General features: G+C 36.3%; 3 protein-coding genes and 1 pseudogene across 3 annotated transcripts; all 4 read left to right on the plus strand.

The window, feature by feature from the left end:
- Positions 1-11,643: 11,643 nt before the first annotated feature.
- On the plus strand, positions 11,644-42,236 carry AADACL2 (arylacetamide deacetylase like 2). Its single transcript, XM_001106757.3, has 5 exons — positions 11,644-11,888; positions 20,599-20,821; positions 23,783-23,852; positions 25,210-25,381; positions 37,939-42,236. The coding sequence occupies exons 1-5, from the start codon at positions 11,751-11,753 to the stop codon at positions 38,539-38,541; spliced, it is 1,206 nt and encodes a 401-aa protein (XP_001106757.2). The 5' UTR covers positions 11,644-11,750; the 3' UTR covers positions 38,542-42,236.
- Positions 42,237-51,279: 9,043 nt separating this feature from the next.
- LOC100426031 (arylacetamide deacetylase-like) lies at positions 51,280-74,799 on the plus strand (annotated as a pseudogene).
- A 14,107-nt stretch (positions 74,800-88,906) lies between these two features.
- LOC144339465 (uncharacterized) lies at positions 88,907-95,414 on the plus strand. The gene is made up of 3 exons (XM_077994097.1): positions 88,907-88,977; positions 90,891-91,126; positions 94,313-95,414. The coding sequence occupies exons 1-3, from the start codon at positions 88,907-88,909 to the stop codon at positions 94,324-94,326; spliced, it is 321 nt and encodes a 106-aa protein (XP_077850223.1). The 3' UTR covers positions 94,327-95,414.
- Positions 95,415-100,386: 4,972 nt separating this feature from the next.
- Positions 100,387-116,795, plus strand: AADAC (arylacetamide deacetylase). Its single transcript, XM_001106694.5, has 5 exons — positions 100,387-100,700; positions 103,807-104,029; positions 108,928-108,997; positions 112,983-113,154; positions 115,785-116,795. Exons 1-5 carry the CDS (start codon positions 100,563-100,565, stop codon positions 116,379-116,381), a joined length of 1,200 nt encoding a protein of 399 aa, XP_001106694.2. The 5' UTR covers positions 100,387-100,562; the 3' UTR covers positions 116,382-116,795.
- The last annotated feature ends 27,384 nt before the right edge of the window (positions 116,796-144,179 follow it).

Genomic DNA, 144,179 nt, shown 5'->3' on the forward strand with positions numbered 1-144,179 from the left:
AATATAGTAGATTACATGAAATAAATGTATAGCTAATGAATTATCATGATATGAAGACCCTTGTAAACCCCACCCTGGTTAAGAAATAGAACTTTGCCAGCCACCCGTGTGCCCACCCTTGTGCTACAATCAAGTCACATATATTCTCTTCTTCCATGTGTAACCCTATCTAGAATTTTTTGTTAATAATTTTACTGCATTTCCATGTAGTATTATCACCCACCTATGAATCATTAGAAACTCAAATTTATTCTTGCACAAGTTTAAACATGGTATGTCTTTTAACTGTGTTTAATCTACAGGTACACTGTATTTCTAATTTATCTGTTGAAGGACATGAGCCATTTGACCTGTAGCTTACTAAAATCTGGATTTTGCTGATTGCATATATTTTTGCAGTTTACCATTTTCCATTGTCTCTGTATTTTCTGTGAATTGCCGGTTGGAATCCAAAGGTTTGATCAGATTGAAATCTAATCACCTTGGCAAGAGTATACACAGTGGGGCTTTCTTTCCTCAGAAAAGACATAATTGTTACTTTTTGTTTATGTTAGAAACCATTGAGGCTCAAAGTACAGATTTTTTCACTGGAGATTGAAAAATATTTTAATTCTATTATTTTGCTTTTGCACATTACCTGGACTATTCAAACAAAATGGTCACCCTTATGTATTATTTAGTTATCCAGTGGCACATGTCTTATAAGACAAGCAGTATAAGTTGTCAATCATTTCCTTTTCTTTACCTACTTTTCAAGATAATGAATGGATTCCCTGCTATCTTCATAGTGCAACCAATTAATTTAAAATAATATATTAGTATATACTCAGGGATTTCAGCCCATTATGTCAGTTAATTCCTTATTGAAGCAGTTCAAAATTTCCCATTTGGGGCCAGTGGACACTCTTTTCAGTCATCTTGATATGAGTCTGGAAATCTTTGACCACTTCTTTGCTGTCTGGTATGTTGGTATTTTCCAGGCTCACATTATTTATTCCCAGCACAGGTCTGGGATTAGCTATTTATCCCCAAATACCGAATTTCAGTTTATTATCTGGGCTTACTTTGATGAAAGTGATGTTTCAAAACTACTATCTGTTGCGAGAAGTCTGGGACCCTGAACGGAGGGACCTGCTGAAGCTGTGACAGAAGAACATAAATTGTGAAGATTTCATGGACATTTATCACTTCCCCCAATCAATACTCCTATAATTTCCTATGCCTGTCTTTAATCATTCAATCCCGTCATCTTCGTAAGTGGATGATGTATGTTGCCTCAGGACCCTGTGATTATTGTGTTAACTACACAAATTGTTCATAAAGCATGTGTGTTTGAACAATATGAAATCTGGGCACCTTAAGAACAGGATAACAGCGATTTTCAGGGAACAAGGGAGATAACCTTAAAGTCTGATTGCCTGCGAGCCGGGCAGAAAAGAGCCATATTTCTCTTATTACCAAAAACAGGTAAGAGAAATATCACTGAATTCTTTCCCCAGTAAGGAATATTAATAATTAACAGCCCTGGGAAAAGAATGCATTCTCAGGTGGGGCCTCTAAAATGCCGCTCTTGGGGGTGTCTGCATTATGCAGTTGCAGATAAGGGATGAAGCCTGTCCTGGCCTCCTGCAGCACTCCCAGGCTTGCTAGGATTAGGAAATTCCAGCCTGGCAAATTCTGGTCAGACCGGTTCTTTGCTCTGGAATCCTGTTAAGATGTTAATCAATGACCATGGGTGCACAGCGGGACTTGGAATTTCATTAGTAATTCTAGTTTCGCTCTGACCTTGTGATCTTGCCCTGACCTTCTGCCTCGTGAACTTTTGTTGCCCTTGAAGCATGTGATCTCTGTGACCTACATCCTACTCGTACACTCCCTCCCCTTTGAAAATTGCTAATAAAAACGTGCTGATTTTACGGCTCATGTGGCATCACAGAACCTGCCGACATGTGATGTCTTCCCTGGACACCCAACTTTAAAATTTCTCTCCTTTATACTCTTTCCCTTTATTTCTCAGACCTTCCAACACAATAGAAAAGAATGTACATTGAATTATAAGGGGCGGGTTCCCCCAGTAATTACCTGAGCATGAGGTCTTGTCAGTGAACACAAACAGGAATTTTATATAAATATTTAAAGTAATTCTTAACTTTGATTTTTTTTAGTTTCAGTGCAGAAACAAGGTTTTTACCTGATCTCTTTTATATCACATCTCTCTTTTTATCACACTAAGAATTTAAGAATGTAGGCTCTTAATAGACATACAATGAGAAAATTAAAAGAGCCACAATTTCAAATACTTTCAAATTTGCTTTTTCTCACTTAAACATTAAGTCTCAGAAAAACAATATGAATATTATCACCACTAATTTTGATTGCTGAAAATAGTTAATTTAGTCTTTTCACTATTTTCTTTTTCCCCTACTTAATCTAGTTGCACTTTGTCTACACTGTCAGATAAAAAATGCCCTCACATGCTATTCTCTCTCCTTTAACCACAATTCTCCTTTATAAATGTATTAAATAACAGTACATTTAATGATGTCATTCAATGGCTATGTTGATATCTCTCTATTAATTTTGGTTGTGTGAAGGTTACTCTCTACTAGATTCCTTTTGAAACAGAAAAGATTACCTTGTCCCCCTCACAGGGTGTGCAATGGGGGTGTGGCTTGCTTCTTCAGTGCCCCACTGCTCAGACCTCTAGGGGAGCATACAGACAGGCAGGCTGTGGGGCTCTGATCCCAGGGCAGTGTCTAGGAGAATGTCTACAGCCGAAGCTCCAGTGAACATGTGTTACAGGGTGCTCTTTTAATTTGCTGTCTATAGGCAGCTTGTATTAACCAGCTCAATTAGAGCTACCCTGTTGCAAGGACAGAGAACATTTTGTATCCTGGGTTCTTACCTTGGTGTATTGGAAGAATTGGATCACATGTGGGCTTGGAGAATGAGTGCAGAGTTTTATTGAGTGGAAGTAGCTCTCAGTCAATGGCAGAGTCAGAAGGGAGATGGTTTTCCCTTGGAGTTGGGCCACTCGGCAGCCTGGGCTCTCCTCCAACTGGCCCAGCCAAACTCTGCCTTGTCCCGCCAGTCAATGGCCTGCCACCCTGCCAGTGCCTGTCAGCATGCTCTTCCTCCAGCATGCTCTCAACAACCAGCCACTTGTGTTTTCTTCAGCCAATGTGTTCCTCTCAACCTCCAGCCACTTCTGTCTGCCCTGGGGTCTTGGGGATTTTTATAGGCACAGGATGGAGGCATGGCGGGCCAGGGTGGTCTTGGGAAATGCAACATTTGGGCGCAAAGGCAGAAGTGTCTGTCTTCATTTAGGTCCGTGGGGATGGAACCCTAGCCAGGGACTGCACCCTCCTCTACCCAGCACTTCACTTCCCAACTTTTGTATCATTTAAAGGGACCACACTCTTCCCTTCCCAGCACTTTTGGATTATGTTGGAAGTGCTCTTGAGTGCAATATTTACTGACTTCTTATATGTTGAAAAGTTATGAATATTAAATTCTTACCTCACATTTACTTTTATTACATATATAGATACACTTTATTTTCTTCTGGCATAAAGAATGTCTATTAAATTACAATGATAATCTAATTACTTACCTTATAAGCCAAATGATCTTTTTGTCTGGATACATATTTATTTCCTTTTTCTTTAGAGTACAGTAATTTTATAAGCATATGTCTTGGTGTTGACCATTCTGGTTCATATTCTCAGGTACATGGTGTGGTCCTTCATTATGTATTTCCAAGTCTTTTTTATTTTAGCAAAGTTTCTTGAATTGTAGTTGTTAATATTTTTTTCTGATGCCTTCTGTTTTTGTTAGTTTGTTTTGTTTTTTCATGAAGTAGGGTTTTGCTCTGTCATCCAGGCTGGAGTACAGTGACATGATCATGGCTCACTGCAGCCTCAACATCTCGGGCTCAATCAATACTCCCTCTTCAGTCTCCTGGGTGGCTGTGACTAAAGGCATGTGGCACCATGTCTGGCTAATTTTTTTTTAACCAGTCACCCATAGGTGGGTATTTGGGTTACTTGTTACGTTTTTCTGTTAAAAAGAATGTCACAAAGTAAAATTTAGTTATATGTACATAATTTCATACATTTAGATTTGTATAACGAATTATCGCAAATGTGATGTTTGGATCAAATTGGAAAGTATAGTTACATTATTAGGTGTTACAATTGTCTTTCCTATGGTTTGACCATTTTGCACTAGTGTATTAGTGCATGAAAGTATTTTTTCCACTATGCTGCCTTTAGAATGAGTTGTCAATCTTTTTTATTTTTACAATTAATTTGGAAAAAGTTACATTTCTCTGAAATATTATGAGCTTATTATACATTATATTAAATTTCTTTTAACATGTTTAAGGGCCATTTGTATTTCCCTTTGCTTTGAATGTGCATTCATAAACCTCATTGATTTCCTATTGCATTGTTGGTGGTATTATTCTCAATATACAGAACATTTATATATTAGGGAACTACCTGTTCTGTAGTACGTGTTCCACACATTTTAAATGTTTTTACATTTGTCTTTTTCTTACTGGTAACTTTGTGTTTGGATGGACTCTTTAACTGAGGAGGTCTACAGACCTGAAGTTCTGGACCCGCAATCTCGGCTCATGTGATAGTGAGCAAAGAATTGCAAACTAACACCAAAATGCAAGCTCAAAGCAAACTTTATTGAAGCACAGTAATACATTCTCAGAGGGAGAGCAGACTAATTTCTGCAAAGTGAAATTAGCCCCTCCTTACAAAACTAAAGGGGCTTTTATGACAGTTTTGTGGAGAGGAGTTGAGGTTTGGGCTATGTCAGAGTGACAGGATGAAGTTATGTGATTGGCAGTTTATGGTTACATAGCTAAAATTAAACTGCATATGTTCTTACCCATAGTTTGTTAAGAAAAACCCACTGGAGGGATAAAATCACATGTAAATTTTATTATAATGATAGTATAATGAGCTTGGGGTGAACTCGAGGACACAGTTCCATGCTACTGGACATGCACCACTTTAGGGGATTTCCACCTGTCCCCTAGTTTCTCCTTCTCCAGGATGTGCTGGCCACAGACTTTACCACAAACTCAATCCCTTAGGGTGGAGTTAGGGCAGTTCTGGGGCTGAGCTTAGGTGGACCATAGGCTGCTGTCTTAGTGACAGCATTTTTGTTCTCTTCTTTTACCCGCTCCTAGCTGCTAATGTCTATCTACCTAACATTTTTAATACATGTTGTATTAGTCCATTTTCCCACTGCTGTAAAGATACTACATGAGGCTGGGTAATTTATAAAGGAAAGAGGTTTAGTTGACTCACAGTTTCACTTGGCTGGGGAGGCCTTAGGAAACTTACAATTGTGGTGGAAGGCAAAGGGGAAAGAAGCCATGTCTTACATGGTGGCAGGCAAGAGAGAACATGAGAGTGAAGGAGGAACTGCCAAGCACTTATAAAACCATCAGATCTTATGAGAACTCACTCACTGTCATGAGAACAGCATAGGGGAAACCACCCTCATGATCCAATAACCTCCCACCAGGTCTCTCCCTCCACACCTGAGGATTACAATTCAGTAAGAGATTTGGGTGGGGACACAGAGCCCAACCATATCATATGTAGAACTTGCTTACTGTGAGTTTAAGTTTTTAAAATTGTATTGTAAAATCTATCAGTCTTTTTAATAATCATTTCCAGGTTTTAAATAACCATTAAAACAAACTTTTCCTTTGTTATAACAGAGTTTACTCATATTTTTTCAAGTAGTTGCCTGGTTTTCTTTTGGTTTGTTTATTTCTATTGTGATAAAACATACCTCATGTTTATCATTTTAACCACTCATAAATGTTCAATTCAGATACGTTAAATGCATTCACAATGTTTTGCAACCATGACCACTGTCTATATTCAAAACTTTTTTTTTTTTTATCATTCCCAACAAAAGTCTGTGCCCATTAATCAATAACTCCCTTTCCCAACCTCTCCCCAGGCCCTGGTAACCTCTATTTTATGTTGTGTCTGTAAATTTAATCTATTCTGGGTAGCTCAGATAAGTGAAATTATTAAATATTTAACCTTCTGTGTCTAGTTTATTCCACTAGGCATAATGTTTCCAAAATCCATGTTACAGGAAAATAATTTCATTCCTTTGTATGACTGAATATTGCAAATATATACTACTCTATTGCAAATATATACCATTTATGTTTATGCATTACTCAGCTGATTGACACTTGGATTGTTTCCAGCTCTTGGCTTTCGTGGATAATGCTGCAATGGACATTTGAGGGTTTCGAGGAATTTGTCCCTTCGTTCTAGGTTATCTAATTTTTAGGCCTACAGCTGTTTATTTTATTCTCTTATAATCCTTTTCATCTCTGTAAGGCCAGTTACTTATGTCCTCACTCTCTCTTCTGATTTTAGTTATTTGTGTATTTTTGCTTTTTGGATTTGTCGTTCCAACTAAAGGTTTGTCAGTTTTGTTGGTTTTCTTCAGACATCCAACTTTTGGTTTCTCTGATTTTCTCTATTTTTTCTATTCTCTCTTTTTAAAATTCACATCATAATGTCTACTATTTGTTATTTCTGCTAGCTTTGAGCTTAATTTGCTTCCCACACCGCCAGTTCCTTAAGGTGTAAATTTAGGTTGCTGACTTGAGATTTTTCTCTTTCTTTCTTTCTTTTTTTCTTTTCTTTTCTTTTTTTTTTTTTTTTTTTTTTTTGGTTGCATTTTCAGCTATAAATTTCCCTCTTAGCACTGCTCTGCTGCAACTCATAAGTTTTGGTGTGTTGTGGTTTTGTTTTCATTCATCTCTTTGTATTCTCTAATTTTCCTTATGATTTTTTTTTTCTCTGACCTATTGATTGTTTAAAAGCGTGTTGTTTAGTCTGGGTGCAGTGGCTCATGCCTGTAATGCCAGCACTTTGAGAGGCCAAGTGGGAGCATTGCTTGAGGCCAGGAGTTTGCAACCACCTTGGACAATATAGGTATATCCTGTCTGTACAGAAAATTAAAAAATTAATTGGGTGTAGTAGCACACACCTGTAGTCTTAGCTACTCAGGAGGTTGAGGCAGGAGGCTGAGGCAGGAGGATTGCTTGAGCCCAGGAGTTTGAGGCTGCAGTGAGCTATGATTGCACTACAGCACTGCAGGCTGGGCAATAAGGCAAGACCTTGTCTACAAAAATAAAAAATAAATAGAAATAAAATATGTTTAATTTCCACATATTTGTGAATTTTCCTGTGTTCGTTTTGTTATTAATTTCTAACTACACCATTTTGATCATAGAAAAATACTTTTTATGATAAGCTACTATATAAAAAATCTATTAAGACCTGTTATGTGGCCTAATATATAGTCTATCTTAGAGAATATCCCATGTGCACTTGAAATAATGTGTATTTTGTTGTCGTTGGGTGGAGTGTTCTATATATATATATGTGTTAGGTCTAGTCAGTTTATTGTGTAGTTAAAGTTCTCTATTCCTTCATATATCTTCTATCTGGTTGTTTTATTCATTCTTGAAAGTGGTTAGGATTTCAACATATAGATTTTAGGGGTGGGGCATAAACATTCAGTGTATAGCAACATTTAAAAGAAATATTTGTATGTATGTGTCCTGCACATATCATTAAAAGAAGAAGATTCATACCCACTACGTAAGTTCAGTTTGGTGTTACTCATACTATAATTTGCACTTCTTTAGGAGGAGATAAAGATAAATTGATCAACTCTACCTCTTAGGGATCACAAAAAGCAACGTAGAAGGAATTGAACTGAAAATTAAAAGGAAAAATGAATGTTTGACAAGGAGATGGGATCAGAGAAATTGAGTGGTTCATTCTAGGAGGAGAGATGTGACAAGAGCTCTAGAAGCTTTATTGGTTTGTTGTTGTTGTCGTTATACAATCATTTCCGGCAACTGCTGGGGTCAACCTAAAGTATAGGATAAAAGGAGAGACGTTGTGAAGATGGTCGGAAACATACACCGTCCTATTGAGGAATTTGTTGGATTTTCTCTCAGAGGAAATGAAGAAAATACTACTTGCTATAAAAGTGTTTGAGATTGTCTGAACTTCATAGAACTAAGTTGTGGGAAGGGGCATCCAAGACTCCATAGATATTAGTCATAGATTATGATACTGTGTGGTGAAAATTTGTGAAGCTCAAATAAGCACACTGTCCTGAACTGTTTGCATGGTGCTTCAGAACTCCACACACCAAAAGCCACAAAAGGGCAAATCAAACATTATTCCTCTTTCTTCCACAATGCCTCTTTCTGTTCATTTATGTGTGTGTATGTGTGATGTGTGTGAAGGCAGAAGTCTTGCTATCTTTACCTTACCTCTATTCCTCCCTTAGTTTTGGCCATAACTGACCCTTCCTAAAGTTACTTTCCAGATACCATTGCTGTTGGTGGATTTGAGAATTTCCCTTTCCTACTATCTTTAGGCATCAATTAACCAATTAACTAGGCCATCCTTTAATTTATTTTAAATGTTTATTAAGCACTGCTACATGAACAGCTTTGAGCACTTAGGGGTTGCAAGGATAAAAAAATTAGGGTGTCTTCCTTTAATAATCTTATTGTCTACTTAAAAAGGGAGGCACACAAATGAATTAAATTAAAGCTTTATAATTAGGCTAAGATGGTAAGTCCCATTTTGTCCAGGACAGTTCCAACATATGAACATTATTACTATTATTATTATTATTTTTTGTTGTTGTTGTTGTTGAGACAGAGTCTCGCTTTGTCGCCCGGACTGGAGTGCAGTGGCCGGATCTCAGCTCACTGCGAGCTCCGCCTCCCGGGTTCACGCCCTTCTCCTGCCTCAGCCTCCCGAGTAGCTGGGACTACAGACGCCCGCCACCTCGCCCGGCTAGCTTTTTGTATTTTTTAGTAGAGACGGGGTTTCTCCGTGTTAGCCAGGATGGTCTCGATCTCCTGACCTTGTGATCCGCCCGTCTCGGCCTCCCAAAGTGCTGGGATTACAGGCTTGAGCCACCGCGCCCGGCCATGAACATTATTTTTAATAGTAGTGTCACCTTTACTTTAATAGTGTTCTTCTTTAAATGATAGACTATATTAAGTTATAACTAAGGAATTCAGAGAAGCCTGAAATATAGGTGAATAAAAATAAATGTTTAAATAATTCAATTTTGATAGACTTTGGAGTTAATACTCACGCACTAAAGAGGTCCAATATATACCTTTAATGATATATATGATATATATATATACTTATAACGTTTACTTATGTCAGTAAAATGATATATATACTTATATCATTAAAAGTATACATTGGACCTCTGATATGAGTGTATTCTATTACTAAAAATTATTTCCCATAAGTATCAATCCTGTACTTACTGTTTACTATGTCCTGACACATCAGAGAGAAAATCTCTAGTACTCCTTGTATCTCTGAAGAATTTTCAGGTGATCAGCTCTAATGTGGACAGGGTCTCTCTCAGGCTGTCAGGTTGTAGCAGGCACAAGTCCAACATTTGCATTTGATGTTCTCTGCCACCCTAGGCTAAATTATTCATGTGAATTAGTCCTAAAGATTTACCACTGAAACACATGAACAAAGTCACTATATGTATTAGTCAGGGTTCTCTAAAGGAATAGAACCAACAGGAGATAGATAGATAGATAGATAGATAGATAGATAGATAGATAGATAGATAGGTAGATAGATAGATAGATGATATACACATGTACACACACACGGATATACCTATATAACTATGTATAGATATCTATCATATATTTATATCTCCAAATCTATATATACATCTATATATCTATATACATCTATATATCTATTATCTATTGTATCATAACATGGATAGATACACACACATTTATATATATTTATAATATATAAATGTATATATAATGTATTATATATACATATAATATATAAATATATAACATAAATTTATATATTATATGCACACATTTTATATTTACGATATATAAATTTATATGTTAATAATATATTTATAATATATAAATATGTGCTTGTGTTTATCCATATATTAGTGTGTATGTATGTGTGTGTATATATTTTATATATATATATATATAAAATATATATAAAGTGTAAATTGGCCCACACAATTATTTAGGCAAAGAAGTCCCACAGTATGCTGTGTATAAGATGGAGAACCAGAACCAGGAAAGTTAATGTTCTATAAAACCAGTCTGAGTCTGAAGAACTGAGAACTGGGAGCAGGGAGGTGGTGTCTGGTGTGAGTCTCAGAGTCTAAAGGCCTAAGAACTAGGAACTCCAATATCCAAGGGCAGGAGAAGATGGATGTCTGTTGTGCTTTGTTAAGTGAAGAAGAATTTAAGTTAGGTTTGGTGTAGTCAGGTGCAGCATAATGAGGACATTTAGACTGGAATGTCAAAAAGATGAAGTTTATTTACTTGAAGTTTCCAGAAAGAGGAGGGTAAAATGTCTCGCAGAGCCAATGGAAAGCGGGAGGCAGTCAAGGATACTGTCTCTCAACCAGCAGGTGAAAAGCAAGCAAGAGATGGAGGGACCTATGGGTAGAACCCTTTATCGGGGTTCAGGATGACCTAGGTGGGTTTTCCACAACAGAGTTGGATTTAATTTGAAGGAAGCATGAGTTTAACTGTGAGAACTTGGGTTACATGATTGTATTTACCAGAATTAAAGCAGAAGTAAGGCAGCAAATGGGGCCTTATCTATCTAGAAACAAAAACAGAAACTGGGTGGAGACTGTCTCGAAATATGTAGGTCATTTGTGACAAGCCGAGGACAGACCAAGAAGGTGGTGCTGAGGCAGCACTAATATGAATTAGAGTTACAACAATGTCCCAGCCCAAGAAGAGAGTGAATTTACCTTTCCACCACATACTGGTCTGTTCAGGCCATCAGTAGATTGGATTCTGCCTACCCACATTGGGGAGGGTGATTTTCTTCATTCACTCTGCCAGTTCAAATGCTAATCTTTTCCAGAAACACTCTCAAAGACATACCCAGAAATTCTTTTTTTACGAGCTATTTACTATTAACGAGCATCCCTTAGCTCAGTCAAATTGACACATAAAGTTCATCATCATACTATGTAATCCTCTAAAAAAACAGATAATTGCGCTGAGCTTCCTGGCTTAGTCTATGGAAAAATTCCAGTTTGATGCTTAACAGAACTCGAACAAGCCCCCTCATCCCTTGTTTTTTAATCCAAAACTTGTTCCACCACAAGAAAGTTTTGTTAACATGGTTAATAATCCATGATAACAGCATTAGCCTGGATTTTGACATAATATCAGCAAACTTAAAAAACAAAAAACAAAACAAAACAAAAACCTGTTTTTAAAACCTGTTGCAACCACCACCCAACCACTAAAATTTGCTTCATGACTTATTCAGTGCTTTCATTTAGGTTCTGATTTAAGTCTCAATAATAAAGTTGTTTTGGGCTGATGATGGTATCACAGGACGAAGAAACACTGTAAGAGCATTAAATTGCATGATAATAATGCATGCACACCCTGATGAATTATGACATCTGTTCCAGTCTGTGTGCTTGCAAAACAAGTTACTAGCGACACTGTAACATTTGAATTGAAAATTAGCTTCATGTTGTTAAGACAATCACATTACCTGAGAGAGTTCCCAAGTCTACCTTTGCTCTACTGGTTACTATTCAGTGTTTATGAAAAATTTTAATCTCAGTACTGTGAAGAAGCTGGAAAAAGGGATATTATGATGCTAAAAGCTCTCTGTTTGGGGCTGCTCTGTGTTATTTTTGTCTCTCATTTTTACACACCCATGCCAGACAACATTGAAGAAAGCTGGAAAATAATGGCCTTGGATGCCATCGCTAAAACTTGTACATTTACGGTAAGGTTAACATTTTTTTCTGTTCGATATTGGGATGAGTTATTGATGAAAAATGGATGCTTATGAACTCTTTTATTAATAGTATTAATATCACCATTTTGAAAGAACCATTGCTTGAGTAAATTAATTAAATAATATTAAGTAAATAAAACTTCCTACATCTGTGCGAAACAATGAGACAGAATTCTCACTTCTAAGACTTTATGTCTAAATGTGACATGTATACAATAAATTTATTGTGACATGTATAAAATAAATGGCTTTGAGGTTTATTTGAGAATTTGACTTAAATTTGAACTTTCAGGAACAACCTAGTCCCATAATTATCTTTTAGCCGTTCAGATATACGTTATTGATATTTGTAACTCTTTGATATTAATTTAAGGCTCTTACTATTTAATGGCTTTAATAGTCCATCTTCAATTCTAAATTGCTGGTTTTCAGGGACTATCTGACTGGGCATGTGCAGAATTAATTATAAATTCATGCAAAAATAGTTCCTTTAAAAGGAAGAGATAGGATTAGAAACTAATATTTTTGAGTTCTTAAATTGTGTAGGCTTTGTATAATATGTACTTCCATTGATTTCCCAATATCCTGCAATTATTTTTATCTAGTTATGGGGTGGGGGAAGAGATTGAGAAGAGCACCTGCAGGAAAAAAGTAACAGCTCCATAATTTGAACTCTAAACTGTCTCATTTTGAAATACATACACTTTCTGCCAAGCCAGATAGCTTCCAGAAAGGGTAACAATAAGAGGCTCAAAGGAGAAGGCAACGGCAGAAGATGATCAGAAAAAAGCGAGCAATCCATGGTCTAAGAAGGAGAGGCTGTCTTTTGATGCTTTGTACAGCAAACAATACATTTGTTTTGTGAAACCACAGTCAGCTCCTTCTGATATCTGCTAATATTTTCCCCTGTAATCACTTCTAGAGGCTTATCTTCTCCATAACTTTTCTCCAATACTCTTACTTCCTGAGTAAGCATATGTGGGTAAGCAAGTGTCAGTTCCACAGAGAAAATGCTATCTTTCCTTCCTTGATTATCTCATTTGTATCACAGACCATTAACTTGTTTAAACCCCACTATAGCCCACTGAAGGACTTATTATTATTACTATCATATAGACAAGGAAATTGAGCTACAGAAAGTAATTTTCTTAATGTCAATCAGCTAATAAGCAGTAGCATAAGATGCTGGTTTAAATGGATGCAAACTTGGCTTTGACATTTACTGGCTACAACTTAGAGTTTCTGCATACTTCCTGGTCATTAAAGTATAGGGGTTAGCACGGTGGCTCACGATTGTAATTTCAGTACTTTGGGAGGCCAAGGCAGGTGGATCACCTGAGGCTAGGAGTTCAAGACCAGCCTGGCCAACATGGGGAAACCCCATCTGTACTAAACATATAAAAATTAGCCAGCTCTGGTGGCGCACGCCTGTAATCCCAGCTACTGGGGAGGCTGAGGCAGGAGAATCACTTGAATCCAGGAGGCGGAGGTTGCAGTGAGCCTAGGTCATGCCACTGCACTCCAGCCTGGATGACAGAGCAAGATACCATCTCAAAAAAAAAAAAAATTAAATTAAAATTAAGAAAATAAAGTATAGTGGCTAGATGTTCTCAATTGCCCTGCAAATACCTTAATTTCCTTGGAATAATTATAATAATTAAGATTGTTTACTGTGTTATCAACCATGTAATATTTTAGATTTTTTTATGAGTAAACTGTCCAGTGACATAACACAAAAGTCCTGGAAAAGCTGGTCAGAAATACCAAAGGCAACTTTTTTCAAGGACCTCAAATATGGAATTTAAGTGTGAGGAAAGTGCACTAATCTTTTTGGTATTGAAAGCCAAAAAATTTGGATTATTACTAGTGTGGTCATATGACAATATTTAAAACTTTGAATTAAATAAAATGAACAATGAAGAAAGAAAACATGACAGCATGCCTACAAAATGGGTTTTTTTCCCTGAAAAAAAAATTACAAATCAAAAATAATTACAGCAGCACAAAAAAAAACTACTAGTAAATTAATGGATTTTGAATAGGACAGCTCTCAGCCTAAAATACTAAATATTTGAGATTTTCTTCTTTTTATACACAAGGATTTATTATTATTATTATTATTTTTTGTCTTTTACTTCAAGTTCTGGGATACATGTGCAGAACGTGCAGGTTTGTTACATAGGTATACACGTGCCATCGTGGTTTGCTGCACCTATCAACTTGTCATCTAGGTTTTAAGCCCTGCATACCTTAGGTATTTGTCCTAATGCTCTCACTCCCCTTTTCCCCCACCTCCCTACAAGCCCTGGTGCATGATGTTCCTCTCCCTGTGCCCATGTGTTCTCATTGTTCAACTCCCACTTGTGAGTGAGAACATGCGATGTTTGGTTTTCTGTTCCTGTGTTAGTTTGCTGAGAATGATGGCTTCCAGCTCCATCCGTGTCCCTACAATGGACATGAACTCATTCCTTTTTATGGTTGCATAGTATTTCATGGTGTATATGTGCCACATTTTCTTTATCTATTCTATCATTGATGGGCATTTGGGTTGGTTCCAAGTCTTTGTTATTGTGAATAGTGGTGCAATAAACATTAAGTGTGCATGTGTCTTTACAGTAGATATATTCATAATCCTTTGGGTATATTCCAAGTAATGGGATTGCTGGGTCAAATGATATTTCTGATTAAAGATCACTGAGGAATCGTCACATTGTATTTCACAATGGTTGAACTAATTTACACTCCCACCAACAGTGTAAAAGTGTTCCTATTTCTCTGCATCCACGCCACCTTCTATTGTCTCCTGACTTTTTAATGATCACTATTCTAACTGGTGTGAGATGATATCTCATTGTGGTTTTGATTTGTATTTCTCTAATGACCAGTGATGATGAGCTCTTTTTTGTGTTTGTTGGCTGCATAAATTTGTTCTTTTGAGAAGTGTCTGTTCATATCCTTTGCCCACTATTTGATGTTTTATTCTTGCAAATTTGTTTAAGTTCCTCATAGATTCTGGCGTTTAGACCTTTGTCAGATGGGTAGATTGCAGAAATGTTCTCCCATTCTGTAGGTTGCCTGTTCACTCAGATGATAGTTTCTTCTTCTGTGCAGAAGCTCTTTAGTTTGATTAGATCCCATTTGTCGATTTTAGCTTTTGTTGCAGCTGCTTTTGGTGATTTAGTCATGAAGCCTTTGCCCATGCCTATGTCCTGAATGGTATTGCCTAAGTTTTCTTCTAGAGTTTTTATGGTTTTAGGTCTTACATTAAAGTCTTTAATCCATCTTGAGTTAATTTTTGTATAAGGTATAAGGAAGGGGTCCAGTATAAGCTTTCTACATATGGCTAGCCAGTTCTCCCAGCACCATTTTTTAAATAGAGAGTCCTTTTCCCATTGCTTGTTTTTGTCAGGTTTGTCCAAGATCAGATGGTTGTAGATGTGTGGTGTTATTTTTGAGGGCTCTGTTTTGTTCCATTAGTCTATATGTCTGTTTTGGTACCAGTACCATGCTGTTTTGGTTACTGTAGGCTTGTAGTATACTTTGAAGTCAGGTAGTATGAGGCCTCCAGTTTTGTTCTTTTTGCTTAGAATTGTCTTGGCTATACAGGTTCTTTTTTGGTTCCACATAAAATTTAAAGTAGTTTTTTATAATTCTGCAAAGAAAGTCGATGGTAGCTTAATGGAATAGCATTGAATCTATAAGTTACTTTGAGCAGTATGGCCATTTCCATGATATTGATTCTTCTTATCTATGAGCATGGAATTTGTTTTCCCATTTGTTTGTGTCCTCTCTTATTTCTTTGAGCAGAGGTTTGTAGTTCTCCTTGAAGAGGTTCTTCATAATTCATGTAAGTTGTATTCCTAGGTATTTTATTCTCTTTGTAGCAATTGTGAATGGAAGTTGACTCATGATTTGGTTCTCTGCTTGTCTATTACTGGTGTATAGGAATGCTTGTGATTTTTGCACATTGATTGATTTTGCATATTGCTGTGCTGAAATTGTTTATCAGCTTAAGGAGTTTTAGGGCTGAGACGATGCGATTTTCTAAATATACAACCATGTCATCTGCAAACAGACAATTTGACTTCCTCTCTTACTATTGGCATACGCTTTATTTCTTTATTGCCCTTGCCAGAGCTTCCAATATTGTGTTGAATAGGAGTGGTGAGAGAGCATATCCTTGTCTTTTGCCAGTTTTCAAAGAGAATGGTTCCCGCTTTTGCCCATTCAGTATGATATTGGCTATGGGTTTGTCAGAAATGGCTCTTATTGTTTTGAGATATGTTCCATCAATACCTAGTTTATTGAAAGTTTTTAGCATGAAAGGATGTTGAATTTTATAGAAAGTGTTTTCTACATCGATTGAGTTTCTTGTCATTGGTTCTGTTTATGTGATGCATTATGTTTATTGTTTTGCACAGGATGAAGCCGTCTTGCATCTCAGGGATCAAGCCTACTTGATCGTGGTGGATAAGCTTTTTGATGTGCTGCTGGATTTGGTTTGCCCATATTTTATGGTGTATTTTTGCATTTATGTTCATCAGGGATATTGGCCTGAAATTTTTTTGTGTGTGTCTCTGCCAGATTTTTTGTATCAGGATGAAGCCAGCCTCATAAAATTAGTTAGGGAGGAGTCGTGTTTTTCTATTGCTTGGAATAATTTCAGAAGGTACGGTACGAGCTCTTCTTTGTACCTCTGGTAGAATTTGGCTGTGAATATGTCTGATCCTGGGCTTTTTTTGGTTGGTAGGCTATTAATTACTGCCTCAATTTCAGAACTGGTTATTGATCTATTCAGGGATTTGATGTCATCCTGGTTTAGTCTTGGGAGGGTGTATGTGTCCAGGAATTTATCCATTTCTTCTAGAATTTCTAGTTTATTTGCATAGAGGTGTTTATAGTATTCTCTGATGCTTGCTTGTATTTCTGTGGGATCAGTGGTGATATCCCCTTTATCATTTTTTATTGTGTCAATTTGATTCTTCTCCCTTTTCTTCTTTATTAGTCTAGCCAGTGGTCTATCTAGTTTGTTAATCTTTTCAAAAATTGGATTTGTTTGCTCTTGCTTCTCAAGTTCTTTTAATTGCGATGTTCGGGTGTCGATTTCAGACCAGTAGCTTTCTGATGTGGCCATTTAGTGGTATAAATTTCCCTCTTAACACTGCTTTAGTTGCGTCCCAGAGGTTCTGGTACATTGTCTCTTCATTCTCACTGGTTTCAAAGAACTTTGTTATTTCTGCCTTAATTTAGTTATTTACCCAGTAGTCATTCAGGAGCAGGTTGTTCAACTTTCATGTAGTTCTGCGATTTTGAGTGAGTTTCCTAATCCTGAGTTCTAATTTGATTGTGCTGTGGTCCAAGAGACTGTTTTTTTTTTTTTTATGATTTTCATTCTTTTGCATTTGCTGAGGAGTGTTTTACTTCCAACTATGTGGTCGATGTTAGAAAAAGTGCTATGTGCTGCTGAGAAGAATGTATGTTCTGTTGATTTGGGGTGGAGAGTTCTGTAGATGAATATTAGGTCCACTTGGTCCAGAACTGAGTACAAGTCCTGAGTATCCTTGTTAATTTTCTGTCTCATTGATCTGTCTAATATTGACAGTGGGATGTTAAGGTCTCCCACTACTATTGTGTGGGAGTCTAAGTCTCTTTGAAGGTCTCTAATAATTTGTTTTATGAAACCTGGTGCTCCTATATTGGATGCAGATATATTTAGGATAGTTAGCTCTTCTTGTTGCCTTGGTACCTTTACCATTATGTAATGTCCTTCTTTGTCTTCTTTGATCTTTGTTGGTATAAAGTCTGTTTTATCAGAGACTAGGTTTGCAACACTTGCTTTTTTCTTCTTCTTCTTCTTTCCATTTGCTTGGTAAATCTTCCTTCATCCCTTTATTTTGAGCCTATGTGTGTCTTTCAATGTGAGATGGGTCTCCTGAATACAGCACACTAATGAGTCTTGACTCCTTATCCAATTTGCTAGCCTGTGTCTTTTAATAGGGGCATTAACTCATTTACATTTAAGGTAAACATTGTTATGTGTGAATTTGATCCTGTCATCCTGATGCTAGCTGGTTATTTTGCACATTAGTCAATGCAATTTCTTCAGAGTGTCATTGGTCTTTATATTTTGGTGTGCTTTTTCAGTGGCTGGTACCAGTTTTTTTTTTCCATATTTATTTTCTTTCCATGTTTCTTTCCTTTCCATATTTCCTCCATATTTCCTTTTGCAAGGCAGGCCTGGTGGCAACAAAATCCCTCAGCATTTGCATGTCTGGAAAAGATTTTATTTCTCCTTTGCTTATGAAGCGTAGTTTGACTGGATATGAAATTCTGGGTTGAAAATTCTTTTCTTTAAGAATATTGAATATTTGTCCCCACTCTCTTGTGGCTTGTAGAGTTTCTGCAGAGAGATCCACTGTTAGTCTGATGGGCCTCCCTTTGTAGATAACCTGATCTTTCTCTCTGGCTGCTCTTAACATTTTTCCTCTGTTTTAATCTTAGAGGATCTGATGATTATGTGTCATGGAGTTGCTCTTCTCAAGGAGTATCTTATACAGTGTTCTCTGTATTTCCTGAATTTGAATATTGGCCTGTCTTGCTATACTGGGGAAGTTCTCCTGGATAATATCCTGAGGTGTGTTTTCCAACTTGATTCCATTCTCCTTGTCACTTTCAGGTGCAACAATCTAACGTAAGTTTGGTCTTTTCACATTGTTCCACATTTCTTGGAGGCTTTGTTTGTTCCTTTTCATTCTTTTTTTTCCCTAATCTTGTCTTCACACTTTATTTCATTAAGTTGATCTTCAGTCTCTGATCTCCTTTCTTCCACTCGATTGATTCAGCTATTGATACTTGTATATGCCTCACAAAGTTCTTGTGCTGTGTTTTTCAGCTCCATCTGGTCATTTATGTTCTTCTCTAAACTGGTTATTCTACTTAGCAGTTCCCATAACCTTTTATCAAGGTTCTTAGTTTCCTTGCAGTGGGGTAGAACATGCTCCTTTAGCTCAGAGGAGCTTGTTATTATCCACCTTCCGAATCCTACTTCTGTCAATTCGTCAATCTCATTCTCCATCCACGTTTGTGCCCTTGCTGGAGAGGAGTTACAATCATCTGGAAAAGAGTCATTCTGGTCTTTGGAATTTTCAGCATTTCTGGGCTGGTTTTTCATCATTTTCATGGACTTATCTACCTTTGATCTTTGAGGCTGATGACCTCTGGACGGGGTTTTTGTGTGGGGGTCCTTTTTGTTGATGTTGATGTTGTTGGTTTTTGTCAGTTTTTCTTCTAACAGTTAGGCTCCTCTTCTGCAGGTCTATTGCAGTTTGCTGGATGTCCATTCCAGACCCTGTTTGCCTGGGTATCACCAGTGGAGGCTGCAGAACAGCAAAGATTGCTGCTTGCTCCTTCCTCTGGAAGCTTCATCCCAGAGGGGCACCATCCTGATGCCAGCCAGAGCTCTCCTGTATGAGGTGTCTGTTGACCCTTGCTGGGAGATGTCTCCCTGTCAGGAGGCACAGGGGTCAAGGATGCATTTGAGGAGACAGTCTGTCCCTTAGCAGAGATCAAGCACTGTGTTGGGAGACTCCTCCTTCTCAGGATCAGCTACTCTCTTCAGAGTCAGCAGGCGGGAAAGTTTCAGTCTGCTGAAGCTGTGCCCACAGCGTCCTCTTCCCCCAGGTGCTCTGTCTCAGGAAGATGGGAGTTTTATCTGTAAGCCTCTGACCAGAGTTGCTGCCTTTCTTTCAGATATGCCCTGCCAAGTGAGGAGGAACCTAAAGAGGCAGTCTGGCCACAGACACTTTGCTACTTGGTGCTGAATTCCACCCAGTCCAAACCTCCCAGCCTCCTTAGCAGGGTCAGGGGAAAACCACCTACTCAAGCTTCAGTAATGGTAGACCCTTCTCCCCACACCAAGTTAGATCATCCCAGGTTGACTTCAGACTGCTGTGCTGGCAGTGAGGATTTCAAGCCAGTGGATCTTAGCTTGCTGGGCTCGGTGGGAGTGGAACCCTCTGATCGAGACCTCTTGGCTCTCTGGCTTCAGCCTCCTTTCCAGGGGAGTGAACAGTTCTGTCTCACTGGAGCTCCAAGCACCACTGGGGTACAAAAGAAACTCCTGCAGCTAGCTCCATGTCTGCCCAAACTGCCACCCATTTTTTGCTTAAAACCCAGGGCCTTGGTATTGTAGGTACACGAGAGAATCTCCTGATTTGAAGATTGCAAAAACCATGGAAAAGCGTAGTATCTCAGCTGGGTGGCACAGTCCTTCAATGGCTTCCCTTGGCTGGGGGAAGGAGGTCCCCTGGCTCTTTGCACTTCCTGGGTGAAGCAGTGCCCCACCCTGTTTCTGCTCGCCCTCTGTGGGCTACACCCACTGCCTAACCAATCCCCATGAGATGAACTGGGTGCCTCAGTTGGAAATGCAGAAATCACCTGCCTTCTGCATTGCTCTCACTGGGAGCTGCAGACCGCAGCTGTTCCTATTCGGCCAGCTTGCCAGATATTTGAGATTTTCAAGGGCAAGAAGATTATGCAATAAGATCTTTACAGTATTATTTGGAAATAATATTTATAAATAGTCTATTTCTTTTTGTTTACTTTGCTTATTTTTTCTTCCTTTTAAACTTTCTTTTTATATACATTTGGTGTTATTTACATATCTAAATATTTAATTTTGTTTGTTTTGTTCTTACAGGCTATGTGTTTTGAAAATATGGGTATTATGAGATATGAAGAGTTTATATCCATGATATTCAGGCTGGATTATACCCAACCACTTTCAGATGAATACATCACAGTGACTGATACAACATTTGTTGATATTCCAGTACGATTGTACTTGCCAAAAAGAAAGTCAGAAACCCGAAGGCGAGCTGTAATATATTTTCATGGTGGTGGTTTTTGTTTTGGAAGTTCCAGTAAGTTCACTGTGTAAGGAAAAAGTGTAGCTAGCCCTACGTTTTTGATATAAAAACTATTTTATATAAATATACACACTTATACTGATATATACATCTATATATATATTTGTCTGGATATGGATAAGTATAGATATAAATGTTAGATATCTAATAAAGAGACATAGACATATGTTTGGCAAAGGGGATTTTAAATTCAGTTTTTGTTTTGCTTTGTTTTTTATTATCCTTAGCTTTCATATTGAATGAATATATATCAAATGAAAATAGGATATAAAGTCAATTACTAAAACTTTTTTTCTTGGGATCTGAATTTGGAGCAGAAACATTGAGGGGATGCAGATGTTTTAATTAACAAGTCAAAAGCATTTGCTTTTGGTTACTACAAGATCAAGTTTGCAGTTATTGATAACATAATATAAACAGTAGTAAGACTTAGAATGCAGTCGTTAGTATTGACTTTAAAAAGAAAGCACAAAATAGTACTATGTGATAGTAAGCTCTTCCCATAAAGTCGAAGTTCCTTACTTGTCTTTTTAGGCATTTTTCATACAGTGATTATCCAATAAATGTTTTTGTGAAGAAAAATAGTACACACAGAGTGAATGAGAGGGACATCTGATGATCTCTAGAGGGATTATTATCCAGAATGTTCTAACTCTTTTCTTTTATGAATTTTTTTATCTTCTTTATGTTTTCAATAAATTAGATTTCATCTATAATTTAATTTATATCATGCATTAAAATGGTCAGAATAACCTGCTTTCTCGATAAGATAAATACCAAGTTTGCCTCATTTCTCTTCAAAGAAATGCATTCATTCCACTGAAGTTTTTTCAGGTCTATGAAATATCCAAGTGTTCATATACATATTACCTAGGAATTGAGTAAGCATAAAAGAAATGGCCACTGATGGGAAAATATCACTTTGAAAAATACTAAGAAGTATTCCTGATTATGAGGTTTATATCTCTTTTTATTGACAATGTAAAGTAATTGTAATTACTTTTATTTTTTTATAAATAAATTTTTTATTACTTTTATAAAGTAATTGTAATTACTTTACATTACTTTACAATGTAAAGACCGTAGGCAATGACTGTGATCAATAATTTCTAAAACTGAGAATTATTATTCAGGATATGACATTCCAACATTCCGCTTAGCTAAATTCTAGATGTCTTTTTTCAATATTTTGGTTTTATATTTACACATTATTTGTTTTCAGATCTCCCAAACATATGTGAATAGACTGGAAAAGACTTAGATACTTTCTATTTTTTCGCCAAGAAAAAAGACATTATAACTATTTTCTAGTATTTGCAAATTTTAATTTTCTTTCTTTTCCCCCAGGCTTCCTCTTTTTTCTTCTCTAAAACATATCAAAGTTGCTTTGAGAACTAAGAAATACAGGAAAATGTTGGTTATGAAATGAAACTGGAAATAAGACCACAAGTTCTCTGGATGAAATGGACTCCCTGTGGCTGATAAAGATACCCAAATTATGATATTAAGAACTCAGTGTCCATAATGAGTGAGAAAAGGGTGGTCACACATCCCTTTGTTCCCAGAGAAGGCAGATCCAAACATACTGTTTGTGCCCCTGAGCTAAGATGTTTCCAAGCTAAAACACTTTGACTAGAAAACTCCTCCCACCGGTTGCTTGAAAGGGGTATCTAACAGACTTTCAGTTTGGGACTTGGAAACCACCCAATCAGGAATCAGCTCCTTTGAACTATTTGAATAAGTTTGAATCCTTTATTTATATATATAGATCTGATTCTGATTGAGGGGTGCCAGCTGATTCTCCGTATTTAAGCCACAGACCCTCTTTTTGGTCTCTGGAGCACACTTTTATTTTCCATGGAAGGCTATGTCTCCCTAATCTGCAGATTTAAAAAAAAAAAAAAGAAAATATGGTCTTTTGTTAACACGGTAAAGTTCAGAGAGTTCTTAGGTCTTGTACATTTTGGTCTTTATCTATGCATGGCTTTTTCTTGAAAATTAACTTAATCTTTAAGAAAACGTTATTTTTGTCTATTTAAAAGACTAGGTGACTTACTTTCCCGTGTTCCAGGTTATATATATACCCCGTGGTTAGTTTTTACTTTGCAGTTTTGTTTATGTGCAAGAGAAGGTCCAGAAAAGTCTGGAATTTGATCACAACTCTAGAATTCTCTGGATTTCTAGGATCTTCTGGTAAATAAAGCAGCAGCAGATGTCACAGAATTTGCCAATGTGATTGGCCAGGGCCCTGGTAAATAGGATATGTGGGGACCTGGGGAAAGGGGTGTGTGTGTGTGTGTGTGTGTGTTATGTGTCTGGGGAAAGTCAATGGCTTGTACGTCAAGCATGTCAAAACTCATATGTATATCAAGTCTTCACACTGACCTGCCAGAGGCTCTCTCATATCTGGTTATTATTCCTTAGACTCTGTCTTAATGCCAATGTTATTGGGCTATTTTATTATGTGGCATCTTCAGAGAAGACAGAGGTTTTGAAGAACCATGTTTAGAGATTTAATACATACTATTACTTTCTTTTCCTCTGACTTCTGAACTAATTAAAAACTTACAGAGTTCACATAAATGCAAGTCAAAACGTTACCATTATTTCAGATGAAGTAAAATGCACCAGGATACAAAGGGTCCTGGGAAGGGTCATTGTGTACAGACAGCAGATGTCAAGACAAAATTACAATAGGCTGAACCTATTCTAGTTTATCCTCCCCAAATTAATCGGTAAAGTCATCCTTTTCTCCCTGGAGAGAGAGGCTGAAAAGACTAGGAATGGGAGAGGGTGCCATGTGGATGCAGGTCCATCTGCTTGGAAATAGGGGGTGGAAATAAAAGCTCCTATGTGATATTCACAAACCACAGTTATTTTCACATTCATATCTATAACTGTTTCTACTGCTTTCTAATTACATGAAATACTTTGATGTTTATTTCTTCATTTCAGAACAGAGGGCTTTTGACTTCCTGAATAGATGGACTGCAAATACACTTGATGCTGTCGTTGTAGGTGTGGAGTAAGAGAATTTTTTTTTTTTTTTTGTGGCTACTATGATTTTTGCCTTTACCATGTAGAGGTTTGACTCCCACATCAAGTCAGCTATGCTTCAAATATAATTTTTTAAATTAATATATTTTACTTGTCACCTTTTGCATCATAGACCGCTCCTCAAAGAGTTTCAGTGTCCCATTATTTTTCTGTGATTGTCAGAATATCTGAATGATACCCCAGGGTAAGCAGTTTTGGAAACACTTGCTCTAGATATGTAAGACTCAGGTCCTATAAGGCTCTAGTAGTGTCCCAAGTAACATAGCTGGACAGAAGGAAGTACATTAGCTATTACACATTTGGGATATTGGATTGTATTTGAGCAGGCAAGAGAAGTTTAATTTCATAGCTTTTGAAGTAATCTAAATACTACTTTATATCTGTTTTGATATAATAATATAAGTTTGTGCTTGGCTTATACATTCTATCAAATCCCTACAATTTGTGTCATTCTTTGTCTAAAAAGTATAAATCCACTGTATTTTAAATAAAGATACCAACATCTTTTTGGTACACATCTATGTCTAAGCTACAAATTACTTAGAGTTTTCTAGATAGCTTATAATAAAATTCTAAGAACCCTATTACCAGCACTTCCTATTGGCTATAGAAATATACACGCTTTAGCATTCTGAAGATCAAAAAGGAAAAGCTCTACGAATAGGCTGCTAGAGGTATTTTTCTGTTTTACCAGTCTACATATACTGGGGAAAAAATCTATTTGTGCCCATGAAAAGAATTGTGTGATAATTTGCCTTACAAATGGATTTACCAGAAATACACAAGCTCTCTGGCATATTTAAATTTTATTTATATTTCAAAATTTTTATCTAGTAATAACTACTGGATATTATCCATGATGAAGTATATGCACCGTCAGCTTGTAAAACTTTAACCTAAATGACCTTGATAAACTAGGACACTGCCTACAATATGCTCTCAGATCTGCAATCCATTGTGCTTTTTAAATAAGGGTTATAAAAAAGTGTTTGGATCACAAGTTATATTGAGAATATGACGGAAGCCATAGACCATCTCCATTCTAAAACACACTTGGACTAAAAATTTTGTTTACAATTCCTAGGAAGTTCATAAAACTCCCCTGACTCCTCACAAATAATGCCATCCATGGACTTTAGGTACAAGATTGAAGACCTTATACTTTATTAAAATAATTTTCATTTTAATCAAGAGTTAGTAGAAAACTTAGGCTTGATTTTTAGAACACTGAACAAGAAAGGCTGGTGTAAAATTGCATCTATTTGGTATTTGAGAATTAAATGGACAGATACAACTGTAAATGCTTTATTATTGTTTCTATAAAGTTATAGGCTAGCTCCTCAACACCACTTTCCTGCTCAGTTTGAAGATGGCCTTGCTGCAGTCAAATTTTTTCTTCTGGAAAAAATTCTCACAAAATACGGAGTGGATCCCACCCGAATCTGCATTTCAGGAGACAGTTCTGGGGGCAATTTAGCAACAGCGGTCACTCAACAGGTACATTATATTTGTTTTTATGATACGAGGTAGAAGTTGAGGCTCATTTTTTTTTTTCTATAGATAATTCAGTTCTTCCAGTACCATTTGTTGAAAAGACCATTCTTTCCCATTGAATTACAGTGGCACTTGAGTAAACGTTTATTTAACTTTAGTGTAACTATTTCTGGATTCTTTTGTTCCATTGATATACATGTCTATCCTACTGCCAATATTACACTGACTTCAACTTTGTTCTTCTTTAAAAAAAATGTTTCTAGTATTCCATATCTTTCTCATTAAAATATTAGATTATCTTACCAATTTTTAAAAAGAAAGACTAACTGATTTTTTATTAGGATTGCATTGAGTCTATAACTTTGGGGAGGACTGACATCTCAATAATATCGAGTTTTCCAATTAATGTACATGGCATGTCTCATACTTTTATTAGATCCCCTTCAGTTTCTTAGCAACATTTTGCTATTTTCAGTGTAGAAATCATGGAAATCTTTTCCCAAATTTTACCCTGAGTTTTTTTTAACATTTTATTAAAAATAGTATTTTCTGAATGTTTATTTGGAACATATTGGAATTAGGAATTTGGAACTTATTTCTATGCTATGTAGAAATACAATCGATTTTGGCCGGGCGCGGTGGCTCACGCCTGTAATCCCAGCACTTTGGGAGGCCGAGGCGGGCGGATCACAAGGTCAGGAGATCGAGACCACGGTGAAACCCCGTCTCTACTAAAAATTACAAAAAATTAGCCGGGCGCGGTTGTGGGCGCCTGTAGTCCCAGCTACTCGGGAGGCTGAGGCAGGAGAATGGCGTGAACCCGGGAGGCGGAGCTTGCAGTGAGCCGAGATCGCGCCACTGCACTCCAGCCTGGGCTGGGCGACAGAGCGAGACTCCGTCTCAAAAAAAAAAAAAAAAAAAGAAATACAATCGATTTTGATATTGGCCTTTTCCCATCATATCCTCAATAACTCGCTTATAGCTCTAGTGTTCTTTGTTTTGTTTTTGTTTTTGCTTTTGTTTTAGTTTCCTAGGATTTTCTATACAATTATATTTTCAATGACTAGAGACAGTTTAAGTTCTTGCTTCCCAGTACTTACTCCTTTTAATTTTTCTTTTATTAGTGCACTGTCTGGGGCCTTTAGTAAAATATTTAATATAACTGTCTTGCTTTGTATTTTCGGACGAAATTTTTCAATATTTCATCAATAAATATAGTATTACCTGAAATTACTAGTTAGCTTTTGTCAGATTGAGGAAGTTATTTCTACTCCTAGTTTGCTGATACTTTTTGCATAAATGGGTGTTGAATTAGTCAAATGATTTTAATGCAGCTATTGAGATGATCGTGTAACTTTTCTTATTTATTCTTTTAGTGTGGTAAATTATGCCAATTGATTTTTAAACATTAAATGTTAAATTATGCTTACATTCTAGGCATGAGCCTTACTTGGTCATGATGAATTAAAATTTTTATACATTGCTGCTTTCTGTTTGCTCTAGTTCATTAAATGTTTTGTACTTTTGAAATTAGTCTTCATTTTTTAACACTTTTTGTCAGGTTTTTTTTTGTTTTTGTTTTTGTTTTTGTTTTTTTTTTTCCGAGATGGAGTTTTGCTCTGTCATCCAGGTTGGAGTGCAGTGGCTCGATCTCGGCTCACTGCAACCTCTGCCTCCTGTCTTTGTCAGGTTTTGAGAGAAAAATTACACTAGCCTCATTAAATAATTTGGGAAGAATTCCAACTCTCTTATTTTCTGTTTTTTTTTTTTTTCTCTTTTGTAAGGTTGTATTGAGGTACAATTGAAAACGAAAAATCATATGTATTTAAGATGTACAACATGATGTTTTGATATATGTATGCATTTTGAAACAATTAACACAAGCTAAGTAACATACTCGTTACCTAACATAGTTACCATTTATTTTTTCTGTATAGTGAGCATGTTTAAGATCTGTCTTAGCAAATTTTGAGTATGCAGTATTATTAACTATAGTCACCGCACTTAATGTTAGATCTCCAGAACTTATTCATCCTGCGTAACTGAAACTTTGTAATCTTTCACCAACATCTCCCCGATTTCCCCATCTCCATCCTCTTGCATCTATATCCCCAGCTCCTCATAACCACCACCTACTATCCACTTCTAGGGGCTTAACTTTCTCAGGTTCTACATATAAGCAAGATTATGCAGTATTTGTCTGTCTTCACCTGACTTATTTCATTCAGTGTAAGGACCTCCAGGTTCATCAATGTTGTCACCAATGATAGGATTTTCTTCTTGCTGAAGGCTTAATAATATTCCATTGTGTGTGTTTGTGTGTGTGTATATGTAGATACACACACACACCAAATTTTCTTTATCCATTTATCCGACTGACAAACAGTTTGATTCCATATCTTGGCTACTGTGAATACTGCTGCAATGAATATGCGAGTACAGATATCTCTTCATGTTATTGACTTTGTTTCCTTTGGATATATAGCTAGAAGTGGTGTTGCTGAATCATCTGGTACTGTTTTCCATAACGGATACACTAATGGACATTTCCAACAACAATGTACAAGGGGTCCCTTTTCTCTATACATTTACCAATGCTTATTATTTTTTCCCTTTTTTGATAGTAGCCATTCTAACAGGCATTAACTGATATGTCATTAGGGTTTTAATTTGCATTTCCTGGATAATTGGTGATGTCGAACACTTTTTTGTATACCTGTTGACCACTTGTACATCCTCTCTTGAGAAATATCTACTCAGTTCTATTTCCAATTTTTAAATTGGATTATTTGTTTTCTTGCCATTTAGTTGAGTTCTTTATACATTTTGAATATTAACCCCTTATTGAACCCATAGTTTGAAATATTTTCTTCTATTTTGTAGAGTGTCTCTTCACTCTCTTGATTGTTTCTTTTTTAGTGCAGAAGCTTTTTAGTTTGAGGCAATCCTATATATCTATTTTTGCTTTTGTTGCCTGTACTTTTGGAGTCATACCTCCCAAATTATTGCTTAGACCAATATTAAGATATTTTTCTTTAAGATTTCTTTCAGTAGCTATACAGTTTTATATTAAGTGTTAAACCTTTGATTCATCATTTCTAGATGATATTTGTATATGAAATGAAATGAATGTCCACTTTCATTCTTCTGCATGTGGATATAGAGAATTCTCAACATTTTTTATTGAAAAGACTGTCTTTTCCTCTTGTGTGTTCTTGGCACCTTTATCAAAGATCAATTGACCATTGCTATAGCTTGGTCTTTCCCAGTCAAAGCTCATGTTGAAATTTGATCCCCAATGTGGCAGTGTTGAAAGACTGAGCCCAGTGAGAGGTGTTTGGGGCAGGAGGGGGGATCCTTCATGAATAGATTAATACCCTTCAGAGGGAAGGAATGAGTGAATTCTTGCTCTCCAGGGAATGAATTAATTTGTGAGACAGCAGATTATTAAAAAGAATTTGGCTTCCTTGGTTTCTCTCTCTTGCTTCCTTTCTTGCCATGTGATTTCTTTGCACATGCAGATTCCTGATTCTCTTTCAGCCATGGATTAAAGCAGCCAGAGGCCATTATCAGATGCAGATACCCAATCTTGAAACTTTCAACCACTAGAATTGTGAGACAGTTTTTTTTTTTTTAAATAAATTACCCAGTCTCAGGCATTCTGTTGCAGCAGCACTAACTGAACTAAAACAACAATTTATTTCTTAGCTCTTTATCCTGTTCCATTGGTCTATATGTTTGTTTTTATGCCAGTACCATACTGTTTTGATTATTGTAGCTTTACAGTTTATTTTGAAATCAGGGATTGTCATGCCTCCAGGTTTGTTCTTTTTACTCAAGATTATATTGACTATTCAGTCTTTCGTGGTTCTATATGAATTTTCTATTTCTGTAAAAAATACCATTGAAATTTTGGTTGGAATTGCATTGAATCTGTACATTGCTTTGTGTAGTATAGACATTTTAACAATATTAATTATTTGGACCCAGAAACATGGTTAATCTTTTCATTTACTTGTGTCTTCTTCAATTTCTTTCTTTAATATTTTATAGCTTACTGTGTATAGATCTTTCTACCTCCTTGGTTAAATTTATTCCTAGCGTTTTATTTATGTACTTATTTTTGTTGCTGTTGAAATGGGATTTTTTAAAATTTCTTTTTAAGATAGTTTGTTGTTAGTATACAGAAATGCAAGTGATTTTTGAATGTTGAATTTGTATCCTGCGACTTTACTGAATTTATTTACTTGTACTAACAGGTTTTTGATAGTCTTAGGGTTTTCTGTATCTGATATCATGTAATCTACAAACACACTTTTTTTTTTTTTTTTTTTTTGAGACAGAGTCTCACTCTGTTGCCCAGGCTGGAGTGCAGTGGCATGATCTCCACTCACTGCACGCTCTGCCTTCTGGGTTCATGCCATTCTCCTGCCTCAGCCTCCCGAGTAGCTGGGACTACAGGCATCCGCCATCATGCCTAGCTAATTTTTGTATTTTTAGTAGAGACGGCATTTCACAGTGTCAGCCAGGATGGTCTCGATCTCCTGACCTCGTGATCCGCCCGCCTCAGCCTCCCAAAGTGCTGGAATTACAGGCGTGAGCCACGGCACCCGGCCCAGACATTTTTACTTCTTTCTCATTTGGATGCTTTTTATTTATGTTTTTGTTTGTTTGTGTTTTTGTTTTTTAACAGTTCTGACTAGGTCTTCTAGTATTTTGTTAAATAGATACGGTGAGAACGGGTATCTTTGTCTTGTTCCTGATCTCAGAGGAAAAGCTTTCAGCTTTTCACCACTGACTATGATGTTAGCTGTGAGCTTGTCTATATGGCCTTTATTTATTATGTTGAGGTACTTTCCTCTATACATACTTAGTTGAGATTTTGTATTATGAAAAGATATTGCATTTTGTCAAGCCATTTTATGCATCCGTTGAGATGTTCATGTAATTTTTATTCTTCATTCTCTTACCTTTCTATTTTAAAACAATGATGAAACTGGTCTTCTTCAGACTTCTTTTTGAGAAAAACTGCTCTGTACTTTTTAAAATATGACTTTAGTTATAAAAATTTGAACCAAAACGTTACTCTAGGTGCCTCTCTATTTATTTTTTAAAATTTCTTTCCTCTTAAGTATTATAAGATTCAGGAATAAAGCACAGGAAGAAGTTTATATACATACATATTTTACATACATATACACTTGAAATATATGTTATACATACATATATAAGTACATATGCACATACATACATATACATACATATACATATGCCTATATGTATATATTAATCTATGACATCATACACACAAAATCCTATTGTGAAACCAAAATGGACGTGATAAAAAAGCCTCACCTTTGGTTCTATGCCTGGGCCTCCTTTCAACCCAACCTGTTCCACTTTAGTTGCCCTTCATGTTTAGAGCTCTAAGTAAATGTTCTTAGGAGAAAAATAAAAGAGGGCTTCATTGCCAAGAAGAAAATTTGCAAACCATTAGACATGTTGATTCCTGAGGACTCTTCCAGCATGAACTTGTTTGCTATTTACTTGAAATAATGTCATTTATTTAAAAGATCTTGCTGGAGTAAAATGAGGAGTGTGATAGAGGGTAAAAATTGGAGAATGCCCTGCTTAGAGATTATTATACTAATTACTATGTAAAATTGTATAGCAGTCTGGTCTAAAATTTCATCTGAAACCGGTTTGGGGAATGTAGAGATTCTGAAAGCTCCAACAATTACCCAATAGTGATTAAGCAACATCTTACCACACCTCTAATTTCTTCTTGCACATTTGTAACATTTGCTTGGCTTTGCAAGTGTAGCAAGCATAACTGAAACAACAATTGGGCTTGGTGTATTGGCTCATTCCTATAGTCCCAGCACTTTGGGAAGCCCAGTGGGGAGGATTAGTTGAGGCCAGGAGCTCAAGACCAGTCTAGGCAAAAAAATAAAAATAGCCAGGGGTAGTGGTACACTCCTGTAGTCCCAGCCACTCAATAGGCTGAGGCAGGAGGATTGCTTGGGCCCAGGAGTTCGAGGTTTGCAGTGAACTAGAATCACACCACTGCACTCCAACATGGGTGACAGAGCAAGACCATGCCTCTAAACAACAAAAAAGAAAAGAAAGAAAGAAAAAAGAAATAACAGTTGGATGTAGCCATACAGATTCATGAAAATGTGATACCCTACCTTATAACTTTTCAGCAGAACAATACTTAGTAACACCGGCCCCAAACAGAGATGTGATTCTCAGTAAAATCTGTAGGACAGCACAAAAGTGAATAAAAATCACTCTATTTCTTAAATTATTCTATTTCTATTTCTTAAACATACATAATATCTATTCTATTGGTCTTTCCCAGTCAAAGCTCATGTTGAAATCTGATCCCCAATGTGGCAGTGTTGAAAGACTGAGCCTAGTGAGAGGCGTTTGGGGCAGGAGGGTGGGTCCTTCATGAATAGATTATACCCTTCAGAGGGAAGGAATGAGTGAATTCTAATAGAACATGAGTTTTATGTCTAATGAGTGCGTTCTAAGAGAACATCATTCTATTTCTTAATTAATTATATAAGAACATAGTGTCTATTTAGATGTTCTGATTTATCTGTTCAGAGGGAACATAGTGCAGCATGCAGATGAACAGACTGCAGAAGAACTCAGTGTACTTCATGAGCATTTAATAAGGTGATTTTCTTTATCCTTTCCTATTTACTTTTATGATTATGCTTTAAGTTATTTGTTCTTCATGGACTGCTAAACTTTCTACATGAATTAAATTTTCATTGAAAAACTTTACTCCCTGTACTGTTTTTATTTGGGGTCATAAGCATCAACTTTTACTTTGAAATGATTATAGAGCTCATTTTTTCCAATGTTTCATGATCCTGTGATCGACAATATGTTATAGATTATGACTTTAAAAATTCGGTATCAATAATCACCACTGAGAGATATATAAAAAATGACTCTTTTGTTTCCATTCACATTATAAAAGGATTTTCTCATGGATTAGGACACATATACTATCCTGTCATTTTTCAATTGTATTCTTTATTGAGAAGAAATGAATATCTTATACCTATTATTGCTAGATTTCCTGGCAACATCACATGATGTGTCCTAAACTCACTAATGTGGCTCGCTGGTCACAATGATCTGGAAGATCACTACAGCTTGAAAACTTTTGTGGACATGGTGCCTTAATCTTTAATTAAGAGGAAAAAGTATTTCTAAACTTTAATCATATCACCTAAATACAATTTCATGGCCACATTTTATTTTAAAATAATGTGTGCATTGCTCTTATTTAGGATCAGAGATATTCTTTTTACTTTCGTAAAATAATGGGAATTTATTTGATATTTTGAAGTAATTAGTAAGTCCTACTCTCTTAGATATTCTAAAAAATAAGTATTTCAGTGTAGGTAATTTAAAGAGGAAGCTATGATATACGATACCTCTACTTATTTAGGTTTATAGCTTTGGTCTTTCTAAATATACTTTTGCTTCTAATTTGTATCTTCTTTCATAAGGTGGTAATAAAGCCTTATCATCTTATTTATAATAATATTTCTATGGCATCCAATATTTCTATGGCTATATATGATATTACATATGTGACACTTCTTTAAAAATATAAAAAAAATTCTTTAAAAACAGTTTAATAGCAAATGTTAATCAGAAATTATAATCAATGGTGATAATTTTTAGAAAAATGTGACTGACATACAGCATTCTTGGACATGGGATGATGTCCCATACATAGATAATATGTATGTTAGTTTCTATTATTTTGTTTGTTTACCTCTGTGTAATCCCATCATTCAGTGTTATACAGGTCGCCTGAAATCCATCAGAAGCAGAAACATCTGTCTTCTGTTACTTGCACCTGGAAGTGGTATCACCATGAGTCCTGCACTTTTGAGTGATATAATCTGTTTTACTGTCATACTTTTAGGACACAAAGTGGGAAGTGGGATTTTAGGGGAAGAATAAGTATCAGGAAAGGACAGGATTAACCTGCAAGGAGGAGAGCAGGCTGATTATCCTGGACTCTGTCTAGCCTGTGTGGGAGTTTTGCAGTTTCCAGCATGGTTGGAACATGCATGCTTGGATGAGGCCAAAAAAATCCTCCCATATTGGAATTTCTTCATGGTGGTTCATAGTTTATCAAGATACTCATTGGCTGGTTGTGTATTGGTGGAATCAGGTTTGGGGTTGTTAGGGGTAGTTGATAGAAAGGAAAATTAGTGGGGATAGCAGTCACAGTTGCTATGAAGTTAAATGCTCTGGGTTGAAAATGACAGATATGTTAAGTTTGGTGAGCAATACTTATCAATAGCAATGTAGGAACTCCTCAAATAACAAGTTATCATTTTGTGTAAATCCATCCTTACATGGATAACAGGCCATGGATAAGTTGGTGTGGGCATGCAGGAATTTGAATAACACACACTCAAATCAGGGAGCTAGATGGTAGGGTATCTTGTGAACCAGTAACTGGATTGAGAAGCGTAGTAGATGATGAGGGGCAAAGTGCAAGGGCTGCAATATGTTCCTCTGGCAGTGGAAACTATCATTCTCTAGGAAAGTGCCATGTCCTTTGAATGGTCACAGGGTAATTGGGAAATGGGAGAGGATTCAGTAATGCCTCAGACTCTCTGGAGTTGACTTTAGGTCAAGCACAAGTGTCCATGGCAGATTACTGCTTCGAATGGGCTTTGAAGCAGTTTAGTCATAGAATGACACAGGACATGAAGTCATGGATCATCCCTTCTCTGACTTTGTTACCAACTTCCTTTCAGCCACCACTCCCAATTCATGCTGTCCAAGAGGGTTGTTTGTGAATGAAAACACTGATGTAGGAGTGAAAATGGTGCTGGTCAACATGTTTACTCCAAGCATTTTAGCATGGCATAGCAGATTTTCATGAACTGGGTCCCAAATTTTGCTCTCAAAAGTATAGACTTAGGAGACCAGTCTTCATGGTATAAATAAATTACTTTCTTGGTGACAATCTTAACAGTGGCATGGCCTATAACTTGAAAAACACAACCTATAACTTGAACCAATTAAAGATTCATACTTGGTGACTTAATAAAGGAGGGACAGAGCAAATAATATATATGAGACAATTTTACTGTAAATACCATAAGTTTAGGATTAATCGTGTTTAATTATAAAGGAAAGCTCAAATACGTAGTATCCATTTTGTTTTCATGAAAATAATGTTCATTGTTGAAAAAGATTAAGAATAAAGACGGACTTTACTTAAACTCTTCCACAGTCTATGAGTTACTTAGATGTCCAAAGGTCTTTATTATATTGGAAATATGATAAAACTGTAAATAGAAATTTGAAATACAGTTACCAGTGTCTAAATTCTAAGGACATTGCCATAAGAGAAGATGATTGGCTTCATTAGTCATTAGGAGCAACATGGCGAAACCCCATCTCTACAAAAAAAAGAAAAAACTGATATATAAACAACAAGGTAAGGTTAGTGGACAAAGCCTTCCTGGAAAGGATAAGCAGAGGTTATAAGGATAAAATCTTGCAACAATATGAAAGCATTTTGGAAAGTATAACTTAGAAAAGTATAGGTTTCATAATTTTTTCGTATCTCCTGTAAGTTCTAGCATAATATTGCAACATGTTGCTAGTATTTGGTAAATGTTTCCTACTCATTCTTATTATAGGGTTCATAAATAAATTGTTCAATGAGTGGAAAGGCATTCAAATCAAAGGGGAGTGTCCAGAAAAGATTCCCACAGATTAGCCCCAGACCTCACTCAGGTCCCAAGGACTTTTCCCCTTGTTATGGGCAGAGTTTAGGGTTGGCCACCTGTTATTTTCTTAATCCAGGATAATTGAGGTCACACTGTTAGCTATGGCATGATTTGCAGTTTGAGTGGCTGGTATCAATCTTGTGCTTCCTGTTCTACAAAAAGATGTAGGTTCTGATGGGTATGGGGACACAAGATGCTACCTGCCCAGGTTGGCATACTTCCCGTAGCAGCCCCCTCTGCATGCCTTCCCCTCCTGCCTGACTGCCAGGCTCAGTATTCTGCAGAAGCCAGCATTGATGATATCTCATTTCTCAGGTCTGCAAGGGCCCCCTCAGCTGCAGATTGGTAATGTGACAATTAACCTTCAAGGGCACGAAGTCTCAGGTATGAGGCACACAGCAGCAATCAGTTACCAGTGTCTAAACTCTAAGGACATTGTCATGAGCTAGATATGTTCTCTCAACTTTTTTGATATTTTACTTTTTCATTCTTATTCTTTACAAAGTAATAACATCCTGAGAGGAATGTCACATATTTTTTTGCACTCAAGTACATATTAGTTACCCACAAAATCAGAAATATATATCCATTCCTTCATTTCCATTTTATAGAATGCTCCATTCTAGGCTTGTTTTGGTTTAGTATTAATGTTTATGCACACTTTTGAACTTTGCTTAGCTCGTTGTCTTCGGGACCATATAGGTCTAGGAGCAAAGAACTAAGCTATAGATAGGTCAATCATTCAGCGTTACTTTTGGGACCTACTTGTCTTATACTTGTTACTGTTTCTCGGATCTTATTATTCCTGGCTCCAGATATAGTGTCCTGTTAAAAGAATTATAAATCAGATATTATGGTTTATAATATTATGGTTTCCATATTATTAAAATATTCATTTTTCAATGATTTTCCCGTATTATATTAATGACTTTATTATCTTATGTCCAGTAAGGGGTACAATGACAACTCAGGTATCATGTCAGTGTTTGTGAAATTCAAAACCAAGTAGAAAGATTAATCATGTACATTTTTGTATAAAAAGGAAAAATGACAATTGGTCTTAAAGAGGTAATAGAGATTTGGGAATTTAAAAAAGAAGCGTTTCCTTTGATCAGGTATTCACATGCATAATCACACATATATGCTTATGAGTATATATAAAATGTGTAGAAAATATCTGAAACACACCAGATAAATAACATAGTTGTTAACACTATGGCAAAATTGCCAACCTCAGAGAATCTGACTCAGTTGCTTTTCCAATATCTTGAAGAGAACTGACTTTAGCATGGGTTTTGAAGAATATTAGAGAGGAAAAATGCCTTGAATGGCAAAGTAACAAATGACATAACGGGGAACATAGAAATGGGAAATACTGACACATTTGTTGAAGTGATTTATTCCATATGGCATTCCAGAAAGGAAAGGTAGGGTCAGGCAAGGGTATTGATGGACACTTTTTGACCTGTCCCTGTTTATGTGTTCTCTGTTTGTTTGGTTTTTTTTCTAGATTAGCAAGATGGAGAGTAGGATGACTGAGGGTGGGCTATTGATAACAATCTTTGATTAGTAAGTTATCTACCTAAGGGCACTGCAGAGAGATTTGGGATCTAGGAAGGTTTCTGTAAGTTAACTTTATTTTGGTTCATTTTCATTCTACACTCATTAAACCTCTAGCATCTTGGAAGTACGTTGTGGAGCTTAAACTTCTAGCATCTTGAAAGTACATTGTGGAGCTTAAACCTCTAGCATCTTGGAAGTACGTTGTGGAGATGGTAGGATACCATTTCCTTTTCTGAGGTACCTCTTGGACTTCAATTTAGTTTTTCCTTTCTGTTCAGCTAATCACTGTGGTGAATGGTTGATTTAGAGGTACCTTCTGTGGTCCTGAGCTTTTCACTTGGAGCAGTAGCAGGTATTTTCATTTGTCCAGATGCCAGCCTCTAGCCAAGCAATAACTCCTGGGAGATTAATTCAAGGTGTTCTCTTGCAGTCTGCAGGGTCATAGGTGAGGTCTCAAATGCCTTTCTCTTTGGAAAAGAAAAGGCACTCCTTATTAAGTACTTCACATTTTTTCCTTGCGTATCAAACTTATGCACATCAATTTTTGTCATAATTTTCTTCCTTTGTTTCTCCAACACTGCATCATTTTCATAAAATACCTGTTGATTGGCTTTTTATTTTTCTTCACCTTGGTCCATGTGCTTTTGCACTGGGATAATGTTTCTTAAAAATTATGGTATGATGTTGGTAATGTCTACCTTGTTGCCAAAGAACATATTCTAAAAATTTTTAAGACTTTTTTTAGATTCTATAATGAAATAATATGATTTAATAGCTATATTTATTTCTTCAACTCACTCTGGCTACTTTATTTAAGAAGGATTTTTACAAACTTATTTGTACTGTCAATTTCCCCTAGAAATATCTTTAGAATTGGATCATATTCATTTGTGATTTTTGACCAAAATATCCTGCATATCTCTCTTGCCTTGTACATTCTCTGTCTCTTTCCCCCTCTTCTCTTATTCTTTCTCCTTTTTTCCTCACACACAAAATCAATATTTTAAAAATTTTAATTTTAAATTGGTTTGAATTTTTTTTCATGCCATGGAAATATATTTTAAATATTGTAAAAATAATTATGATATATCACATCAATTTATGTAGATTTGTTTATCTCATGATTGCTAGATAATTAAGATTAAATTTTATTCTCCTGGTATTTTGGAAAATTTTGTATTACAGAATATTACCATATATTTTCAGGTGCAGAATGATGCTGAAATAAAACATAAAATCAAGATGCAAGTCTTACTTTACCCTGGCCTACAGATAACAGATTCTTATTTGCCATCTCACCGAGAAAATGAGCATGGTATAGTTTTGACCAGGGATGTAGCCATAAAACTCGTGAGCTTATATTTCACCAAGGATGAAGCACTTCCCCGGGCAATGAGAAGAAACCAACACATGCCTCTGGAGTCAAGACATCTGTTTAAGTTTGTTAACTGGAGTATTCTCCTTCCTGAGAAGTATAGAAAAGACTATGTGTATACTGAACCAATTCTTGGAGGACTTAGTTATTCATTGCCAGGACTTACAGACAGCAGAGCATTACCCTTGTTGGCCAATGATTCTCAGTTACAGAATTTGCCACTAACCTATATTCTTACTTGTCAACATGATGTCTTAAGAGACGATGGACTTATGTATGTTACAAGACTTCGAAATGTTGGAGTCCAAGTTGTTCATGACCATATTGAGGATGGAATTCATGGAGCTTTATCATACATGACTTCACCATTTTATTTACGCCTAGGTCTTAGGATAAGAGATATGTATGTAAGTTGGCTGGATAAGAATTTATAAATATATGATGATGATGTATATGTATAGCCCTTACATGGTGGATTGTAATTTGTGATATTTTGTAGTTTGGGGGCAAAGAACAATGTCATTTGAGTTGTCTAAATCTATATTTGAATCATTTTATAGCAGTTAATGTGTGTCCTTGAACAGTTATTAAATTTTCTGACTTGCAGACCCTGAATATGTAAAATGTATGTAATCTGGCCTATTTTCTCCTTACTTATAATTTATTATAATTATGTTGGTCCTAATAAGAACCAGTGCTTATTAAAGTTGAGAAATAAGAGTGGTTATTGGCAAATTAGGAAAGATAGTTTCCAGATAGGCACAGAAATTGTTGTAGTGAGTGGGAAGAGAAAAAAGAATGGAACAAACTTGCTGCTAAAAATGTATGGAAACCACTGGACTAAATAAATTCTATGGACCCTATATTAGTTTCTTGTGACTATTATAGCAAATTACTACAAATTCAGTTGCTTAAAACAACAGACATTTATTCTTTTACAGTTCTGCGGTCCTAAACTATGAAATTAGGTCCAAACCAAGTCATAGGCAAGAGACACACGTTTCTTGGAGACTCTCTAGAAGGTGCTCTTTGCCTCTTTTAACCTCAGGTGGCTGCCAGTATTCTTTGACTATTGTTAGATCACTTTAAATCTTGAAGGCCAGCATCTTCCAATCTCTTTCTGCTTCATCTTCACATTACCTTCTTCTCTGCCTGTGTCTAATCTCCCTATGGGCTTCTCTTAGAAAAACACATGTGTTTATACTTAGGAGGGTCTACCTAAATGGTCTAGGATAATCTCTGCATCTCACGATCCTCAATTTAATTGCATTTGCATATTTCCCCCACCCTTTTCTTTATAAAGTAACCCTCAGACATTAGGATGTAGTTATCTTTTGGGAGGCCATTTTTAAAAACATTTTCAGTTAAATTTTATTTTTTAAAGGAGGCAGCAGATCAATATAATTCAAGAACCTGATCTAAATATGCATTCAATAATGAAGAGCATTTGAGTATGGACTAGAAAAGTTTCTCCCAAAAACTTTCGAATGTATCATCTGAAATTACCTAAAGAATAAATCACTTCGTAGTCCTTTTGTTGACTGGAATCATAAACAGAAAACTGAAAATTTATTGCTATGAAAACAGATCCATGGTACGATGTTATAAATTTTAGTATTAAGCATAGTCAGTTGAATCCAATTAAGAAGTTAAAAATGTAGTAAAAAATGTGTGTATGTATGAGTACGTGCATGTGTGTGTGAAAAATCTACCATCCAATTGACCCAAAAGCAACTTATTCAGTTGGGACCAGACATTTTTCTCAATTCTCCATTATTCAGAAGGCAATTCAGTCCACAAACAAAATAAGATTATTTTAATGTAGAGAGAAATTAATTATGTTCAAAGAGCCCTTTTTCTTTCACTCAATTTCAGTACCTCAAAGTTAAAAACGCATCCTTGACTATGACAAATGAAAATAAGTGTCACGGGAATCTGTTAATTTTTTCCTCTGAGAAATAAAATCTAAATGGAGATTTGATACTATATGCTATGCTATATACACTAAGAGAATTCTATTTTTCATAATTCTGATTTGACCCGCTTTAAACTCGATATATTTTAAAATTTGTAATTTGTTTTTCATGATACTGAATCTGGTTCCAGTTCTTTTTAATCATTTAACATACTGGCTGCCCATTCTAATTAGGAAAACAAGTACTAGAAATCTCTTCTTTTTAACAGCATGTGCTGATTTGTAAGCAAATCATTAAAAATGCAGCTCTCTAGGAAGTAAATTTTGTTGATTGTCCTATTGTCTGAACATTTTTCACAATGATTCCTGACTAAAAATCCTTTCGATTTTGTAAGCACTACACTAGTGTGTAGTGTCACTAGTATGCACTTTCAAGCCTTGAAACAGGAAGGGTGGCTCCTGTTTGTTTTAATTTTTGAAAAATTTTGTATCTTGCAGAGCAGGAAAGCCCTTCTTTTTTTGCTACATAAGTATACGGTAGAAACATATGCTAAGGTAGGCCAGTCAATCCTTTTTTATTTATTCTGTAAATTTGGTCCCAGAATATTTCTGGAAGGAACCACAGCTAGACTAGCTTCCTTTGCAGTCCCTTACCTCACTAACTTCTTTTGTGGCTTTATCCAGGCACTGTTACTATTTGCATGCTAGTGTTCATTTCACTGGATCTTACTTTCAAAGTTTGTTCCCTTTTGTATGGTGGTGTGAGCATTGTGATCAAGACATTAAGTTTGGAAACAAGTGAACAAAAGTCATCTGTTATAATGTACTTTATTTTATTTTCAAATTGACAATAATTGTACATATTCATGGGATACATAGTGGTGTTTCAATACATATCATGTATCGTGATTATATCACGGTAATTGGCACATCATCCCAAACATTTAGAATTTCTTTGTGTTGGGAATGTTCAATATCCTTTTTTAGCTGTTTGAAATTATGTAATATATTATTGTTAACTATAGTCATCCTACAGTGGTACAGAAACTACCTAGCTGTAATGTTGTATCTTTCAACAATTCTAATTTATTTCTTGACAGTGTAGGGGAAGACTTGATTACACCCCATGCCACGACAGCTAGAAAGTCCAATGTTTTCAGTCTCTTTGTAGCTATGTTATCCAGACATCGATTTGTATTTACATCTCATATTCCTTTCTAAGAGAAATAGTTATACAGAACCTGAGAGTCAAATTCAATATTCTCTAGGTACCAAGGCAAGGGTTTATGTTATAGTTTGTGTCTTAGTCCAAGTCCCAAGTCTTGATGATACAGCTCCACAACCTACCTTCATAATACCCAGGGAAAGTATACAGAAGAAATTCTTGATTTTTTCTATCCAAATTTCTACAACTCATCTGTTATTTTTACTGATGATCTGCCTGTGTCTCCTGGAAACACATAGGTGTAGGTTTCTGACACACATATCTAACATGTAAAGGAGTAACATTTCCAAAGTACCTCCAAACAGCCACATCCTAAAGGAAATCTCTAGGTTTTTCTGCTGAAATATCCATTCCAGCATTGTGTTTGTTTGCTAGAGCTGCTGTAACAAAATGTCACAAACTGAGTGCCTTAAATAAACAAAAGGAATTTATTGCCTCATGGTTCAGAAGGCTAGAAGTTGGAGATCAAGGTGTCAGCACGCCATGATCCCTCTGAAGGCACCAAGGATGGATCTGTTTCAGGACTCCTGGCCTGTAGCAGCATAACTCCAATCTTCACATGATATTCTCCCTTTGTATGTGTTCTTCTCCAATTTTCCCTTTTTATACAGATAGCAGTCAGATTAGATTAGGGCCCACCCTAATAACTTCATTTTAACCTTACCGTCTTTGTAAAGACCCTGTTTGCAAATAAGATCACATGTAAATTATTGGGGGTTAGGACTCCAACATATGTGTGTGTGTGTTTATATACATATAGTGAGATATATATATGTGTTTGTGTGTGTGTGTTTATATATATATATATATGTATGTATATATATATATGGCAAGTATTGTATGCTCCAATTTCTTAAAAGTAAAAAAAGGCCTCGTGCCATTGGTGGTGTTCTGAAAGGAAGAGTCCATCAATTTTCCTAGCAAGTATCATATGTTCCAATTTCTTAAAAGTAAAAAAAAGGCCTTGTGTCATTAGATGTGTTCTGAAAGGAAGAGTCCATCAATTTTTCTTCTGTGCATTTCTCTCTGGGGAACAGGATAGCAGCAGAAACCGAGCTGCTAGCTGAACACAGCATAGGTCATATCAGAGCCTGCCGTGAGCTCAGAGGTACCCTCATGGATCATATCAAGGGTAGAACATACCACTCTTCTCTTGTCATGTTTGAGCCTATTTTGTACACTCACCATCTATGAAGAAAATCATTTGCCCTTGAGACATAGCAGCTCCTTTTAAATCTAGTTCTGATTAATCCAGAACATTGTTCCATTTGGGTTATGTGAACTAGTACTTTTAATTTTTTCACATAGCTCTGTAGAGTCTTTTCAAAAAGACTCTCACTGATAGAACTTACTGGAACAATTTCTCCTAGCATGTGCCTTGGTGAGACATTAATGACACTAATGACACTATGGGCAGTTCACAGAAGTCTGCTCCAAGCCTCACTGTGGACAGAAATATCCACATTTGTAGCAAGATTATCTGGGAACATCTTTGTTTGACTCCAACTCCAGCAGGAGGACCTCTCTCCTTTTTATTTATTTTTTAAAATCACATTTGTGGTTTCACAGCAGGAGCATATCCAAGATTACACACATCAAATACGTGGCTAGGCCCACCGTGCAATAGGTAAAATTTCTCATGGATCTTTAAGACCAATGCAAAATTTATACATATATATATACATATCTGTGTGTAAGAGCATGTGTATAAAGAAGCATTTAAAATATATATGCAAATCATGAAATCTATTTCAATCTGTTATCAGAAATGACATCCGTACCCTAGGTTTTGTGTGGCAGTGGCGGTGGGCTGGACTGCCATCTACCATGCCAGCTCCTCCTCCCGTGCCACTGCCCATGACTCCCCAAACAACTGAGGGAATGGGATCAGCCTCACCTAGGCCTTCATGGGGTCCACACGCTACTCCCCTGGCTGTGATGCACCACCCCTCTGGCTCCCACTGCGTCCTCAGTGAGCTAGAGGCTGGGCAGCAGCCTTTGCAGCTGCGTGCAGCTGCCCACTTTTTCAGCTTGCCTGTAATTGTAATAAAGAAAAACATATATAAAAATAAGTATAATGTAAATTTTGCATACCTTCAAGCCTGTTAATGAATATGGGGAATTCAAGTTCACTGCCATGTGATATACTTTCAGCTTTGATATAAACTCAAAAAGAAGACTGCTTTCAATTGTAGGCCTACACTCTTTGCTTGATTATTTTACTTCATCTCCAACCAAATTCTGTTCACTAATTTTCGTGCAGCTTGCACCGAATAAGGCAAACTTCAGTCTCAGTACTGAGCTACTGCAGCGGTTCAAAAAGATCTATGCCCTCGATGTGTACTGTTTTCCCTATCAGCTGCCACAGGCAGTGATGTGCATGACAGGGTGAATTGTATAGGATTTTATATTCCATCACTTTGGTATATATAATTTGAATATATATGTGTATGAATGTTAGAGTGGATGTAATAACGGACAAAAATAAATGTCTAGTAGAGTGTTTCCCTAAAATTAAAATATGGCTTATACTTTTCCACTTACAGAAAACAAAATGAAAGGTAAGTAAATCAAAAACTGATAATTTTTGAAGACGAATAAGACAAATAACACCACATGCCCCTCGCCAGACTATAGAGAAATAAAAGAGACACAATATTGGGAATGAAAAAGAAGACAGAAGGTATTGAAATAATTATGTGACCGCTACGTGCCATTGGGGGCACACACATAAAACCTAGAGGGCATGGGTAAGATACAAATAGGGGGAAAAATGACACTTCCTATAGTATAGTTTGAAGTCAGGTAACTTGATACCTCCAGCTTCGTTCTTTTTGCCTAGGATTGTCTTGGCTATTCCAACTGTTTTGGTTCCACATGAATTTTAAAATTGTTTTTTCTTGTTCTGCGAAGAATGTTATTGGTAGTTTGATAGGAATAGCATTGAATCTGCACATTGCCTTAGGCAGGTGGGCCATTTTAATGATATTGATTCTTCCTATCCATGAGCGTGGGAAATTTTTCCATTTGTGTCATCTCTAATTTCTTTGAGCAGTGTTTTGTAATTCCCATTGTAGAGATCTTTCACCTCCCTGGTTAGCTGTGTTCCAAGGTATTATATTCTTTTTGTGGCAATTGTGAACGGGATTGTATTCCTGATTTGGCTCTTGGCTTGGCTCTTGTTGGTGTATAGGAATGCTAGGGATTTTTGTACATTGATTTTGTATCCTATAACTTTGCTGAAGTTGTTTATCGATTGAGGGAGCTTTGGGACAAGATTATGGGGTTTTCTAGTTATAGAATTGTGTCATCTGCAAACAGGAATAATTTGACTTCCTCTCTTCCTATTTGGATGCCCTTTAGTTCTTTCTCTTGCCTGATTGCTCTGGCCAGGACTTCCAATACTCTGCTGAATAGGTGGTGAGAGAGAGCATCCTTGTCTTCCGCCAGTTTTCAAGGGGAATGTGTCCAGCTTTTGCCCATTCAGTATGATGTTGGGTGTGGGTTTGTCACAGGTGGCTCAAACAGCATGGTACTGGTACACAAACAGACACACAGACCAATGAAACAGAATAGAGAGCCCAGAAATAAGGCTGCACACTTACGACCAACTGATCTTCAACAAAGCTGACAAAAACAAGCAATGGGGAAATGACTCCCTATTTAATAAAATGATGCTGAAATAACTGGCTAACCATATCCAGAAGATTGAAACTGAACCCCTTTCTTACACCATATATATAAATCAACTCAAGATTGATTAAAGACTTAAATGTAAAATCCAAAACTATAAAAACCCTTGAAGACAACCTGGACAATACCATTCTGGACATAGGAACAGGCAAAAATTTCAAAATGAAGACGCCAACAGTAAACGCGACAAAAGCAAAAATTGACAAATGGCATCAAATTAAACTTAAGAGTTTCTGCACAGCTAAAGAAACTAGCAACAGAATAAACAGATAATCTACATAATGGGAGAAAACATTTGCAAAGTATGCATTGGACAAAGGTCTAATATCCAGCATATATAAGATACTTAAATTTACAAGAGGAAAACAAATAACCCCATTAAAAAGTGGGCAAAGGATATGAACAGATACCACTTTTCAAAAGAAGACATACATGTGGCCAACAAGAATATGAAAAAAAGCTTAATATCACTGATCATTAGAGAAATGCAAATCAAAACCACAATGAAATATCGTCTCATGCCAGTCAGAACAGCAATTATTAACAAGTCAATAAAAAACAGATGCTGCTGAGGTTGCAGAGAAAAGCGAATGCTTCTACATTGTTGGGAGTGTAAATTAGTTCAACCATTGTGGAAATCAGTGTGGAGATTCCTTAATGAGCTAAAAACAGAACTATCATTTGACCCAGCAATCCCATAACTGGGTATATACCCAGAGGAATATAAATCATTCTACCATAAAGATACACGCATGTGAATGTTCACTGTAGCACTATTCACAACAGCAAAGTCATGGAATCAACCTAAATGTCCATCAAAGACAGAATGGATACAGAAAATGTGGTACATATATACCATGGAATACTATGCAGCCATAAAAAAGAATGAGATCATGTCTTTTGTGGGAACATGGACAGAGCTGGAGGCCATTATACTTATCTAACTAATGCAGAAACAGAAAACCAAATGTTGTGTATTCTCATTTATAAGTGAGAGCTAAATGATGAGAACTCATGGACACAAAAAAGGAAATAACAGACACTGGGGCCTACTTAAGGGTGGAGGGTGGAAGGAGAGAGAGGAGCAGAAAAATAACAATTGAGTACTAGGCTTAGTACCTGAGTGATGAAATAATCTGTACAACAAACCCTTGTGACATGAGTTTAGCTATGTAACAAACCTGCATATGTACTCTTGGACCTAAAATCAAAGTTAAAAAAAACAAGTAATTACTGGAAAAACAATCACCATAGCTGGAAAAGAAAAAAAAAAAAATCCTCCCTTAATTTATAAAGCTGAGAAAAATTGGAAAATTAATTAGTAATACATCACTGGAGAAGGCATCAGCAAAACATGGATTCATAGTAATATGAGTTTTATCAGAATTGCATGAGTTATTTAAAATTAATTAATTCTACTGTAATTGAAATTATTCCAAGTGACAAAAAAACAATAAAAACATTCCAAATCTTTTTGGGAAGCAATCCAGCAATGTATCAAAAGAAAATACAATTTGAGCAGGCAGGCATGCCATAGTGACACAGTATCAGAATATATATCAATATAATTTATTACATCAAAAAAATTATAGATTTAGCAGAGAAGAAGATTTAAAAAAAAAAAAGAATTAATAGAGAAGAACCATGTAAATGAACTGATGAAGCAAACGGCATGATAAAATTAATAGCTGTTCCTAGTTTATATAAATCAGAGGAAACATGAATAGATTAAAATTCCTTAACATGATGAAGGTGAAATGACCAAACACAATGGAAAGAGTTAACATAAATAATGAATCACAAAACATTTTTCTGTTGAAATTGTAAATAGGAAGTGATGACTATTATAACTCATATCTCTTGAATTCATACTATTTCCAATTCAAATCAGTTTATCTATCTTTTTATCTTATATCTATATCTTCTTTTCTTCACACGAAGATTCCTGCTTCTCATGTACACTGGAGACAATAGAATTATATTGTTTTTCACCTGCTTTATCACACATTACACAGAAGTCATTTTTAGAATAACATACCAATACAGCCAGCAGTGTGATTATTGAAAATAGTTTAAAATGTTTTGCATCTGTTCTCTCCATTTACTCTCTATTTTGTAAAAATAAACTTTTTATTTTGAAATAATATTTAGATTTTCAGAAAAGTTGCACTGATAGTATAGAGAATTTCTGTATTACTTTCACCCATTTCCCCTATTGTTAACATATTGCATAACCATAATACATTTGCCAAAAATAAGAAACCAACATTGGTATATTACTGTTAACTAAACTCCAGATTTTTTCAAAAATTTCAATATTTTTTCCAGTCATGGCCTTTTTCGATTCTAGAATTTAATCTAGGATGACCCAATGTTTCTATTTGTCATGTCTGTTTAGACTTCTCTGGTCTATGACAATTTCTCAGTGTTTGCTTATTTTTCATGACTTCATAGTTTTGAGGAGTACTCATCAGGTATTTTGTGAAATGTCCCTCAATTTGTATTTGTCCTATGTTTTCTCATAATCAGTCTGGATCATGGGTTTGAAAGGAAGACCACATAGGAGCAATGACCTTTTCATATAACATCAGGGAAAACAATGCTATCACCATGACTCATAACTGATGATATTAACCTTATTCATTTGGCCAAGGCAGTTTTTCCCAGAAGTCTCTACCATAAAATTACTTTTTCCTCCATCTTTCTGTATTCCTCAGAAGCAACTCATTAAGTTCAGTCCACACTCAAGGAGCAGGGAAAACTAAACTTTATCTCCTATGGGGTCAGAGCTACATAAATTGTTTGGAATTCTTCCATAAGGAAGACTTGTCTCTTCTCTTTCATTTATTTATTCAATTATTTATTTAGATCAGTATGTCAAGATGTATTTATATATAAAACTTCCTTTTGGTCTAAAAAGTGCTATATAATATCTGAAGACAATCAGATTTTTCTGTCTTCTATTACATAAGTTATTCGATTTTTTTTTTTTTTTTTTAAGACAGTGTCTTTCTCTGTCCCGGGGTGGAGCGCAGTGGCACCATCTTGGCTCATTGCAACCTCCGCCTCCTGGATTCAAATGATTCTTCTGTCTCAGCCTTCTGAGTAACTGGGATTACAGGCATGTGCCACCACGCCCGGCTAATTTTTATATTTTTAGTAGAGACAGGGCTTCACCATGTTGGCCCGGTTGGTCTCCAACTCCTGACCTCGTGATTCACCAGCTTCAGCCTCTGAAAGTGCTGGGATTACAGGCATGAGCCACTGCGCCTGGCCTGTGCAAGGGAATTTTTAAGTTTAATAATCTTACTATTAATAGAATGTGTCAGTATTGGCTACAATGCTTTAACTTTTTTTCTTGTTATGTTGTTTACCTCATTAATATGTAGCTTCAAATCTTAATTTTTTTAAGATTTCAGGAATATCTTGAATTGTAGTTTTGAATAATTGTTCCATTCCCTTCCTTTGGTTTTTCTTTCGTGTACAGTATCATTATATCTATGTTGGATCTTCTTTCCCTGTCTTCATTTGCTGTTTTTTTAAAAGTCATTCTAATTTTGATCCTAATTTCTTTTTGCATTCACTTATATGTTTATATACTATAAATTTCAACATATTTGGTATACAATACTGTGTGTTTTAGCAAATGTATAGCATCATGTAAATTTTACCATAATTGAGGCACAGAACAGCTTCATAGCTTGAAAATATTTTCTATTTCTCCCTTGTAGTCAAACCCTTTTTTTGCCCTCAGCCCCACAGAAACTACTGATCCATTTTTTTCTGTAAATTTACTTTTTTCAGGATTTCATAAAAATGAATCATAGAGTATGTAGCCAGTAACTTCCTTTTATTTGAAACTTCTATCTCATTTTTACGCCATATTTCCCCTATGACATTTTCTGTATTCCTTGTAGCTTTATATAATTTTTATTCGCCTTTGTGTCCATTTTGGTTTAGTCTTTATTTTTGAAATGGTGTTGTTTGTTTGTTCTTTAATTTGTTTGGGGGTTCTTTATTGTGTGTTATTGACTAATTTCTGAGTTTTCATAATTCTGGTTTATGATGTTCTTTCACATTGCAGATTATTGTGTTAATGACTTTGGCTTATTTTAAAACATTAGGATATAGTTTTCCTCTGCTTTGTGGGCTTTAATTGTCTATAAAGAGGTTGTTTTGCTTATTATGTTTGCTGTTATAATGACTCTGAATGATATTTAACCTCAGTTATTTCTGAGGCTTGTTTTCACAGGAAATTCATTAACTTAGAAGTTAGTTCCTTAGAAAGGAACCATGATTTTGTGTATTTTCTATTAATAACTTTTCTTCTTCTGTTGTTCTTATAAAATATTCCATTTTATTCACACAATTTAATCCGCTTCTTTCCCCATTTCCTGCTTAATTTTCCAATTTCTTCTCAGTATGGAGTTCTTTTCTGGAAGAGCCTTTGATTGACTAGTGTTGAGGGACAGTAGGCCCCAGCCTGTTCCACCCCCTTCAGGTCACACTGAAGATAGTTTATACTCAGCATAAGGCTGTGCAAACCCCAGCCAGTTTCAACTGTTTTCTCAGATTTGTAACCACAATTTCAGGTGAATATTTGTTGATTAATTCTTATTCTGTCAAATACTTCATCGCTTTCCTCTGTTTCCACCTGCACGTAGGGAAGCTTATACCACAGAGGCTTTGTAGTTGTTGATAAATTATTCCCAACATAGATACTTGGAAGCTGGTTTGTTGTTATATTTTTGCCTCACATTTTTCTTCTTATTATGTTGTCCATAGGTTTTTGGTTTTGTTATATTCGTTTCTTTGTGAGTTCTTGTGAGGAGATTTGGGGATTTTCAAAAGTTGAGAACCTGTAGTAGAAGATTTTAACTCTTTTTTTTTCAGTAACTGATAGAAAAACACAAAAATTAAGTAAAAAAAAAGTTTCAATAACACAATAAAATTGACTTAATTTACACAAATTGAACTCATACCAAATAATGTCATAATACACATTCTTTTAAAGTACATATGAAACATTTTTTTTAAGTTCTTGGCCACAAAGCAATTATCTTCAAATTTAAAAAGATAGAAATACAGAGGTTAATAACAACTTCAGACTTAGGTTGGGAGTTACAGCATTGGTTCTCAGGCCGTCACACTTAGGCTGAATTACACTATCGGCTTTCCTGGTTCTCCAGCTTGAAGATGACAATAGTGGAACTACTACACCTCTCCAATCACATGCGCCAATTTCTACAATATGTTTCTTGTTTTATACATACATATATCTGCTTCTACATTCAGTCATGAACCCATAGCAACGTTTTGGTCAATGAAAGACTGCACATATTGATGGTGGTGCCAAAGGATTGTAATATTGTATTTTTATTGTACAGTTTCTAGGTTAAGATATTGATGTAGTTCGGCTCTGTGTCCCCAACGAAATCTCATATTAAAGGAGGGTCCTGGAGGGAAGTGATTGTATCATGGGAGCAGACTTCCCCCATGCTGTTCTTGTGATAGAGTTCCCATGAGATCTGGTTGTTTGAAAGTGTGTAGCACCTTCCCTTCACTTGCTCTCTCTCCTGCTCCACCATGTGAAGATGTGCCGGCTTCCCCTTCCACCATGATTGCAAGTTTTAAAATATTCTGTTTGGGCCAGGCGCGGTGACTCACGACTGTAATCCCAGGACTTTTAGAGGCCTGGGCGGGTTTATCACCTGAGGTCAGGAGTTCGAGACCAGCCTGACCAACATGGTGAAACCCCATCTCTATTAAAAGTACAAAAATTAGCCAGGTGTGGTGGTGTGCACCTGTAATCTCAGCTACTTGAAAGGCTAAGGCAGGAGAGTTGCTTGAACCCTTGAGGCGGGGGTTGCAGTGAGCAGAGATCGTGCCATTGTACTCCAGCCTGGGTGACAGTCAGACTCCCATCTCAAAAACACAAAACAAAACATAATAACAACAAAAAAATTATGTTTGTTCTTCCTTACTCTAAGGTTTGTTATTTGAGACATACACTGGGTTTCCTGCACTGTCACATGGCCTTTTTAAAAACACAGTATTCAACTCTTAGTAACTGTGCATTAAATGTTTACTAACTGCCTAGCAACATAATAAGGCTGTTGGATTGGACAGAACTTGCAGAAAATAAGTGCTGATTGTTTCTCAGAGCTCTCCTTTGTTGTTCTGCTAAGTATATTTATTTAGGCCCATGAAATAAAAAACTCAACAGTGGAATTTGTACTCAGGAAGTTATGTAACACTTTATGGCAGGACTTAAAACAATGAAAATTCAGCCACTGAATGTTTCAAACATGTATTTGCTGTGTTGCCAAAGTAGAAAAAGCAGAAGGGAAACATCATGGGAAGAAAGACTATTTTGTTTCTGATTGCAAGGGTCCTTGGGGCGTATTATGTTTATACTCCTCTCCCAGATAATATTGAGGAACCCTGTTGGCTGGTGTGGATAGCTGCACATGTGAAAACGGTAACAAATTTGGTAAATTCAGAATTTCACTGTCTCTGTGAATATTTAAGTTTAATCAGGAGAAAATAATTACCAGCTATATTATTTTTAAAACTTTCTGCTGTCTTGGAAATTTTGCTCTTAAAGTTTGCTTGACGATTTTCAAACCTTAAAAAAAAAAAAAAAAAAAAAAAAAAACTTTATTCTTTAACACAGATCCCTAACAGAATAAGTATGAAGGAAGTATTCAAGTAATTTTAATTTTAAATATTAGAAAACAAAATATGCTGGCTGAGAAAAACAATTAATCTTACTGTGATTTTCATGGCATGAATACTGACAGAATGAAGTATTTATGAAGTATAAACTTCAGAAAAGGTAGAATTGAGAGGCACTGTGATTAGTTATAGAAAATTCTACACAACAATCTTGGATTTGGACATGAAAATGTGTTCTTACTGAAATATTCTGTCGAAAGGTCAACTGGTAAAAGGCCAAGGGAAATGGAACACACAGCATGATTCTCAGTTGAAGGAGAGTGAGCCACTGAGGTGACAGGGCAGTTCCCTGGCTGGCTGCCCTCAGTGTCCACACTGGCCCTCGGAAACCTGTGGTTCTTTTCTAGTGAGGCTAACTACTTGGATATGAAGCCGTTCATGATTTCCTTGAAACTTCTCTGTAGCAAACTGCCTTCTTGTAGCAAAAGAAAAAAATAATTAAAGGACACTTAGCCTGGATATTTACACCTGGCTCACACTCTGTTTCCTTGCATATATTTTTTAGGTGTTTCAACATTCTCTACTGGCATTTATTGCAGCCCTGAATAAGTGTGATACATGCCTTATTCTCAGGGTTTTTGTTTTCCTTCGTTTTTTCTATTTTCTATTTTATTTTTTTTTTAGAGATAGAGTCTTGCTCTATCGCCCAGCCTGGAGTGCAGTGTTCCAATCTCAGCTCATTGCAACCTCTGTCTCCTGGGTTCAAGTGATTCTCCTGCCTCAGCCTCCCAAGTAGCTGGAATTACAGGCTTGCGCCACCATACCTGGCGCATTTTTGTATTTTTGGTAGAGATGGGGTTTTGCCATGTTGGCCATGCTGTTTTGAACCCCTGACCTCAGGTGATCCGCCAACCTCGACCTCCTAAATTGCTGGCATTACAGGTGTGAGCCACAGTGCCTGGCCCTCCTTGTGGTTTTTGTTTGTTTGTTTTAAAGACAAGTTCTTGATCTCTCTGTTGCCCAGAATGGAGTGCAGTGGTGATCATAGCTTACCGCAGCCTGGAACTCTTGGGCTCAAGTGATCCTCCCACAACTTGGCCTCCCGAGCAGTTAGGGCAACAGGCACACACTACCATGCTTAGCTTTTTTTTTTTTTAAACATTTTTTGTGGAGATGGGGTCTTCTTTTGTTGCCCAGGCTGGTTTTAAACTCCTGGCCTCAAGTAATCCCCAAACCTTTGCCTCCAATGCCCTGCTACTACAGGCATCAGCCACTACATTCAGCCTCACATTTTCATTTTCTATTAGTTACTTCATTTTCTAGTCATTTTATTAGCATATAGAGTTGGTCCTCTGTATATATGGGTTTTGCATACCACATATATTATATTTTTCATCCTCAAGTTTAATTTTTTAAAATCTGTGTGTAAGTAGACTCACTCAGTTCAAACTTGTTAAACGGTCCAGTGTATGTTGTTACTGGACTTGGGTCAGTTTCACTGGAATATAGCTTTAAGCCTTATTTTTAAAAAGTTATTCTGGAGTTATTTATAAAAATATTTATTTTGGGTCACTGTTTTGCTCTATTTTATTATTTGTATTTATTTTGTGTGTGTATATATATATATTTGTATACTAAAATATGTCATTTCTCTTTGAAAGTTCCTAGTCCCTTTTTACATTTCACTTCCTTGTGTTTGTTTTTTTGTATCTATCATATATATTACCTTGAGTTTCTTTACCTCGGTTTTATTTCTGAAGTTATGTGTCTTTTTTGCCTTATTGCTTTTCTGAGTTCTACCAGTACTAGTACTAGTACTAATTTTTAGTCACTCCTTCCTTCCTTTTGACTAGCAATCATTTGCCAATATCTGCCTATTATTTGAATATGTGTTTTTGCTTTTTAATATTTCTTCTATGTTATTTTTAAAAATAACTGTGAAATAACGTGTTATATATTTTATCTTTGTAGTAACTTTTTTCTAGTTTGTTTTCTTCATGTGTCAGAACCTGTTATTACTTTTCATATAATACATAGTAACTTGCATGAATGTTATGTATACAACTTTTGTATTATTCATACTTTAATAAGATGAGTTTTCTTGGGCGAACTATTAAAAAAATTTCCTGGGACATAGAGGTAGTCAAGATTTTTTTCCTTTACTTTTTGTGCCTAAAGGGCTCCTATTGCTACTCTCTCTCTCTCTCTCTATATATATATATATTTATACATATATTTATATATAAATTTATAAATATTAAAAAATGTATACACAATTTTTATATATCAAATTACACCTATATATTGCTATACTTATATATATGACTAACATATCTGTCAATTAGATTGATAAATATTGATATAGCTATAAAACCCTCTTTCATATTTTCATCTGTTTTTCTCTCTGGTCCTCCTGAATCCCCCAGTCTATTACTGGCAATTGTTAGCAAAGTATGTAGCCACTCCTTCCCGAAGTTATCTTCCACTATAGACTTGGTTTGTCTTGAGATCAGTTACCTCTGGACCCTAGAGGTTTTGTTTTTGTTTTGTTTTTGCCGCTTATCTTAGTAATCAAGCCTTGTTATGTTTCAGTCCTGCTAGAAAGAGTCTTTAAACTTGGCAAGGTGCTTTCATCTTTGGTGCCAATACTTGACATCTTTTTCGAAGATCTGCCACCTTCAGAGCCCTCCACTCTCCCTTTTTGTCTTTCATTCTGCTCTATCACAGTTGTTTGCTGTGCAGTTCAGTTGCTTTGGTTCAACACTGCAAATAATTTATAGTTCATGGGTTTTCTTTAATTCTTCGTTTCTTTGAAGAAATAGAGTTTATCACCATGATTATTGATTATTTGTTTACTTTCATGTTCTGTATGGTTTCCTGCAGAAGAAAAGCATAGATTTGAAGGAACTTAAAGCCCTGACTCCTTTAAAAAAAGAAAAGAAAAGAAAAGAAAAACACGTATTTGCCAAAGTACATCAGATTACCACAGAATCTGGCATGTTTTCAAAACCTCTATAAAATCATCACCTTTTCATGAAGTACCTTATTTTTTACCCTTTTCCTCCAACCCTTCCAAAAAGAAAAAAAAAAATCCAACAACTTGCTTGAATTTATTGCCATCTGGTCCTACCTTGTGGTTACCAATCAATTTGAGCATAATATATTAAAATGGTAATTCAAACTTTTAATAATTCAGTGATGAAGATAAATGGAAGTGACTGAGTTGAATCAAGTCTCAACTAGTCTGTGATGCAGCATTATCTTCTAGAGTAGCAATATCAATTATATTTAGCCACAGTGCCAATTGTGGCTATTCTGATAGATTGCTCAGCATGACCTTGAAAGGACTCTGAGGTTGCAATTTAGGCTTAGTAAGAAATAATACTGCAATCAAGTAACACTGTCAGACCTATCCCAGACTAGGGATTATTAGCATTTGTGAAAAGAGTTTTCTATCATTACACCAGATTGTAAGGGTTTTAAGCTTTTAGGTTTGAGGTCATTTTCAAAAAAAAAAAAAATAGTTTTATCTTCTGTTTTCATTCTATTTGCCATTGATTCTCACAGCCCTGCTTACTTCTTTTTCCTGGTATGGCCTACCCAAAGATACACTGGCTGGCCTCCAAAGCATGAACTTCAAAGCCCAGTGATAATTTGAGTTTCCAAATTGTTGAATAACCACACTGGGTAAACAAAGCTCTAACTTGGTGTAGCCAGAGGCCTGGACACTGTTTAACTTTGAATCATTAGAAATTCAATTTTATTATTTTTTCTTGGGTAATAGACCTTTCTACGATGGATTAAGATTCACCAATAAACAATTTTGTATGTACACTGAGGGATATAAATTTCAGAGTTAGTCAGAATTTTATTCTATACCATTTAATGTTTCAAATTTATATCAAAAATTGCTTTTAGGTTATAGTGTCAGTATAAAGAGAGCAAGATGATCAGTATAAAGATATGTCCATTAAGCCACTGCTCCAATTCATCATATTCCACTAAAGAGAAGACAGCTGAATAAAGTATAAAACTCCTGTCATTCAATTCAGATTTCAGACACCAGGCAATATGTTTTGAATGCTGACGAATCCTCAGTCTTTTGTTATATATTTACTACACTTACTAATAGAATCTAAAAACTTGTGAGATTATAGAATGCCCTTGCAAAATATTATGCTTAGTAATTTCTCCCATATGTTACAATTAGTACTTTCACAGCTAAATTCCTATTTTTAGTTTGTATTGCATATACCTTTCTGTATTATTTTAATAAAATATTTAGTTGAAACATAACAAACTTTCTTTACAGATGAAATAGCTGAGGCCAGTGATTTATGTTTTGAAAAACAGGCTTGTATTTCTGTACTTAACTGATTTAAATCCAGGGAGGACCAACTAAGCCAGCATAAATTACTTTTGTGGGAAAAAGTGGCAAACAATGCCCTCCCTGCTTACTGGTGCCCAGCAGCTGTCCCAAAGGGACGTTAGGAGTTAGACCCACAAAAAGCACACAGTTTCGAGAAAGGACTGCTGTGATGTCACAATTGAAGCCAGAAGAATAGAACTTCATGCAGGTGAGGGTGAAACACAAATGCTTAGTCAGTGTCTGACAGGCTTTGGAGGCTGATTACTCCAGCATTAATGACACAGATGTAGCATGATTGGGCAGGGAAATGGGGTTAGCCACAGGAAACAGCAATCCTGCTAGATTCTGGGCTGGGCCCAGGGTGACCTCGATTTTAGGTTTCTGCATAGACCCTCACATCCATGAAAGTTCAACAAATACTGAGGGATTGGTGACCACTGTGTTTCTGGTCATCTTCTCTCTTCTTTGGGCCTTTCATAATGTTGGTCACTAAGGAGCAGCATATTGGCTGCTCAGGAGTGACCACTAGTCTACATGCCAGCACTTACTGCCTCTGGGGACCTACATGAACAGTGTCTTAATCACTTTTACCTCAGTAGACTCATCTAAAAACTAGAAAGATATTACTGCTTACCAGATTTTAGTGAGAGCCAAATGGGTGCATGGATGGAAAGCAAGTATCTGGCAAGGATTAAAAACTCAATAAATAGAGTAGTTATCTGTATCTTTCTGCATAAAATTGCTAGTATTATCAGTGGATATTTGTGATTTTAGTTCCTGATGTAATCATATAAAAAGTTTTCCCAGCTAACATGTGCCAAAAAGATTAAAAAAACATAGCAAATCATGCCCAAGTGACATTTGTGGAAAAATAACTGACAGTTTTATATAGATAAATATATGAATTTCAATATAGATATACATATGAACACAGATTTCTGTAAGGATTAGGTATAGATTTAAATAAGACATATAACTCAATGTAAATATACATACAGTACATTATATAGGTGAATGTATACATTATGAAGTCATTATTATCTATATCTATTTATAATAGCTGTTAGTTGGTTAATTGTTGCCTTTTGTTTTGATTATAACTAACTTCTTAACTTCAGGAAAAACCTAGTAACAACTGAATATATGATTTTGGATAACATTAATCTGAGACAGCATTAAATAACAGAATAATAATTATAAAAGACTTTTCAATAAATGAATTAGGAAATTAGACTATTGTATAGTTTAACTCAACGACTGTTGCAAAATCACTACTTTTAAAAACAGTGGTAGGCTTGGGAGCAAAATGGCCAAACAGGAACAGCTCCAGCCTCCAGCTCCCAGCGCGAGCGACACAGAAGATGGGTGATTTCTGCATTTTCAACTGAGGTACCAGGTTCATCTCACTGAGGAGTGCCAGACAATCGGTGCTGGTCAGCTGTACAGCTCGACCAGCAAGAGGTGAAGCAGGGCCAGGCATCGCCTCATCTGGGAAGCACAAGGAGGAAGGGAATCCCTTTTCCTAGCCAGGGGAACTGAGTCACACAACACCTGGAAAATCGGGTAACTCCCACCAGAATACTGTGCTTTACCAAGGGTCTTAGCAAACGGCACACTAAGACATTATATTCCACACCTGGCCGGGAGGGTCCCACGTCCACGGAGCCTCCCTCATTGCTAGCACAGCAGTCTGCGATCTAACTGCAAGGCAGCAGCAAGGCTGGGGAGGGGCACCCGCCATTGCTGAGGCTTAAGTAGCTAAACAAAGCTGCTGGGAAGCTCGAACTGGGTGGAGCCCACAGCAGCTCAAGGAGTCCTGCCTGTCTCTGTAGACTCCACCTCTGGGTACAGAGCATTGCTAAACAAAAAGCAGCAGAAACCTCTTTAGATGCAAATGACCCTGTCTGACAGCTTTGAAGAGAGCAGTGTATCTCCCAACACGGAGGTTGAGATCTGAGAACAGACAGACTGCCTGCTCAAGTGGGTCCCTGACCCCTGAGAAGCCTACCTGGAAGACATCCCCTACTAGGTGCAGACTGACATCCCACACCTCACACGGCGGGGTACACCTCTGAGACGAAGCTTCCACAGCAAGAATCAGACAGGAACACTCGCTGTTCAGCAATATTCTATCTTCTGCAGCCTCCGCTGCTGATACCCAGGCAAACAGGGTCTGGAGTGGACCTCAAGCAATCTCCAACAGACCTACAGCTGAGGATCCTGACTCTTAGAAGGAAAACTAACAAACAGAAAGGACACCCACACCAAAACCCCATCAGTACATCACCATCATCAAAGACCAAAGGCAGATAAAACCACAAAGATGGGGAAAAAGCAGGGCAGAAAAGCTGGAAATTCAAAAAATAAGAGCGCATCTCCCCCTCCAAAGGAACACAGCTCATTGTCAGCAATGGATCAAAGTTGGATGGAGAATGACTTTGACGAGTTGAGAGAAGAAGGCTTCAGTCCATCAAACTTCTCAGAGCTAAAGGAGGAATTACGTACCCAGTGCAAAGAAACTAAAAATCTTAAAAAAAGAATGGAAGAATGGATAACTAGAATAATCAATGCAGAGAAGGCCATAAACGAACTGAACAGAGATAAAAACCATGACACGAGAAATACCTGACAAATGCACTAGCTTCAGTAACCGACTCAATCAACTGGAAGAAAGAGTATCAGCGATTGAGGATCAAATGAATGAAATGAAGTGAGAGGAGAAGTCTAAAGAAAAAAGAGGAAAAAGAAATGAACAAAGCCTTCAAGAAGTATGGGATTATGTGAAAAGACCAAATCTGTGTCTGATTGGGATGCCTGAAAGTGAGGGGGAAAATGGAATCAAGTTGGAAAACACTCTACAGGGTATCATCCAGGAGAACTTCCCCAACCTAGTAAGGCAGGCCAACATTCAAACTCAGGAAATACAGAGAACGCCACAAAGATACTCCTCAAGAAGAGCAACTCCAAGACACATAATTGCCAGATTCACCAAAGTGGAAATGAAGGGAAAAATGTTAAGGGCAGCCAGAGAGAAAGGTTGGGTTACCCACAAAGGGAAGCCCATCAGACTAACAGCAGATCTCTCAGCAGAAACTCTCCAAGCCAGAAGAGAGTGGGGGCCAATATTTAACATTCTCAAAGAAAAGACTTTTCAACACAGAATTTCATATCCAGCCAAACTAAGTTTCATCAGTGAAGGAGAAATAAAAATCTTTACAGACAAGCAAATGCTTAGAGATTTTGTCACCACCAGGCCTGCCCTACAAGATATCCTGAAGGAAGCACTAAACGTGGAAAGGAACAACTGGTACCAGCCATTGCAAAAACATGCCAAAATGTAAAGACCATCAAAGCTAGGAAGAAAATGCATCAACTAATGAGCAAAATAACCCGCTAATATCACAATGACAAGATCAAGTTCACACATAACAACATTAACCTTAAATGTAAATGGACTAAATGGTCCATTTAAAAGACACAGACTGGCAAATTGGATAAAGAGTCAAGACCCATCAGTTTGCTGTATTCAGGAGACCCATCTCACATGCAGAGACACACATAGGCTCAAAATAAAGGGATGGAGGAAGATCTACCAAGCAAATGGAGAACAAAAGAAAGCAGGGGTTGTGTTCCTAGTCTCTGATAAAACAGACTTTAACCATCAAAGATCAAAATAGACAAAGAAGGCCATTACATAATGGTAAAGGGATCAATTCAACAGGAAGAGCTAACTATCCTAAATATATATGCACCCAATACAGGAGCACCCACAGTTATAAAGCAAGTCCTTAGAGACTTACAAAGAGATATAGACTCGCATACAATAATAATGGGAGACTTCAACACCCCACTGTCAACATTAGACAGATCAATGAGACAGAAAGTTAACAAGGATATTCAGGAATTGAACTCAATTCTGCACCAAGCAGACCTAATAGACATCCACAGAACTCTCCACCCCAAATCAACAGAATATACATTCTTCTCAGCATCATATTGCACTTATTCGAAAATTGACCACATAATTGGAAGTAAAGCACTCCTCAGCAAATGTACAAGAACAGAAATTATAACGAACTGTCTCTCAGACCACAGTGCAATCAAACTAGAACTCCAGACTGAGAAACTCAATCAAAACCACTCAACTATATGGAAACTGAACAACCTGCTCATGAATGCCTACTGGGTACATAACGAAATGAAGGCAGAAATAAAGATGTTCTTTGAAATCAATGAGAACAAAGATACAGCATACCAGAATCTCTGGGACACATTTAAAGCAGTGTGTAGAGGGAAATTTATAGCACTAAATGCCCACAAGAGAAAGCTGGAAAGATCAAAAATTGACACTCTAACATCACAATTAAAAGAATTAGAGAACCAAGAGCAAACACATTCAAAAGCTAGCAGAAGGCAAGAAATAACTAAGATCAGAACAGAACTGAAGGAGACAGAGACACAAAAAACCCCCCCAAAAAAATCAATGAATCCAGGAGCTGGTTTTTTGAAAAGATCAACAAAATTGATAGACCGCTAGCAAGACTAATAAAGAAGAAAAGAGAGAAGAATCAAATAGACGCAATAAAAAGTGATAAAGGGGATATCACCACCAACCCCACAGAAATACAAACTACCATCAGAGAATACTATAAACACCTCTACGTGAATAAACTAGAAAATCTAGAAGAAATGGATAATTTCCTGGACACTTACACTCTCTCAAGACTAAACCAGGAAGAAGTTGAATCCCTGAATAGACCAATAGCAGGCTCTGAAATTGAGGCAATAATTAATAGCCTACCAACCAAAAACAGTCCAGGACCAGACAGATTCACAGCCGAATTCTACCAGAGGTACAAAGAGGGCTGGTACCATTCCTTCTGAAACTATTCCAATCAATAGAAAAAGAGGGAATCCTCCCTAACTCATTTTATGAGGCCAACATCAGCTTATCCACCATGATCAAGTGGGCTTCATCCCTGGGATGCAAGGCTGGTTCAACATACGCAAATCAATAAACGTAATCCAGCATATAAACAGAACCAAAGACAAAAACCACATGATTATCTCAATAGATGCAGAAAAGGCCTTTGACAAAATTCAATAGCCCTTCATGCTAAAAACTCTCAATAAATCCAGCATTGATGGAACGTATCTCAAAATAATAAGAGCTATTTATGACAAACCTACAGCCAATATCATACTGAATGGGCAAAAACTGGAAGCATTCCCTTTGAAATCTGGCACAACACAGGGATGCCTTCGCTCACCACTCCTATTCAACATAGTGATGGAAGTTCTGGCTAGGGCAATCAGGCAAGAGAAAGAAATCAAGGGTATTCAGTTAGGAAAAGAAGAAGTCAGATTGTCCCTGTTTGCAGATGACATGATTGTATATTTAGAAAACCCCATTGTCTCAGCCCAAAATCTCCTTAAGCGGATAAGCAACTTCAGCAAAGTCTCAGGATAAAAAATCAATGTGCAAAAATCAGAAGCATTCTTATATACCAGTAACAGACAGAGAGCCAAATCATGAATGAACTCCCATTCACAATTGCTTCAAAGAGAATAAAATACCTAGGAATCTACCTTACAAGGGATGTAAAGGACCTCTTCAAGGAGAACGACAAACCACTGCTCAGTGAAACAAAAGAGGACATAAACAAATGGAAGAACATACCATGCTCATGGATAGGAAGAATCAATATCATGAAAATGGCCATACTTCCCAAGGTAATTTATAGATTCAATGCCATCCCCATCAAGCTACCAATGACTTTCTTCACAGAATTGGAAAAATCTGCTATAAAGTTCATATGGAACCAAAAAAGAGCCCGCATTGCCAAGACAATCCTAAGTCAAAAGAATAAAGCTGAAGGCATCATGCTACCTGACTTCAAACTATACTACAAGGCTACAGTCACCAAAACAGCATGGTACTGGTACCAAAACAGAGATATAGACCAATGGAACAGAACAGAGTCCTCAGAAATAATACCACACACCTACAGCCATCTGATCTTTGACAAACCTGAGAGAAACAAGAAATGGGGAAAGGATTCCCTATTTAATAAATGGTGCTGGGAAAATTGGCTAGCCATAAGTAGAAAGCTGAAACTGGATCCTTTCCTTACTCCTTATACAAAAATTAATTCAAGATGGATTAGAGACTTAAATGTTAGACCTAATACCATAAAAATCCTAGAAGAAAACCTAGGTAATACCATTCAGGTCATAGGCATGGGCAAGGACTTCATGTCTAAAACCCCAAAAGCAATGGCAACAAAAGCCAAAATTGACAAATGGGATCTAATTAAACTAAAGAGCTTCTGCACAGCAAAAGAAACTACCATCAGTGTGAACAGGCAACCTACAGAATGGAGAAATTTTTTGCAATCTGCTCATCTGACAAAGGACTAATATCCAGAACCTACAAAGAAGTCAAACAAATTTACAAGAAAAAAACAAACAACCCCATCAAAAAGTGGGCAAAGGATATGAACAGACATTTCTCAAAAGAAGACATGCATACAGCCAACAGACACATGAAAAAATGCTCATCATCACTGACCATCAGAGAAATGCCAATCAAAACCACATTGAGATACCATCTCACACCAGTTACAATGGCAATCATTAAAAAGTCAGGAAACAACAGGTGCTGGAGAGGATGTGGAGAAATACGAACACTTTTACACTGTTGGTGGGATTGTAAACTAGTTCAACCATTGTGGAACACAGTATGGTGATTCCTCAAGGATCTAGAACTAGAAATACCATATGACCCAGCCATCCCATTACTGGGTATATATCCAAAGGATTATAAATCATGCTGCTATTACGACACATGCACACGTATGTTTATTGCGGCACTATTCACAATAGCAAAGAGTTGGAATCAACCCAAATGTCCATCAGTGACAGACTGGGTTAGGAAAATGTGGCACATATACACCTTGGAATATATGCAGCCATAAAATGGATGAGTTTGTGTCCTTTGTAGTGACATGGATGCAGCTGGAAACCATCATTCTCAGCAAACTATCGCAGGAACAGAAAACCCAACACCGCATGTTCTCACTCATAGGTGGGAATTGAACAATGAGATCACTTGGACTCGGGAAGGGGAACATCACACACCCAGGCCTATTATGGGGAGCAGGGAGGATGGAGGGATATCATTGGGAGTTATACCTGATGTAAATGATGAGTTGATGGGTGCTGACGAGTTGATTGGTGCAGCACACCAACATGGCACAAGTATACATATGTAACAAACCTGCACGGAACTTATAGTATAACAATAAAAAAAAAAATAAATAAATAAATAAAAAAATAAAAACAAACAAAAACCAGTGGTTTACACGATTTAATAATATTTAATCATACATGTTAACATTATATATATATAAAAAATTTATTTTGTTGTTGGCTTATTAGGGCATATTAAGCTGCTTGTTAATACTCTTGTAAAGAAAGAATGGACAATTGTGTTCTGAATACAGCACCCCACAATGTCATCGTAGTAGAGCTTCCCAGGATAATTTCAACCATATAGCCCAAGAAAGTTAGCTCTCAAATAAAATGGTTTTTGTAAACACCCATGAAATATTGTCCTTCATTCAGGATTTTGATCAAGTTGCTCTGGCCTTTCTCACTGAATCTAAAAATTTTAAATACATTTTTCAGATTAAGATCAAATCGAGCATTCATGAGAAACTTTCTCCATGATGGTCAGTTAGAATCGATCCCACTTCTCTTCCTACCTTAGCCCCCTATTCAAGGTCTTTCCTCATTCTGCCTTGTATTAAATCTTATTTACGAGTACAGTTGAGCTTATTCATAGAGTCTATGAAGACTGGACTCTGTAAAACAGGCATCTTTAATCAATTGCACTTTTTAGCACTGTGCTTTGCACAGAGTGGACATTCAGTACATTTGATTGTCATAACATATTCACCTGCATTGAAGACCCACTCTCTGCCAGAAGAAACTTACACTTCAGGGACTCCTCTGAGGATGACCAAAAGGGAATCTTTGCAGAGATGTCAATGCTACCAACTCCTCTGGGTTCTCATAGGGAACTCAAGGGGATTAGGGTTCCCAGTGCTCTTGAGCATTCCCAGGGACTCTCATCAGTGAACAAACCAATAAACACGCAGGAAAAAGTATTGTCAATGTATCTGTTCATTTAAAACCTCCAGAAGAATTCTGGCATCTAATCTTTCTTAAATGAGACTGTTACCTGCTGTTTCTGCTAGGGGAGGTTTGGTGGGACTTTGGAATTCAGAGTGTTTAGGTTCATCAGAACCCATACAAATGGTTCTAATCCAGTACTCAGAATGTTATTTAGATATAAATGTTAGACCAAATTTCAACTTTCGACTAAGACATCCAGGAGGACCATGAATTCGGTTGGTATTGCAGTTCCACGATACTTTGTTTCTATTTTCAGACAGAGATGTAAGATATAAGAGATTTCTTTCCGGGAAGGTATAGTAGTATTTGCTTTCCTGATTGTAATTTAAGACGAAAACTAAAATCCTGAGAATGTAATGCTTCTTTCTGTTACATTTCACATGCAGTCGCTGCTTGACTTATCATTACTTACATAATTTTTTTTTTTTGCAAGTCACTTAATGTCTGAAAACTCTCCCTTAATAGAAACTACAACAGTTGTTGAACTAAGTAACAGTTGCTACTGCATTTCATGCATTAACAGAATTTCATTTTTACATTGGCAATGAGGCTATTACTGTCTTTACATCTAACCAGATCAGATATCTAATTCTAACACATGTCTTAAATGTTCTTTTTTGAGACCTCCTTTTAGACCATATGCTTTATCAATCATGATTTTTTCAGAATACAGACACCACTATAAGGAGGTCAATAGGAATCAATTCAGAATAGAAGATTTGAGATACACAATCTTTAGAATGGGGGAGTGAGGAGCAGTCATCAATAATTCCAGCTGCCCGCATTACTGAAGTGGCAGTTCTCAGAAGGACAATCAGAAGCATTAAAAGCCACATATTTGTCAATGTCTGTATGAATGCCCACAGTATTGCAAAATCAAAAAATAATGGCTTTTCCTTCTTTTCTGTCCTCTAAGTCTTATAAGAATGCCTCTCTGTGGCATAACTTAATTATAATTACACTGGCAAGGAGTTCCAGGAACTGTATTTCCTGACTTCCTCTTCCGGAATAGGGTGGGGACAATTTAGTGTTGAAAGTAGACAATGTTGTTATTTCTTTTGTACTTATTTAATTTTCATTAATAGGAAAGAGGTTCAGCTAGCTGTTTGATCACCCAGCCCTTTAATCCACGTTTCCAACTTAAGATAGGAAAGCAAGTCTTCCTTATCCTTGGAATCCCAACATTAGAGGTCCGTTAGGATTTGGCTCATATTCACCTCTGGAGGTCCTTCTTCTTTATGGATCCCTGTACAGACATCTTTATTGTTTTACCAAACTACATGCATTTCTCTGATTACAATAGAAGTGTCCTTGTGGAGATTGCTTTGGCCTAGCATGAGATTTTCCCCTTTGGCCGAACTCTGCTCTCCCTTCAGTACTCATATCAGGGCTCACCCGCTATTTGAAAACTCTTCACTTCTCATCCAGGCAGGTAGTTGACCCACTGACCACTGACAAAGTTCTTTGTACATATTTATGAGATATGCGGTGATGTTGTTTTGTAATTGCTAACACATCTATTTTTCCTTCTTGAATCTGAGCTTCTTTAGAAAAGAGAAGTTGTCTTATCTATCTTTGTAAATCAAACTGTCTAGCATGGAATTTATCAAGTTGTAATTCCTCAGTAATTCCTTACCTTTTTTTAACCTAAGGCAACTGTGTGACAACACCACTAAACCTCCGGTATTTCCAACTGTGCCATTCAGATTCACCTGTGAGACTATGAGACAGGACCATTGGGAATACCTATGCATAGTTCTGTGTTCATAAGCAACGCTGGCATTTGATATTTGTAAATTAGTATTTTCTTCCTATGTCTCCTTTTAGGTTTTGTCGGCCGAACCCTTTGGAAATCAATCATTTCATGAACACTGCAATGTTCTTTATGAGCTTTCAAGAAGTCCCACCTACATCTGGAGAAAATGTCACTGTGATGGAGACAACTTTCAATAATATTCCTGTCCATGTATATGTGCCAACACTAAAGTCAGAGATACTAAGAAGGAGCTTAGTTTATATTCATGGTGGTGGTTGGTGTATGGGGGATGCTGGTATGTGCTCCATGTTAAAAATTTTAGTGTATCATATAACATACATTTTACTGAAATGTTGACTCCATCATATCAAGACATACGTGTCAGATAACAAAACACTTCAGCTGTCCAAAATTTATTTCTTTGGAGCTATGTAGATTTAAAAGAACTATTTTAAATCTCATTCTGAAAGAGGGCATAATAACTACCCAAAGCTGTAGCAAATCTCAGATAAGAAGAGAACTTGTTTCACGAACTTAGACATTTATTATTAATTGCAGATTTGATAGAAAGTTGCAGTAAAAAACAACAAAGTGAGTTGAACAGTGGATTAAATATGAAGAAATAGAAATGGTAACTCTAGTCTTTTTGTAAGCTTAAATATTAAGGAAATGAGAAAGAAGGTGTTAGATTAAAAACACAGAGCTGGCACTTTGGGAGGCCGAGGCAGGCAGATCACCAGGTCAGGAGATTCAGACCATCCTGGCTAACACAGTGAAATCCCCTCTCTACTAAAAAAATACAAAAAATTAGCCAGGCGTGGTGGCAGGTGCCTGTAGTCCCAGCTACTTGGGAGGCTGAGGCAGGAGAATGGGGTGAACCCAGGAGGCGGAGCTTGCAGTGAGCTGAGATCACGCCACTGCACTCCAGCCTGGGCAACAGAGCGAGACTCTGTCTCAAAAAAAAAAAAAAAAAAAAAGAAACAGAGTTGAATAGGGGTATTTTATTTTGATTTCATATTATATCATATATATTTTGTTTAATGCATTTATGTATTTATATAAACATGATATATTTTATATATAATTTTATTTGCTATAGAATCTAAAATTATTTTATTTGTATACAAATATATTTTATATTATATGTTTTTATTATATATATTTTATAATTATGTATGGGAGGTCTAGGAACATGATTATAAGCTGAAGTTAAGATGGTGGTAAATTGAGGTACATTGGAGAAATGTGGGGAGTGCTAGCTAGAGGAAGGGATGGGGGTTTATCTGACCTAGAGAATATGGAAGCAAATTGGATTCAATGTGGATGGGAAGAATTGGCAACACACAGGAGGAGGAACATATCTTCATTTGTGACAGAAGGAAAGTAGGTGTTGATGGGTATTGATGTAGATTGGGAATGTAAATTGGAGAAGTAAATGGGGTGATTCTATCATTTTCTCTAAATTCAGATAGTAAAGTCATCACTTAACAATGCAGTGATATTTCTAACACAAAAACTGAGTATGACATACCCGTTTCCACGAGTCTCTTCTGCCCAAAGACCTTCTTTGAAAACTTTTACATCAAAGTATCTGTGAAAAATGAAAATATGTTTACTAAGGTAAAGGAACTAAATAAGAATAAACTCCAAAAAAAATAACATTTGCCTAATACTATTTCAATGTTAAAGGAAAACATAAAAATATGTATTCTAATAAAAAATATGAGCATGACTTTTTATAGTAAAGGTCAAATAAAAACTTAAGATTAGTGTGTATTTGACATGTCAAGATTACTCAGCACCTGATTTTGGAAACGTTACAAGATAATAATATCTACTCCTCTTTCCATGGCCCCCAAGAGATGGGTTTTGTAAGAACCTCATATCCTGTTACTTCTCCTTCACCACTGTATGATTTCTCCTGACACTTGTTACTACCAAATTCTATTTATCTTTCAACAATTTTCTTATCTGCATTTGCCCAAGCCCCATAGCAAACAAGTGTGACCCATCCCAAATTCATACACATACCAAAACAAAACAAAACAACAAAACAGAACAAAACACATTCTTTCTTGTCTGCCAAGAAAATATGAATACCTAATTCAAGTCTTAGCTCTCTCTATTTCCTATTTACTCTTCTGTATCTCTCTCTGGGAGTTTTTGTGAATTCTAATTTGATTTCCAAAGAGCACTTTCTGTACTCTATTAAAGAAACTATTATTTTGCATTACTGCTTTTGGTTTGTATGCCTTCCCTCCCTACCCCTGTCTCCAGTAGACTGTGACTTCCTTAAAGTTGGAGCTAATATAAATGTGTTTGTACTTTCAACACCTAACACCTGCTAAATGACTGAGGCAGAGATTAATCTTGAGGAGAAAAAACTGGTTTAAACAATCCAGTGTAAAAATGTAGGAATGAATGAGAAAGCTGACAATGCACATGTAAAAGGAACACTGGGAAGAATTAATGTTCTATAATTACAATAAAATATTAGAAATATTTTTTCTAGAGTATATCAATGAGGATCAAGGTGTACTAGTAGGCTTTCTGTTGAAAAAAACACTCATCAATTCATTTGGCTGCTTCTTTTTTTAAAAAAAATTTCAGCTTTGTTTAATTATGACCTTCTGTCAAGACGAAGAACCGATAGACTTGATGCTGTTGTTGTATCAACCAAGTAAGAACACCCTTGGTTTGTTTGGGTTTTGGCCAGATGCTTTTATATTGGAAAATGCTCTCAGTTTTTTGGTATTTCTTTGGTTATGCCAAGAAATTGAGAGAATGAGCATAGAGAAAGTGAGCTTGAGCATTATAGGAACAGACACGGGAAATAATAAATCAGATCAAACAGGAATCAGAAACAGGAAGCTTAGAAATAGTTAGAATACAATTAAACTATTGGATCTTATGGACAAATTACCTCTGCTGGATTTCCAGCCTAGTTTTCACTAGGAGAGTGAATAAGAATGAGGGCCTGGAAATCAGACAATCAGGTTCAAATTTGGGTTCTAAAATTAATTATGCAACTTCGTACAAGTTGAATGTGATCTCTTTAGCTTAGTTTCCTCATCTTTAAACTGGGAATCGTATAATATTTTCTACATAATAGGGTTGTTTTGAGGATTAGATGATAAAGCAAAGGTACTATAAGGTTTGTCAGAGTAAAATCCTTTACTAGAAGCAATTAGCCACCAAATTGCACATGGGAACATAAGCAAAATCTATTCTCAAAAAGCATTCTAGATCAATAATTCCTGGAAAATGGACCCAATAAAAATGGGTAGAAAAACGAAGAACCATTTGAAAAAACACAGTAGTGACCATATGCCAACTGACCATTAGATTAAGGTAGAATTCTAACAGCTCTGAAGATTTGCTTACCATTTATTGGTTACCACCAAAGTGTAATGATCACAGAAGAAAAACATTCTGGAAGAAATTTATCTAGGGAAATGTAACACCTGCTTGTGTGTTTGTTTTTTCCTTAAGCTTAATCCAAGCTTTGTATTAAAGAGTTTACTTGTGTAAATGACCGTTGTAAAAGTTTTCATATAGAGCATCATCATAAGGATGAAATCTGTTTTTGGATTTGTGATGACCCAAAGTATCAGGTTTGCTAAAGAAAAAGTTTACCTTTGATTTTAGGGTTACAGTGAGCAGAAAATCACATACCTTTTAATTAAAAATGGTTGATTTAAAAATTATTATTCTGCCCACAGCTATAGATAGCACCTAAATATCACTTTCCAAATCAATTTGAAGATGTATATAGTGCACTAAGATGGTTGTTATGCCAAGATATTCTTGAAAAATATGGTATAGACCCTAAAAGAATTGGCATTTCTGGAGGCACTGCTGGTGGAAGTCCAGCTGCAGTGGTGACCCAACAGATATGATGCTCAGATTTGCTTTAGTTCTTAAATATCCTATGCTTAAACATATTTACTTCAGATAAAATTTTTAGAAAAAAAATGTTAGCAGATTCATAGATATTATATACTTGCAGAAGAAATTATACTTTTCATATATTATTCACACCGTTTATATGACATTTAGCTAAAATTATACACCTATGAGTTGTCAATTTAAAGTATTCCATAATTATAACTAGCCTACTATATTATGGATAAAATTGTTTTAGGTACTTTTTCTTTGACGTAATAAACCAGGCAGTGATATCTTAGAAGCAATGTTTCTACAGGGAAAAATAATTACATAAACTTTGCAAATGAATGTCTGTAGTTTAATAACTGATTCTGCAATTGAACTACTGACTTTGATAGTAAATATCACATCTCAATTTACTGTGCAAAAAATATTGTTTTCGCTGATTTTATTATTTATTTTATATACTTTGGAAATGTGTAAATTTTGGTTATTGGTACGTTCAAGATAACCTTTTTCTGATTTCTAGCCAAAGGAAAAATACAAATTTTGTGATTCATTCTAATATACTACAGAACAGATACATGCAACTTCCCCAAAATTGAATTATATATTGCCTACACATTGTTGCTCTGAGAGGCCTCCTAGTGCAGTACAATTAACCCACGAGGAGGCACAGATTATTGGAGCTGAAGCAATGTCCAGTTATGACCTTAGACAAGCCAACTAATCTCTTCAAGCATCAATTTATTTTATTATATTACATAATAAGCCTTTCCTCTTATGGAGTTTAGACTTCTAAAATGATGAACCAGTTAATTCTGACCCATACTTATTAAAAATCTAGCTAAAGTATCTTGTAAAGGGCTAAAAAGATATAGAAAACTTCTAGGTCAAAAATTTTAAAAGACTAAAAAGAGAAAACTTCACAAAAAATAATTGTAGCACTCAACATCCTCTCTGCCCTAAAGACATATGGTAGTCAAAAGGAAACAATTAAACCAAGATGAGCTTTGGAAGCTTCTCAGGGTTATACATTCAAATCCTTGCAGATATGAGTACACTCATAAATCACTCCTCTCTTTAAGTGATGCCCTGTAGAAATATACTCTCAGAGTCAAAGTGAACCTGATGTAAAACAAAACTCACTTCCATTTAAAGCCTTGCTGCACATCATCCAGATGGCTGGAGGAACCTCAAGCTTTGAATTTAAATTAAATTAAGGTAGTGTGAGTGGTAATTACTACTGTGCGATTGACTGAAATACATAAAAGACATTGCTGGAGAAATACGATACCATCATAGTCTTTAAATTATTATTGCAAATACCTTGTGAAATTGAATGCCCAAAACACTGTAAAATATACTTGGGCAAACAAGTAAGCAAGAAACCATGAAGGAAAGCAAGTTGAATCAGCAGACAATAGAAATACTCTACAAAATTTAGATCTTAGAGCTATCAGCCACAGAACGTGAAACAATTGTTCTACTTTCTTCAGTGAAAATGAGGGTTACAAATTTCAGCAGAAAATTCGAGGTTTGTTAAAAAAAACAAATTCTGAAACAAAAAAAATAAACTTATAAAAATTAAAACCTTAAAAATGGCATAAGTAATTTTACACAGCTGAAGAGATCATTTGTAAATTGATAGATGGGAAAGGTGAGTCATATCAACTCATGTAACCATGCAAAATGAAACCTGAAGAGCCAAAAAGGTAAATAACACAAAAAAGAAGATTAAAGATATAGTAGATACAGTCTGAAAATCCAATAGTGCTTTAAATGTTATACCAAGGCCGGGCACGGTGGCTCAAGCCTGTAATCCCAGCACGTTGGGAGGCCGAGACGGGCGGATCACGAGGTCAGAAGATCGAGACCATACTGGCTAACACGGTGAAACCCCATCTCTACTAAAAAAAATGCAAAAAACTAGCCGGGCGAGGTGGTGGGCGCCTGTAGTCCCAGCTACTCGGGAGGCTGAGGCAGGAGAATGGCGTAAACTCGGGAGGCGGAGCTTGCAGTGAGCTGAGATCCGGCCACTGCACTCCAGCCTGGGCGACAGAGCGAGGCTCCTTCTCAAAAAAATAAAAAAAAAATGTTATACCAAAAAGAGAGGTAAGAGAATGGGAGAAAAAGATACTTAGAAATATAACAGTAGGCTTGCTGCGGTGGCTCACGCTTGTAATCACAGCACTTTGGGACGCCAAGGCGGGTGGATCACCTGAGCTCAGGAGTTCAAGACCAGCCTGACCAACATGGTGAAACCATGTCTCTACCAAAAATAAATTAAAAAAAAAAAAAGCCGGGCATGGTGGTGGGCGCCTGTAATCTCAGCTACTCAGGAGACTGAGGCAGAAGAATCTCTTAAACTCGGGAGGCAGAGGTTACAGTGAGCCAGATCGCGCCACTGCACTCCAACCTGGGTGACAAGAGCAAAACTCCATCTGAAAAAAAAAAAAATATATATATATATATATATATATGTATATACGCATATATATACACACGCATATATGCATATATCACAGGCGCGTGCCACTATGCCCAGCTAATTTTTGTATTTTTAGTAGAAACGGGGTTTCACCCTGTTGGCCAGGATGGTCTCCAGCTCTTGACCTCGTGATCCGCCTGCCTTGGCCTCCCAAAGTTCTGGGATTACAGGCGTGAGCCACCGTGCCCAGCCAATGTGCTTGATTTTCTATGCTTATTTTATTTAATAATAAAAGACAGCTTAATAAAACAGCTGCACGTTCAAAGATTTAGTTACCTGTAAAGTTGATTTATTGGTAAAATATAAAATATTTTGGTTTTTTCTTATCTAAAATCAACCACCTATTAGCTACCTACTTAATTATTTACCACACCTCTATTAATGTAAACAGCATCTTTCATACTAGATATTGAGCTAAATGGAATGTGTGTGGCAATCTTACTTGAGCTATAACACTAAACTGATTATTTAAATTCAGAAATTATTTTTATATAAAAATATTCTAATGGACTTATAAATATTTTATTTTACTAAGTGGTTCTTATTATTAACTTTGTTTTAAATGTAATAAAATAAAATTTGCTGCTATTTGGTTTTGCTGCGGTATGTGCATATTTTATTTTTTATTTTTGGAAAGTTATATTTATATTCCTGGAAGAATGTCAGCATGCTGTGCTTTCTTCAGCGCTATACAGAAAATGCTGTTGTGAGTTTTCAGAAATAGGCTTCCAGTTTACCCATTAACCTTTGATCTGAGAAGCACCAGAATGCATAATGACTATTTACGACCTATACCAGTGGCTCCCAAATTTTAGCTTGCATCAGAATCACCTGAAGTCGTTCTTAAAACTCAAATTGCTGGTGTCTACTTCCCTAATTTAGTACCCCATTAACAGGAAACTTTTCGCACACCCTGAAAATATGCATGTTGATTTATAGATAATATTTGTCTTAACACTACTATAATTTGAATATTTAAAACATGAAAATTAAAATGAATTAGACGTTTACAGCAGGAATGAGAATCCTAATATGTTCTTGCTTAACTTTAATAAATATTTTTGTATTTATGGCTCCCAATCTCCCACATAACACTGAGCGAGTTATATTCTAATTAGGATACCACTGCCATATAGAAATGTAAAAAGATAATTATACAGATGATTGCAGCAGGAAGAGAAAGAACACACTTGAAATACTCCCATTTAAAAAACAAATCAATCTGATCCACATGTTTCACAGAGGGACTATAGGACTTACTCAGAACTAATTTGTTCAGTGTTACAGCCAATTAGAATTCTTAGTTATTTGATCTTTTTTTTTTTTTTTTTTTTTTCTTTTTGAGACGGAGTCTTGCTCTGTCACCCAGGCTGGAGTGCAGTGGCATGATCTTGGCTCACTGCAACCTCTGCCTCCTGGGTTCAAGCGATTCTCCTGCCTCAGCCTCCCCAGTAGCTGGGATTACAGATGTGCGTCACCATGCCTGACTAATTTTTCTATTTTTAGTAGAGATTGGGTTTCACCATGTTGGCCAAGGCTGGTATCGAACTCCTGACCTCAGGTGATCCACCACCTTGACCTCCCGAAGTGCATAAGCCACTGTGTCTGGCCTGAGATTTTGCTTTTTAATCACAGATTAGATGGTCTCTTTCCCCACCAACGAAAAAAACAGCACAAATCATTTTGCTTACGTTAATAGTATTATATTATAGATTCCTATAATATTGAAATTGGGAAAGTTCCTGAGATATATTTTTGTTGTTTCTGATTATCTTGTTGAGAATCTTAATTAATCTCACATCAATATATTGTTTTTAAATAAAAATGTTTTCAAATGAAAATTATTGATTCAAGAAACTTATTTTTAATTGTTTTTCAGCTCATAGAAGATCCAGATGTCAAGATCAAACTCAAGCTTCAGTCTTGAACATATCTTGCCCTTCAGACTCTTGACATGGATTTACTATCACATCGGGAAAACCTAGACTCTCTAGTTCTGTCCAAACCATTCATGGTCAGGTTCTGGAGTGAATACTTTACCACAGACAGATCACTTGAAAAATCATGTTCTTTAATCAACATGTACCGATGGAATCAAACCATCTGTTCAAATTTGTTAATTGGATTTCCTTGCTCACTGAGAAGTTTAAGAAAGGCCACTTTTGTTATATTCCAACTCATAAGTAGTTCTGAGCTGGCTAAAAAATATCCAGGGTTCCTAGATATGAGGGCAGCCCCTTTTTTGGCTGATGACAAGTTGCGTGGCCTATATCATCACCTGACCTATGTCATCACCTGTCAGTATGACATCTTAAGAGATGATGGACTCATGTACGTCACCCGACTGTGGAATGCTGGAGTTAAAGTGACCTATAACCACAGTGAGGATGGATTCCATGGAGCTCTTTCCTATAATGGGCTTACAATTGGGTATAGAATGAAGATCAGTATATGAGTTGGCTAAGTAAAAATCTATAGTAAAAAATGTAAGCAATGGTTTATTTAAAATGTATGAGGCTCAGAACAGGAAACAAATTAGTGAAAATCAAAGGGTTGATGTTTGAATTGATCTTTATCATCTGTGACCTTTCTAAGTTCCTCATCATCATAGTGGGTTTTGGTTTTGTTTTTATTTTTTGACTGCTAGCAAATTCTTCTCCATTTTATTTATTATTATGTTATTTACTCACTTCTGTGAAGATCCTTTCATATTTTCTTCTGCTACTCATTTGTTAAATCTCTAGTTTACAGCTATAGTTTTTTGATTGCCTAATAGTATTACAGATGAGAAGAAAGTTTTAAACAAACACATCTGGTTTGTAAAATGCCAGAGTTTCAGTCAGCATGAATTTAGAAACTTGAAATATTTCCCTGTGAGAACCGATATGAAATATGTGCCATCTCTTTTAAAAAGCATTTGCCTCAATATAATGGTGTTTGCCTATCACTGTAAAATTTATCTCTTAATACAGACCTCTTCCTGTACTAGGATACCAACATTAATGCAAATGATCTTTTAGTTATTTTAGGGAAAGGCAGCTCTAATTTTGTGAGACATTAGGGAGATTGAGGTAGGCACAGAGCTAGCATAAGGCAGTAGCTCCACATGTGGCAGTGGCTTATGGTGGCGAGCGAAGCTTAGGACAAGGAAGAAATGATACAACCAAATTAAAAAAGTTAAATCTCTGAAAGTTCTTGTGTCCATATAGGCACCATATGGGGGAAAGACCACAAAGAATAAGCCTTAGTGATCATATGGTATGTAAGGTTTGATCGTTTTGGAGGTGTACTGAGGAAGGCAGCAGAGGACCAGCACAGTTTCTTCATAGCAACTGGAAACCAAGCTTGCTTTATTTTCTTGCTCAGCTGTTGACAGGCAGGAAGCACTGGTGGGGACAGTGGGGGAAATCACACACTTCCATTTTTGTTTGTTATATCAGAAAAAACAATAGCATTCCTGGAAGCCCCACTTTCTCTATATACATATACACATACATATACATTTTTATATGTCATTTTACAGAATTATATCTCATGTGATCAGCCTTAGCTGTTAAGGTTGCCTGAGGAGTCATATTTTTTTAATCTGAGCACATCATTCTGAATAAAACTAATATTCAGTAAAATCACGTGAGCAGTAGATAGGCAATAAGAAGTAGGCCACAAATTCTTTAGGGTAAGTGATTAAAATTAAGTGTGAATAATATATAGAAATATTTGGGGTCATATAATGCATAGGATGGATGTATAAATGAATTACACTTACAACTCCCAGTGGAGCATCACTGTAATATTTGTGTACTCAATTAGTTGAAGAAGGCATTTGTCTGTTTTTTTTTAATTTGGATCTCTATGCCCTATTCCTTAACCTCCCTCAAGCCAGGTGCCTATAAATCAAAATAATCTACGTTCCCTTATGAGAACATAATCTTAATTTGGAGTAGGAAGATACATTTAAATATAGACACGAGTTATGATACAAAAAACCTTATTAAAGCAACATAAACAATAATGATGAAATGAATTGGTATTAGTTATACCATGTTTTCCCAAGACTACTGTCAAAACGAAGATGCAATAGAGTGAGGGAATGATAGCAACAGCAACAAAACATTCTTTAATTATTTACCTACAGATTCAGTTTCTGGTACAAATATCCATCTAGGTGCCTATCTTTGGTTTTCTCAAAGTAAAATAGGATAAATAATTATGGGTGTCCTCTACCTTACCAACTGGCTTTTTGTATTCTAAGTCACCAGATCTGGCTCTTACTAATTGTTTTTTATCCCTCTCTACATCAGTCATCACTCCCAAGTCACTCTCATCTCCCAAATCCTAATCCCTGTAAAGTCATTCCCTGTACCTTACTCTGTCTTTTCCACAGTCCCTCCCTGATTCCTATAAATTCCACTGTGCTGTCTGGGACTCGTGATTCATTATGCATGACACCCTCAAGCTTTTGTAAGTGTTTTCCATCAACTTTCAACTGAGATCCAGTACTTAATTTAGGATCATGCTGCTTCTATTTTTCTTCTTCCACATTATTCATACTACAGGATTTTAATGTGCAGTAGATGTCTTCCTTGCTCATTGCTGCTCCCAGACTGTTACCTCTCTTTACAGCCTTCTGAATTATTGTAGCAGACTAGATCACCAATCTCCCTTCTATTTTGCAGTCTTCTGGTTACCTCTGAGTCACTGGCTCTCATGTCACTACATCTATTGTTGCTTTCGGATCTATTTTGAGTAGAGTGCTTCTGATCTTGGAACTCAGGCCTCTTCTCTATCTTCAGTTTATTCTCTGAGATGCCATTCAGTCTCATGGCCTTAAATGACAGGGAAGGCAACCCCCACAGGTCACATCTTCAGTCTGGAGATTCTCAAATCCAGATTAGTATGTATCCAGTGGGCTACTTGGCAAGCTCACTTGGATTTAAATAAAAATCCCAAACAAATTTTTGATCTCCCTCAAATAACCTCTGATCTTTGTCTGTCTTATTTCAGTAAATAGCAATCACACTTTCAGTTGTTCAGAACAAAAGCAAAACAAAAGAGCAAACAAAATTAGCTTTTTTTATTTTACTTTTTTTTTCTTTTTTTTCTTTTTTTTTTTTTTTTGAGACGGAGTCTCGCTGTGTCGCCCAGGCTGTAGTGCAGTGGCGCGATCTTGGCTCACTGCAAGCTCCACCTCCCAGGTTCACACCATTCTCCTGCCTCAGCCTCCCGAGTAGCTGGGACTAGCAGAGATCACACCACTGCACTCCAGCCTGGGTAAGAGAGCAAGACTATGTCTCAAAAAAAAAAAAAAAAAAAAAAAAAAAGTAGATATAAAAGTAAAATGTTTGGATAAGCCATACTATGCGTCTTCTATTCATAAGAAATCTGGATTGGCTATATTAATATCAAAGTAAATTTCAGAACAAAACAAAATTATGGATAAAGAGAGGCATTTCAAAGATACAGCAGTCAAAGACAAAACGATCTTAAATGTATGTACACCTAGTATCAGAGATTCAAAGTGTAGGAAGCAAAAAAAATGACTAAACTGAAGAGAGAATTGATAAACCCACAGTTATGATTGAAGATTTCAAAACTCTTCTCTCATTTTATAGAACAAAATAGGGGACAAATTTATAGGAACATAAAAGTCCTGAATAATATCATCATATGACTTAACCTAAATATAGAATAGATATTGACTATCTCTTAATAAGTTGTTCTAGGTATTCTTATTTTTGATAGATTTGTATTTTGGGCTTCATACTAGAGTTGTGAGTGGACTGCCCACCAAAACTACAGTATTACCGGGTTCTAGGTTTATTCATGTACTTAATTTTACCAGCGGGTTTTATACCTTCAAATGCTTTCTTTTTACATATTAGTGTTTATATTTCATATAAAAACAGTTAGAAGAAAAGCTAGAAAATATTTACCAAAGTTCTCTTTTTCCTTTTTCACGTTCCCACCTTGTCTCTAAAGGTCTCCACTCCCTCCCCTTTACCATCTTTTTCCCTGGTTCCCATCTTCTCCCCTAGTTACCACCCACAGTGAGCTGTGCACACCTGTTATTAATTACCTTCACTAAGTTTTATGATCTAGCACTCAGATTCTTGTACAAGCTTTTCATGCTTTGGGTTCACTTTCTCTATCTGGGGGGATGATTTTAGCTCAGTCTTAGACCTTTCATTTCCCTTTCTTTTCTGTGTACTTTTCCCAGACAATTCTCTCCCATATCTCATTCTCTGTACAGTTTCAAGGCAAGAACTTGAGAAATATCTCTGTTGAAAGTTACCGTTTACTTTTCTACTTAGAAGTAATTTGAAGTTTGAGGCTTTGTAGCTTTATTTGTTCTTGTTGAACTGTTTTGTTGGAGGATGTTTCTTGAGATTTGAATTTTTGAGGTCATCATTATTCTTGAGCACTTGGAAGATTAACAATTGAAAATTAAAATATAAAAGATGGTTTAAAAATCATATTTGACTTAGCTGAAGTGAATATTAGTGAACTAGAACATAACTATCAAGAAGTAGATTACCTCAGAGAGAGCGATAAAGACATAAAAGATTTGAAAGAGTGACTAAATATGTGGAGAATAAAGGTAATGAGTACAGGGGAATAATTTGCAGTCCTTGACATAGTAGGTGACATATGGTTAGGATATAGTTAAATTTATATAGCTGTTAATATGTAAGTCCTCAATTTTTCTATTAAGCCATTTCTGTTTTATTGTTAATATGTAGAAATGTTATTCATAGTAAAGAAATTAATCCTTTGTTGCTGAATTGTATTTTCTTTTGAGATAGCCATTTATCTTTTAACAAAATTTCTTTCTACATTTGTATTGTCCATTTTCATACTTCTATAAAAATGCCTGAGACTAAGTAATTTATAAAGAAAAGAGGTTTAATTGACTCACAGTTCTGCATGACTGGGGAGGCCTCAGGAAACTTACAATCATGGCAGAAGGCAAAGGGGAAGCAAGGCACATCTTACATGGCAGCAGGCAAGAGAGAGAGACAGACAGAGAGGAGAGGGAGAAGCGCCAGATATTTATCAAACAACAAGATCTCATGAGAACTCGCACACTATCATGAGAGTAACATGGGGGGAAACTGCCCCAATAATCCAATTACCTCCCACCAGGTCCTTCCTTCAACATGTGGGATTACAATTCAGATTACAGTTCAAGGTGAGTTTTGCATAGGGACACAGCCAAACCATATCAGGTTCTACAAAATGTGTTGTGCTATTATCTTAAAATTTATTTCCAATGTTATTGCACTGTGCTAATATATAATTATGTCAAAGTGCCTTAAGAGAGTAAAATCTGGGTATGCAAAATAAAGCTATTATTTTTTAAATGGCATAAAACATGATATATTTAGAGAGAAATTTAACAAAATACATACAAGACGGGTTCACAGACAAATGGAAGCTATTCTGGGAAAAATTAAAGATGTCCTAAATAAACAGAAAGAAATAAGATGCTCATTGCCCAAAAGACTCAAGGTTACTTAGGTGTCAGTTCTCCTATTTATTTACCACGATCCCAATCTAGTTTCCAGAAGGCTTTAGTTTGATTTTTAAAGAAAATATCATATTTATCCTAAAATGTGTATGAAAATAAAAATGAATGTAGAATATTTAAAAAACTATTTTAGAAAACAAATTTATAACATTTACAGTACATGATTTTAAGATTGTATATAAAACTACTGTAATCAAGATATTTCAGTAGAATAATATTCAAAAAGGATTTATTTCAATGAAGTATTTCAATAAGGATAGACAGATAGATCATAAAAAGACAATCTAGAAATAAATCTGTAACTTTGGGGTCAATTTTTTCAAGACAAAATTGCCAAAGTAATTCAATTCCAAAAGTGTAGTATATTTTTAAATGGTGCTTAACATTTGAGTATCCGTATAAAAAAATCCTTAACCCCGACTTTTATTTCATTCCATATATAAAAATTATTAATAATATCAAAATGAATCATGGATGTAAATACAAAAAAATAAAAAAAACCCAACCTTTAAAACTTCTGGGAGAAAACATAAGAGAAAAATCGTTGTAATCTTTTATTAGGCCAACATTTCTTAGATTAGACATGGGACAGAAAAAAGCACTAGGCATAAAAGAAAAGTAGATAAATTGAACTTTATCAAAATTCAAACTTTGTTCCTATTATAAGAAGAGATACAAAAAAAGAAAGCAACATTTAAAAAGTGGTTTTAATTCTTTATTAGAGAGGTATCTTAATACCCTCACAGTTAAAGCAAATTAATTTATTCAACAAACATGTATTTAAAGACTTTGGATTTGGGACTGTGCATATAGCCATGATGCAAGTTCTTGATATTGTCTCTTTCGAGAGAGAGAAAGAAAGGGAGTTATTAAAACCTGACAAGTTCTTTGATAGAAATGTATGTGTGAGGGTATGGGTGCATGGATTAGAATTCAGTCTGTTTTGATGCTCTCTTTGGTGGGCTATATACACTAGTTCACATCCTAAATTCCATGGCATTTATGTTTTCTAAGCTGCAAAGCTTGGCATATTGAGTGAATTATAAAGAAAAGTGAAGACATCTGCTATTTCCTTAGCCTTGTGCAAACATTCAGTCATGACAGCCAGAGGTAGCAGCATGACATAGCTAATTATTTTGTGCTCCTTACTTACAGCTTTGGAGGCCAATCCACTAGGAAAGCAGCCAATTTGAACACTTCTTAGTCCACAGTTTTCTCCTGCTTCCAATAGCACAACTGTGTTGTATATTGCTGTGTTGCAACGTTAAGAATTGTCTTATTCTGCCTTATTTTGAATGACTATATGTGCACATAACATGATTTATGTCAGTATTAGCCTTGTGTCTTTCTATAGCAATAAAGATTGCTTTAGTTAAATCTCCTTTGGTCCATCAACAACTAATGAGGATTCATTTGATAAACAGATTGCTTGAAGTCCCGCCATTTTTTCTAGATGAGGTGAGAAGATTAAAGGGAGTAAATGAAACCATTTTCAAAATGATTTTCTCTCTTTTATGAGATATTTTTCAATATCCACAGTGATTTTCCAGTTCATAAACAAATTTCTCAGTTATTTGGAAAGAAAGGTATTAATTAAAAAGCTTAGATTAATTTGGTAAGAATGATACACTCTCAAATTACAACCACTTTCTAAGTTTTCTAACTTGAGAAAAGCCTTAATTTGCTATTGAAAACATGCTTAAATCTTAATCTTTAATTGGGTCAAAAAATAAGATCCTAGGGTTTACTTATTATTTAAATTCTGACAGTATTTCTACAAACACTTTGGAAACATTTACAAATGTAAAATTGAAAGCTGTACCATTTTTTGCCTTAGTAACATTTGTTTGAATATGAGTGAAACTAAATATCTTTAAAAAGTCAAGAATTTGGTGCAGCAAGAAGCTCTGATGTCAGTATTTTTACATTGTTGTTGCATATGGGGTTCTGATATGCCATTATTTTACATGGTACCTATTATCCACAAGGGAAAGTGTGACTCATGTGGACAAAGGGGAAAGAAAAACCACGGAAAACTTTCTCTTATCTGTGTAAAAGTTGCACTCCTTTAATCTGTAAAACTCCACTTAGAACTGATGATTTATACATTGTTTCTTTTCTCCATTTTTAAAGATTAATAATCTATAAGAAGTCAGGGAAAGGCTTTTGACTTTCATTGGTCATTAGGCGTTAATATACTGCACTTTTGCACTGTACCATCTTGGCCTTTTCTATGCTATCAAAAATTGCTACATTTCTACAGATTTCAGGTCAGCAGTTTCGGCAGCATTTTTTTAAAATAGGGGACAGATTAAGTCAGATCTATATCAGCATGAATCATGTTTGCGTCCCTTTCTCACTGTAATGATGATATTATGCAGTGATAAAAGTAGTAACTATATTACCATTTATTGTGAATCTCCTAGATGCCAAGCGCTAGCTTAATTCTTTGCATTCATTACTACCTTAACCCAAACAACAGTCCTATTAGATGTGAATTAACATATCTTCATTATAAATCACATTATTGAATCAAGAACATTCTAACAAACTTCCCTTAAGTGAGTTGAAATCCTCATCTTGAAATGGTGAACACAAGATATACTTATTATGGAGTATTGTTTAAACAGTAAATATCTTCATTATATGGGCTTTTATGGAAAGGGGTTTATTTAGCTTTTTGTACCTTGTTCTTACTCCGAGCTCCATTTTCTTGATTTTAATCACAAAGTAAACTTTTGATTACATTGAACTTGGACTGGCCACAAAGTGACGAATGCACAAGTGTTTCCTGCTAGAACTTCAGCTGAAGTCTATTGATTTTAGCATTCTTTCTTCATATTGTTTTTGATTTTACTCTTCCTCCTTGGGATTTGGTAAATAAATATGGAGAGTAGTAAGATAGAATTCAATAGAGCATCCACTCAGACAGTGAAAATCATTAAGAAGCAACCTGCTCAAAATTGTAATGTTTTGAAGAGAAATCTATCTGTCTGTGATATATATCTGCTATACAGATAGATTACATAGATTGATTACATAACGGTAAGAAGACAGATGATGATGATGATGAAGAAAGACAGACAGACAGACAGATAGATAGATAGATAGATAGATAGATAGATAGATAGATAGATAGATAGATAGATAGATTACATAGATTTACACACACAAACACAAGATTGGAGAGACTCCTGAGAAAGCTTCCCTTATGGTGTGAGCCAGGGAGGGAAATGGCAGCTGAATGGTGGCAGAAGTCCATTGGGATCCTTGTCCTCTATTTCTCTTAAGAAATAAAACCCTAACATGCAGGAGTGAAGGACACCAGTAAAGCTGCCCTAGGGCACTGGTGAAAATACATCGCAGTTGGCAGAAGGGAATAAAAAACAGCAACAACAATGACAACAACAAAAACCTTCTATGCCACGAGGAGGAGCAGCATTTGAAAATGAGAATATTATAGCTAAGAAAATAACCTTAAGCTTGGCACAGTGGCTCAGGCCTCTAATCCCAGCACTTTGGGAGGTCGAAGCCAGTGGATCATCTGAGGTCAGGAGTTTGAAATCAACCTGGCCAACATGGTGAAACGCTGCCTCTACTAAAAATACAAAAATTAGCTGGGCATGGTGGTGCACGCCTATAATCCCAGCTACTGGGGAGGCTGAGACAGGAGAATCACTTGAACCCAGGAAGCGGAGGCTGCAGTGAGCCGAAAGAGCACCATTGCACTCCAACCTGGGTGACAAGCAAAACTCCGTCAAAAATAAATAAATAAATAAATAAATAAATAAATACCCAAAGAACAAAAAACAAAACCTTAAAAGTTAGGCTTAGTATTCATATATCTGTTTTATGATTGATTCATAGTATTTATGGGGTACACGTGATATATTGTGGCATGTGAGAAAGGTTTACTTTTGGAGGAGTTAAAAATTATAGCTCATAATTTGTTATCGCTTACTGAAAACTAGATGCCCTTGTAGTACAGATGAGTCCAAATCACTATACACAATTGGTTTAAACAAGCCCCCATGATCCTGATTCATCAGGAAAGAATCTTTGGTTGGATTCATGTCAGGATTAGCAGGATTACTTAAAGGTCTTGGTTCTTTAAGAGGATAGTGTCAGAAGAATTATAGCGAAACACAGCGTTTAATTTTGATTCTCTCCTGGACAAGTGCTGCTGTAAATTGAAATTTTTCCATTTATATCATCCACTCTCCATGCAAAAATTTTCTTGACTACACAGAAAAAGGTGGTTATCCAAATTGTTTTCTTGCCTTTCTAGAACATAGAACCGTGTTAAAGAAAGAGTAAGACTTGGCTGTGCGTGGTAGCTCATGTAATCCCAGCACTTTGGGAGGCCAAGGCAGGAGGATTGCTTGAGCCCAGGAGTTCAAGACCAACCTGAGCAACATAGCAAGACCTCATCACTACAGATAATTTATTTTTAAAAAATTAGCTGGGAATGATGGCACACACCTGTGGTCCCAGCTACTCAGGAGGATGAAGTGGGAGGATCCCTGGAGCGTAGGCGGTAGAGGCTACAAAGAGGTATGATTCCACCACTGCACTCCCGTACTCCAGCCTGGGCAACAGAGAAACACCCCCTCTCAAAAAATAAAATACAATAAAAGGGAAAGAAAAGAAAAGAGTGAATCCTACATTAAAGACAGCAGAATAGCAGAATAAGCTTAAGGACACATCAAAGACTCCTTCATTTCTTATCAAGTACCTTGATATTCAACAACATATCAGGTGAGGTCATATATTAACTAAGATGGGATATGAAAGAGCAAGAAGTTATATAGATTAAAAGTTATATTTACAAAGCCTACTTTAGTGCCTTTTATATTACAAAGTCCTTTATTTTTCTCATCTGCCAGTCAGCCTTTCTAAGACATGACTCAAAGTTTCTTTTGCAGCAAGGTTTTCCATTATTCACTACAAACCACTCCAATCAGTACTTAAGATATTCAATTTGCCCATATTACTTGGGGTTTATGAAAGATAAAATAAAGTTAATTATTTAAAATATATCAGAACTTTTAAATGGATCAGTTTGTTTTCTCTCCACTGGGAGGATGTGCTTCTACTATTTTTTTCCAGAATATCTGAGAATTAACATGCTTTTCTCCAAGTCAGTGGGCAACAGACCTCTGTCCAGTGACGATCTGAAGATACAATAATGCTAGCAGTTTGGACAGAAGTTGCCAGAAGTGAGTATTTTCCTTTTCACAGTGCTCACTGGAATTTGTACTATTACTGGTAACACTTGATACAACATAACAATCTGTTTTGCTGACAAGAATTCTCTGGGATAGAAAGTTAGGTAATAGTTTTGGGTGGGGGTTTTCCAATGTCTATTTAATTTCAGGCATGGATATAAACTATAATGCTGTCTTGCTGAAGAAACAGAGTTACAAAATGAGAAGAAACTCTTTTACTTTCTGATATTGGGAGTCCTCATAGCATATTGTATCTATACACTCCTCTCAGATAATGTCAAGGAACCATGGAAAATAATGCTGCTAAAAGCTGTTGTGGAAAGTCGTCATATTCGGGAAGTGAAAAAAATTATTGATCAAGAAAGACAAGTTTTCTAGGATTCTGATTGTTTTTCTTTTTTAAAAATAAGTTTTATATGTACTTGGTTTCTTATTGTCAAATTTTACTGGCTTCTTTATTGTATCCCTGGATGATCCTAAAGTATACCACTAACAAGATGAAGAAGGTGATATCTGGATTATATTTATAATAAAAATGACCTATTCTAATAGCAGTAAAGCCATAAAATATACAATAATTTAAAAACATTCTTCTATTTAGGTATGATTTTTAAATTTCATACAACTCTCAGAAGTCATATGTTTGAACTACTCTAACTGTGATATTTAAGCCTTAATAGTAGATTTGGGGTATATACTACAGATGGGTAAGTTCTGATAAAAATATACTATAGCTTCACTGACTGAAAAAAATGCGTAAAAACTATGAGAGATGTGGTTAGTAGCTTTGGAAGAATGTCTCTCTCTACTATGACTATTTCACTGAGAATCTGACCCAGTCTCCTCAAATCTTCTTGCTACAAAATTAACTCTCTCTCTCAGTCTCTCTCTTTCTGTATGTGTATGTATCCATAGTTTTATATATATACACACACACACACACACACAAAAGTGTGTGTGTATATATGTGTGTGTGTATATACAACCATATATATACACACACACACATATACCAATGTATAGAGAGAGTAAATTTTAACTGTAACAAGTAAGAATTGTTTGGTGGTAGACATTAGAAACTGCTGAATCTTCACAGGAAGAGGTCTTTGATCTTAACATCCATAATTCCAAGAATGGAGAGCTTATTACTTTCTTATGTACCCACTCCTTGTCTGCAAGATAATTTAAAGAAAATTTTATTTTTTAAATAGTAATATATTTAAATAGTTGAAAATCAAAGCAATATTTTAAAAAAGTATACAATGACACATCCTGCTCCCATTTCTAACTTTATTTATCCTGTTCTCAACCCAGTCATCTATAGATCATCAGTCTTACTAGCTTCTTGTGACCCATCCCGGGTATTCTGTGTACAAGTAATACTAGTAATAATAAATACAGATAACAGAAAAATATACTCTCATCCTTCTTTCTTTCTTACATAAGAAACAGCATCACATGTATGCTATTATGGTCTTTACATTTTCATTTAATTATACATCCTAGAGATGTTTCTACACCTTTACATACAAATCGTCCTCATTCTTTTACATCGTGGCATAGGACTTAATATCTGTATAAACTATAGTTTATTTAATCAGATCTGTTCAAATGGAAACTTTCGTTCTTTCTAATGTTTTGTCATTACAAACAATGAAATGGTATTTCATATGGTTTGACTATGTTCCCACCCAAATCTCATTTTGAATTGTGGTTCCCACAATTCCTGTGTGTTGTGGGAGGAACCCAGTGGGAGTTAATTGAATCATGGAGGTCTTTCCTGTGCTGTTCGCATGATAGTGACTAAGTCTCACAAAATCTGATGTTTTTTATAAAAGGGAGTTCCTGCACAAGCTCTGTCTTGCCTGCTGCCATGTAAGACATCCCTTGCTCTTCTGCCATGACTGTGAGGCCTCCCCAGCCACGTGGAACTATGAGCCAGTTACAACTCTTTCCTTTATAAATCACCGGGTTTCAGATATGTCTTTATTAGCAGCATGAGAACAGATGAATACAGTATTATATAATAACATATTTAATTTGGAGGCTAGATTTTATCAATAAATAATCTATGTGTTGGGCCAATTGTAATTTTGCTACTCTTTGCAAAATTGTCCTTTAGTAATTTCAACTCCTACAAATAAGGCATGAATATACCTTTGTCTTGTTAACTTCTCAATAAAGTGTGTTATGATTTTTCTGGATTTCATTTCTCCAATATAATTGAGAAGCGGTATCTTAGTATAATTTAATTTTATACATCACTTATTAAGAGCAACTTTTAAATTCTTTTATGTTTGAGTCATTTGCATCTATTTTCCTTTGAACTCCAAGAAGCTTCTTTGTCCAATTTTTAATTGGGTTTTTGTTTTTTAAAAATTTCTATATTAAGAAAATACAATTTTTCCCAATTTGTCTTCTGTCTTTATTACAATAAATTGTCCATGATGAAGTATGTTTTTTTTACTACTCTTCATTTTTAAATCAAAATTTATTGGTCTTTTAAATCATGTCTTCTAGAATTTGATTCATAGCTAAGAAGTTTATCTCCACTCTAAGACTATAGAATAATTCCCCTTTAGTGTCTTCTGGGGCTTTCCTGGCTTCTTTTTTATGTTTAAATCTTTGCTGCAGTTGGAATATATGTTGATAAGTAATGAGAAGTTTAGATTGAACTTTTACTTATCTCAAATTTTCTATCCTAGTCCCATTTCTTGGAAAGTCCATTGCGATATAAGATCATTATAAAAGATTCGTGAAAATCAGGCATCTAAGAAAAGGCTGAAATGCTTCCTGCAAAATCTATGAGATTTAATTAGATAAAGATAGGCATGGAGAGAATAAGATAGCATTTTCTTTCCAAGAAAAACGGTGGTGGTGCATTCAATATAAAGGAGCAGATTTCCCTTAAATGCACAAGTGGCCAAAAATGAGGGTGAAAATGGCATTTCTGAGCACTGTCCTCAGAACACTAGAAAACCATCATAGCAGCCTACCATGAACCTGGAGCTTGGATATTTTTTTCTTTAATTTAAAGTTTCATTTGCATTAAAAAAATTTCATCCAGTCAGGTAACGTCAATGACTTTCAAACTTTTAGCTGTGATCAAGTTTTCAAAACTGTTCAGGGAAATACTTTTGGAATTTAAATAGTAATCACAATCGAGATTTTGCATGGCCCCAATATGTACTGATGATTAATTATGTTTTCAGTAGCAAATCAAGACTCTTCTCAAGCATTTGGAAACTTATTTTGGTTTGGATTTGTTTTTTTATTGCCAAATTTATTTGAACTTCTCAGTAAATATCTTTCTTTCTAGGAATACTGGAATCTGCTCACAAACTTGGAATATCAGGTTTTGGTATATCTGACATTATGGTCACTGAATAGTTCTCGCTGAATAGAGAGGCAAGAAATACGTTGTGCCTCACCTAAGTAAAATAGCTTGACCCATAAAAGTGTTATGAATGAATTGCACTGTTATGGGATATTGAGAATCAGAGGCCACCAAATAAACCTACCTTTATTGCTACAGAAAAACACTAACCCTGCTAAGCCAGGACTAAAACTGCTGTAAATCAGTACAGCATATTATCATAGCCATTCAAATTTAAAACAGTATTGACAGCACACACCACAGCACTTCTCACTAGCAGGATTATCTATTATTGAAGAAGAGCAGAAAATAGTCATTGACCAGGAAAGGACCAATTTGTCTGCTAATGACAGGACACCAAAGCTATTAGTAAGGGTGCCCCTAGACTCTGCCTAAAGATCTCAGAGAACAGAAACTTTCTCTTCCACATTTAATCCTTTAAGCTGAGTTACAATGCTACTACTGTGTGCGGAGTCTGGGAATGCTTACACAACACGAAGGAAATACCCCATGTCTTCGCCTTTGTAACTACTAGCTCTATTGTGGTTTTTTGAGTACACTGATATTCATGACACGGGCTCATGTATTTGTTCTTTTAGGGAAGCATCATAATAGTCTAGCCCCCTCCTCTGTACATCCATATTATCCAATGTGCATATAAAAGTGCATATCAGAGTTGGCTACATAATTTGTGGAGTGCAGAGCAAAGTAAAAATAAAGGACACCTTATTCAAAAGGCAGACTTAAAAATGCAGTTAAAAATATTAAAACATAAAGACTTTTCTTTAAAAAAATGTATTATATTATAAAATAGGAGTAATAGTGATATGAATACAACATAAAGTTACAAATTGCAAAACCATGTTTGCATCATTTTGTATAATATAATGAATAACAACTGAATAAAAACAATTTTTCAGTGTGATTTATTGATTGATCATAAGATTTTCTGGCCCACTTTTTTGTAAATTTATTTTATCGTTCAAATTTATTTATTTTTTTGCTTCATTTTCTTTCTTTTTTTCTTTCTTTCTTTCTTTCTTTTTTTTTTTTTTTTTTTTGGAGACAGAGTCTCGCTCTGTTGCCCAGGCTGGAGTGCAGTGGCATGATATCAGCTCACTGCAACCTCTGCCTCCTGGACTCAAGCAATTTTCCTGCCTCAGCCTCCCAAGTAGCTGGGACTACAGGTGCACTCCATCACGCCTGACTAAGTTTTTGCATGAAACTAGGTTTCACTATGTTGCCCAGGCTGGTCTCGAACTGCTGAGCTCAGGCAATCTGCCTGCCTCGGCCTCCCAAAGTGCTATGATTACAGGCGGGAGCCACCGTGCCCTGTACATTTTCAAATGACATAGTTGAAAGTGAAGTCAGTTATTCTTGGCAAATGCAAGACTGCAATTAAGTTTTGATAATTTTTAGTTTTGAGAAGGCTCATTCTTCTGATACAACTGTTAGTAGAAGTGGGAAGAGTATTTTATGGACTGTCACAACATTGGGATACATTTCTGATAACATTTAAAATATAAACTTCAATGCATCTGGAGTTGATGATTCCTTTGAAAGAATTCTTTAAAAAAGATTCAACTCTTGATATAAGTGCTTTTATAAAAGTTTGAATTAATTTTAAATGTACATTTGTACCATGAAATGTTAGTGTTTGCTCTGACATTACCTATAACTTGTGGAGGCTGTACAAGAAACTGAATTTTTTTATGCCTACTGTTTTTCTGCATACTTGTTCTAATCATAGAATAATAATAATTAAAAGAATATTTTTCTAATAATAATAACCTATTATTAGACCATGTAAGAATTAATGAGATAAGAGTGTTAATCGCCAACTAATACTTTTTTTAAATTCTTTTTATTTTTTGAGACGGAGTCTTGCTCTTTCGCCCAGGCTGGAGTGCAATGATCTCGACTCACTGCAAACTCCACCTCCTGGGTTCACGCCATTCTCCTGCCTCAGCCTCCCGAGTAGTTGGGACTACAGGCACCCGCCACCACACCCGGCTAATTTTTTGTATTTTTAGTAGAGACGGGGTTTCACTGTGTTAGCCAGGATGGTCTCGTTCTCCTGACCTTGTGATCCACCCGCCTAGTGTCCGGAGCTGCACGCCCCGGCCATAGCGAATGATAGCTGACGATTGGGAACGCCTGAGCTCTATTCATTTCCACCCCACACCTTCTCCCTATCTTTGCCTTTTTTCCCCTGTACTAATACCTCGTTGAAGATGGCGCTCTTCCTGCTGCTTCTTCACCCATTTTTCCCGCGCCCGCGAAAATTACTACCTGACAGCGCAGGTGCAACATGACGTTCGACCAGAGAAACCAATACCTATCTGGCCACGCCTCCACTATGAGATCATTTTCGCCTTGGCCCAACCCCTTTCCCTCCAAGTGTATATAAGGCACTGCATTACCGCCATTAAACGAGACTTGATCAGAGCACTGTCTTGTCTCCATTTCTCGTATCTCTTGTTCCCCAAATTCCCACCCCCTCCTCCAGGGCCTGCTTCGACTATCCCGCGGGCCGGGAGACGTGGCGCCCGAACAGCGACCTGGAAACGAGGGACACTGTGAGGAAGAGGACGCCAAAGGATGGTCGACCGCTAACAAAGACAAAAGGAATTAAACCGATCACCGCGGGAACCTGCCGCGTCAGGATCGAAGGTAAGTGACGCGTCCGAAATGGGACAAGAATTAAGCCAACATGAAATATATGTAGGACAATTAAAAGAGGCTTTAAAGATACGAGGAGTAAAGGTTAAAGGTAATGATTTGTTTAAATTTTTTGATTTTGTAAAAGATATTTGCCCTTGGTTCCCACAGGAAGGAACTATTGATATTAAAAGATGGCGTAGAGTAGGGGATTGTCTTCAGGACTATTATAATACTTTTGGGCCAGAAAAAATTCCTGTGACTGTTTTCTCTTATTGGAACCTCATTGGAGGTTTGGTGGATGGGAGGGAGGTCGATCCGCAAGTCGTGGCTGCGGTCGCTCAGACAGAGCATATTTTAAAGGTTAGCTCCCGTTCTAACCTTGCAAAGCCTCCGCAAGATACGGAGGAGGGTCTCATTTCCCTCGAGGGTGATCGTGGGAGTGGATCCCAGTGGATGTGCGGATGGCTGGGCGGGTCTTGCATGTTTGCAGTTTTTGTAAATTTGTCGAGTACCATCTGAAAATAATTATTACTATTCAGTGATTCTCAAGCTTTCTCAATTTTGGCAGTGTATATGAACCACCTGAAGATTGTATTTTAATTGGTTAAAACAATGGTTCTCATTGAGTTTCAGCCTTCAGTGTGCATGAAACTCACCTGGGAGGCTTGTTCAATCACAGCTTGCAGAGCTCTGCCCTCCAAGTTTCTGATTTGCTGCGTCTGGGGTGCAGACCATTATTTACTTATCTACCATGTACCCAGGTGATGAGGTTTTTGGTCTTGTAGGCATGCTTTGCGTTTACAAGATTTAAGAGCAGTAAATATCACTATGATCCTTATGGGTGCCTTACAACCAGGATTACCTTCACCGGTTGCGATTCCTCAAAAATATTTTAAAATCATTATTGACCTTAAAGATTGCTTTTTTACAATTCCCCTTCATCCTGCTGACCAAAAAAGATTTGCCTTTAGTCTTCCATCTACAAATTTTAAACAACCAATGAAACGCTATCAATGGAAAGTCTTACCTCAGGGTATGGCTAATAGTCCTACCTTGTGTCAAAAATATGTAGCTGCTGCTATAGAGCCAGTCAGAAAAACGTGGGCACAAATGTATATTATACATTATATGGATGATATTTTAATAGCAGGAGAAATTGGCGAACAAGTCTTACAGTGCTTTGCTCAACTCAAACAAGAGTTGGCAGCAGCTGGACTACAAATAGCCCCAGAAAAGGTACAATTACAAGATCCATACACCTATCTTGGTTTTCAAATTAATGGACCCAAAATCATTAATCAAAAGGCTGTTATACGTCGTGATCATTTAAAAACTTTAAATGATTTCCAAAAATTACTGGGAGACATAAATTGGCTTCGGCCGTACTTAAAACTCACTACAGGAGAGTTAAAACCTCTTTTCGATATATTAAAAGGAGACTCTAATCCAAAATCTCCCAGGTCCATTACTAAAGAAGCATTAATGGCACTCCAACAGGTAGAACATGCCATTGCAACACAATTTGTTACCAGTATTGATTATTCTCAGCCATTAATATTCCTTATTTTTAACACAACAATAACCCCTACTGGCCTATTTTGGCAGAACAATCCCATTATGTGGGTACACCTGCCCTCCTCCCCTAAAAAGGTTTTGTTGCCTTATTATGATGCCATAGCTGATCTAATTATCTTGGGAAGAGAAAACAGTAGAAAATACTTTGGAATAGAACCCTCTACCATTATACAGCCCTACACTCAATCACACATTCATTGGCTATTACAAAATACGGAAGCCTGGCCAATTGCTTGCGCTTCTTATACTGGCGCGATTGACAACCATTACCCACCTAACAAACTTATTCAATTTTGCAAACTTCATGCGTTTGTGTTTCCCCATATTACCAGCAAAGAACCTCTCAATGACGCATTATTAATTTTCACTGATGGATCTTCCACAGGACTTGCCACTTACACTTATAATAATGTAGTCGTTAAATTCCAGACCACTTATACATCAGCTAAGCTGGTCGAATTGCAAGCTATAATTGCAGCACTATCAGCTTTTCCTTGTCAGCCACTTAACATTTACACAGACAGCACCTACCTGGCTCATTCAATACCCCTCTTAGAGACTGTGCCTCAAATTAAACATATTTCAGACACAGCTGACCTATTTTTACAATGTCAACAACTTATTCGAAAAAGGACTACTCCCTTTTTTCTTGGGCATATTAGAGCACATTCAGGATTACCGGGACCTTTAACTCAAGGTAACGCAACAGCTGACGCGGCAACAAAAATCATAGCCACAGAGCCTACAGACAATTTGCAACAAGCACAAAAAGCACATGCCTTGCATCATTTAAATGCCCAAACCTTAAGACTCATGTTTAAACTTACCAGAGAACAAGCTCGACAAATAGTTAAACAATGTGCCAACTGCATAACGTATTTGCCTGTTCCCTATCTAGGAGTTAACCCCCGAGGACTCATCCCCAACGAAATTTGGCAAATGGACGTTACTCACCACTTAGAATTCGGTCAGCTAAAATATATCCATGTATGCATAGACACCTATAGTGGATTCGTCAGTGCAACTCTCCAAACAGGAGAGGCCACCAAACATGTCATAGCTCATTTATTGCATTGCTTTTCTATTTTAGGAATACCCAAACAAATCAAAACAGACAATGGCCCTGGTTATATAGCCAAAACCTTTTTACAATTCTGTAATACCCTACAAATTAAACATACCACAGGTATTCCCTACAATCCCCAAGGACAAGGTATAATAGAAAGAGCTCATCTATCTTTAAAAACTGTTATCACAAAATTAAAAGGGGGGAGCTGGTACCCCGTGAAGGGTACCCCTAGAAACATACTCAATCATGCCCTGTTTATCCTTAATTTTTTAAATTTGGACAGTCATGGAAAATCGGCTGCCGATCGTTTCTGGCATCCTGAATCTCAAAAACAGTTTGCAATGGTAAAATGGAAAGATCCACTTGATAATTCATGGCATGGCCCCGATCCAGTTTTAATTTGGGGAAGAGGCTCAGTATGCATCTTCTCACAAAAAAAATGATGCAGCCAGATGGCTGCCTGAAAGATTGGTAAGACAAATAAATCATAACCATTGTCAGTCCAGGGAAGATAAATCTCCCTGAGAAGTTCTTTCCTTCTTGTTTTTCAGAAAATGAAGCCTAACATGAGATTCCTTTGGAGAATAATCGCTCTATATAACATAGTGACAGTCTATGCAGGTTTTGGTGACCCTCATAAGGCAAGAGAATTATTACGAAAACAATACGGCCAGCCTTGTGATTGCAGAGGGGGACAGGTATCTGAACCTCCGTCAGACAGAATCACCCAGGTGACTTGCTCGGGCAAGACAGCTTACCTAATGCCAGACCAGTCATGGAAATGAAAAGTGCTGTTTTTACGCCAACAAATCCGGAATCGTCAGAGATAAGATAAAGACTTTACAGGAAGAACTAGAAGAGCGCAGAAAAGGTCTGGTCGCTAATCCCTTGTGGACTGGACTCGATGGACTTCTCCCCTATCTCCTGCCATTTCTTGGTCCTTTACTTACTCTTCTACTCTTTCTCACTCTCGGGCCTATAATCTTTAATAAGCTTATGGCATTCGTCAGACAACAAATCGAGGCCTTCCAGGCCAAACCTATACAGGTCCATTATCATCGCCTTGAGATGACTGAAAATGGTGAGTCTTATTTGCCTTAATAAGACCACCTCCCCTGTGTGCTGAACTGGACAGTCAATGACGGGTAAGAGGACACTATCTCCATCGGAGCCTAAGACAGGAGGGCCGCCCTTGCTGCTGCCTTATCCCATGACGGGCCTAGAAGGTGGGGATGAGTTGACCCAACCTAAGACAGGCGCAGTTCCCGAGGGGTTGTTTTCTCATCATAAAATAATTAAAAGGGAGACCTGTCCGGAGCTGCATGCCCCGGCCATAGCGAATGATAGCTGACGATTGGGAACGCCTGAGCTCTATTCATTTCCACCCCACACCTTCTCCCTATCTTTGCCTTTTTTCCCCTGTACTAATACCTCGTTGAAGATGGCGCTCTTCCTGCTGCTTCTTCACCCATTTTTCCCGCGCCCGCGAAAATTACTACCTGACAGCGCAGGTGCAACATGACGTTCGACCAGAGAAACCAATACCTATCTGGCCACGCCTCCACTATGAGATCATTTTCGCCTTGGCCCAACCCCTTTCCCTCCAAGTGTATATAAGGCACTGCATTACCGCCATTAAACGAGACTTGATCAGAGCACTGTCTTGTCTCCATTTCTCGTATCTCTTGTTCCCCAAATTCCCACCCCCTCCTCCAGGGCCTGCTTCGACTATCCCGTGGGCCGGGAGAGCCTAGGAACCCAAAGTGCTGGGATTACAAGGGTGAGCCACCGCGCCTGGCCAATAATTTTTAGTATTACTGTCTTTCCCCTTACTTTTTTCAGCTCTTGCTTCATTAACTATGAAGTTCTGTTGTTACATGCATATACACTTAGAATTGTTATGTCATCTTGGAGAACTGAACTTTTTGTTATTACAAAATGTCTCTATTCCAGTTAATATTCTTTTTTCCCAGACACTTATATGAATATTTTTGAGATCATTATATTAAGATTTCTCCTTGAACATCATTTTAATAATATTTGGAGAATAGAGAGGATGTTAAAACATTGCTTACTTTACCGTCTTGTTTTATAGGTATTTCCTTTTGAAATATACACTTGAAAAATGAATAGGATTTTTTCTCTGAAATCTCAATAACTAGGCCTTCCATGAAAAAACTGTAGAAGTTTTTCATCTACTTTATTGAGTTGTTGGTCTATTCCTTCTTTGTATGAGTTTGTTATACTTTATACTAATATTTTCATATTTTCTTATTTATATGTATTACATATATCATTATCCACATTGTAACTTGTCTTTTCTTTCCTTTCTTTTTTTCTTTTTTTGAGATGGAGTCTCGCTCTGTCGCCCAGGCTGGAGTGCAGTGACACAGTCTCGGCTCACTGCAACTTCTGCCTCCTGTGTTCAAGCAATTCTCCTACCTTGGCCTCCCAAGTAGCTGGTATTACAAGTGCCCACCACTGCACCTGGCTAATTTTTGTATTTTTAGTAGAGACAAGGTTTCACCATGTTGACCAGACTGCTCTAGAACTCCTGGCCTCAAGTGATCTGTCTCAGCCTCCCAAAGTGCTGGGATTACAGGCGTGAGCCTCCATATCTGGTCACGTAGCTTGCCTTTTCAATCACTTTATAGGGCAGTTTGATTAACACAAATTATTAATCTTAACTAAACTCAATTTTTCAATATTTCTATCATGGCTTTTGATGGTTTCCTTTGTTTGTTCCTTAACGTGTGTGTGTTTTATTAAATTTTTCTTAAGGATTGTCTCCTCTTACCCACTGTCATACGCCCAGAAGTATAGGAATAGCAGAAGACCTGCACTTCTCTCTTCCTATATTTTTGTTTTTCTCTAGGCTAAGCTCATTTAATCTGACTGAGAGGCCTTCTGCTAAGTTTGTTGTCCAAACTCTACTTTCCTTTCAAGTTCCAGTTCACTCCAAGTTGAAATTCTTTTCCTTCTCTTACATCTTTATGATTATCTCAGATAACTTTGTCTATATCTCTGGTAAGATCTTGTTTTGTCATTCATGTCTCATTTGGCTCCAAGGTTTTTGTTGGTGGCAGTTTTGTTTTGTTTTAGGATGATGAATTTACCTGTTTCCACTTGGTCTTCACACTATTTCACGCAGAATTATAGACCCATAATGGTATTCCTATTGAATGATGGGTAAATGAGGATTCATTTCACTTAGAATAATTCTTATTTTACAATATTTGAATTTCTGTATATTAAAGTGGTATCATTTTTCTGAGAATATGTAATTTAAGACCATTTGGATCATATCATATATGAATGCGCACTTCTTGGTTCAAAATTATTTTTGACACTTAGAATGTGTGTGTATGTGTATGCGTTTTATTTTAGACCCTGTTTGCTGAAATGTTGGGGCCAAACAACTTGATAGAGCCTGTGATGTTCCTCTCAAGCTTCCTAAAGCTTCCACCAACCTCAGATGAAAATATAACTGTGAGAAGTAAATTTAACAGCATTCTTGTCTGCATATGTGTGCCAAAATGGAAGCCAGAATCATGAAGAATCAGCTTATTTTATAACCATGGTGGTGGCTTGTGTTTGAGTAGTAACAGTAAGTATCAATTGTTGGAAAATGTATTTAATACAATTCTGATATTACTTTGACTACTCATATATAATCTGCAAATTAAATATCATGTTCTTACTTCCGAAATTTATTTCATTAAAGCAAGATAAATTAATTGAATTTTTGAAATCTCAATCTAAATAAAAGTTTAGTAACAGCTGAACTTTGAAATATTTTACTAGTGTTTTGCCCTACCTAAGAGTTTCTGACCCTTCCATTCACTGACAGAACTTACAAATTTCACAGATTTACCAAGCTCCTTTGTGAGCTTGCCAACATACTGTTGCATTGTGAGCTTGCCAACATACCGCTGGAAATGACTCATTTTTCTTTCGTGGCTCAAATAAATAATTCTTTTCCAAATATGCTTCTCTCAAGTCCCCAAATAGAGGTAGGAAAACTGCAGAGTTTCCATATACTAAAATTAAATATTGGCTAGGTGTGATGGCTCATGTCTATAACCCCAGCACTTTGGGAGGCCAAGGTGGGAGCATCACTTGAGGCCAGGAATTTGAGACCAACCTAGGCACAATAGTGAGACTCAGTCTATAAACTAAGTATAAACAATTGAATATTAAGACATAGTTTGCTTTCTTTGAATTGTTTCCTGCTTAATATTATAGGATTAAATAATGGGTTGTATTTTCCTTTTAATTTTTTCTCCAACAATATTATTATCCTTTCCAAGATCAAAACGTACTCCAGAAAAAATGCTTGTTTTCCTGTTTAATAAAACAGCCAGTATTTTTTTTTTCATGTGGAATATTTCAATGAACAAGACAATAGATTAAATGTAGAAAGATAGTTCAAGGCTCAAGGTCCAGGGTGCTGGGCGTATGGCCTAGAAAGGAAGGGACATGCCCCCTTGCTCTGCTAGTCTATGCCCTACAGTGAAGCCAGCAATCAGAGGAAAGCCAGACAGTCCTCTAGAGTGTGGGGCTTGGGACAGAGGCCTCAATTGCCAAGATTTAAGGAGGGTTCTGATTGTCAGTGTTACAGGTTTGGGCTTAGAGTGTGCTGACCTGTAGCAACTTGCAAATGGTGAAGAGAGAGGGTACACTCTTAGGTGACTGAGAAGGGCTAGAGATCTACAGGAAGCCAAGAGAAAAGAATATCAGGAAAGAGGATGGACTTAGTAATTTTCCTTTTTGCATATAAATGTTTTATAATTTTATGCAACAGAACATAAGATTTCAGTAACGTAAAATGAAAATTAAATGTTAACTTGAAAAACTATAAAATTGCAAAAGTAATGAAATCGAGACAATCTTGTAGTATTAAATTTAAACATCGTTTTAAGCTCATGTTTTCAAAATCTGTCTTTTCTAGCTCTGCAAACTAAAATGGCTTAGTACCAATGACTACATATAATGTCAAGATTTTTTTCTTTACTAACATTTGCCACTAAAGGAAACCAGGACTCCTTGAAGAAATTATTTACTCCAGGCTTCAGCCAGGAAAGATTTATGTATGTATTAAAAAAGTTATAACAGTAAATACACGAAGGTGTCAACATCAGTGAGCTTAGCAATGTAGGAATCTGGTTTATTATTACTGTTAGGGTCCACCCAACTGGACTGTTTTCCCCTACCATAGACCTAAGCCCCAAAGGCCAAAAGTAAAACCCCCTACCCCAAACCCACCTGTGACTGACCAGAGGCCAGCTGTTTCAGGATGTGGTCAAGACGTCTACCTTACACAACAGAGCTGGCAAGAAAAACATCCCCAGGAAGCCGTCAGACACCTGGCACAAAGGACCCCCGCCCCCAACCTTTTCTTTTTCCTTTACCCTGACCCGTTTCTACACCCTGTACAACCTTGCTATAGCCTGTAAGCAGGGCTGCTTCCTCTGCTTTTGTCAGGAGGTAGCCGGGCAGGACTGACAATAAATCAGCTTGCCTGAACTTGGGTCTATTGGCCTCATTTCTTTCTTGGCTGTCCTTCCAATTATGCCTTACAATTATTATTTTTCTTTTGTGCATTTTTATTGTATAACATATATATATGTATATACAAGATCTTGGAAAAAAATAAGTTGTTTGAAAATGTTTTCTATGTACTCTCCGAGCTACCTTGATTTTTTCTGGCTTTAGTACTTGAAGTATAATGACCTTGGCCAAGTGATTTAGACTTTTAAAAACTCATTTTACTCATTTTGAGAAAATAATAGTACTAGTCTTATAGGTGTCTGGACTCAGATTATATATCCAAATCACTTAACATAGGGTTTGAATCTCAGAATAAATAATAAATGTCCACTATTACTATTATCATTACTATCATTATTATTTTTATAATCTCCCTCTCAAAAAATTTTCAGATTGAATTACCAATATTTCTGTCTCTGATAAGATAATTTAAATTTTGTAAGGGCAGAAATAATAGCTGTTTTGTTTTCTACACTCTCAACACTAAGAATATATTTGGCCGGGCGCTGTGGCTCATGCCTATAATCCCAATACTTTGGGAGGCCGAGGCAAGCAGATCACTGGAGGTCAGGAGTTCGAAATCAGCCTGGCTAACATGGTGAAACCCCGTCTCTACTAAAAATACAAAAATTAGCCAGGCATGGTGGCGCAGGCCTGTAATATATATACATACATGTATATATGTATATACATGTATACGTACATATATGTACATGTATATGTATATATGTATATACATATTTACGTATATATGTATATACACATATATGTACGTATAATGTGTATATACATATATATGTATGTATATGTACATATATATGTGTGTGTGTATATATATAATTTGTTTTTTCCATGATAAGCTATTTTAAAACAAAGATGCTGAATTCAGTATGTTTTCTATGGATAATTTTGTTAGAGTTAAAGAATTTTTTCCCAAGTTATTACTCAATACATGCTGTTTATTGGAATACAAATAACACTATGATCATTGACAAACTTTGCCCTAGTTTCCTGTTACTCATTAAACCTTGAAGTTGCACTTAACACAAGTGTATCTGGATAACAGATAAAATTTTGACCTTATTATGCCAACCCTTAAACTAAGTGAGCAACTCTATATTCAGAAGAGCAAGATAAAGCTTTTGGGTGGAGCTGAAGCACACTACTTATTAAAGTACACTATTCAGACACATCATGTGTCTGTAAGTTTACTTTCTGTGTTTCTAGAGACCAAGAAGCAGGACGTACACCATGGGAAGAAAATCACTGTACCTTCTGATTGGGGGGATCCTCATAGCATATTATATTTATACGCCTCTCTCAGATAACATTGAGGAGCCATGGAGATTGATGTGGATAAACGCGCAACAGAAAACTATAGAAAATTTGGTAAGTTTGGAATTTTATGAATTCAGATGTGCATACACCACGAACTGACCCAGAGAATTAAGTTTTTCAAGATTCTATTCTTTTGATTTTTTGACTTATTCATCTTTTAAAATAAACGCTGTGGCCTCTGACAATATATTACTTAGAAACGTCGTTTGTTTTCTGTCTTATGTATTGGAATCATGTTAAAAAGCTATCAAGAACAGCAAGCAAGGAGTCATTTGAATAGGTTTTACTAAAAAGTACTTTGTTTAGGTAGCTTTAATGTCACGATAGTGGCTCTCCTTTGAATTATTATCTTAGGTATGGTTTGTTACCTAAATTTTATACTCAAATTAGAGATCATCTGATTATGCAGCACTGTGTTGGTTATAGATTTTTATGCATTTATCTTTAGAATTCAGAATATAGACTAAGGACACGTAAATAAGTTCTCAAGAAAAGATTCAATAGGCAGGCTGGTTGGCACATGCCTAGGATTAACCACGAGAGGCACAATATGCATAAATGAGAAGGGGAGGGAGACCTCGGTGTCCTGGCAACTGGCTGCTTGCCAGGGCAGCTTGAATGCTGGCAAACTAAAAAGGTGTAGCTCTCTCTGGATCCTTGAGGATATTTTACTATTACTTCTTTGGTTACTTTATTATCTTCATTAAAAAAAAAATCTCTTTTCAGAACTTAAACCAAATGAATGTTGTAACTCCTGGATTAATCTTTTACTATGCATTTATTCAACAATTCAACTCTGTCAAATCCTATTAGGCAAACAAGTGGTCTGTCCCCACACAGTTGACATTCTAGTGGTGGAGAAAAAATATAAATTAGAATTAAATGAATAAATGATTTTAATTCATGAGAAGTACCTTGAAGGAGGTAAGATGGAAAAAAGGAGTAATTTGGGCAGAAGGTAAGAGTGGGATACTGTATGTATGGCAAGAAAAAGCCATTCTGAAGAGGAAACATCTACTTAGGGACCAGAAGAATGAAAAGAAACCAACCGTTCTAAGTGCTCAGACAAATGTTTTCCAGCAGAGACAGCAGCAAGTACAAAAACCCCAGCTACAGAATATTGACAAGTCCAAGAAATCATATGAAACATTTGGGTTTAATGGGGAGATTGTTGCAATTAGTTTGGAGAGGTTAGAAGTCACATCATACAGTGCTTTGTGGGCACTGGTAGTAAGTTTTGATTTAATTCTGTATGTGATGCAGAACTATTAAAGATCTTTAAGAAAGGGACACATTTTTTTCCCTCATATTTGCTGTCTGTGCTACAATATGTGAGAGGTCTTTGATTTTTTTTCTTGGAGTCTTTATATTAATTTTTTATTTATTTAAGCAATTACATATATATTCTTATCTGCTAGCCTTTTAATTCATTCATTCATTAATTTACTTACATTCTGCTCACAATTTATGAAAGTAACATATTTTCAGAGCTCTCAGTAGATATACTTTTTAAAGGTTGTTTTAATGCTTTTTCTTATTCCTGAATTATCTGCTTGTTTGTTTGCTTGCTTTTTTGTGGTCAATTATGCTCCTGGTTTGTCCCTTTTTTCCTGATTAGTTTTGCTGGCTTCTCTGAAATGTCTGGCAATCTTTGAGTGTTCATACCCTTTATTAAATGTTTACATTATGAACATTACATCAAGAATCAAACTACTAGATTGAGAATCCTGGTAAATATCATTTACTAGCTGTGTAGGCATAGACGACATATTTAACCTTCCTGGGCTCACTTTCCTCCTATCTGACATGGATATGAAAATGTTATCTTCCTCCCGTATAAGCAAGTTGTTAATATTACTGAGATGACAACAATAGAGTGCTCAGAACTGACTCATTCTACAGTGAAAGGATGGGCTGCAGGCAGGCAAGCTGCCCTCCCTTTTTCTCCCACTCATTCCTTCCCTCCCAACCCTGACTCTCAGCTCCCACGTACAACCAGCTGCATAGCCACACCTCACTGCACCTCCCTATTTCTAAACTAAACCAGTTCCTCGACCTGCCAGGGTTTTTCCTTTTCTTACTTGGTTAGCAAAAGACTTAGGAAAAGGTATTTATTTCAAGTCTCAGATAAAATTGCTTTTCCAGTTGCTACTCCCAGGTAGCTTTTTGTAATTGCCTGCTGTTTGCTCCCAAAGTACCTTGTACAGAGCTCTGTAATATATTTACATTGTTTGGTAACCATTTATTTATCTGTCTTTCACACTTAACTCTGAGATGCTTGAGAAGAGCATTTGTCTGGTTCATCTCTGAAACCCTAAAGCTTGGTAGAGAACCTGACACATTTTAGTGAAATAGGAACTAAATCAGTAGCAGGGGTCAATATGAAACTTCATCTTTGCCCTCTGAAGGTTGCTGAAAGTCAACTGACAGGTCTGGTTAATAGAAGAAAAAGGCATATACATTTTTTAGCATACTTAATAGACTTACAAAATATAAAATCTCAAAGAAATGGCCAGATGGGTGACCTTTTATTTTTATTTTTATTTTTATTTTTAAACTATCTTGAGGTTACAGAAAAAATGATGGCTTGGCCAAAAAATGTTATGGTGGCAAGACAGGTTATGGGAAGAAGAGAAGAGGAGACATGGTTAGTAAAAGTGGTCTTGTTAGGTACATGGATCCTCATAGGTAGTAGCCCTCAGAGAGAATAGATGGTAAAAATTTCTTTCAGACCTTTAAAGGTGTCAGATTCTCAGTAGATTTTTCCCAAATCTGGACAAATGAAGGCTCTCAGAGAAAGCCTGCATTAATGCAGATTTTCTCTGCAGATGCAAATCACCTTCACAAAAGAAAAGCTTTCCAGCTATTCTTGTATTTCCAGCCCTTCTGAAAAGCCACCTTGCAATATGTCAAGGAGATGTATTTTGGGATGAAATATTTTTATTTCCTTCACAGTATACTCCCTCTTTTTTAAGAACCACCCTAGGCATCACCTTCGAATTTCTGGTTTCTTTTAAAAGGACCAAACAAGATTCATGCATGAAAATTTAGTTCATTCCATTTGAGTTTATTAAGGATTAATGTGTACCTGTGAGTCCATAGATCTCTTTGCCATTTGATACTTGAATTTTAAGATGTTTTTGAATTTCATTTTTAGGCTACATTTGTGGAGCTGCTGGGACTTCACCACATTATGGATTCTTTGAAGGTTGTCTGGAGCTTTTATGAAGTCCCACCAACCTCAGATGAAAATGTCACTGTGACTGAGACAAAATTCAACAACATTCTTGTTCGAGTATATGTGCCAAAGAGAAAGTCTGAAGTACTAAGAAGGGGGTTGTTTTATATCCATGGTGGAGGCTGGTGCATGGGAAGTGCTGGTAAGTGAATGCTTTGAAAAATCTCTGTCACTGAGGTAGTTCGCAAACATTTTACTAAGTCTTCAGTAGGTATACATGCCCTTTGGCATGGACATTAATGCCTCTTTTATCTTCTCGTACTTTGTTCTGATGGCAAAGTTTTACTTTTCCTTGAATCTTTATATCACTCTTTTCCGCATATGCATTTCCTCATCAACCCAGGTAGAGGTGAGAAGACACTTTTTTTTTCTATTTATTGCAATTACTCTAAGAAAGCCGTGTTATTTCTATCATTCTCCACTTGATGTTACAGAACCATTTAATGTTTTCATCCATTTACTCATGTGTACTATATGCCTGGTAATATTTTGAGATCTTTGAATATATTTTTGAATAGACAAAATTTCCTCACACCTGTAATCCCAGCACTTTGGGAGGCCAAGGCGAGTGGATCACTTGAGATCAGGAGTTTGAGACCAGTCTGGCCAACATGGTGAAACCCCGTGTCTACTAAAAAAAATACAAAAATTAGCCAGGCATGGTAGCAGGTGCATGTTATCCCAGCTACTTGGGAGGCTGAGGCAGGATAATCTCTTGAACCCAGGAGGTGGAGGTCACAGTGAGCCAAGATCGCACCATTGCACTCCAGCTTGGGCAACAGAGCAAGACTCTGCCTCAAATTAATAATAATAATAATAATAATAATAATAATAATTCCTGTCTTCCTGTCTTCTTGGAGCTTACATTCTAATGGAGACAATCTTTAATCAATTGATAAATAACTAAAAAATGCAGCGTGTTTTAAAGTGATAAATGTAGGAAATAATAGGCCAGAATGTTAGAAGAAAAACCTTAGACAAATTGGCACCGTCCCAAACCAGAATATGTTCAGAGAGTCTCCAGCGCTGCCTCATGGTTGAAGAAGAGTTACGAATAGAAAAAGGAAAGTGACATTTAGAAAACAGAAGTGAGGTACAGAAATAGGCGGATTGGTTACAGCTCAGCGTTTGCCTTATTTGAAACTGATTTGACAAGTTGGTTACCTTTGGCTGAAACTCAGTGATTGGGACAAGAGTAGATTACACATCCAATTAAGTTACAACTCACTATGTATCGAGAAACCTTTAAACTATGGAAAGAGGCAACTGTAGGCTAAACTTAGTTTATTTGGCAAGAGTAACCAAGATTGGGTGTGAAGGTTGTATATTTCTTGATGTATAGAATTACAGCAGAAAGAGAAAAACGTTTAGAAGTGGAAGCACTAGGATAAAAGTCCCAATTGTGTGAGAAAATCACCTAACCCACCTGAGCTCTAGGGCTCTTGATATTTATCTGTTTACCTCCAATGAATACAGTATAGATTAACTGGAGGAGTGAAGATTGGACTGGGCCTACTAAGTTAAGAACTCTGAACTCTAGAGAGGAAGAATAAATTAGTCCTGAAAAGAAAATGTTACAAGCTTGAAATTAAGCAGATTTGTCCATTGATGTGGGAAGTTAGATGAAAAAAAAGACAGAAAAAAATGACAGAGACACCTGAATGAGTGCCTTGTTTCTGACAGACTGACTGGGAGGGTGAGAACAGATTTCTGGGGAATGCAAACAAAATTGTTGGGTGAAGGAATAAGCAGACAGCAAAGCACTGAGGTGGTCAAAAAAGTCAAAAATGAAAAGAAAGCCAAAGAAGGTGAGAACCTCAAGAAAGACGAAATAATAAAAGTACTGGATTGTGTAGAAATGTCAAGTAAGTAGGATGGAAGTATGTCTCTTGGATGTTGAACTTTTTATGTTAATATTGTTGAGGAGAGACTTGTTGACATGACGGATATTCACAGAGAAACACATCACAGCAAGCAAAAAGAAAGACAGAAGAATATAAAATGGTAAGAATAATTGCTGGCCTTGTATTGATGGAACATATCGCAAAATAATAAGAGCTATTTATGACAAACTCACAGCCAGTATCATACTGAGCGGGCAAAAACTGGAAGCATTCCCTTTGAAAACTGGCACAACACAGGGATGCCCTCTCTCACTACTCCTATTCAACATAGTGTTGGAAGTTCTGGCTAGGGCAATCAGGCAAGAGAAAGAAATCAAGGGTATTCCATTAAGAAAAGAAGTCAAATTGTCCCTGTTTGCAGATGATATGATTTTATATTTAGAAAATCCCATTGTCTCAGCTCAAAATCTCCTTAAACTGATAAGCAACTTCAGCAAAGTCTCAGGATACAAAATTAATGTGCAAAAATCACAAGCATTCTTATACACCAGTAACAGACAAACAGAGAGTCAAATCGTTAATTAACTCCCATTCACAATTGCTTCAAAGAGAATAAAACACCTAGGAATCCAACTTACAAGGGATGTAAAGGACCTCTTCAAGGAGAACTACAAACCACTGCTCAGTAAAATAAAAGAGGACACAAACAAATGGAAGAACATACCATGCTCATGGACAGGAAGAATCAATATTGTGAAAATGGCTATACTGCCCAAGGTAATTTATAGATTCAATGCCATCCCCATCAAGCTACCAATGAGTTTCTTCACAGAATTGGAAAAAACTGCTTTAAAGTTCATATGGAACCAAAAAAGAGCCCGCATCTCCAAGACAATCCTAAGTCAAAAAACAAAGCTGGAGGCATCACGCTACCTGACTTCAAACTATACTACAAGGCTACAGTAACCAAAACAGCATGGTACTGGTACCAAAACAGAGATATAGACCAATGGAACAGAAGAGAGCCCTCAGAAATAATTCCACACATCTACAGCCATCTGATCTTTGACAAACTTGAGAGAAACAAGAAATGGGGAAAGGATTCCCTATTTAATAAATGGTGCTGGGAAAATTGGCTACCCATAAGTAGAAAGCTGAAATTGGATTCTTTCCTTACTTCTTATACGAAAATTAATTCAGGATGGATTAGAGACTTAAATGTTAGACCTAATACCATAAAAACCCTAGAAGAAAGCCTAGGCAATACCATTCAGGACATAGGCATGGGCAAGGACTTCATGTCTAAAACACCAAAAGTAATGGCAACAAAAACCAAAATTGACAAATGGGATCTGATTAAACTAAAGAGCTTCTGCACAGCAAAAGAAACTACCATCAGAGTGAACAGGCAACCTACAGAATGGGAGAAAATTTTTGCAATCTGACAAAGGGCTAATATCCAGAACTCATCTGACAAAGGGCTAATATCCAGAACCTATAAAGAACTCAATCAAATTTACAAGAAAAAAACAAACAACCCCATCAAGAAGTGGGCAAAGGATATGAACAGACACTTCTCAAAAGAAGACATTCATACAGCCAACAGACACATGAAAAAAATGCTCATCATCACTCACCATCAGAGAAATGCAAATCAAAACCACAATGATATACCATCTCACACCAGTTAGAATGGCAATCATTAAAAAATCAGGAAACAACAGGTGCTGGAGAGGATGTGGAGAAATAGGGACACTTTTACACTGTTGGTGGGACTGTAAACTAGTTCAACCATTGTGGAAAACAGTGTTGCGACTCCTCAAGGATCTAGAACTAGAAATACCATTTGACCCAGTCATCCCATTACTGGGGATATACCCAAAGGATTATAAGTCATGCTGCTATAAAGACACATGCACACTTATGTTTATTGCGGCACTATTCACAATAACAAAGACTTGGAATCAACCCAAATGTCCGTCAGTGACAGACTGGATTAAGAAAATGTGGCACATATATACCATGGAGTACTATGCAGCCATAAAAAGGATGAGTTCATGTCCTTTGTAGGGACACGGATGAAGCTGGAAACCATCATTCTCAGCAAACTATCGCAAGAACAGAAAACTAAATACCGCATGTTCTCACTCATAGCTGGGAATTGAACAATGAGATCACTTGGACACAGGAAGGGGAACATCACACACCAGGTCCTATTGTGGGGAGGGGGGGAGGGATAGCATTAGGAGATATATCTAATGTAAATGATGAGTTAATGGGTGCAGCACACCAACACGGCACATGCATACATATGTAACAAACCTGCATGTTGTGCACATGTACCCTAGAACTTAAAGTCTAAAAAAGAAAAAAAAGAATAATTGCTGGCCTTAAAAGGACTTAGTTGTGAAATAAGCAAGGAAATTATAGATTGAAACGAGAGCTAAGTAAGAGCATTTTCTTTTATTTTTGTGCAGGAGAAATATAAACAAGTTGGTAGACTGAAATAAATGAAGGTAATAAGTAGAAATACGTTAGCCAAGTAATGGGCTGGGAGTGTTGACTGATAGATACACATCCCAGAGGAAATGAAAGGGAAGAAAATTTAGAGCACTAGTAAAATAATTGGATATAGAGAGGAAGGTTGGAAATGGAAAAAAAGAGTATTACGTCTTCCTCTTAGACAAGAGAAAAAGAGGCAAAGACAGGCCTCAGCTAAGTATATTCTTAAAGTAGTAGTACAGATGCAAGCAGTAAATTCTAGTGTTTGTTTAAGGGGACCTAGTTCTATTCCACTTATATTCAGGTGCCTTTTCTATTGTCCCGTGCAGACTTAGGTGATCCTTCTTTGTATACCCATCATCTAAAACAGAGCCAAATCATTACCTCCTTCCAGTAACAGAGCTGGGTTAATCTAGAGAATGAGTCTGACATAGAAGGATCAATGGTAAAATGTGCAAGACAAAAGATAAAAGGCAGGGAGAGCATTAGGAGGTTCGCTGGGAAACTTGAATTCCACTGAGTCGTGGATGGATGGCTTCTTATAAATACAGTGTTAAATTTGTCTCTCCTGTTTTAAGGTAAAACAGAACTTCCAGAACGTGAAAGAAGTGCAGCAGGATTTTTTTGTGAAGGAAACAGCCTTGTCTTCGTTTGTCTATTTTACTAATATGTTGCTTTTATCCTTTTATTTCAGCTATAAATGATTATGACTTGCTGTCAAGATGGACAGCAGACCGACTTGATGCTGTGGTCATATCAACCAAGTAAGAGCTGTGCTGTTTGGTTTTCTGGCCAGATTCCTGACATGCCAAGATTCTCTCAGCTTTCTTTTTTTGTTTGTTTGTTGTGAGTGTGTGTGTGTGTGTGTGTGTGTGTGTCACAGTCTCACTCTGTCACCTAGGCTGGAGTGCAGTGGTAGGATCTCAGCTCGCTGCAACCTCTGTCCTGGGTTCAAGTGATTCTCAAACCTCAGCCTCCCGAGTAGCTGGGATTACAGGCGCGAATCACCACGCCCAGCTAATTTTTGTATTTTCAGTAGAGATGGGGGTTTCACCATGTTGGTCAGGCAGGTCTCGAGCTCCTGACCTCAAGTTATCTGCCCTCCTCAGCCTCCTAAAGTGCTGGGATTACAGGCATGTGCCACCACGCTCAGTCAATTCTCTCAGCTTTCTCAGCCGATGCATGATTATGCCAAAAATAAATGTTTCTCAGATGACACTAAGTAGGCAATTGCAAGTGAGTGCTAGGCCTGACCTGATTAGAGCTGAGAAAAAAAAATCTGTATATGTGTGTACACGTGTTATTTAGGCAAAAAGAAACGACAAAAAGTAAAAAAACAAATTGTTTTCACATAAATTCAAACTGTATCATTTATGGACATAATTACCTGAATGATATTTCCTTTCAATCCTTAATTCACAGTCTTTAAAAATGAGTGCCCTGGAGTCACAGGATCATCTATAAAAGTGCATCATAAATAATTTCCATCTCAGATGGTCATCGTGAAGAGTAAGTGATAACATCCTTGAAACAGACTTAGCCCAGTGTATAGCACTTGGTGAGCCTAAACTGTAGGCTATATAATTTTAAATATTTAAAATTTTTATATTTTAAATATTTAATTATTTAAAATATAGCCTATATTTTAAATATTTAAATATTTAAAATATAGCCTATAGTTTAGGCTCACCAAGTGCTATACACTGCACTAAGTATATTAAAAATTTATTATCAAATTAAACAAAATAGATGAGTTCATATAAAATTGTGTTAAATAATCCACTTATGGAAAGAGCACTTAGGGACAGTAAAATTAGGGGTGGATTGCTGGGTAGACCCATACCAGAGTAGTATATATTTAAATTGAAATTTCAGAAAGTAAATGAACAGTTAAAAAATAACATACTTATCCCCATTTGTCAAGTTAAATCATTATTATAATGTTGGGACATAATCTTGATCAATATTTGGTTGTATGTGATCACTCATAAATGTAGTGGCTAGAATAATATTTTGTAAAATGCAGTTAGAAAATCCAGGCTTATGGTGTTTTGCATTCCAACTTTATTCTTAAAGAGAATTTTCTTAAATATGGCAAGTCAAATTACAGGATAAGACCTACACCTGTGTTTGATTCATTGAAATGACTAATAAATCACATGCACTTGAAAGATAAAATATACTTTAAAATATGTATGAAATATATGCCTTATCTTCAAATATTCTCATTTTATTGATATTAAAGATGAAGAACTCCAACATTAAAAGATAGATAATTTTGGTTGTATTTAAATTAAAATGACCATTAAACTCATGAAAAGATGCTCAATATCATTAGTCATTAGAGAAACGCAAGTCAAAACCACAATGAAATACCACTTCACACCCATTAGGATGGGTATAATATATATATTTAAAAAGATAATAACAAGTGTTGGTGGGGACATGGAAAAATCAGAATCCTCTATACTACTGGTGCGAATAAACACTTTGACAGCTCCTTAAAACGTCAAACAGAGTTACCATATTGACCCAGTATTTCCATTTCTAGGTGTATACACAAGAGAAATGAAAACATGCCCATATAAAAACTTGTATGTTTGTAGAAGCATTATTCATAAACCTTAAAAGTGGAAGCAACCCAATGTTCATGAACTAATAGATGGATAAAATGTAGTATATCTATACAACTGAATATTTAAAATTCAATCAAATATTTAAATCAAATGCGGCATATCTATACAGATATTCAGTTGTGTAAATATACCACATTTTATTAATCCATTTATCAGTTAATTATTCGTTTGTTAATAGAAGGACTGCTACAGTATGGACAAATCTTGAAAATATTATGCTAGATGAAACAAGTCAGTCACAAATGGCAAGTTTTGTGATTCCATTTATAGAGAATGTCCAAAATAGGGCAAATGAGTAGAGACAGAATGTAGATTAATGGTTGCCTATGGTTGGGTTTGGAGGATGGGGAGAAATGAGAAGTGACTACTAATGGGTATAGGGTTTCCTTTCAGCATGAGGAAAATCTTCCAAAATTGATTGTGGCAATGATTGCACAACTCTGAATATATTGAAAATCACTGAATTGCATACTTATAATGTGTTAATTTCATGGGTTATGAATGTCTCAGTAAAATGGTTATGTTAAAAATTCAGGTCGGGTGCAGTGGCTCATGCCTGTAATCCCAACACTTTGGGAGGCCGAGGCAGGTGGATCACGAGATCAGGAGTTCGAGCCCAGCCTGGTCAACATGGTGAAACTCCATCTCTACCAAAAATACAAAAATTAGCCAGGTGTGGTGGTGGGCACCAGCTACTCGGGAGGTTGAGGCAGGAGAATTGCTTGAACCTGGGAGTTGGAGGTTGCGGTGAGCTGAGATCGTGCCGCTGGACTCCAGCCTGGGCGACAGAGCTAGACTCTGTCATTAGCAGAAATCTTAAAGTTTGTGTGTGTGTATATATGTGGGTATAGACATATATGTAAGTTAAACAGTTTTAAATACATATATACTTTTTCAAATCCAAAATATAAAAACACTTACCAATTAATAGAAGTATAGGGGAAAGACTCAGAAAGACAATTTACAGAAAAGGATATCCAAATCATCAAACAATATATGAAAATGTACTGTATACATCAGGAAAATACAAATTAAGACTATTGTGATACCTTTATATACTCAAAATTATAGATAAAATGAGAAAGACATAAAATACCAAGTGTTGATGAGGTTTTGAATCAACAGCACTTCCATAAGCTCTGGTTTGAGAATGACTTGGTAAACTACTTAGCAAAACTCTTTGACATTATTAAGTAAAGCTTATGCATACCTCTGTTATTATCAGTAGCACAGGTATATATCAACAAGAATACATCCATATGATCACAAAAAAAACATGTACTAGAATATTCATAGCAGCACTGTTTGTGCCCAAGACTGCAAGCAGTCTAAATCCCCATAACATTTTTTTAATCTGGAAAAATATTTATTTAGTATTTATTGTTTGTTTAATTATTTGCAAGAATATTTAATATGTGATCTACCCTCTTAATGAATTTTTAAATTTGCATTATTTTTGACTCTACAGCAGATCTGTAGAGCTTATTCAACTTGTTTGAAACTTTATGCCAGCTGATCAGTAACTCCCCATTTCCTCCTCCCCACAGCCCTTGCAACCATAGTTTCACTCTGATTCTATGAATTTGACTATTTTAGACACCTTATATAAGTGGAAACATACAGTATTGGTTATTCCACGACTGGCTTATTTCACTTAGCCCGTCAACATGTTAATGGCTAAATGATTTGTGGTATATTCAAACAATAGAGTACTATACAGGAAGGTAGAAGCAATGTGAATGAGGCTCAGAAACATAATGTTGAACAATTGAAACCAGATACATAGTATATGCTATATGATTTCATTTATTTAAAGGCAAAAACTAGGCAAAATTAATTTATGTTGTTATGTCAAATTAGTGGTTACTTTAGGAATTAAAGAGAGTAAACAAAAGGTTTCTGGGATGCTGGAAATGTTATATTTCATGATCTGAGTGCTGATTATGTGGCTGTGTTTAGTTTGAAAATTAAAGAAATTATATACATATGTGCACTTCCAGCATGTACTAGGTTGGTGCAAAAGTTATTGCGGTTTTGCCATTATTTTGCACCAATAATATATTACGTTCTAATAAAAACAAAAAAATGTGTGAACTATGTTTTCTCTCTACAGCTACAGATTAGCACCTAAGTATCATTTCCCAATTCAATTTGAAGATGTATATAACGCCTTAAGGTGGTTCTTACGTAAAACAGTTCTTGCAAAATACGGTGTGAACCCTGAGAGAATCGGTATTTCTGGAGATAGTGCAGGAGGGAATTTAGCTGCAGCAGTGACTCAACAGGTATGATGTTGATAGTTTCTATGCTTTTTAAAAATAGTCTACTTATAAACATATTTAATGCATGTATTAAAATATAAATGCAAATAGAAGATATTAATTTTTTGAAACTATTAAAGAGAATATTGAGAAGAAATGACTAAAACATTATAATGTCAATCTCTGCTTCTGTCATAGATTTTTTTTTCTTTCTTAAGGGAATGTTAACTCTTTGGATAAATCATTAATTTGAAATTATAGCCTGCATGTGGTAGCTCAGAAGTGCAATCCCAGCGCGCTCTGAGAGACCAAGGCAAAAGGATCACTTGAGACCAGGAGTTTGATAGCAGCCTGGGAAATACAGTGAGACCCTGTCTGTACAAAAATAAATGAATAAATAAATAAATAAATAAATAAATAATAAGAAAAGAAAAATTAGCCTGGCATAATAGTGTGAGTTTGTAGTCCTAGCTACCTGGGAGGCTGAGGAGGCTGAGGCGGAAGGATCTCTTAAGCACAGGAGTTCAAGGTTACAGTAAGCTATAATCATGCCTCTGTACTCCAGCCTGGTTGACAGAGTAAGGTCCTGTCTCTTAAAAGCATAAAAAATAAAATAATATGTGTCAGTAAAATATTATACTAAGTAGGTGAATGAGATCATGTAATTGTGAGACTAATGATCCTATTACCCTATTAGAGGTTCAGACGCATAGAACCTTTGATGGCATATTCCTCTATTACCATAACAATAATCCTATTTTTAGAAAATTATCAACACATTCAAAGATTCCCATGCTACTTACAAAGAAGAAATATGAAGAATTCAAAAGATTTTTGTATGTAGATATAAAATCAGATCTTTTTATCGTCATTTAATGATAATATAATAATAATAAATGGCATTTTTGCCCCAGATTATATGTAGAATAGATTTTGTTTTTATGATGAAGAAACACTGCTATTGATTGTTTAAACATCTAAACTCTTTTCCCATGTAGTAGTCGGAAAGGGACTATTTTCCCATGGAGTGGCAGTCAGGAGAAGGAGCTACCTAAGATCTTCTCTCTAAGAATGTATGTAGAAGGTTAGATTTTATTAGTTGACTTTAGTTACAAATGAGGGTTCTAAAGCAATTTTAAAACATTGCTGTTATTGGTTTTGTTAATTACATTTACTTATAATTTTTCACACTTAAAAGCATTTTGACTGCTAGAATCTGTTGAACAATATTCTCAAAAGTAAAGATTTATAATTGCACTTTGTTTCAATCATAAGACAGAACAAGTATTTGAAACTTCACAGGTAGATTTCTAATCATTACGATAAATTTCATAATGTAGCAGCAAAAGCATTAGATTGGACATCAGGAAACTTGGAGATGCAGTAATTTCTAGAATTGATACTGGCTTAATCTCTTTAAATAAATATTCATTTTCTCTCCTGTAAGAAAAATGAACTCTTTCAACTTTAAAGAGTTGTTTGAGGGTCATATGAATAAATTTATATAAAAATGCTTGGCAACTTGTACCAATCTTTACAAATAGTCTCCAAAATGGTCTATTTTGATAATTATAGTTAAAATGTAGATAAATACCACAATTTGCAAAATATTTGAGGTTACATCTAATAATATCTGTAATTTTATGTAGAAGTTCTATACATCTTTTATAGTATATTATACACTTTGAAAACATAAAATTATTTTTTAACCTATATGTTTTCACAATTTAAAACATATTTTGGAATATTTCATTCTTATAAGTCTCCTTTTTTCCTACCTGGTATTGGTATATCTCTTTTTACAGACTGATTATTACAAATATTAGCACAATAGACTTGATATAGAAGATGATGTTAATAGACCATTTCACAGAGAAGTCTTGCCCAAATCTCCTAAAGTAACATGTCACTTTAGCATCAAAGCCATGTCAGAAACCTCTATTAAGTGATCCTTCTTCTTCATAGCAAAGCTTATTAATATACTGGTATATTTTAATAATTTTTTTTTGAGACAGTGTCTCACTCTGTGTCCCAGGCTGGAGTACAGTGGTGTTTTCTCAGCTCACTGCAACCTCCACCTCACGGGTTCAAGCAATTCTTGTGTCTCAGCCTCCTGAGTAGCTTGAATGACAGGTGTGTGCTACCACACCTGGCTAATTTTTGTATTTTTAGTCAAGACAGGTTTTTGCCATGTTAGCCAGCTGGTCTCGAACTCCTGACCTCAAGCAATTCACCCACTTCAGCCTTCCAAAGTGCTGGGATTACAGGATTGAGCCACGATACCAGGCCTATTTTAATATACTCTTACATGAATAGAAGAGAATATTTATGCAGTTCTTCTGGTTATCATTCCTAGTAGAAAGCATAGGAGATTGACTTTGTAATGATCACTTAGATCTTTTTGTATTATCCATAAAGCATATATGACAGATGATTTTCCTTAAGTTGAAAATATTGATGAACATCTAGCTCTAGAAACCCATTTCGAATGTTAGAAAGTTTGTTGTGATGGTATGTTTCATTTATTACTTAAGTCTTTTTGAGATCATGAATAGATAGATAGATAAAGACAAGATAGATAGATAGATAATCTTATTAGGGCTACTTTATTGTTTTAAATGAAAATGATTTGTGCAAATCATCTTGTTTCTCAGCTCCTTGATGACCCAGATGTCAAGATCAAACTCAAGATCCAGGCTTTAATTTATCCTGCCCTTCAGCCTCTTGATGTAGATTTACCATCATATCAAGAAAATTCAAATTTTCTACTTCTATCCAAATCACTCATGGTCAGATTCTGGAGTGAATATTTTACCACTGATAGATCACTTGAAAAAGCCATGCTTTCCAGACAACATGTACCTGTGGAATCAAGTCATCTCTTCAAATTTGTTAATTGGAGTTCCCTGCTCCCTGAGAGGTTTATAAAAGGACATGTTTATAACAACCCAAATTATGGCAGTTCTGAGCTGGCTAAAAAATATCCAGGGTTCCTAGATGTGAGGGCAGCCCCTTTGTTGGCTGATGACAAAAAATTACATAGTTTACCCCTGACCTATGTCATCACCTGTCAATATGATCCCTTAAGAGATGATGGACTCATGTATGTCACCCGACTTCGCAACGCTGGAGTTCAGGTTACTCATAACCATGTTGAGGATGGATTCCATGGAGCATTTTCAATTCTGGAACTTAAAATTAGTCACAGACTTATAAATCAGTATATTGAGTGGCTAAAGGAAAATCTATAGTAAAACATGTAGCTATAACATATTTTTTAAAATAAAGTAAATCTCAAAACCTCAGAAAATTTGCATTAGAAATTGGCCTTTCTTAGAATGGTCTAATTAAGTTCCACATGTAGCATAATTCTTAAATAGTCACTTTTCTGTTTTTTTTTCTTACTGTGGGATTTCATTTCAATTTTCTACATTGTCTATTTGCTTTTTCTGAAATTTTCCTTCTTACACTGTTAATCTTATTTTTAAAAATATTACATTCTTGTATACTTTATATTTGTGTGTTGGCTACTATTTACAATGCAGGAGAATAAATGTGAGCAAATATTGCCTGTCTGAATAATGCCCAGATTTTAATCAATGTTCATTTACAACCTGAAACATTCCTAATCACAGATATGAATTAAATGCCAATTCTTTTCAAAAGCAGTTGTCTCAGTGAAATGTCAATTTATTACCACAGTAAATTTCTCTATGTAACACTTTTAGAATTCAGGTACCAAGTGTTAAACTAATCAATGCTAAAATATATATATATATATATATATATATATATATATATATATATATATCTCACTGTGGTACTTTGGGGAATTAGCTGCTTTTTATTTGAGGAAAGGTAAAGAAACTGAAGTTTAGTAAAGACAGAAGAAATATTTGGGATGAAAACTTACCTAACAGCCAAAGACTACAGATGTGGAAGTCACTAGCCAATGATAGAAAAATCAGAGAAAATTTTAATCTCTGAAAATCCCATCCCAATATTGCAGGGAGAAAAATAAATAAAATGGAATATATTTAATGCTGGGCAGAATTACTTGTATTGACTATGAACTATGTAGTGTATTCTAATTATAAAGAAGCCCAACTACGGCAGTCTTCAGATGGTGCAGAAGCTCCACATCATTATCGGGGACTAAAGCTTTTTCTATCTTTGTACTCACTGATATGGTTTGACTGTGTCCCCACCCAAATCTCATCTTGAATTGTAATTCCCACAATTCCCAAGTGTCATGGGAGGAACCCAGTGGGAGGTAATTGAATCATGGGGACGACTCTTTCTCATGCTGTTCTCATGATAGAGAATAAGTCTCACAAGAGCTGATGGTTTTAAAAATGAGAGTTTCCCTGCACAAGCTCTCTCTCTCTTTGCTTGCTGCTATCCATGTAAGATATAACTTGCTCCTCCTTGCCTTCCCCCATGATTGTGAGGCCTCTCCAACCATGTGAAACTATAAGTCCATTAAACCCCTTTTGCTTCCCAGTCTCGGGTATGTCTTTACCAGCAGTGTGAAAACAGACTAATATACTCACCATCCTCAGTGTCTGTTTGTGTGCATACTTATAATTATTGTATTTTTGAGTACCATCTAAATATTCTATCTAGGCAGAGAAGGGATATGGCAGAAGAGCTATATTTGAGGTAATTTTATTTTATCAGAAAAGCAGTAGTAATCTCAGGACATCCAACTAAGAGACTTCTTATATTTCATTTTCTAGGACAGTGTCACAAGGAATTTTGCAAAATAGAATTTTAGTAGTTGGGCAAATTGTAGTTTTTTATTTTTAAAAATAAGGCAATACCCTAGCCAGAGCAATCAGACAAGAAGAAGAAATAAAGGGCATCCAAATCAGTAAAGAGGAACTCAAACTGTCACAGTTTGCCAGTGATATGATTATACCTAGAAAACCCTAAAGACTCATCAGATCATAGGTCTGATAAATGAATTCAGTAAAGTTTCAGGATACAAAATAAAATTACACAAATCAGTAGCTCTGCTATATACCAGCTCAGTGACCAAGCTGAAAATCAAATCAAGAACTCAACCCCTTTTACAACAGTTGCAAAAAACGAAATAAAATTAAATACTCAGAAATATACCTAACTAAGTAAGTGAAAGATCTCTACAAGGAAAACTACAAAACACTACTGAAAGAAATCATAGATGACCTAAAAAAATGGAAATACATCCCATTCTCATGGATACATAGAATCAGTATTGTGAAAATGACCATACTACCAAAATCAATCTATAAAATCAATGCAATTCCCATCAAAATACAATCATTATTCTTCACAGAACTAGAAAAAATATATAAAATTCATGTGGAACCAGAAAAGAGCCCACATAGCCAAAGCAAGACTAAGTGAAACAAAAACAAAAGCAAAAACAAAAACAAATCTGGAGGCATCACATAACCTGACTTCAAACTATACTACAAGGCTATAGTTACCAAAACAGCATGATACTGTTATAAAAACAGGCATGTAGACCAATGGAACAGAATAGAGAACCAAGAAATGAACCCAAATACTTACAGCCAACAAAGCAAATGAAAACATAAAGTAGGGAAAGGACAACCTATTCAACAAATAATGCTGGGATAATTGGCAAGTCACATGGAGAAGAATGAAACTGGATCCTTATCACTCATCTTATACAAAAATCAACTCAAGATGAATCAAAGACTTAAATCTAAGACCTGAAACCATAAAAATTATAGAAGATAACATTGGAAAAAACTTCTTCTACTTATTGGCTTAGGCAAAGTGTTCATGATGAAGAACCCAAAAGCGAATGCAACAAAAAGCAAAAATAAATAGGTGGGACTTAATTAAACCAACACACTTCTGCATAGCAAATGAAATAATCAGCAAATTTAACAGACAACCCACAGAGTGGGAGAAAATCTTTGCAATCTATGCATCTAACAAAGGACTAATATCCAGAATCCACAAGGAACTCAAACAAATCAGCAACAGAAAAACAATCAAATCAAAAAATGGGCTAAGGCCATGAATAGACAGTTCTCAAAAGAAGATATACAAATGGCCAAGAAACATGAAAAAATTCTCAGCGTTACCAATTATCAGAGAAATGCAAATCAAACCGCAATACAATACCACCTTACTCCTGCAAGAAGGCCATAATTTAAAAATTAAAAAATAATAGATGTTGGCATGGATGTGGACAAAAGTGTAAAAGAAAACACTTTTACACTGCTGGTGGGAATGTAAAGTAATACAACCACTATGGAAAACACTATGAAACTTCCTTAAAGAACTAAAAGCTGAACTACCATTTGATCCAGTAATCCTGCTACTGGGTATCTTCCCAAAGGGAAAAGAAGTCATTATATGAAAAAGACCTTTGCACATGCATGTTTATAGCAGCACAATTTGCAATTGCAAAAGTATGGAACCAGCCTAAATGCCCATTAACCAACAAGTGGACAAATAACATATATATGTACACACACACACACACACACACCATGGAATACTACCTAGCCATAAAAAGAAATGAAATAATGGAATTTGCAGAAACCTGGATGGGTTTGGAGACCATCACTGTAAGTGAAATAATTCAGCAGTGGGAAACTAAATATTATATGTTCTCACTTATAAGTTGGAGCTCAGCTATGAGGACACAAAGGCATAAGAATGATATAATGAACACTGGGGACTTGGGGAGAAGGTTGAGAGGGTGGTGAGGGATAAAACCCTACACATTGGAACAGTGTATACTGTTCGGGTGATGGGTGCAACAAAATCTCAGAAATTACCACTAAAGAACTTATCCATGTAACCAAACACCACCTGCTGCCCCAAAATTATTAAAATAATGAAAAATGGAAAAAAAAAGTCCAGGGGATAAAAGTTGGGAAAAAAATTAAAAGCACTTAATCTGTAAAACAGGCAAAAAATAAATAAAGAAAAGAAAAGAAAAAAGAAAAGAAAAGAAAAGAAAGAAAGCAATAATATAGGCAACTAGTAGAATATGCCACACATATCTACAGCAGGAATTTGTTAAAAAACAATTGTGGAATAATGATTTTCTGAGTAAATAAGGAGAGTTGTAGGTTAATATTAAAGGTAATGAATAGAAACATAAGTTGCATTATGGTCCCAAATTGACCGTTTCTGTACCATGTACAAATAAAAAATGTGTTGGCTGCTTTGAAATAATCTCTAGAACTCATCCATGCCTGGCATGTGCTATTGTTTTATCTGATCCTTCTTCAAGGGTAGAAAGCAGTGACACTAACATGGATACTAATAAGCAAACACCTTCTTGGTCAGAAAGTTGGGTTTTTAACTGTTATCTGTGATATCTGTACGTTAAGCAAGTATTTTCTTTGACACTTTGATATTCTGCTTTTTGCCTTTAGGACAAAAAGAACTAAAAGCTGAACTACCATTTGATCCAGTTTTCAAAGGCATAAAGTCCTAAAGGCAGAAAGCAGACAGGAGAAGCAGGTCAGAGTGTCAGCCTACTGAGGTCTATGAAACTAACATTCTGAAAGTTGGAACTTTATCTTCATAAAGGTGATAATCTTTTTAGATTAGTTTAATTTTTAGTAAAGTTGAGTGGCAGTGATACAATTTCAAAACAGGGGGATTACTTTGGGAGAAAATCCAAAAATTCCAATGATCTGGCAATTCTACTTTCAGGTGTTTTTCTCAAAACAAATTGAGACATAGGTCTACAAGACAGACTGGTACAGGTAAGTGTACTTTAGCTTTATTAGCATCAGCAAAAAAATTGGGGAGGGTGGAATTCTCTAACATTTTGTATTTTCCTCCTCTTCAACTTCTAACAACTGAAATTTAGTACTTGAGGACGCTGCTTTCTCTATACTCCTGACACCACAAGGGCTAGGAGTGAAGTGGGGATTTGCCTTACTTACTGCTCCTTGAAGACCATTCCTTCTACCTCCAGTTTTGTTCAGGGGTTAGCAACCTACAGCCTACAGGCCAAATTCAACCTCTTGCCTGTTTTTGTACAACTCTAAGATAAAAATGATTTATACATTATAAAGCAGTGTGGAAAAAATAAGAAAAATAAGAAGCAGTGATGGTAGCAGTGGAGGAGGAGTAACAGGAGGAGCAGCAGCAGGAGGAAGAAGAGCAGGAGGAGGGAGGAACGGGAGCAGGAAACAAAGACTATATATGACTGGCAAAGCCTAAAATTTTATTATCTGACCCTTTACAGAAAAAGCTTGCAATAGACCTTACCACTAATACTCAGTTCTCTTTGAGGTCATCTCCTGAGCCCTGTGTTACTCTCTCTCATATCTTAAAAGATTTTTAGCTCACTGACAATATCTCACAATTACATTGGTAATCTCAGTATTTATCTAGATAATCTGTTGAACTACCTAGAATCTCAGCTGTTTGGCATTCTCTCCTCCAATAATCTTGTTATTTTCTTGGATAAAAGACTCTCATGGTCAATCCTAGAATGTATTATGATCAATTACTGTGCCCACTCTAGAATATACCAAACATTCTAGTTCACTCCCGTTGGGTCTCTAATTTTAATAACATTTAAGAAATAATAGAACTTAAAATTCATTGACTATATCCAACATTTCACTCTTCCTCATTGCCCTAATGTAATTTTTTCTCTTCCTTACCCAGAATATGTTCTGTGGTCAATTAGAATAATGTCTCCCTTGCATATGCCATCAACCATCAACCCCTTTGGATCTCTACTAATGTACTTGTTTATCAGAACTCCAGCCTTGAAGACCTTCACTCACTGCCTACTCTTCACATGTACCTATGCAGCTACACATGGTTGAAGAAAAGCAAAAAAGTGCTGAAATGTCCCAATTAAATGAAGTCTGTAAACCTCAATTATGCCTTTAATAATGCCTAGCAATCATACTATAATTTTCTAGTCCCTTGAGTCTTTTGTTCCTAACTCTCATCAGATCTACAACACCTCCTCCACCATCTTTTATCTCAACTGATTACTGTGCTTCCCATTCCACCAAGGACACAGAAACAATTGAAGAAAATTTCCACAAGTTCTCACCCTGTATCGATCCAAGCACCAATATCCTCACCTCTATAGTCTATTTCACCTTTTATTACTATAGATGAACTGAGCGTTTGTGCTTCTGTGTAAGGATTGTTCCTCTCAATATGTGCACACATGAATGACTTGATTTTGATATTTCTTCAAGTTTAGTGTGTATGAAGAATCATCTCAAAGGGTTCTTTTAACAAATGAATTTTGGGATACCACTACCCAGAACTTTCCTTCATCAGGAAGCCCTTAGATTATTCCAAACAAAGAACATTTGAAATAAAACCAATCTGGTGACAGAGAAAGATAAATATATTAACCACTTCAGTTGAATAAGAATTTTGTTCTTCAGACTGGAAAGAAGGAAGGAAGCGTACTGCCAAGAAAACCTTGACACTTGCCCTGAATTTGGAGGAACAGACGGGAGTCCCCAGTGAAGAGGATAGCTGTGGGAAAGCATTGGAAACAGGAGAAACAATGCTTTGGAGATCCTGGAGGCAGTAAACCACATAGTTCATTTCATTCTTTGACATCTTTCCTGGAGAGTAGAAGGCAGGAAAGCTGGCTGGAGAAGTGAGGTCCTGAGAAGCCTGGGCTGCGGAGCCAAATACACTGAAGGTTGCTCTGATTGATGCGGTACATGATGTGATCTTTAGGAGAACAGTGTGGTAGGTGGACTGCAGAGACACTAAATGGAAACAGAATGAGGCCCTGGCTATACCTGCAGTGATTGTGTGGCTTGAGAAGCTGCAAAAAAAAACTAGGGGAGTGTCTCTGAGGAATTTGTAGGGACACAAGAATTTCAAGAAGAAGGGGGTAATTGGTTCTGTCGTTGCCAAAAATAAGATGTGAGAAAGTGTCAGCTAGTCTCCTAAAGACCTGTGGCTCATGCAGTTACTTTCTGGATCTTCCTTTTTCCTTCCCTGAGCTTCAAATATAAAGGTGATGTCAAGTCATTCCTTTATGACATAGGGCAGTGGTCTCATATTACTATCACATGAGAGTTTTAAAACATCATTTGCTGAAGCCACACCTTGAGCTACTATTATGTCTCAATCTCTGATGGAATGGCCTAAACATCGGTATTTTTTTGAAGCTCTTCACAAGATTTCAATGTACAGGAAGATCAAGAAACACTGACTTAGAGAGTGAGGAACATTTCTTTTCATGTACAGAGTTCCAAAACCATTTAAGTGATTCAATTTTCCAGTAGTAATATTTATCATCGACCAATAATACTCATCAGACTTTACTTTAGGAAATATATATCTTAGAAAATCCTAGACATAGATAGATAGATAGATAGATAGATAGATAGATAGATAGATACAGATGTACACATACATATATGTACATATGTCTATATCGTAGAACTAAATGAGTATATAAATATGTGTGTACACACTCATTTAGTTTTCACAATTTCATTAGGTAGACAATATATGTAGTATATATAAAAATATCCATATAGTTTTTCACATATATACACACATATATAAAATATATTTAATATATTTAATATATTTATATATTATATATATAAAATATATGTGTGTGTGTGTGTGTGTATATATATATTTTTTATTTATTTATTTTTTTGAGATGGAGTCCCACTCTGTTGCCCAGGCTGGAGCGCAGTGGCACGATCTCGGATCACTGTAACCTCTGCCTTCCGGGTTCAAGAGATTCTGGAGCAGCTGGGATCACAGGCGCCCACCACCACACCCGTCTAATTTTTTTTTTTTTTTTTTTTTTTTTGAGAGGGAGTCTCACTCTGTCGCCCAGGCTGGAGGGCAGTGGCGCGATCTCGGCTCACTGCAAGCTCCGCCTCCCGGGTTTACGCCATTCTCCTGCCTCAGCCTCCCTAGAAGCTGGGACTACAGGCGTCCGCCACCTCGCCCGGCTAATTTTTTGTATTTTTAGTAGAGACGGGGTTTCGCCGTGTTAGCCAGGATGGTCTCGATCTCTTGACCTCGTGATCCGCCCGCCTCGGCCTCCCAAAGTGCTGGGATTACAGGCGTGAGCCACCGCTCCTGGCTGACAACAATATTAATAGGTGTTTTGCAGAGAAGGAAAAGGAAGAAATTGAATTTACATGGGTTTCCAAGGTCCCATGGCTAACATGTGGCAGAGCTGGAAGCCAACCCCCATGGGCCAGCTTCAAAGGCTTTGCCATCAATTGCTTAAGGATTTTGGAGACTACTTTTTGCTTTCTTAGAAAGGGTGGCAGGAAAACAAGGGAATCTGAATCATAGAAATACTAGATTAAGTATAAAACCACTAACTAGATAACCTCAGGAAAGTCTCAAGATTCCTGAGACTGCCGCAAAGATCCACAGCTCTGTTGTTAATAGTGTGCAACGTGGATAATCAAAAGTTCTTTATGCTTAGTTTCTTTACCATAGAAACTTAGTGATGTACCTCAATCGTGGAAAAAGCATTTAACACTTTGCAATGAATCACTGCAAATTGGTATGTTGCTTTGGTCCCAAGTGTATGTGTTGGGGAGCATCAGGAGGGAATTTGAGCTGCACAAATACCCAGTGAACCAAAAAGGCGCTCAGGCGTTTAGAAACTCACCAGATGCCAGAGGAGGCATGATGAGCAGGATCCAGGAGTTAGATTTTGATTTCCTCTGTGCTCTGAGCTCTTTAACCTGGACCTGAGGAGTATCTGCCTAGCAACCCGTCAAAAGGAAGCAGTGGGAAAAACACCCATTGTGGCTGGTGACCATTTTAGCTCAAAAAAACCACAGCTGCTGTTTGTTACCAAATGCCAAAAAAATCACCAAACCTTGTTAATTGTTTCACGTAACTTATGTCTAGCCTTCTAGCTTTTAAAATTTTTCATTTACACGGGGAGCAGGATTGAAAATAAATTAAATTAAAAAATAAAATAAAATAAAATAAACTTTTCATAGCTTTCCCGGAGCTTTTCAAGTTTATTTTATATTATATTATTGTTAAATGGGGTCTAATCTTGGTACCAGTACTTTAAATTGTTCTCTTAGGATGAATATTCACAATTTCTTTCTCTTGATACCAAAAAGAGATTAATTAGGGCTGGAATTATTTCCAATGGCATTTCAAAAATTCGTAGCTCCTCCCTCTCCCTAGGCTTGAGCATTTTTATAAAATTAAAAATCGTCCTTTTTTGGAAAGTCCAAGATTCTTTAAAACTGAAGTCTCTTATAAAAAACCAAGAGGAGGCTGAGAGGAGGCTTCTCACTCATTTGCCAGTTTCTTTAAAACAAGAGGTACTGTTGTCAGTACTTTTAAAGTGCTGAAAAAGACTACATAGCTGCAAAAGAAGGCTGTTTCATTCTAGAGCTGTTTTCTCTCAGTGAACATCCATTGACTTCATTTGGATATTGTATCTGAGTGAGACCTCTTTTTCACAAGTAAAGTCAGTCAGTTGAACTCTTTATCAGACAAACATACTCTTTATTTATCTCTTGATGAGACAATGTCATTCTTCCCTTTGAAGCTGAGGCTTCGGATTCTCCAGAGGTCTCCACCTCCCACAAAGTCTTCACGAGGTGACTCGCTCTTCAAGGAGCCCTACTATTATGCCATATGGTGTTATGACTCAGCAAACCTGCCGTCCCTTCTACTTCCAAGACCTGGAGAGACATGTTCTAACTGCTTCTGGATGAGCCAGGCATACCAGTACTAGTTCATGCCATCCAAAAAGAAACTTCATGTTCCTTTTAACTCTAAATTACTAAAGCTGGAAGTTATATTCTTCTGATCTTCAAGAGTTCCTGGAATTATGCTCTCTGGTGGTTAAACTCCCTTCCCTAAAAAGTGGCTCATCCTAATAGCGCAATGTTCACTATGTGTCAGCTTGAAAATTCGATGCCTGTAAAATACTCGAATTAGAGAATGCATTTTTTGTTTTTTTCCAAACGGTTCTTCTTAACTTTCTGAGGGTGAAGACCAATTTAACAGGATTACATGTAAATTGGCCTTTCAGCTACGACCATTTCAAATCTAGGAAAATTTTTCTCCTGTATATGCTTTATCCTTAGGTAAAGATACATAGTATCTATTTAGAGATCTAATCTCAACTTTATAACCTTTAAAATATTTATTCTATAAATTAAATACCAAATATGAACATAAAGTATGTACACATATACATATATGTATGTGTGTGTGTGTATATAGGTATACACATATACATAAAATCTCAAAGAAATTGGCAATAAGATTAAACTGTGACCCCCTGGAGTATAGGAGAAGTTATATACATGAGCTAGAACTCAATCAGTAGTTTGGAATTGAAGATTGGTTAGGAAATAAGAAACTTCATACTTTATACTAATTTAAGTAAAACACTTTGCTTGAATATATTTAAGTATATAGACTGTTAGATGAATTCTATTTTTAATCTAATTAAATTAGAAGTAACATGCATTAATATATTAGCTAAATCTCATTTATTTACAGTGAATTGAAGTTGGACATATTCCTTGAAGATATTTTGAACATTATTTTAATGATTATTCAATTAAAAAGTGATTTTACTTTATTTGCTAAAGAGTGACTTTCAGTAGTTTAGTCTCAAAATTGTTACACATGATTACCAGTGTGAAATATATGAGCACACATAAAAATAATATCTCCCTGACAAAAACAGCTCCTGTTAGAAAATATTTTATTAACTAATCAAATAATCTTCTGGTAAATATAGAGAGATGTTTAAAAGTTGCAATCAAACTATGAGGACACAATAAAACTAAAGGAAATGCAAGAATACCTGAACCATTTATTAATAAAATACTGATTTATACAATTGGTATTTAAAAATGACAGTTATTTTGTCATTTTCTTTTGAAAATAAACAAACTATGCCTGTAATCTCGGCACTTTGGGAAGCCGAGGTGGGCGAATCACGAGGTCAGGAGATCGAGACCATCCTGGCTAACATGGTGAAATCCCGTCTCTACTAAAAATACAAAAAATTAGCCCGGCACGGTGGCAGGCGCCTATAGTCCAGGCTACTGGGGAGGCTGCAGCAGGAGAGTCACTTGAACCCAGGAGGTGGAGGTTGCACTGAGTCGAGATTGTGCCACTGCACTCCAGCCTGGGCAACAGAGCGAGACTCTGTCTCAAAAATAAATAAATAAATAAATAAATAAATAAATAAATAAATAAACTATTACTTAAAAATTAATTAATGGAAAATAATGGATTAGAAATTATTACAATTTACTCCTTTAGCATAATCGTGTATGACTTCTGCACAGTTTTCTCTCAGAAGAAAATGAGAAGATGGGTATAGTCAAATGAGTTTAGATTTTTTAGTGCTGAATTTTCCAATACTGTGCAAAGAAACTGAAATTGCTTTCACAGTCAGAAGAAAATAAGATAAAATTCAGAAAAAGGAAATAAAGGCAAATGCATTCAGTTGGAACGGAACTCCACCACCAGTTAGTGACTACAGAGTATGGATTGTTTTCTTTCATACGTTCTTAGTCTGCCCCCTTGTGGGCTCCAGAAAGCTGTTACCCAGCATAAGCTAACGTGATAAAGCTAGATAGATATCCAATAAAATCATGTTTGAATAATTCCTTTAATGTGGTTTAGAAAAATGCCTACACTTGCTTTAGCCGATCAAATAAAAGCATTTACAATTATAAATAAATATCTCAAAACCTAGACCTCTAAATAAATTGAAAAAAGATATTTCCTTTAATTCCTAAATTTTTTTTAAGAATGAAATTACCCGTCCTGGGCAACACAGGGAGAGTCTGTCTCTAAAACAATTAGCCAGGGATGGTGGCATAGTCCCAGCCTCTCAGCAGGCTGAAGGGGGAGGATCCTTTGAGCCAAGGAGTTTCAAGCCGCAGTGAACTGCCATCATTGTGCTACTGTGCTCCAGCCTGGGCTGAGAGACGGAGACTCCGTCTTTCAAAATAAAAGAAAAAGAAAATAAATTACTATATAAGCCTCATAGAAATTGGAACTATAAAGCAATTGTCAAGAAATGTTATCTGAAACAATCTGGCTGAGGCTTTTTTTTTTTTGCATTTATTTAATGTTCCATGTATAGAATGGAAAGCATTTATGACTTCTTTGTAAAAATAAACTGCATTACTATTATCGGAGAGAGGAATAGGCACATTAACTACAGTATCTTCGTGTAACTGAAAATTGCTCCGATGGAGATACTGCAAGTTTGAAGATCTGAACTTCCTTGCCAATGTCATTGTCATTCCTTGATTTGCCTAAACTTAAAATTTCAATATTTGTAGATTATAAAAGGTATCCTGTGATAACCATCTCCTGGCATATTTATAACTAATAGCTAAATATTGTTGATGTGTTTTAAATTAAATTCTTAAATTTTTAGCATTTAAATAGGTAATCACTAGGTAACTATAATCAATATGCTTGATTTTGCTTTTTATTACGTATCCATATGTTTCATTTTATCTTCTACATTACACACAGTTCTTCTGTGAATTCAGGCATATATTGTTTTTCATTTTTGGCAGTACAGTACACTTTTGGCTTTCCATGTTTAATTGGATGAGTAGATTCTTACACATAATAAGACAAAGAATAAACATTAACACTTTGTTTAATTATAATACCATTTTCTCGAGTAGTGTTCCAGGATTCAGTATGATCATAACCTTTAAGTAAAGTTCACTGCATTGTTTCAAGATATAAAGCAAAGTAAAACCAGGTAGTACAAACTATGTTACATGCTCATACAGGCCCGCGCGTGTGTGCGCGCGCACACACACACACACACACACACAATTTTCTTACCGAGACATCTCCCTATAACTCTTTGGTGATCCTGGACAAGGTTCCCTTGCCTCTTTGGATTTAGTGTTCTTACCTATGAAATGGTAGTATATCAATATTTTTTTGAACCGAGGTCTACAAATCCGCTTGTGTATCCACAAGTGGCCCAGGAGGATTTTAAAGTACAGTTTTCCCTCAGTATCTCTAGGGAATTGATTCCAGGACCTCTCACAAATACTAAAATCCACTGGTGCTCAAGTTCCTGTTATAAAATGGCATAGTATTTGCATATAATCCAAGGAAATCCTCCTCTGTAGATTATTTGTAAATCCTCCTCTATACAGTCATGCATCACTTAACCATAGGGATACATTCTGAGAAATGTCGTTAAGCAATTTTGTTGTTGTGTGAATTTCATAGAATGTGCTTACACAAACCTGGATACACGACTATACACCTAGGCTATATGATATAGCCCTATCACTTCTAGACTGCAAACCTGTACAGCATATTAGTGTACTGAATACCACAGGCAATTGGAATACAATTGTATTTGTGTATCTAAACATATTTAAAGATAGCAAAGGCGATGCCATGCACTATAATGTTAAAATGGCGGTGATATCACTAGGCAGCAGAAATTTTTCAGCTTCATTAGAATATTATGGGGCCACCATTGTATATGTGGTCCATTGTTGACCAAAACATCAATATGTAGCACATAACTGTACTTTAAATCATCTCTAGACTACTTATAATACCTCATCCACTGTAAATGTTATGTAAATAGTTATTATACCATGTTGTTTAAGGAATACGACAAGAAAAAATGTCTGCGTATGTTCAGTGCAGATACGATTTAAAAAAATGTATTTTTGATCCAGGATTGGTTGAATCCACAGATGTATAACTCATGACTATGAAGGGATGACTGTGCCTTGTTTTTATAATTATGGTAATATAAATATACACAAATTGTGGATAATTTAGATGACCACTTTATAACTGGGCACAGCCATGAAACCAAAACCTAAAGTCGAGGTTTTGAATTTTTAAAATTGAAAAATCTTTGTAGTCCTCATAGGTACTCTTGATAGTCCATAAGTGCCCAAATTTGAGAAACGTTTCTCAGATTCCTTTCAGTATTTAATATTGATTTAAAAATATGATGTTCACTTGCTTTAAATGAAGCTATCAGCAGAAAGCAGCACACTGAAAAAAAAAAAGACAAAATTGAATTTCCTCTATTGGGTTTGCGTACTCAACTTCTACAAGCGTCTTGAAAGAAGTAGAGCGATTTAGACGATAATGCGTGTGATGTCTAAAGTCAAGCAGTAACAATGTTTGTGAAGGAAAACCTCCAGGAAGCGCTTGCTAAAATTTCTAACAAAATGATGTTAATCTATAGTGCTCTTTGTCAGCACGTAACAGAAGAGATGTCATAAACTCTGAGAGAAAAGAAAAGCCAAAACATTAAAAGGATTCATGACATCAATGATACAGAAGCAAAGAATGTTAAGCATTTCAAGGAAATACACTCCACAATCACAAAAGTCACTCCCTTGTGGTTTCAAAATAATTGAACTTATGCAAAAATGAAGTTATGAATGGACTGAACATTATTAAGAGCAATTTATCAAAAGAAAGGTTGCTGATCAGTTGCAGAATGAACATACTCTAAAGGTAAAGATGGTTCAGAGTATTTGGACTAATCAGTTGTCATAACTCAAAACAGAAGGAAATAGATGGCAAGTAGAAAGACTAATATCTGTTGAGCTTCTACTGTGTGTTTATTTTAATCAAATAATTACTAAGATCATCTACCAATAACAATCATGGGTTCAAACACTGTCTCCACTAACAAATAATTCAAAGCCCACAAATTTGTAAAGATCACTAAAAACAAAAGCAGAATTCAAAAATTGTCAAATACAAAATTTCTTATTTTTAGGAGCCAATATAATTAGTTACCAATATTTATTTTTTGTTTGTTTTGGGGGTTTTTGTTTCATTTTATTTTTTGTTTTTTGGGTTTTGTTTTTGTTTTTGTTTTGAGACAAACAAAAACACTCTGTCACCCTGGCTAGAGTGCAGCAGTGCATTTATGGCTCAGCCTTATCCTCCCCAGACTCAGGTGATTCTCCCGTATCAGCCTCTGGAGTGGCTACAGGTGTGTGCCACCATGCCAGGCTAACTTTTCTTTTTTCTGTAGAGACCAGGGTTTTGCCGTGTTCCCCAGGCTGGTCTTGAACTCCTGGGCTCAAGGGATCCTCCCGACTCTGCCTCCCAAAGTGGCTGGATAACAGACTTTAGTCACCAGGCACAGTCAGTTACCAACACTTAATTACTATATTGATGCTACTTTTGAGATCTAATTATTTGAGTTTTATTTAATTTGATCTGATATGTTGAGTATAATAAAGACAATCATGAATCTGTTACCAAAATATCTAATGATTATACTTTTTCATTAAAGAAACTAATTTAAAATTCATAACTGAGTATTTGTCATAAAATACATCATTATCCTATAATTAATATGTCCTATAATTGTATCCTATAATCCTTTCTTTTTTAGCATATATGTGTTCTTTCTAGACATATAACAGAGGGGATATGCTTTAATACTAAAATTATAACTTTAATTTTTTAAAAAAATTATATTTCTTTATGAATCAGTCTTTAAAAATTTTAGACTCTTTATGGCACCATATATTCATTTCTGAACAAATACACCAAAAATAAAAACAAAAACCCAGATAAACACCAGAACTGCCCATCTAAGTTAGATCTTGCCCCTTTCTCTCTTGTGAATAATGGAAAAATCACCAGCTTTCACAACTTTGCAGAAAAGGTCAAAAATAAACAAAAGAACAGGCCCTGTGTTTTATTATGATAACACAAATAAAAGAGAAAGCAAACATTTCTCCCTCTGCTTTCATGGTACACAAGATTAAAAGCAACAGCTGGTTTTGCCTTCCTAAAGCTATCTATCATGTTCACAATTGCCTAACACTGACTTAGAGATAAACTGAGCTGAAGGTATATGGAGAGAAGGGGACTATCATAATTGTGCCGTGACTTCTGGCTGACCGAATTCTGTGAAACCTACAGCACTCCTGATATTCTCCCTCACTTCAGAGCAGTGTCTCAACACTTTACTAATTAGTGTACTAGCTTTGTGATTTTGCCATATCTATGTGTCATTCATACTATTAATTTTCTTAATGTTTTCTATTATTATGAAATTAAATACACTTGTTCTTAAGAAGTCAACTTTATATTATATCATAAGTAGGAAAGCAGTGTCTCCTGTCATGAATGTAATAGAAACAAAATACTAATACATACTATCTGAATACTCTTGCCTAACAAAACTTTGAGCCTAAGGTCTCCTATGTCTTTTATAAAGGATAACAGCAAGTGTTACAGAACACTAAAAACTTGAAATAATCAAATAAGAGTTTCTTCTTGATGTATTTCACATTGGTTGAAAGGTAATTGTGAAAAGGAAATGCAAGATGAGAGTTTGGTAATAAAAAAGTCAGGATTGAAAATGTTTTAGATTCTTACATTTCCAGGCACTTCAGAAAAATATCAATTTTATGTCAAGTTCCAAGACAACCCAGAATATCCCATCAGGCCTCCCCAAGGTTGGAGTGAAGTCTGCTGGAGGCATAATAGGTTTCATCCTCCACAGACTCAGCTCTCCATCTATCCATATCATTCCTTTCTCCTGATATATGATTCTCTCACTATGTTTCCTTCAAGTTAATGGGCTGTTAAATGTACACTGGCTACTATATTAGAGTAACAGCAACTTATTGGGTATAAATAAAACTATGAGATTTGACAGAAATATAGTTTGGAATTTGCTGTTGTTTTCCAGGTTGACTTCCATCCAATACTAGGCTGAGGTCAGTTATGTTTATTTTGTTTGCTTGCTTTCTCCCCAGTTGTATCAATTATTGAGCATTTAAGATCCAATTTTGTTTGCCTCCAAAGTTTGCCAGTGATCAACATATAATTCAATTTCTAGAAGCAAGTGATAAAACTTAACCGAACCAACTATGCCCAAACCACATCAGTTAACACCACTTGGCTGAATATAATTCTTTTCATTCTCTAAGGCTCAACCCGAAAACATTCTCTTTTTACTTTTTCAATAAGAACTTTATTTCATTGTTGCAACACTCAATTTTTGTTCTCTTTTTAAAAATTATTTTAAGTTATTTTTATTTCATATTTCCCTGTAGTACCTATTACAATGTTTTGTATTAGAAACTAAATAATTGCTGAATTCATTTATGAATAAATAGATAGGAAGTGACTATATTTGAACCAAACGCTATTAAAGACTTCCCAAACAATTATGTTGATTACATTAAAGAGAATATATATCTTGTTTTTTGCATACAGTATATTGAATCTCTAATGAAAACAAGCTTTGAAAATATGTTTAGGAGATTAACTTTGCATTTTAAAATCCAACATGTGGTATTTTTATAAAGATGACAGCATTTTGCATAGAAATGTACTCCCTCCCTCAAAGGAAGAATGGAGAAAGTCATTGCTTTATCGTGATTCCATTTAATAAAATTTATATCTGTCCTCAGAGAACTTATGAAACCAAGTATTTAATTTTTATGTATTAAAACTGACATAACTATGTCATATAATAGCAATTTATATTTAAATGCAGAGACCAAAACTTTTAGAGTTGTTTTATAAAAGCAGACCTAACAAATACTTTTAAAATGTTTGTCTTTTTAACTTAGCTATAATTTATTACTGAGTAAGATATAAATCAAAGTTAATCATTCTCTGTATTTTTATTGCTTTAAAAGGCATATCTGAAATGGTGAATTATTTTCTCATTAGAATTTTAATCAATTAGAAAAGTTCCATTTTATGATTTATTTATTTTTGTAGTCAATATTTAATCTGCTATTATGTGTTAGGCACTTCAAGTGAATAATGATTAATCAGCTTTGTCTTTTCGGTTTAGTTGGGACTCTTGTTTTTAAGTAAAAGAAACACGTTTAGTCATTTAAATAATAAAGCAGTTTAGTGGGGATTTGAGGGAATATGGGAGAGTAATTTCTAAAATACAGCAAAGCAGCTGATAGAAAACCAAAGGCAGAAACTGCATAGAGTCAGAGATCATGGAAAAGTGAAGGTAACAGCTATCAGTGACCCAAGGGCCTCTCTCTTAGAGGGTGATTCCCCTACCTTGCTCTGGATTTCTGATTTAAAATGGAATAAATGACACAGCAACAACTTTTACCTTATAGAAATCTTGATACATGCTTTGACTTCTGCTCTTGATGATGCCTCATTTTCTCAGTTACCCAGTTTGAAATTTCCAAAGAGAAATCTAATATCTAGGCTTACTTTTCCAAGCCAGATTATTTGGAGATTCAGAGGTCAAACCATGAGAGCCCACCCTTAAACATCGTGCACAATAAGGGCTTACTTGCTCAGCATGCCCTGCGGGTTAGCAGGATCTCTTAAGTGTGACTGAGATTTCTTGAATATTTTCCTCCAAAAACTTTTGGTTTCTAGAGGTAGATAAGCACATCATTCAGAGTATTCTTTGCATATTCACAGGTAGAACCTAATTTCACTTTTTAGTTTTTTCAAATAATATGTTAACATAATCATATATGTTTTCTTATCTCACATTACAAGTAAAAATCTTGTCAGATTACATGAAAATTCTACTTATGTTATATTTCTTTTTTTCTTTTTTCTTTTACTTTAAGTTCTGGGATACAAGTGCAGAACATGTGGGTTTGTTACATAGGTATACATGTGCCAGAGTGGTTTGCTGCACCTATCAAGCCATCATCTAGGTTTTAAGCCCCACGTGCATTAGCTCTTTGTCCCAATGTTCTCCCCCGCTTCTCATTCATGCCCCTTACTGGCCCAAGTGTGTGTTGTTACCTTCCCTGTGTCCATGTATTCTCATTGTTCGACTCCCACTTATGAGTGAGAACATGTGGTGTTTGGTTTTCTGTTCCTGTGTTAGTATGCTGAGGATGATGGCTTCCAGCTTCATCCTTGTCCCTGCAAAGGACATGAACTCATTCCTTTTTATGGCTGCATAGTATTCCATGGTGTATATTACCACATTTTCTTTATCCAGTCTATCATTGATGGGCATTTGGGTTGTTTCCATGTCTTTGTTATTGTAAATAGTGCCACAATAAACATTCATGTGTATGTGTCTTTATAGTAGAGTAGAATGATTTATAATCTCTCAGGTATATATCAGTAATGGATTGCTAGGTCAAATGGTATTTCTGGTTCTAGATCCTTGAGGAATCACCCCACTGTCTTCCACAATGGTGGAACTAATTTACATGCCCACCAACAGTATAAAAGCTTCCCTATTTCTCCACAGCATTGCCAGTATCTATTGTTTCTTGACCTTTTTAATAATCACCATTCTGACTGGCATGAGATAATATCTGATTGTGGTTCTGATTTGCACTTCTCTAATGATCAGTGATATTGAGCTTTTTTCATATGTTTGTTGACTTCATAAATGTCTTCTTTTGAGAAGTGTCTATTCATATCCTTTGCCCACTTTTTGATGGGGTTGTTTGGCTTTTTTTCTTGTAAATTTGTTTAAGTTCTTTGTAGATTCTGAATATTAGACCTTTGTCAGGTGGGTAGATTGCAAAAATTTTCTCCTATTCTTTAGGTTGTCATTCACTCTGATGATAGTTTATTTTGCTGTGCATAAGTTATTTAATTAGATCCCATTTGTCAATTTTGGCTTTTGTTGCCATTGCTTTTTGTCATGAAGTCTTTGCCTATGCCTATGTCCTGAATGGTACTGCCTAGGTTTTCTTCTAGGGTTTTCATGGTTTTGGGTTTTACATTTAAGTCTTTAATCCATCTTGAGTTAATTTTTGTATAAGGTCTAAGGAAGGGGTCCAGTTTCAGTTTTCTGCATATGGCTAGCCAGGTTTCCCAGCACCATTTATTAAATAGGGAATCCTTTCCCCATTACTTGTTCTTGTCAGGTTTGTCAAAGATCAGATGGTTGTAGATGTGTGGTGTTATTTCTGAGGTCTCTGTTGTGTTCCATTGATCGATATGTCTGTTTGGGTAGCAGTACCATGTTGTTTTGGTTATTGTAGCCTTGTATTATAGTTTGAAGTCAGGTAGCATGATGCCTCCAGCTTTGTTCATTTTGCTTAGGATTGTCTGGGCTATATGGGCTTTTTTTTTTTCATTTAAATTTTAAAGGAGTTTTTTTCTAATTCTGTAAAGAATATTAAGGGTAGCTTGATGGGAATAGCATTGAATCTATAAATTACTTTGGGCAATATGGCCATTTTTATGATATTGATTCTTTCTAACCATGAAGATAGAATGTTTTTCTATTTATTTGTGTCCTCTCTTATTTCCTTGTGCAGTGGTTTGTAGTTCTCATTGAAGAGGTCTTTCACATCCCTTGTTAGCTGTATTCCTAGGTATTTTATTCTCTTTGTAGCAATTGTGATAGGGAGTTCATTTACAATTTGACTCTCTGCTTGTCTATTGTTGGTGTATAGGAATGCTTGTGATTTATGCACATTCATTCTGTATCCTGAGACTTTGCCTAAACCGCTTCTAAACTTAAGTAGTTTTTGGGCTGAATCAATGAGGTTTTCTAACTATAGAATCATGTCGGCAAACAGAGACAATTTGACTTCCTCTCTTCCTATTTGAATACTCTTTATTTCTTTCTCTGGCCTGATTGCCTTAGCCAGAACTTCCAATATCATGTCTATGAGGAGTGGTGAGAGAGGGCCTCCTTGTCTTGATCCGGTTTTCAAAAGGAATGCTTCCAGCTTTTGCCCATTTAGCATGTTATTGGCTGTAGGTTTGTCATAAATAGCTCTTATCATTTTGAGATACATTCCATCAGTACCTAGTTCATTGAGAGTTTTTAACATGAAGGGATGTTGAATGTTATCGAAGGCCTTTTCTGCATCTGTTGAGATAATCATGTGGTTTTTGTCATTGGTTCTAAGTGACAGATAATGTTTATTGATTTGTGTATGTTGCACCAGCCTTGCAACCCAGGATGAAGCCAAATTGATCATGCTGGATAAGCTTTTTGATGTGCTGCTGGATTCAGTTTGCCAGTATTTTATTGAGGATTTTCATATCAAAGTTCATCAGGTATATTGGACTGACTTTTTATTTTTTTGTGTGTGTGTCTCTGCCAGGTTTTGGTATCGGGATGATGCTGGCCTCATAAAATGAGTTAGGGAGGAGTCCTTTTCAATTGTTTGGAATAGTTTCAGACTTTTCTTTTTACCTCTAGTAGAACTCAGCTGTGAATCCATCTGGTCCTGGACTTTTTTTGGTTGATAAGCTACTAATTACTGCCTCAATTTCAGAACGTATTATTGGTCTATTCATGGATTCAACTTCTTCCTGTTTTAGTCTTGGGCAGGTGTATGTGTCCAGGAATCTATCCATTTTATAAATTTTCTAGTTTATTTGCATAGAAGTGTTTATAGTATTCTCTGATGGTAGTTTGTATTTCTGTAGGGTCAGTGGTGATATCCACTTTATTATTTTTTATTGTGTCTATTTGATTCTTCTCTCTTTTCTTATTAGTCTAGGATTCTTCTCTCTTTTCTTCTTTATTAGTCTAGTTAGTGGTCTATATATTTTGTTTTTTGTTTTTAATAAAAACAGCTCCTGGATTCATTGATTTTTTGAACTCTCTCTGTGTGTTTGTGTGTGTGTGTGTGTGTGTGTGTGTGTGTCTGTATCTCTTTCAGTTCTGCTCTGATCTTAGTTAATTGTCTTCTGCTAGGTTTTGGATTTGTTTGTCTTGCTTCTCTAGCTCTTTTAATTGTGATGTTAGGATGTTGACTTGAGATTTTATAGCTTTCTGATCTGGATATTTAGTGCTATAAATTTCCCTCTTAACACTGCTTTAGCAGTCCCAGTGATTCTGATACTTTGTGTCTTTGTTCTCATTGTTTTCAAAGAACTTCTTAATTTCTGCCTAAATTGCATTATTTACCCATTATTCATTCAGAAGCAGGTTGTTCCATTTCCATGTAGTGGTGTGGTTTTGAGTGAATTTCTTAATCCTGAGTTCTAATTTGATTGCACTATGGTCTGAGAGACTGTTATGATTTCTGTTCTTTTGCATTTGCTGAGGAGTGTTTTACTTCCAAGTATGTGGTTGATTTTAGAATCAGTGCCATGTCCACTAAGAATGTATATTATCTTGATTGGTGGTGGAAAACTCTGTAGATGTCTATTAGGTCCACTCGATCCAGAGCTTAGTTCAAGTCCTGAATATCCTTGTTAATTTTCTGTCTCAGTGATCTAATATTGGCAGTGGGGAGTTAAAGTCTCCCACTATTATTGTGTGGGAGGATAAGTCTCTTTTGTAAGTCTCTAAGTATGTTTTATGAATCTGGGCACTCCCATATTGGGTGCATATATATTTAGGATAGTTACCTCTACTTGTTGAATTGATCCCTTTATCATTATGTAATGCCCTTCTTTGTCTCTTTTGAACTTGGATGATTTAAAGTCTGTCTTGTCAGAGACTAGGATTGCAACCACTGATTTTTTATTTTATTTATTTTATTTATTTATTTATTTTGCTTTCCATTTGCTTGGCAAATTTTCCTTCATCCCTTATTTTAAGCCTATGTGTGTCTTTGCATGTGAGGTGGGGCTCCTGAACACATCCTGAGCACATCAATGGGTCTTGATTATCCAATTTGCCAGTCTGTGTCTTTTAATTTGGTATTTAGCACATTTACATTTAAGGTTAATATTTTATGTATGAATTTGACCCTGTCATCAAGATGCTATCTGGTTATTTTGCACACTAGTTGATGCAGTTTCTTCATAGTGACATTGGTCTTTATATTTTGGTGTTTTTGCAGTAGCTGGTACTGGATTTTCTTTTCCAAATTTAGTGCTTCCTTCAGCAGCTCTTTTAAGGCAGCTCTGATGAAATCTCTCAGCATTTGCTTGTCTGTAAAGGATTTTATTTCTCCTTCTCTTATGAAGCTTAGTTTGGCTGGATATGAAATTCTGGGTTGAAAATTATTTCCTTTAACAATGTTGAATATTGGCCCTCACTCTCTTCTGGTTTGGAGAGTTTCTGCTGAGAAGTCCACTGTCAGTCTGATGTGCTTCCCTTTGTAAGTGACCTGGTCTTTCTCTCTGGCTGCCCTTAGCATTTTTCCCTATATTTCAACTTTGGAGAATCTGATGATTATGTGTCGTGGGGTTGATCTTCTCATGGAGTATCTTAGTGGTGTTCTCTGTATTTCCTGAATTTGCATGTTGCCCTGTCTTGCTAGGTTGGGGAAGTTCTCTTGGATAATATCCTGAAGTGTGTTTTCTAACTTGGTTCCCTATCTCTTTCAGGTACTCCAGTCGATCATAGGCTTGGTTTTTTAACATAGCTCCATATTTCTCTGAGATTTTGTTCATTTGTTTTCATCCTTTTTTCTCTAATCTTGTCTGCATGCCTTATTTCAGCAACATGGTCTTTAAACTCTGGTATCCTTTTTTCTGCTTGGTCGATTCGGCTGCTGATACTTGTGTAAGCTTCATGAAGTTCTCGTGCTGTGTTTCTCAGCTCCATCAGGTCATTTATATTCTTCTTTAAATTGGTTATTCTAGTTAGCAGCTCTTTTAACTTTTTATCAAGGCTCTTAGCTTCTTTGCATTGGGTTAATACATGCTCCTTTAGCTCAATGGAGTTTATTATTACCCACCTTCTGAAGCCTACTTCTGCCAATTTCTCCATTTCATCCACTGTTGAGTTCTGCACCCTTGCTGGAGAGGCATTGCAATCATTTGGAAGAGAAGATCCACTCTGACCTTTTGGGTTTTCAGTGTGTTCTCATAGATTCTTTCTCATTTTCATGAGTTTACCTAATTTCAATCTTTGAGGCTGTTGACCCTTGGATGAGGTTTTTATGGGGACTTTTTTTTGTTGATGCTGTTGTTGTTGCTTTCTGTTTGTTTTTCTTTCAGTGGTCAGGTCCCTCTTCTGTAGGGCAACTGCAGTTGGCTGGGGTTCACTTCAGGACCCATTCACCTGGTTCATTCTTGTGCCTGGAGATGCCACTCGAGGAGGCTGGAGAACAGCACAGTAAGGTGCCGGCTCCTTCCTCTGGGATCTCTGATCTCAAAGGGCACTGACCTGATGCCAGTAGGAATGCTCCTGTATACAGTGTCTGACAACCCCTGTTGGAGGTCTTACCCAGTTGGGTAGCATGAGGAGCAAGACCCCTTTAATGAAGCACTTTGACTGTCCCTTGGTGGGGTGGGTGTGCTTCACTGGGGGGAAACCCATTCATCTGGGCTGCCCAGATTCCTTGGAACTAGCAGAGGAAAGACTAAGTCTCTTGGTCTGTGGAGACTGTGGCCACCTCTATCCACCCTAGGTGCTCAGGTCCAAGGAGATCAGGAGATCAGAGTTCTGTCCCAGAGCCCCTGACTGGAGTTGTTGGAGTTCCTGCGGAGAGGCCCCACCCAGTGTGGAAGGATGAGTCAGGGTAAGGCCCGAAGAGGCACTCTGACCGCAGTCTGCCACAGCCAGTGTGTTGAGCTGTGGAGCATACTGGTTGGGACCAAGCCATCCAGCCCTCCCTGGCTCCACTAGGGGAAAGCAAGGCCTGGAGCTATAGAGATGACTGCTGCCCTTCCCCCACTCTGGGAGCTTAGTGTATGAGGCAGCTATCAGTCCCAGTGTTGGCTGCTGCCCCTCCCACAAGGAGCACAAATGGCTTAGACATCAGGCAGCGTCAGCTGAGGTCCTGGCCGCCCCTCCCCCCAGGAATTCGACGCTTAAGCAGATTGTAGCTGACTGGCTGTTGAGGATCTGTGTGACTCTGTGGTTGGGACCCTAGGCCTCGGTGGCATGAGCTCACGGATGGGATCTTCTGATCCACAGGTTTCACAGTTCTGTGGAAAAAGCAGTTTCCCAGGCTGGGTAGCATGCTCACTCACCACCTGCCTTGGCTGGAGGGTGGGTACTCCCCTGTCCTGTGTGGCTCTCAGGTGCGCCGCTGCACCACACTGCTCTTCCTTCCTCTCTGTGGGTTATGCCAGCGGCCTAGTCAATTTTGATGACAGAGCCTGGATACCTCCGTTGCCAGTGCAGGATTCACACGCTGTTATGGTTCTTTTCGGTGGGAGCCTCCATCATCACTGCTTCTAGTCAGCCATCTTGGTCTCGCTCCTCCTTAAGATATTTTTCTACACTTTGTTATAAAAAGTTTTAAACTGTTTTCTAAGATTTTATCTCAGTTTTATGTATCTACCTTCATAATATACCAGTGCTAATGTTTTTCTTTCAGTTATGCTCTAGTTAGGACTGAGAGTTAAGACCAGATGGTTTTTTCTCAATAAAGGGAACCAAGCAGCACACCATGATTTTTACATTTTGGAGAAATATTTGTAACATAATAGTTATTCATCTCTAGAAAGTTTAGAAAAATTCCATGCAGTTTATTTTTGAAGTTTGTTTTATTGTTCTTGTCACATCCTCTATTTGATGCTGTCGTTTTTGCTATGTTGGGTTTTTTAAGTAGTTTTCCATTTCCAGTAGGAAATAAACTTTGTATTTCTTAAGTATTTTGCCTATTGTATAACCTTTTTCTACCTCTTATTTAATGACATATCATATCCTATCTTTTATTAATTAGGTGATTTTGTCTAGCCAGAGATTTAAATCACCTGATTTCATTAGCTTTCAGATTATGTTTACTTCTGCTTTTTTCTTATAGCCTCTTTCTGGGTTCCTTTTTGGCTCTTTATTATAGATAGAAACATGGTGGCAGTGTTTACCCTTTATCTGTCTTACAAATGGAAACACCTTGGTCAATACACTACTCCTTAAGGAAGATTTGGTGAAAAGGCCTACCTTCTGTGAAAGGTTATGTTTTTTTTTTTTTTTTTTGAGATGGAGTCTCGCTCTGTCACCCAGGCTGGAGTGCAGTGGCCGGATCTCAGCTCACTGCAAGCTCCGCCTCCCGGGTTCATGCCATTCTCCTGCCTCAGCCTCCCGAGTAGCTGGGACTACAGGCGCCCGCCACCGCGCCCGGCTAGTTTTTTGTATTTTTTAGTAGAGACGGGGTTTCACCGTGTTAACCAGGATGGTCTCGATCTCCTGACCTCGTGATCCGCCCGTCTCGGCCTCCCAAAGTGCTGGGATTACAGGCGTGAGCCACCGCACCCGGCCGGTTATGTTTTTATTTTTAGTTTTTGTCATTTTTTTTTCCAACATTTAATATGACGATTTTCAAACACTCAGAAAATTTGAGATAATTTAATATGAATACTCATATACCCACCACCTAGATGCACCTGCTTCATCAGTTAGTTGTCTATCTATTCTCTATCAATCAGTCCACCTTTTTTTTTTTTTTTTGAGAAGGAGTCTTGCTCTGTCGCCAGGCTAGAGTGCAGTGGTGGGATCTCGGCTCACTGCAACCTCCACCTCCTGGGTTCAAGCAATTTTCCTGCCTTAGATTCCCAAGTAGCTGGGATTACAGGCACCCAGCACCACACCTGGCTAACTTGTATTTTTAGTAGAGACGGGGTTTCACCATGCTGCCCAGGCTGGTCTAGAACTCCTGACCTCAGGTGATCCACCTGCCTTGGCCTCCCAAAGTGCTGGGATTATAAGCATGAGCCACCACTCCCGGCCCCATCTTTTTTTTTTGTACGTTGCAGACATCAGTACATTTAATCCTTAAACATTTTAGCATGCATTTTAGTAACCAGAGTACAGTATTTATTTTTGTTCCTGCTGTTTTTGAGGTAAATTTATATACAATGAAAGACAGAAATATTATATAAAATATATATCATATATAAAAATATATATATTCTTACATATAAATATATATCATATATAAAAATACATATATTCTTTTATATATATATATAAAAGGAGAGTTTATAAAGTATTAACTCAAACAATCACAAGGTCTCACAATAGGTCATCTGCAGGCTGAGGAGCAAGGAGGGCCAGTTTGAGTTCCAAAACTGAAGAACTTGGACTCCAATGTTCAAGGGCAGGAAGCATCCAGCTCAGCAGAAAGATGTAGGCTGGGAGGCTAGGCCAGTCTCTCTGTTCACATTTTTCTGCCTGCTTATATTCTAGCCATGCTGGCAGCTGACTAGATTGTGCCTACCCAGATTAAGGCCATGTCTGCATTTCCCAGCCCACTGATTCAAATGTTAATCTCCTTTGACAACACCCTCACAGACACACCCAGGATCAATACTTTGTATCCTTCCATCCAATCAAGCTGACACTCAGTATTATGCATCACACTTAGGCAACCCAAACGCTATCTCCATCAAGTTACAGAACATTACTATCATCACCTCCCAAAAAGTTTTCTGGTCCCTCTTTCCAGTAAATCCCAGTCCCATGGCCACAGATCCAGCCTTTGCCCAAATGTTTCCACAATAAATTTGTGTTTCTATACTCAGAAATCTTTTAATTTGCCCTAGTTTTCCTCACAAATCAAAGTGTTGTTTTATAAAATACTGTTAAATTTCAATAATATGAGCAATGTTATAGTAGTTTATAGCCTAAAGCATTTCAAATGTCGTAAACTATCTGATTTGATACTCCCCTACCACCACCAAGCAAATTTCTTTTACAGATGAAGATCTCATTACAGATGAACATCTGAGGCTGGTAGAGGTGGAAAAACACATTTGAGTGCAGTCAGAACCTAATCCCAGATTTGAAGATTCTGAAGCCAATGCTCTTTTCTGTTGTTTCGTATAGTGTAGTGTTCTAATTGTATTTTATTATGAAACAAGAATGCACAGATTGGCTGTGAAATATAGAAACATAAAGTTTCCTTTTTTTTAACAGAATGAACCTACTTATTTTTCATCATAATATGCCAAAAATGAAATTTTACTCAGTAAAAATGAGACACATGATGTGAGGCAGCACATCACAGACACCTGTGCAGGTTTGATGGAAATGCTGTGTGGATGGACCGTCATCACTGTGGTTTGGTACAGCACCTTGACCTATGCATTGCTAGTGAGGCATAACGCACTGGACATGTCACTAATGTTATGAAACATGTCATGCATTACAATGCGATATCAATAATTTATATATATATTTGAATCTGCTCCTAAGTTTTACAGAAACACTAGAGCATTTATACTTCTGACTATTAAGATTATATTAAGAG

The sequence above is a fragment of the Macaca mulatta genome, chromosome 2, assembly GCF_049350105.2.
Source record: "Macaca mulatta isolate MMU2019108-1 chromosome 2, T2T-MMU8v2.0, whole genome shotgun sequence".
Taxonomy (NCBI): Eukaryota; Metazoa; Chordata; class Mammalia; order Primates; family Cercopithecidae; genus Macaca; species Macaca mulatta.

Excerpts from the sequence above, each read along its gene's own strand:
- AADAC (XM_001106694.5), top strand. The coding sequence starts at position 100,563 with ATGGGAAGAAAATCACTGTACCTTCTGATTGGGGGGATCCTCATAGCA. Across the intron at positions 100,701-103,806 it reads AGAAAACTATAGAAAATTTG|GCTACATTTGTGGAGCTGCT; the intron begins GTAAGTTTGGAA and ends TTTCATTTTTAG. Across the intron at positions 108,998-112,982 it reads GCTGTGGTCATATCAACCAA|CTACAGATTAGCACCTAAGT; the intron begins GTAAGAGCTGTG and ends TTCTCTCTACAG.
- LOC144339465 (XM_077994097.1), top strand. The coding sequence starts at position 88,907 with ATGCTACTACTGTGTGCGGAGTCTGGGAATGCTTACACAACACGAAGG. Across the intron at positions 88,978-90,890 it reads TACCCCATGTCTTCGCCTTT|ACTTGATCAGAGCACTGTCT; the intron begins GTAACTACTAGC and ends CCATTAAACGAG.
- AADACL2 (XM_001106757.3), top strand. The coding sequence starts at position 11,751 with ATGATGCTAAAAGCTCTCTGTTTGGGGCTGCTCTGTGTTATTTTTGTC. Across the intron at positions 11,889-20,598 it reads CTAAAACTTGTACATTTACG|GCTATGTGTTTTGAAAATAT; the intron begins GTAAGGTTAACA and ends TTGTTCTTACAG. Across the intron at positions 25,382-37,938 it reads CAACAGCGGTCACTCAACAG|GTGCAGAATGATGCTGAAAT; the intron begins GTACATTATATT and ends ATATATTTTCAG.